General features: G+C 43.1%; 3 protein-coding genes across 8 annotated transcripts in view; 1 reads left to right on the forward strand and 2 right to left on the reverse strand.

Moving 5' to 3' along the window:
• The window catches only part of CYFIP2 (cytoplasmic FMR1 interacting protein 2), a 108,125-nt gene extending 84,535 nt beyond the window's left edge, over positions 1 to 23,590 (reverse strand). For 3 of the 6 annotated variants that reach the window (XM_044917132.1, XM_044917133.1, XM_044917134.1), the window contains exons 1-10: positions 23,376 to 23,590; positions 21,566 to 21,655; positions 16,725 to 16,802; positions 15,063 to 15,164; positions 11,390 to 11,571; positions 9,491 to 9,587; positions 8,035 to 8,163; positions 5,869 to 5,973; positions 3,657 to 3,748; positions 1,499 to 1,616 (exon numbers count right to left, since the gene is read on the reverse strand). In XM_044917132.1, coding sequence (XP_044773067.1) covers positions 1,499 to 1,616; positions 3,657 to 3,748; positions 5,869 to 5,973; positions 8,035 to 8,163; positions 9,491 to 9,587; positions 11,390 to 11,571; positions 15,063 to 15,164; positions 16,725 to 16,802; positions 21,566 to 21,655; positions 23,376 to 23,492 — 1,110 coding nt within the window. In that variant the 5' untranslated portion in view covers positions 23,493 to 23,590. The remainder of the gene's footprint in view (positions 1 to 1,498; positions 1,617 to 3,656; positions 3,749 to 5,868; positions 5,974 to 8,034; positions 8,164 to 9,490; positions 9,588 to 11,389; positions 11,572 to 15,062; positions 15,165 to 16,724; positions 16,803 to 21,565; positions 21,656 to 23,375) is intronic. The other 3 variants (XM_044917136.1, XM_044917135.1, XM_044917137.1) reach the window with 3 other exon arrangements.
• Positions 23,591 to 54,418: 30,828 nt separating this feature from the next.
• ITK (IL2 inducible T cell kinase) lies at positions 54,419 to 115,461 on the reverse strand. Its single transcript, XM_021697442.1, has 17 exons — positions 115,197 to 115,461; positions 94,025 to 94,129; positions 91,857 to 91,938; positions 90,015 to 90,143; positions 86,734 to 86,774; positions 83,688 to 83,839; positions 79,849 to 79,914; positions 75,846 to 75,900; positions 66,745 to 66,827; positions 64,743 to 64,876; positions 64,279 to 64,353; positions 62,253 to 62,424; positions 61,659 to 61,875; positions 60,652 to 60,716; positions 60,443 to 60,561; positions 57,372 to 57,529; positions 54,419 to 54,490 (listed from the first exon to the last, which is right to left on the reverse strand). Exons 1-17 carry the CDS (start codon positions 115,332 to 115,334, stop codon positions 54,419 to 54,421), a joined length of 1,863 nt encoding a protein of 620 aa, XP_021553117.1. The 5' UTR covers positions 115,335 to 115,461.
• A 20,500-nt stretch (positions 115,462 to 135,961) lies between these two features.
• On the forward strand, positions 135,962 to 138,555 carry FAM71B (family with sequence similarity 71 member B). Its single transcript, XM_021697430.1, has 2 exons — positions 135,962 to 136,570; positions 137,383 to 138,555. Exons 1-2 carry the CDS (start codon positions 135,962 to 135,964, stop codon positions 138,553 to 138,555), a joined length of 1,782 nt encoding a protein of 593 aa, XP_021553105.1.
• The last annotated feature ends 5,624 nt before the right edge of the window (positions 138,556 to 144,179 follow it).

Below are 144,179 nucleotides of genomic sequence, written 5' to 3' on the forward strand. Positions count from 1 at the left end.
GATCCTAACTGCAAGAAGGCTATGATGTGCCTTGGAGGAAAAGCATGTGTTTTAGATAAGCTTTCTCTGGACATCAAGTTATAGTGCTGTTGCATGTGAGTTAATGCCTATGAATAAACAATATCTATTACATATGGTGTCTTTAAATAGAAACACACAGAAAACACGGTTATACATTGATCAGCCTATGAAAATGTTGTGACCAGAAGTTCACAGGAACTTAACTCTGTACTTCTTCGAGGAGCAGTGGTTCAGTATTTGCTGATCCAGTGTTCATGCCTACTTTACAGAATATAATTACTGCAAGTAATGAGAATTGTTTGTGGATACACATGTGTAAAATGTACAACTTAAAAAACAACTTGAGGCCAGATTCACTCTTAGATCCCACCAAAACTTGACAAGAATGAAGGAGACCCCGGCTCTGAAATTACTCCCACAGCTTTAGTTCAGATGATTGCCACATATGGTTAAGAAGGCTAAAGGTTGGGGCTTGACCTTGGTCCATGTCTTCCAGGAGCCCTCATAAGAACATGGGCCACCTGTCTAATGACCACACCGTGTGTACTTGTCTGACTGTCCTCATTTCAAATATGCTGCCCTTTGATCAAAGACATTTTCAGAGTTTGGGTTTGGAAAGCATGTGCACTATGGCTGCCAGCCACATGGTGGAACCAGTGAGCAAACGTGGGATAGTGCAGAATCATCCAGGTTCAAATCAAGTGGGGGGGGGGGACCTGTGTTTATCAAACCAACATATACATTTACTAGAAGAGTATATATGGGAAGAGTCCAGGAGGATATATAAACCCAAATATTAATCACAATTGGTTCTGGTTGGTAGAATTTTACATGATTAATGTCCCTCCTTTGCATATTTGTATTTTTTCTGAGGTTTGCGCATTGACTATATTTCCATATTTAAAAAAAAAGAAGAAAAATGTAACGTCAGTAAAAATGTAATTGGTGGGATTATAAGAGATTTTATGGCCTTCTCTGTCGCTAACTGCATTTTCTGATGTGTCACAATGATAATTTATTATTGTGTAGTTTTAAAATACTCAGATAGTGCTTTGAGCATGAGTGTTCAGAACTGTTTCTTTTGCTGTCCAGGGTGGAAATGGCTGGGATCATATGCAGATGAACCATTACTGGGCCACTGTAATCTGCTGGGCAGGATGCATTTTCCATGCATCCTACTGTTTAATCCTCTCAATGAACCTTTCCAGATACTATTACCCCCATTTTACAGATGAGGAAACTGAGGCACAGACATTGTGAGTAACTTGTGAAGGTCAGTGGCTGAACCAGAATTAAATCCAGTTCTATCTGGCTCTAAAATCCATGCTCTCGGCCCCCCGACCCTCTTGCCTCCGATGTGTATTGCCTCCCTGCTGCTCTCCATCATCCCTGGGATCATTTCCTTCCTGGCTGGTCATTGCCCCTTCGTACCCTGAGACCCCACAGGCCTCCATCCCAGCAGCCAGAGCGAGCTTACCTCACTGTTGCTGTAGCGAGCGAGTTCGGAGATGAAGCGGATGTGGTCGTCCCGGATCTGAACCATCTGCTCGCAGATGTTGTACTGGGGGCTGATGCTGCTCTGGGTACATGTCCACCTGGGCAGAAAATCACAGGGTTGGAGCAGGTCCTGGCCTGACGTGCCTCAGCGGGATAGGCTCCTTCCACTCACTAGTTGCTCCTGGTGCTCAGCCAAAGATGGCCGGCTCCCCTAGGTGGACCCAACAAGTGACCCAGTCACCAGCAAGAAAGCCTGCCACAGGCTGAGTGGAATAATCTTCCTCCTCTAAGACTCAATCACAGGCTTTTCCAGGTAACTTGTGTCCGCAGTACTTACCAGTTATATGAGTGAGGAGCTTCTCTAGGGCTACAGAGCTGGAAACCGAGCAAAGAAAAGGCAAGGTGGGCGACCTTCCCAAATCTGCCTACTGACTGTCAGCACTGACATCCTGAGGGTGAAGCTGGCTTTGATGGGGCCGTTAGGGTGGGACTGGGGAAACTCACAGGGATCCTGCCTCTTTTTCAACAGTGATCAGGCAACATTAAGGACTCCATGGTGGATGGATAACGTGTGTTCTGAGAGGTATTGCTGAAATGCTCTCCCTCCCACCCTCCCTCTCTCCCCACCCCCTTGTTGTTCCCCTTGCCCTTCCCCTTTCTCCTCAACTCTTTGTAAAGATATCATTGGGAAAACCATCTTAAAATGGAGAGGAAATCAATGAATGAAAGTCTTCACTCTCCTTTCCCAAGAGAAAAAAGATAGCCCCCTTTACCCCCATTCTGTCATCTGGTGCTGGGTGACTCAGGAGACAGACTAAGCATGGGCACCAAACAAGGCGGATAAACATTTTAGGAAAAATTTAGTATCTCGGGGCGCCTGGGTGGCTCAGTCGTTAAGCGTCTGCCTTTGGCTCAGGTCATGATCACAGGGTCCTGGGATCGAGCCCTGCAGCAGGCTCCCTGCTCAGCGGGAAGCCTGCTTCTCCCTCTCCCATTCCCCCCTGCTTGTGTTCCCTCTCTTGCTGTGTCTCTCTCTGTCAAATAAATAAGTAAAATCTTAAAAAAAAAAAATTAATATCTCAAAAGGATCTCCCTGAAGTGGTTCTCTTAAGAATACTTGGACTGGTGATAGACTTACTCATGCTTATACTTTGGCATGACTTTTATTTTGGCTTACTTGTACGTGGATGGGGACACTACACTCAAACCTCTGACACCCTGCTGTGGCCACATCACCACTCCCACCCAACTTCAGGTGGTCAAGAATGCATGCAGGAAACGTGAGGAAAGGAGTTCAGCCTTCTCGGCTCCATGCTCTTCCTAGAAAACCTCCTCATACACTAGCAGCCAGCAGGTTATGAAGAGATTAAACCAGCTTCCTCGGTGAGACTCCCTCGCAGGGGCTCAAGGCTGGTGGGGTTCAAGGACACTCCGTTTACCTATTTTTTAGGCGCTAACCCTCACTTCTGACTAAAGGACAGTCAGCCCCTCTCTGTAGGGAAAGATCATATTCACTCAGCTTTGGGAAAGATGCAGACAGAAGGAAACTTACTAACAACCCCAGAGATCAACAGAATGGCTGGCCCAGGCTGGAGGTGGGTGTCACCCACCTGCCACGGAGTCACTGATGCCCCAGGTCCTAGCACAGATTACCTGGAACGGTGGCTTGTAAAGCAATCTAAGGCGAGGCTATCGACTCACTTCACAGGTGGAACCGTCCAAACCATATACTCAATGACATACTTACTGCATGGACACAAATCTGAGGAGAGAATCGAGGTGCTGAAGAATGCCTTCTTGCTCCACCCGACCACTGAGGGCCAGCCACTCCTCCCCCTTCTCGAGGGAAGGAGGGCTCCTGCTGTCCCACTGTGGGCAGCACAGGTCAGCGCCAGGACTGAGAAGGGGCGTGGCTGTGCTCTGAGCACTTTTGAACCCTGGTGGCAAAGGGCAGATACAAAAGGGCTCAGAGCACCCTCCGCTGTTCCCTTCCGGCTGGCTGGGTGCCAGCCAGTGTTGCGATGGAATCCACCTGCCCAGGGCTCTGGGGAGGGAGGAGGGGCTGAAGTGGCCCCTCAGCCCCCTGCCCGGGCTGGGCGTCCTCGCGGGAGCCGAGAGACATTATGGCAGGCACTCACTTGGACTTGTTCTCTTCATAGTGAGCACTGGTCTTAATGTATCTGGCCAGCTCTATCTGCATGTCGCCGAAAAGGGGCACCACTTGCAGCTGCTGCAAAGGAAGCAAACACAAGGTGTGAGATGCTGAGGGAGGAGCTGGAAGGCTGCCTTCCACTGGGGAAAGCAGGCCCTTGTGTACCTCTGGGCCAACCCCTAGGTTCTGCTTCTGATCATGCCACTGGGTCACCTTGGAACCAAAGAGAGTCCCAGACAGTATACAGGTCCTCCCCTGCCGCCAGCCAACCCATGTTCCAGCAACTGAGCCCAAAGGGGCAAAGTGATTTGTCCAAGGTAACACAGCAGGCAGAATGGATGAAGGATGAGGGCCAGACGGCCTGCCTCCCAGGGCAGGTTCTTTCTGCTCTAACTTCCCTGGGATTTGTGGATCCTTGCAGCTGTGAACTCTGGACTAGGAGTGGATACGTGGGTGCCGCTGTCTGGGTGTGGCCTTCCTGGGCAACTCTACAATGTGAAGCAATTGAAACCCTATCGCCAAACACTAAAGGGCAGACAAGTCCCAAGTGAAGACAAGGACAAACGGAGAGGAGGCTGGGGTGGACGGCTGGCTTCTAGGCAGTAGGCACCATGTCAGGCACTTCAAAACCAGAAGATTCTTAGGACAGTGGTGGGTACATGTCATTCTGCATTTGTCAGAACACACAGAATGTACAACGCCAAGAGTGATCCTTAATGTAAGCTATGGACTTTGGGTGATAATGATGTGTCGGTGGATGTTTGCTGATTGTAGAGAACACATCCCTTTGGTGGGAGATTTTGATAATGGGGGAGGCTGTGCATGGTGAGGGGGGGGCAGGGGATAAATGGGAAAACTTCCCTTTCTGTTCAATTTTGCTGTGAAGTTTAACTGCTCTAAAAAATAGGCTATTAAACAAAAAACAGTATCTCAATCCATATAAATACTTCATGAGGTCAGTACTATTATCATCCCCATTTCACAGATGAAAAAACTGAGGTTTAGATAGCTCAAGTGATTTTCACACAAAGTCAAGCCAGCTAGAAATCAAGGAGCCAGGACTATAATCCAGGGCTCTGACTCACGTATGTCCTTCCTACTGAATCCTCAAGGGAACCCTAGCAAGTAGATAGATACCCTTAGCATTCACATTTTTCAGGCTGGGGAACTCCATTTCAGAAAGGTTTAGTGATTTTCCCCAGAGTTACCCAGCTATCAAGTGGCAGAGTCAGACTAAAACTCAGGACCGACTATGGCAGAGTTGTATTTCTCAACTGCACCCCGATCTCACTCATGCTGACTGAGGGCAGAGGTGGATTTTGCAAGGTCTCCTGAGATGAGCCCTGTTTTCATTTAGGGCAGCTCCAGAGCAGAGTGAAAGTTCTGGCCTTGAAAAGATGCAAAGCCACAGGATGTCTTTTGGTGATTTATTTCCCCCTTAACCTGGAAAAGTCAGTGGGATCTAGGCCCAGCCCAGTGTCCCCCATGCCACACTTTTGAGGGGTTCCACTTTTAATGGTAAGCCTGGTGTTTCCATGTCTGACCTCTGAGGCTCCACTCCACGCCTGGAATGCCCAATGCTCGTATAAACTGACACCATGGAATTCAATTCCAAAGCAAGAAATCCCTTCATGAAAACCTCAAAGGCTTCATTTAACCCCAAGGTTTTATTTTTAAAAATTTTGGGCCAGAAGATCAAATGTCTGAGGCACTGCAAAGGTCTGGGTGAATAAAGGACTGTGATGAGGCCTTGTGCCCAGAGGCAGGGGTGAGGCGAGGGAGCCCCCCGTGGACCAGGAGAGGCTGTGACTTTGCAAATTGTCATCAATTTAAAATCCAGTCTTTAATCCTCCTGCTTCTGTGAGCTCTGATTTATATGGAAAATTAAAGCAGGCGGTGTTTTCTGGGATGCATCTCTTTCTTTAGATAGTGAGGGATTTCAGGAAAGAGAAAAGGCAACATGCAGAAAAATTGTAAGGCCTCTCACAGCCGAATCCTGAGACTTGGGAGCAAGTTTGACTTTAATGCGACAAACTTCAATAGTGTAGCACCTTCTACAGAGGGCGGCTGGAGGCCCTGTCATTCTATCTTCCTCCTCTTCTTGGGGTCTTTAGAGCTGCAGTTCTATCAACAAGCCGATTTCTTCCCTTTCCCCAGAGAGAGCACCCTTCGGCCCAGCCCCACCCTCAGGTACTGACCTTAAAGAACTTATCAATTTTGCTGAGGTTGATTCTCTTCTTGGCATCCAGTTTGTAAATGTTACTGACATTTCCATCCATCAGGTAGAGACCAAAACCCATTACCTAGAGCGAGAAGGGGCAGAGCACAGAAGCCCATCACGACCATTGGAAAAGCTTTAAAAACAAAACAAAACAAAAAAATTAAAAAAGGAGGTCTGTGCACACACACATGCACATCCCGTAGGAACACCTTCTCTTTCAAAACCCACGTGTCTTCAGTTGAAGAAAGGAGACATAAATCTAATTTCAACTAAAAATCTGATTTCTCTGTAGAACTCAGACCACCCTGTAGTAGGTTATTATGGTGGCTGCTTGCTGAGTCCTTACTATGGGCTGGGGTCTGTGCATAGGGCATTCCCGGGTATTTTCTTCAATTCTCACAACAATCTTATGAGTCAAGTTTACACAATGATCTTATTGCACAGACAAGGAATTAGAGACACAGAGAGGTTAGCCAGCCTGCTAAGGTCACATAGCTAATAGGTTGCAGAGACAGGGTCTGAAGGCAGATCTGACCACAACATCTACACATTTAGATGCTTCCTGTGAGAAAGGGCTGAGCACTGCTTGTTGCTGCATCCCCGGGGTCTAGCACATCACAGGGACTTGGGAATACCAGCTCAGTGTTGAATGAACATGAAACTATTCACTTCTTTTCCCAAGGAAGCTAAAACAACGTACGGATTCCCAAGGAGCCACTGGCGACTTCATTCAGAACACATTTTTGCCTGACAATGCCCTATAAGCAGGTCACCAGGCTGACTCTTGATATGCTGGTCCATTTAATAGCTTCTCGAATGCTGACATGTTTTCCTCCTTTTGTCAAATGCACAGCAAGGCTGATGGGGGCCTGAACAATGAGGTTGAAAGCAGCTTCCCTGGGCTCACAGCTGCTGTGACTGTGGGGAAGTCACACCTGACACGTAAGGGCCTGGACTAGAGGACCACGAAGGTCACATCCCCCTTAGTCCCATTCCATCCCAGTGCTCTGCAGGGTGTGCGCCAGACTCTCCCACCAAAGGTGAGAGGTGCCCCTGGTGGCATCTGAGTTCACGGACACAAACTTGCAGAACGGGGGAAGAGCCAGCATTGAGACCTGGAGCCCGGGCTGGAAGAGGGGGAGAGCTCAGGGCTGGGAAGTAGAGGTGAGGAGGGCTCAAAAGCCAGTGAGGGAAAACCTGCTGGCAGCGTCTCGGAGTGCTTGGTGGGTGAGAGTGGCATGGAGGAGAGGAGGAAAAACAAAACTACCAGGAGAACATCGAAAGGGGAGGTTTTGGAGAACAAAGACTCAAAAGGGGCTATGCAGCGTGTCAGAAGAACACACAGAAGGCTGCTCATCTCAGCACTACCGCTGTCAAGAGAAATCAGGAACAACCCAAGCAGCCAGAGGCAGAGGAATGGCCAAAGAAATGCAAGGGCATCTGTACCTTAGTGGCTGCATAACATCCGCGCTACATTTAATGAAATGGGATAAAAATTACACACACACATAATTTATGCATATTGTGTATGCTGAAAGCGCGTAAGTGTAGAAAAATTACAAGGAAATACATAAAAATGCTAGAAGTGCTACCTCTGGAGGGAAAGATGGTGAGAGAGAAAAACTGTTTGTGCTTTTCTATATATTCCTGATTTTCTACAATAAATATTACTTGATAATTTAGAAATGGAACTTGCAAATTGCTGGAACAAATGTGACTATTTTGGCAAAATACAGCAAAAGCTTGAAGATTTTGCTTTCCCTTTGAGTCAGCAATTTCTCCCCTAGGATGTTTGACTTGGCAAGAGCGTGGACACAGAAGTTGTGCTGTAAGAATGCTCAGTGCAGTTTAGCAAACCAATATCCAATGACAGAGGATTTGTTTAATAACAAAGTCCACGTGCAGTGAGCTCCTCAGCGGCCATTAAAAACTACATTGCAGAAATACCCCGAACAGCATCTGGAAAGGTGTCGCTGACGTATTAAAGGGAAACAAAAGAGGATCACAAAGAATTATGTCCAGTGAGATCCGTATCAGTGTTTAAATAAGAAAAAGTAAGCGTTTTTCCTTTTTTAAAATGATTTTCAATAAGAAGGAGGTGGAGGGCAAGCCCAGGCGCTGGGGCGTGGGACTGTAGGTGTACCTTGAGCAGCATGTGCTTCTCGCTGGGGGTCAGATACATCTTGTTCTCGTAGTAGTCCACACAGATGTTGACAATGTCTGACAGCAGCTCCTCATAGCCTGGGATCACCTCCAGTTGCTGGTGGAGACACTGAAGAGCAGGGCCCCCCCCTCCCCGTTAGCCCCTCTCCTGCCCCACCCGCACCCCCACCCCAGAAGGCCCACAGCTGGTTGGCAGTGACAGGGCACAGCCCCCCTGACCATCCCGGGTGGACGGAGCCTGCATCTCCTCCTCAAAGTCTCCACGGTGGTTGGTAGGAGCTCCTGTGCACCCCCCATGGCAGGGAAGCCCCCCCCCCCCCCCCCCCAGCCCTCCCTTTTATTTCCCGGCAATTCTGATAGTTAGAAAGTACTTTCTTGGGCTGAGCTGAAAAGCAGTTCAGCTTTACAGCAACAGGTCTGTCGCAATCTAGGCTTGGTTTTGAGGGCGTAGCCTTAGCCATGACATCTCAGATGATGACAGAAAGACCCAGCCCGGGAGAGGAGAGCGGGACCAGCAAGCGTGCCCCTCCTGCAGGACAGAGTGGTACAGGAGCATTTCCCATTGGAGAAGAGTCCGAGGTCTCCACCTCAGGCCCTTTCTCTCCAAAGGGACAACCTGGGCCCCTGTGGGGGATGCTGTGGGAGACACGGCTAGTGCTCTCCACAGACAAGCTGGGGCTGAGACGTGGGGCTGAGTCTCGGGAAAGAAACACGTCAACACTGACAGCCTTGCGCAGTTAACCAAGAGCAGGAAGGGCCCAGTGGAGCCAGCAGCAGCCCCGAGAGAGGTCTGGGCCTGAAAATGTTTCCAAGATGGAGGGCCCCTCTCAGCCAGGGCCCTGCTCACATTCTTGCTGGTGCGGGCTTAGGCTGACCTGACAGGTGAGCAAGATGGGTTACATAAAGTCAGAGCATGAGAGCCGTAGCTGATGGGGGCGCCCAGCAAAGTGGCGGCCATAACCATAGCTACAGCAGCTTATGCTCTTACCATTCGTCAGGCTCTGCTCACTAAGGGCTTTTGAAATGGTGTCTCATTTCTCACAACAGTCCTAGGAGATGGAGCTCATATTCTCAAAATAACAGCTCCACTTCACAGATGAGGAAACTGAGGCTTAGACCTTGCTCAAGGTCTCACAAGGGGTCAGTGGAGGGTCCAGGATTAGAAAACAAGGCTGTCAAACTCCAGAACCCAGGCTCTCATCCTTGCTGATGTGGGGGCAACGTGCGGGCTGGGAAGGCTTTCAGGGAACAAAATCCACGGAGGGTAAAAGGGCTACCTGTAGTTGGGAGGAGAGACTTAAGTCTGCTAATTCAGGAGTAGGAAAGTGGGGGATGTTCATCTGGACTGAGCTCCCCTGCTTGTGGTCCCTCGATCATCAGGCCCCTGCCTGTGGCATGGGATGCCAGGCCAAGATGAACAAGGAATGTGCCATCACCTGGGTGATCCTGTTGTGGTTGGCCAGGAACATGGAAAGGTTCTGCGACTCCTGGATAGACTGGGGGTCCGCCATCTTCCTCAGGAACTGTGCCGCCCTGCACACGGAGTCGCGGAGAGGACTGCTCAAGCACAGCCCGCCCAAGCCAGGCCTCAGGATCCCGCTCCCACCTAACCCAGTGCCCCACCACCCCCCGAGGCTAAGGTGCGATGAATAGCACAGCTGACTCTACTGTCTAAGGAGAGTGGATTCTGCAGTCTTTCATTGGGGGCCAGGCACACTCTGGAATAATAGCACCTACAATTAAGAGGCAAGAATACACTGAAGGTCAAACCCAGCAAGTTTAAGGGCATCTGGCATCCTATCAACCAGCCAGAGGTGGCAAGCCAGAGTGAAAGAAATATCCTTGCGCCGGGCTGTGACCTGCCATGGGACCGCACAGCGGAAATGGGGAAAAGAATCCCAGGCAGCGCGCGCGTTGGTTTTGCGTGGACTATGTTATTTACAGGAAACCTCCAAGTTTGTAAAGCAAAGCCCTGCATGGAAACACATCTATTCCAGCTAACAGGACTGCAGATGAAGGGATGATGGGCTCGGAGGGGGAACACCACGGCGCCTGAGCCGTTCCAGCCTCACCTGGTGGTGGTGCGGCCTGTGTCAGGGCCGCCTGTGAGAGCACAGACAAGACACCCACCTTGCTCACGTGGCTTGTGAGCGTGTCACTTGTGGCCAAATGCAAGGAGTGGCCAAAACTGGAGAGAAACTGGGGGAGGGGCGGAGGGGGGGAGATGCAGAAGATACTATGCCATGAGTTGTCTCCGAAATCTTTGTGCAAGCTGCCATTTCTGAACCAGGCTGGAGATGGGGCTCTGCCTGTGGGCACGTATCCCCAGGTTACGCAGTCCACTCAGGAGGATACAAGGGTGGGAATAGGTCTGCTCCCTGCTTTCTCCAGTTCCCTTGGAGCCCCAGGAGGATGCGACTCAAGGAGGAGGGGCCCTCTTCACCAGTGACACAGAAAAGCCTTCCCAAGAAACATCCCCAAACACTGCAGCGCTCATCTGAGCCTCAGCAACATACAGGAAAGATACCTGTTGCTTTCAAATGTCCTCTGCCACCTTCTGGGTGGCTGTATCCTGATGTCTGGAGAGTGACAATTCCTGACCCACTCTCAGTCTCTCTTTCATCTGACACTGACCCCCAACTGACTCTGGCAAGCACCTGCCCAACTGGAGGCCCCACTCACAGCAGGGACTGAGGGAGGGGTCCACATGCTACCCAAGCCAGAGTGATGACAATCCTCCATGGGACTTTTGCAAAAGTATGTGAAAGAAGCACCCTTTCTTTCCTTTGAAGCTGGGGCTGCTACGCTGGTCAGAGGGAAGCTTACAGCTGCTGGTGACCACCACAGGGCACAGGCCTGCCTGAGAATGAAGCTGCTATCCGGGAAAGTTGAGCTGAGAGGCAGAGGGAAACAGACCAACATCATCTGAGTATCTGGATCCAGATACAATGAAACTGTTCAGTTCTGGGAGCCAATCTAGTTCCTTCTTTTATATAAACAGTTTGAATTGGCTTTCTGACTCTTGCAGGAAATGACTGATATGACCATCTTATGATTATTTTCCTGGTCCCAAACTGCATGGGAAACCACTACAGGTAGGGGAAAATGAGGCTCCGACCCCGTCTTAAGACAGAACACCTACAAAGACCCAGTTTTCCAAAGACTCAGCTCGGCATCTTCTCCCTCAAACTGCAAAGACAGATATAGGTCCACCCTGCAGGGTTGGGGAATGGTTAGTTTGGTTCTGGAGGAGGAGCCCGGCAGAAGGGCTCTAGCCTCTGCCTCCCCTAGGCCAGCTCCGCAGGAAGAGGGGGGTCGGGGAAGGGTGCCCTGACCTCTTATAGGCAGAGTGGTCGTTCTTGACGCTGCACTTCATATTCTTCAGCTCATCCAAGACGGCGAACATGTTGATGAACTTGCCCAGGGTCAGAAGGTAGGCCTCAGAGACAAAGTCCTTCCTCCGCTCAGCATGGCAGAGCCGCTTCACCTCACTGCAGAACCGCTCAATGGCCTTGCGCTGCAGGTGGAGGGGCGGCAAGTAAGGACAGGCAGCCCCGGAGGGTGGCTCGCTGTGCTCTGTGCGGAGAGCAGGATCAAGACTCCCTCCCCTGGGGCTCTGGTCAGAGCGTGGACATTTAGAGAAAGTCAGATCTGCCAGGAGATCTTTCTTAGAGGGGTCCCTAATCCAGAGCTCATTTCAAGAGGGGAGCCCAGAACCTGCAGCCAAGTGAGTCAAACCAATGAATTTATTCACCATGCCCTTGCTGAGAAGTATTATGTCTTACTCATTTTTTGTATCCCGGCATCTAGGACAGTGTCAGGAAATGAGTAGGGTAGGGACCAAGAGTGAGAGAGACATTCAGAGAGAGAGGCTCATGCATCCAATAAATAGTATTTATTGAGCATCTACTACATGCCAGGAACCATTCTAGGCACTGGAGGAGAGTAGAGAACAAAACAGAAAAAAAAATTCCTGCCCTAAGGCACTTATATGTGAGGAAAGGCAGAAAACAAAACAAATACTCTATATTAGAATGTGATAAGCACCATGGAGAAAAATAAAACAGGAAAGGGGGGTAGGGAGGGCAGGGGGAGCTGTACACTTTAGTAGGAAGATCAGAGAAGAAATCATCCAGAGGTGACTTTTAGGAAAAGAGTTTGAAAGAAGAGAAGGAGAAAGACAGGGAACTGAGGGAAGTGCATTCTGGATAACGTGAGTGGCCAGTGCAAAGGCCCTGAGGCAGGAGTGTCCCTGACATGTTTGAAAGATGAACAAGAAGCAGTGGTTGAAGTGAAGTGAGCAGAAGGAAGAAACTGGAGGCAGAGAGGGACCAGGGCCACTGGCTCTCACAGGCCTTTGTGAGGGCTCAGGTTTCTACACTGAGTGAGTCAAAGGTAACATGGTCTGAATTGTATTTTAAAAGGGTCACAGTAGCTGTTATGGTGAGAATCGACTGTAGGGGGCAAAGATAGAAGCAGGGAGAATAGTTAAGAGAAATGAAAATATATCTCCCCCAAAATGTATACATGAATATTCACAGCAGCCTTGTTCATAACAGTCCCAAAGTGGATATAACTTAATGTCCATTAACTAATAAATATGTAAATAAAATGTGATAGATCTATACAGTAGATTAGTATTTGGTCATATATTTTGGTACATGCTACAACATGGATGGATCTTGAAAACAATATGTTAAGTGAAAGAAGTCTATCACCAAAGATCACATATTATGTGATTTCATTTAAATGCAATGTCCAGAAGAGGCAAATCCATAGAGACATAAGACAGATTTGTGGTTACCTAGAGCTGGAGGGGGAAAGGTAGAGGGTATGATGGGGTGGTAGCTAAAGGGTATAGGATTTCTTTTGGGGGGTGAGAATGTTCTATGACTGATTATGGTGATGGATGCACAACTCTGTGAATATACTAATAAAAACTGTTGAATTGTCCAATTTAAATGGATAAATTGTATGTTATGTGAATTATATTCAAAAAATGTTACCAAAAAAAGCAGCTGACCAACAACAAAAATAGGCTAAAGCAACAATTCAGAGAGACACAGAGAGAAGAGGAGGTTGAGGAAGAAGAAGAGGAGGGGGAGGGGGGAAGGAGAGAAATCACTCTTGTATGTGAACTTCACTCCATGGACATGGGATACCCCACCCCAGTGAATCAGTCCCCTCCTTCAAAGCCCAGACAAGCCCAATTTTCTCCTTTCACAGTCCAAGAACAATGCAACTTTTTGCAGCGATGGAAATGTTCCATGACTGCACTGTCCAATATAGCAGCCACTCATCACAGGTGGCTACTGAGCACTTTTCATTTCATGGCTAGTGTGCTGGGGGACCTGAATTTTAAGTGTTATTCAGTTTTCACGTAGATAGTCCCATATGGCTAATGGCTATTGTGTTGAACAGCATAGTTCTAGATTACTCTAGATCCTCCCTTCTCTAAATACTTTGTTGGAAGGCCCTTCGTTTAGCACTCTATCAGCCTCCGGATAGTTCTTCTCTCTTGGACCTGCCTTCCCAAAGAGACCAGGCTCCTGAGGGCAGGGCCGTGATGCTAGTCACAGCAGCTGCCATTTGTCACACTTACTCTGTGACCAGGGCTCCACTTGGCTCTTCACAAACAGACCTCCTTTATCCTCACCACACACCTGAGATGAGGCATGATTTCCAAGGTGAGAACCGAAGGTGTCAGATGTTACAGAACTCACAGGCACACAGGGACAGTGTGCAGAACCTTGAGTTTCTCTGCCTCGGAAGCCAGCCCTCCTGCCCTGGGCTGCACGCATTTGCACCTTTCCCAGACAGTCCCATCTCCCACCCCCAGGCCTGGGCAGAGCTGGGTGTGGGGTGGACATCCGGCCAGTGCTTGCGAGGCTATTCATGACGCTCAGTGCTTCCGTGGAACCTGTGGAGGGCATAAGAGCGTGTGCCACGACCCCGCCCCAGGGTACAGACTGGCCTCCAAGTCTTCAATCTGCACTCCTGCACAGCGTCCGACATGACCAGAATAACCAACCGACTGGCATTATTCTCCCTTTGCCACTTCTGTTTAACCAGCTTGCCCTCTTGCCTTCCATTCATGGAGGCCCCACGGCGCTCTTTTCTCTTTTCCTCCTGAAATGACTCCTCCTTCTGGCTTCCCAGCTGGCCTCCCTGCTGTCACTCTTCTCCCCTCCCACCTTCCGCATCTGTAACTGTCCCCCACCTCCCATCCATTTCCCCCACAGCAGCCAGAACGGTGCTGCAAAACCTCAAACCAGAACATGTCACGAGGAACCTCCAGTGGCTTCTATGGTGCTCGAGTAAAATCCACATACTCTTTTCATGTCCTACTTCCTGGCCTACAGTGCCCTGAAGATCAGGTCCTGTCTACCTCCCCCAGGTCGCCTTCCGTCAGCCATCCCTACTCACTGCAGCCCCCCTGGCTGCCTGGTATTTCTTAAACGCGCTGTGCCCCTTCAGGCCTTTGCAGTTCCTTCGGCCTGAAACCTTCTTCCTCCGATCCTCACACGCCAGATGACTGTTACGTACAGATTTCAGTATGGAGAGATTGCTACCATAAACTGACAGGTGAAAAAACCTGCAGGACATGAAGGGTAATTGAATCCCATTTTTGTTAAACAAAACACAAAACAAAACAGTGTGTGTGTGTGTGTGTCCCTAAAGCTGCACCAGGTCACAGACACCCTCCACCCCAGAGTTATGATTTTTAAATTTTATCTTACTCACAGCACTTACTACACCCTGAAAAGAAGTGAGTATTGTTTACTGTCAGTCTCTCCTCCTACCCGAAACACACTCGTGTGCTCACTAGGATGTAAATCAGTGGAGAGAGGGAGGCTTGTCTGTCTTGCTCACCAAGGGGTGTGTCAGGGGCAAACAAGAAGTATTTGCTCCATGGACAAATAACCTGGGTCAAAAATCCAGACCCCAGTAGCTGGCAGAGTGGGGACTCTCGAGTCTCCTGATTCAGACCCACCCTTACCCCCTCACCTGAAAGTACATGAACTTCATGAGCTTGGTGACCTCTGGCTCTAGCACCTCCACTGTCTTCTCATAGATCTCGACCCGGTTGGGTTGCTCATTGCATTTCACCTGTGGGGAGAGGGGAGATTACACATCCTCCTTTGCCAAGGCAGTTCTGGTTCACATCTGTCATCTTATTAATAGAGCCCTTTTTTTAAAATAAAGATTTTATTTATTTATTTGACAGAGGGAGACACAGTGAGAGAGGGAACACAAGCAGGGGGAGTGGGAGGGGGAGAAGCAGGCTTCCCACGGAGCAGGGAGCCTGATGTGGGGCTCAATCCCAGAACCCTGGGATCATGACCCGAGCCAAAGGCAGACGCTTAACGACTGAGCCACCCAGGCGCCCATTAATAGAGCCCTTTTGCAGTGCCCTGACCATGAGCTCTATACACATCTACCTTGATCTGCAAGGTCTCCCTCCTTCAGCCTTTCCCCTACTCCTATCCCAGGGGGACCCCACCAGCATCTAAGCAGAGAAAAATGTTCCAACCATTGTTCCACATGCACATGGCATGAGATCCCCCGACCATACTTGGCCCCATCAAAAAACCCATTTTCTCTGCCCAGTAGTTTTTAACACATCAGAATCACATGGCAGATGTTTTCATAGCCTGCACACCCCAGACTGCTAACTGGTCAAGTGAAACTGAACAGTGAGCGAAGGATAAGCATGAGGACATTCTTCGCACTGTTGCTTAGAAATTCTTAAAATGGTAGCAATAAGGTAAATACCCACCAGTCGATGATTAAATGGATAAAATATGATGTATTCATACGATATCATCATAAAGGCGCTAGAAGGAATGAGACAGATTTCTGTGAAGTGACATGGAGAGATTGCTACCATAAACTGACAGGTGAAAAAACCTGCAGGACATGAAGGGTAATTGAATCCCATTTTTGTTAAACAAAACACAAAACAGTGTGTGTGTGTGTGTGTCTATATATAATAGAGGCAGAGAAAATCTGAAAGAGTTCAAAGCAAACTGTTAATAAGTAGTTACCTCTGGGGGCTAAGGTTAGGGGGAAGAGAGAGGAATAGTTTCTGTTTACTTTGCACACCTGTGGTTTGTTAATTGTGTTATAATGGGATATAAATATGATGCTGATAATTACGGTAAATATAATATCTGCATGAGTCAACACAAAAAAGTTACTAAAAAGGAATTAAGTGGAAAAAAGCAAGTGGCAGAACAATATACATATAAATATAAACAATATACATTTATAAATACAAATAAATGGTAATTTACAAATAATATTCGTAGAAATATTCATGCTGTTCAAGGAAAAAGATCCAGAGGAATATGCAGCAAAGTATCCATAGTGATTAGGCTTTGGTGGGAGGTGCGTTTGGGTGGTGGGGGTGAGGAGGTGGGGGTGTCTTGCTTTTTACTTTATACCTTTGGGCAACGGTTTGGGTGTTGTACAGGTAGTACATACTGCTTTTGAAATAAATTGTACAAATATTTTTTAAGTTGTCACCAGTGTAATGGGAAGCTCTCCAAATGTCTCGAGCAAGCACCCTTGACTACCAGGCCCTGCCTCACCCCCTGCACCCGGAAAAGCTCAGCTCTCTGGCTGAGGCCGAAGTGGAGCAGAGCCACCTAGCAAGGACAGTCTCACCTGCGGGATGGCCCGGGAGCAGCTGCGCCAGGTGTACAGCATGACCGCATACTCATGCCCTTCCTCCAGCATTTCATTCTGAAAAGCAAAACGCACACTCAGCAGGGAGAAATTACGCTGGTGCCAGAAGGCTCCTTCACGGCCCCCAAGAGCCTCATGCCGTCACAGCGAGCAGCATCAGCGTGACCTGGGAAGCTGACAAGACGTGCAGACTCTGGGGCCCCTCCCTGGGCCTATGGGATCAGAATCTGCACTTCAATACAACTCCCAGGTGACTCATATTCCCAGGTACACAACTAACGTTTGAGAAGCCCCAGCTTCAGTGAGCCCCCACAGACACCCGAGGGTGCTACCAGCTGGCCACAGTTTTCAAAGATGCACAGGAACCTTAGAAAAAAAGAAGGCAGATCTATTTGTTCCCAGAGCAAAAGTTGTCTCAGGTGCACCGTGAGCAAGAAAATAAGCAAGTAGCGAAACAGAATGTACAGCAGGTAGGTTAAAAAAACAAAGAGTAATAATTATGAAAGTATACTGTTACATACCAAAAAATATTTTGGTGCAATATGCATCAAGCTATGACAAGGAGCAAGCTCTCTATGGGGCTGGATGACCAGGGCTTTCCCTTTTCATATTATAGACTATGATGTTTGCCCTTTTATAAGAGCCCATGCTACCATTTCAGAAGCAAGAAAATTATTAAGCTCAGTTTTTAAAAATAATATACAGCAGATGGCAAAACCAATATACAGCATGGGAAATGAATCCGAAAAACACAGGGATGACTCACCTCACCTCGCCAAGTGCTAAGCCCTAAACTCAGGTTCTAAATATCTGGGCTCAAATCCCAGCTTCGTCACTTCTTAGTCCTTTGATCTTCAAGAAATCACTTAACCTAAAATTCTCCATTTAGTATCTGTTTAATGCCAAGGACAACCTCCGAGAATTTCATGAACATTAAATCTCACACACACACACACACACACACACACACACACACTCTAGGTGATCCGCAAAGGGAAGTAAGAGTATTACTAGGAAAAAGGCAGTCCAGCAGTTTCTCAAAAAGTGAAACACAGAGTTACCACGTGACCCAGCAATTCCACTGCTAGGTATATACATCCCAGACAAATGAAAACACACGTCCACACAGAAATGTGCACCCTTGTTCGCAGCAGTGCTGTCCTAACACCAAGAAGAGGAGACAAGCCAAATGGCCATTAACTGATGAATGGATAAATATGATGCGGTGCAGCATCTTTTACAGTAAATGGGAGGGAAGTGTTGATACGTGCCACAATATGGATCAACTCGGAAAACCTTCTGCCAGTCCCAAAAGGACACATGCTACATGATTCATTTAGAGGAGAGGCTCTGCACAGACAGATCCACGGAAACAGAAAGCAGATTAGTGTCTGCCAGGGGATGGGGAGAGACAGGAATTAGGAGGGACTGCTAATGGGCTTGGGGCTTCTTTCTGTGGTGATAGAAATAAAATGACAGTGATGTTGGTATGACATTGTAAATATACTAAAAAAAAACCACTCAGTTGTACCCTTTAAATGGTGAATTTGATACTGTATGAAGTTTACAAAAAAGCAATAAAAAAATGGTATCACTAGACCATCTCTCTTGCAAATGTCTGCTGATATAAAAACGAGCCTTTACTAATTTTTTTATTCCACGTATCATATCTAGTTCATAATCTCTCCCTTGTGCTAGATGAGATTTAATTTGGAATTTGTTACTTCTTACAGTTTTGTTTTCAATAGCAAATGTCAGTGATGAGTCATACTTTCAATTCTTAATTTGGAGCACTTGTAAAGTCAATAACATGTTGTCCTTGAGACCAGAGAGAACTAAGATCAAGCCTGCAGGTCTCCTGCTGCTCCTGGTTCAGAACAGAGGTCGAAAAAGGAAAGCGACAGTAACTTAGGGAACGTGCGTCTACTTGTTAGCACCGCACAGCCCACCAGCAGGGGGAGGATTCCGACTTTTACTCAGTGAATGGTTTACTGAGCGCTTGAGGTCCCAGGCTCCGGGCTCTGTGCCGTGAACAGGGTGGCAAACAATAACGGTGTAGACTCTGCCCTATGGATAGTTCGGTGCCCATCTACCAGATCTATTGTATGACTGGAGTAGAGGTCAGGACGGTGTGGCAGAAAGAGCCCTAAGTGGGGCCTCAGGAGACTTAAGTCCTGGTCCTCTCTCTGCTTGGGCTCACCTTTTACCTTGAGAATGTCACCGTTTTCTCATGTAGAGTTGGCCTCAATCACTGGTTCACTCCTGATGTCCAGGCCATGCCCCACCAGAACTAAATCCTTATTCCCGGGGTTGGGGCCAGGCCCCAGTATATTTTAATGCTCTCAAGGCAATTCCAGTGTGCAGCTCAGGAAAGGGAATGTGGACACAGAAAGAGACACCATATATGTGCATGTACGGCGACACCCAGACCCAGGAAGTCTCTGAGAATTTCTGTCTCTGTGCCTTTGCTTCTGCTGGTTCTACCACCTAGTATGCCCTCCCCACCTCATCTCTGATAGATAAAATTCTAACTATGTGGGACAGCAGAGTTGAGTGGAAAGAGATCAGGATTGGGAATCAAAAGCCTGGATTCCAGGTTCCACCCTGTGATTTACTAGTTGTGGGATCATGAGAAACTTGCTTGTTCACTTCTCCAGGTCTCAGTTTTCTCATCTCTAAAATGGACCTAATGATCCCTTTGCAAGTCACAGGGCTGTTATAAGGCTCCAAGGATATCATGTATGAGAATATCTTATACTTTTAAATCATCTTATATATGGTTAAAATGCATGTGTGTCTGTACACATATAGTATACAAGGCCCTATTCAAAAGGCCCTTCTTTCATCATCAAGCTTTCTCTGATCCCCTCAAGGATTCTTCAAAAACACAGAGCTCTGAACTTTTACCATGTCATTTACCTTTAACTTCCTGCATTTCTATTTGCCTGCACAGAGTAATCTAGAGCACAGGTTTTGTAGTCAAACAGACCTGCATTTGGCAACGTCACTTGTCAGTGGCGTGATCTTGAGTAATTTACTTAACTTCTCCGAACTCTGGTTTTCCCTGTCTGTAAAATGGGTATTGTAATAAAACCTGTCTCACAGAGTTGAGATGAGAACTAATTCAAACAGTGCATTTAAAATATCTGACAGAGAACTTATGAACAGACCTTTCTCCAAAGAAGACATACAGATGGCCAACAGACACAGAAAAAGATGTTCAACAAAACTAATCATCAGGGAAGTACATATCAAAACCATAATGAGATAACACCCCACACCCGCCAGAATGGCTAAAATCAAAAGCACAAGAAACACCAAGTGTTGGCAAGGATGTGGAGAAAAAGGAACACTCTTGCACTGCTGGTGGGAATGCAAACTGGTGCAGCCCCTGTGGAAGACAGTTTGGAAGTTCCCCCCCAAAATTAAAAATAGAACTACCATATGATCCATATGATACTGCTACGTATTTACCCAAAGAGTACAAGAACATTAATTCGAAAGGATATATGTACCTCTGTTTATTGCAGCATTATTTATAATAGCCAAAATATGGATGCAACCTATGTGTCCATCGACAGATGAATGGATAAAGAAGATGTGGTATATAGTAATACAATGGAATATTATTCAGCCATAAAAAAGAATGAAATCTTGCCATTTGCAACAACATGGATGGACCTAGAGAGACTAGATAGTAAAATGCTAAGGGAAGTCAGTCAGAGAAAGACAAATACCATATAATTTCACTCATATGTGGAATTTAAGAAATAAAACAAGCAAACAAAGGGGAAAAAAGAGACAAACCAAAAAACAGACTCTTAACTATAGAGAACAAACTGATGGTTACCAGAGAGGAGGTGGGTGGGGGATGGGTGGAATGGGTGAAACAGGTCATGGGGATGAAGAGAATACTTATGATGACCATTGAGTCATGTACAGAAGTGTTCAATCACTATATTGTACACCTGGAACTAATATAACACTGTATGCTAATTACACTGGAATTAAAATTTAAAAAAAATTTTTAATAAATAAAAGATCTGCGCAGAAAGTGTTCAATAAAGGCAAAGCTTGTCTATTTCCCTCTTGCCTCACTGAGAATCAAGACTGGCCCCTATTTGTCCTTGCACAGCCCCTCTCCAACATCTAGCACAGTCTCTGCAGGTACCAGGTACACAATATTTATTGAATGAATGGGGTCAGGGATGGTAAGGCAAGGCTTTAGCATATAACTGATACAGTGAGAAAGGTCCAATGAGCTGCAGACAGAGCCTCTGAATGAGGATTCTGGAAATCTTCAAATTCCAGGGCTACATGAGAATAAAATCAATGAAAGCCCAAGAGGGAAGTGGATGATTCCTCACAGATGGGTCAGGTACAGACCTATTAGACCATCGACCCCACCTGTGAATGATTAACCACCAACTTCCTTGGGTCAAAAAGGTATTATTCTACAACCATCATCTCTTCTTTCTGAGAAACCTTTTGCTTTCTCAGAGATAAATTTGATCAAGAGATAAATTCCTACACAGCCAGTAATCTACAGAGTATAAGACAAGGCAGGATCTAATCATATGTTAACCTATAGGGCTCCAGAAGTTCAGGGATGTAAAGAGTGGGATCAAGTGGGGACCTGCAGGTGAGTAGGATTTGCAAAGCTGGAAGACAGGGGAAGAGCGTGCCCCAGGCACTGGGAGAGGGTGGGGCAGGGCATGAGAACGGGCTTATGGAAATGGGCCTGACTGAGGCAGGCAGCTCCCCGGAGAGCTGAGCACATGCCCCCCCCCACCCATGCTGGCAGGATCACACCAACTTACCATGCTGGAATGGACCGTGGCCTGCTCAATGTACCTTGCAATGCCTGTGACAAATGCATTCCTGTCCTCGAAGTTTGTGTCAAAGTTAGCCTGTAGGAATTAGAGGACAGAAACATTTGTTTGTTGGAAAACGAGTCCAAGGTGGCTGGGTGTACAAAAATGAGTCCAAACCACTGTCAAAAAAAAAATGCCACAGGTCTCTGGGGAAACCTATCTCCATATCGTCCTCTGATCTTCCCCCAAGAAAATCCCACTCTGACTCACACTGGGCAGGCGCCGGCTAGACAGGACCCGCATCTGCTTCCCCAGGTTGCCCGAGCCTTGGAAGTAAATGCTTAAACTAGAGAAACCTAAATAGCTGTTAAAAGTTAAGATGTGCATTGCTTTCATCCGGCAGTTGCAAAAATACTCACCTGAGGTTGCAGATGCTTATGTACAAGGATGATAACTGCAGCATTTTTTGTGACAGAAAAACTGGAAACCATCCAAATGTCCATTAACAGCAAAAGGCTAAATAAATAGTAGTATATCCATGTGATGGACTTATAAGAGCTAGGTGGTGGTTAAAAATAAAATGGTGGCATTGTACTATTGTCATGGAAAAATACCCATAATAAATTTTAAGTTAAAAAAGCCAAATCAGGGGCACCTGGGTGGCTCAGTTGGTTAAGCGACTGCCTTCAGCTCAGGTCATGATCCTGGAGTCCCTGGATCGAGTCCCGCATCGGGCTCCCTGCTCGGCAGGGAGTCTACTTCTCCCTCTGACCCTCCCCCCTCTCATGTGCTCTCTCTCTCATTCTCTCTGTCAAATAAATAAATAAAATCTTTAAAAAAAAAAAAGCCAAATCATAGAGCAATATATATAGTATGGTTCCCTTTTGGTTAAAATATCTATATCTATATCTATATCTATGTATAATACATGTTATATCATATATGGTAAAATGGTGTGTGTGTGTGTATGTGTGTAGCCACAGTTACAGGGAAATCACTTGCTATACTTTTCAGTATTGCTTGTAATAAAAAAGATATTTATGTAATTAAAAATTTAACCTGGGTTAGAAAATGTGAATAAGCCAAGTCTGTGACTTGAATCTTCAGGAATGTGCTTAATAAAATCTAACTACTGAACAAAATTACAAATATATTATGCATTCATATTTAGTCTCAGCAGTCCCAGAACCTACAAAAGGTCAAATAGAGCTAAAAATTTTGTATTAACTTATTCTTTCCTCACGTGGCATACTCACCCAGCACGCCCGGACGAGGGGCTGTTTGTGAGGCTGACTCTAGCTACACCGATGCCCTTCCCGGCATGCCCTGAGGTGGAGGGGGGGGTGTCATGGTTTTAAGCAATCTGATCATGGTTTATCACAAGCCCAGGCAAAAGCAAACAATGGTGACTGGCTTCCCTGAGCCATTAGCAGCTATGGGGAGCTAAAAGCTCTTTTCACATACATGAAGGAAAAGTAATTACCCAGGCAGGCTCTAGGGGTTTCTAAATTGTAATATTTAATTCATGAGATGAGAGCTGCCAAATCCTTGGTTGGTGCTGCAGCAAGAACAGCCGGGAAGGTATTTGGAGTCAGAGCAGATCAACAAGCCTTCCCTGGGGAGGAGAGACAGCCCTGGTATACGTTTACTAGCTAATCTATTCCTCATACTCAGCTCCACCAGGGCACAGGGGACTCCATCAGCTCAGGGCCCGTCACCTTTTAGAGGCAGACAGCCCCCTTCCCCAGGCCTTCAGGGCAAGCCATCTTAGGGCATCCGGAGTTCCCGACCGCCCCTGCGCTCTGGGCGGACGGACCTGGTACATGATGGACGATGGCGGCGGCTCGATGCATGGCTGCTGGTCGGGGAGGGGCAGCTCTTCCAGCAGGTCCACGTTGGACAGGGCATCCTCCAGGGTGACGTGGGTGGTCATGGCTACGGTTGCCGGATTCTGCACCGAGGGGAAAGGATGTCAGGGGCCTCCAGGGGTTTCTCAACCTCCCCCTGTTGAGGCTCCTTCCAGAGAATAAAGACGGTTTACATGCACGGAGACCACTTCCACTCGCTCCTTCTTCACAAGGTGCCTGCAACCTGTACCTGATACTGGAAGATCTCTTTACAGTTTACAAAGTACTGGGTTTTTTTTTTTTGATCGTCTATTGTCTGGACGGAGCCTCACCACAACCCTCTGTGATCAACATGGCAGGTGGTATTAGAGCCACAGAACTGACGAAGAAACAAGGCTCAGCACAGTTATGGGGCACCCAGACAACCACCGTGACAAAGGCCCAGGCACCTCAAATGGGCCTGATGCTGGACGTGGGCCACAGCCAGCCCCCAACTTTGGTTCTTCGTGAGGATACGCATCCGTTCCGCTCCTAAATCACTGCACAGCACAAATACCTGTAACGAAAATAGTCAAGATTCTCCACTTGAAACCAGGGCCTACATTTTACAAGCCAAGTAAGCTGGAACTAAAAGAATTCAGACTCCTACACGTTTAACGTTATTTGCAAAAATGGAAGCGCCATGATCTTCCTTGGCCTGGAGAGGTTTTGTGAGGCACACCAAACAAATCAGTCCTAAATGGACATTTTTGTGTCTTGGACCCTGGCAGAGCGCAGTGGCTTTGACGAGAGCTTCATCTGGCAGTGAGGCTGAAGGGGATCTGAAGACGTGCTTACCCAAGCCGAGCTAACTACTATTTTAAGGACTCAGCACCCAGCAAACAGAATACTCATTTTTTTCAAAGCCTACGTGAGATGCTGATTAAAAAAAAGATCACGATTTAGGCCATAGAACAGGTTCTCACGAGTTCCCCCAAACATGACATCCTAGAAGTCACATTCACTGATTACCATGAATACAATTAGAAATCAATAATGCAAATCGCAGCCAAAAAAACACCCATACCTATGAAGATTTGTGAAAACATACTTCAAAAAACATACTTCATCGCTGAAGAGAAAATTCAGATAGAAATCATAAAATATTTAGAACTGGAAGAGAACATAAATAAACGTCTTAAATGCATTTAGCAGAAAATAAGAAAGTGAAACTAAATGAACCTAATTTTCACTCAAAAATCTAAAAAAAGAATAGAAATCAACCCAAAGAAATGAGAGTGCAGGGACTGATCATTACAAAAGCAGAAATAAATGAAGCAAAGTACAAAGCAGAGCAAAACAAAGAGTAGACCAACTGAACAAAAGTCTAAAGACTGAATTTCATAAGATTAATAATAAGGAGCTGCCCCGTTAGCATGCTTGAATAAGGAAAGGAAGAGAAAGCCCACTGTGCTGACGGTCAGAGCACCCGTCCCCTCCCTTCCCTGATCTCAGGCAAGTGTGAGAAGGGCTTGCAGGCTGGAGTTTTGAAGTGTCAGAGAATGTGTCTTGATCGCTTGTCAGGAAATGTGATGTCCGACACCAGGGCAGAAAAGGGCCACAGACATGACAGCTGGGTCTAGGGGCCGCAGAGTGTACCCAAAGGCATGGTGTCTCTGTCCGGCCCACAGCTGGGAGGGCAGGTCAGGGCTGAGCAGCTAATGAAGCTGCACACTTCACTGAGTCTTCTAACACACCTCCCCATCATGCCCGGTGGCAACAGGGATGTCCAAGGAGGGCTTGGGGAGCTCAGAAGAGACTTCCCCTCTGTCCTCTGCAGGCACTTGGCCTCATCAGGGTGGTTTTAGGTCCTCTCCATACCTATGCTTTTTCCTGTTCTCTCCCCTGAGTTCTAAGGGCAGCATCCAATTCTATAGCAAAACCATTTGCCAATCAACACACAAAAAATTGTCTCCCTTCTTACATTAGTATGATGTTCATTTTATAGGAGGGATTAATAATTTTATAGAGCATGATGATCTACAAGCTCCAAAGCCCTAATAAGTCTCTTCATTAATTCAAATAATAATAATAATAATAGTAGTAATAATAATAAAAAAACTAACATTTCTTTAGCCCTTATACTCTGCCAAGCACTCCACTATTTTAATCTTGCATCAACCTTGTGAAGGTAGGTGCTATGATTATTCCCATTTTACAGAAGGGCCAACAGAAGCTCAGAATTTAAGTAATTTTCACAAGGTCAAGTGCTGGTAAGTGTGGGGCTGGGGTTGGAACCCAGGTGTCCCCAGCTCCAGATTTTGTGCTTCCTTCCAAGTGCTGAGGTTCACATTGCAAGGCTGCACGTACTGACAGGAGGTCTATCTCTGTGCTAGGTCTTTTCTTTAAAAAAAAAAAAAAAAAGATCTTATTTATTTATTTGACAGAGACAGAGCACAAGCAGGGGGGAGTGGCAGACAGAGGAAAAGGGAGAAGCAGGCTTTCCACTGAGCAGGGAGCCCGATGCGGGACTCGATCCCAGGACCCTGGGACCATGACCTGAGCTGAAGGCAGATGCTTAACCGACAGAGTCGGGTGCCCTGTGCTAGGTCTTTTCAAATGCTACGCTTCAGTGATTGTTGGTCCTATTGGTCCTGCTTATGCCAAAGTACTTACAGGCACGGCTTTTTTTTTTTTTTTTTAAGATTTATTTTATTTATTTGATGGGGGGCAGAGGGGGAGAGAGAGAGAGAGAGAGAGAGAGAGAATCTCAAGCAGACTCCCCACAGAGCGCCGAGCCTGATGTGGGGCTCAATCTGATGACCCCAAGATCACGACATAAGCCGAAATCAAGAGTCAGATGCTTAACCCACTGAGTCACCCAGGCACCCTGCACAGGGACAGCTTTTTAATAATAAAATGCTTGGGCTCCATCCCTAGGACCTTGGTAAGGACCCGAGACAGCACAAGGAAGGAAATCTGGCAATATCTAACAAGCTCGTATAAGCATTTCATTCTTTGACCCGCAATCACTTCCAGGAAACTATCCCAAAGACACGTTGATAAAAATGTAAAAAGACATTTGCACAAGGCTATTCACTGCGGCACCACCCGCAATAGCAAAACTCTGCAAAATGCAAATACCCCTCAACAGAAGATTGTCTGAATAAACTATGGTACAGTGGCACAGTGAGATACTAGGCAGCAGTAAAAAGGAATGAGGAATCTATCTATACACACAAGTATGGGGTGATCTCCAGGATATGTGGTGTACAATACACTGTCATTTATCTAAGAAAGGAGTGACGTGCGTGCACACACACACACACACAATTAAAAAACAAACAATGGAAGGATAAACCATCTAATTTTAAAAACTGGCCACTTACGGGGAAGAAGAATAGGCAGGAATATGGTTAAGGGGGTGGGGATAGAGGCAAGATTTCTTTGAATATACCTTGTTTTGTAGATTTGACTTTGAAACCATATATTTTACATAATTATAAAATAAAATTTAAATTTAAAAAGCAACTACTCCCCCCAAAAAAGTAAGATAAAACAAATTAAGGTATATGTGTATTAGTTTTTGGCATAACAACACAGAAAGAACCTATTCCAAGTGATTTTAAAACTCATAAATTTCTGACAGAAGATACCCTAAGAACGATGAAGAGTTGCAAAAAAATACCTCAAGCTTTTTTTTAGTAATCATATTGGTTAACTGTTGCAGTGAGAATGTTTGAATGCAGTGTAAGGTAAAACAAATTAGCAATTATGGAATGCTCTGTCGTTCCTGGTGGTGTTGAGAACTGGCATTCTTGATGCTCTAGAGAAAGGACGTACAAAACCAAGTAAACTAAATTGCACTGAATATGAATTTGGGGTATCCGTAGGAAGTCAGCATGTGTTTTGACTTTATTTTTTTTTTTAAAGATTTTATTTATTTATTTGACAGAGACAGACACAGCCAGAGAGGGAACACAAGCAGGGGGAGTGGGAGAGGGAGAAGCAGGCTTCCCGCAGAGCAGGGAGCCCGATGCGGGGCTCGATCCCAGGACCCTGGGATCACGACCTGAGCCGAAGGCAGACGCTTAACAACTGAGCCACCCAGGCACCCCTGTTTTGACTTTAAATATACCATATATATGTATGTTTGTATGTATGTGTACGTGTGTTTATCTCCTAGCTTTGTGTACTGAAAAGACAAGCACACAATGACCAACCCATGAGCAATGAGCACCTTTACTGCCAGGCTGTGGTCTGCAAATACCATTTCCTGCTAAAAGAATCAATATTTCGAAGAAACAGCTCAGTTCAGGTCTGGGACAGAAAATGTATAAGAAAGACTTAGAAAGAGTTGTCGCAGCAGAAAGCAAAGAAGCAGCTCTCTATCTATGACTACTGGGGTGTGTCTAAGGGACCCAGGAGCCATCTTGAGGCAGCTTCCACTGGCCAAAGAAGGGACACTGTGAGCATCAGTTAGTATAACTCCGTACACCTGAAGCAATATCAAATACGTTTAAATCCATGAAATCATAAAGACACTTAATAAAACCTTGGTTTTTATTACTTTGTTACTGCTGGAGGATGCCAGTGAACCAAACTTTATGTTGAAAATAGGTACAAAAAAGGAAAGAAGCAAACATTTAACGTGTCTTTCTTATACAAACTGACCACTGGATACCCAAGGGGAATGTTAATCTCTACAGATACAGAAGTTCTTTTTTTCCCCCAGAAACACTGACAACTAAAATATCCCTAATTTTGGGCGCTTGGATGGCTCATTCGGTTAAGCGTCTGCCTTCATTCAGCTCAGGTCATGATCCTAGGGTCCTGGGATCAAGCCCCGCATCTGGCTTCCTGCTCAGCGGAGGTCTTGTTTCTCCCTCTCCCTCTGCTGCTCCCCTCTGCTTGGGCACTCGCTCTCTCTCTCTCTGTGTCAAATAAATATATAAAATCTTTAAAAAATAAAAAAATAAAAATAAGATATCCCTATTTTTCTAACCCCTAAGATGGATATAGGCACAGATCATCACCTGCTGCTAACATCACTAAGTGAAAGACAATTAGAAATTATGTGTCTCCTGATGGAAAAGCACACCATCACCTTACAAAGAATGCTGGACCCAAAGCCAAACACCTGAACCCAATCAAGCCTTTGACACCCATTGATAGGAAATGGACAGGACAGAAGAACATGTCGGAATACACTACAGTGATGTATTAAAACATAATCTATGGGAAACTCTGCAGGACAAATGACTCAGCGTCTTCAACAAATAAATTCCATGGGGGTTAAAGAAGAGATGAAGGGGAAGCTATTGCCAATAGGGGACTGACAGGCCATCACAGTGCATCCCCTTGTTTGGATCCTCTTTCAAACAAGCCACCATAAGAAAATCATTTACGAGGAAATTGGAAAATTTAAGAGTGACTGGGTATTTGATAATATTAAAGAACAGTGTTATTATTTTTCAGATGTGATAATATCAAAATTATGTTTTAAAACAGTTCTTATCTTCTGGAAACACCTACTAAAATATGGATAAAATGATATAGGGGTTTGCTTCAAATAATACCAGAGAAGGAAAAAGTGAGTAACAGATGAAACAAAACTGGCCATGAATTAATAACTGTTAGTGCTGTGTGATGCTTACATAGGGATTTATTCTATCTTTCTATTCAATTTCACATTTGTTTGAAAAATTTCATGAAATCCTCAGGCTCAGTGTATACACCACCAGCTCTAACCTATCTCCCCTTCCTTCACCTTCCCTGACTCCCACTTGCCACCATCTTTCCCCTCCCCTTTCTCCTACACCCTGGGTTTCTTCTGGACTTCACACACTTCAAAATAACCCATCTACCAGAATAACCCTTAAGGTTTTCCCTTTAACACAATAAAACCCCTGCACTTCCCTTGAAGAGAATCAATAAGTGAACAGCCTACCAGCCAGTAAATTAGGAGTCTTTATTTCTGTTAATGCAACCTTTCTTTTCTCCTTGTAAATGCAGCTTCTCTAATGGATTCCTGTGTTTATTTGTAGATCATTCACTGCCTCAGGGAGAAGGAAATCAGACATTTCTAACTCAAGTGCTGTAAGTCACTGCCAACTCCACATCAATCAGAAAGAAAAAAAATATTTTGGAAGTTTTAAGCGGTATACGTGAAAATAAGCACTTGCTTTCTGGCTCAAGTGTCCTGCCTATTATGCAATTTTCCAAGTGAGGATAATTCTTCATATCCAGTCAATGAACATGTGGCCATTTTGCCACTTTGGAAGAGAAATTCACAAAAATATTTAAAAATGAACTGTGTTCTGGGAGTGTCACTTACCAGACACAGCTGCAGCCTCTCGGGGTGGGGCATTCACGGCCGATTTTAATTCAGCATCTTTCTAACAAGCTTAAACGCAGTGGCCTGGTTTCACCGAGAAGTAACGACCCTGGGCTCCAAGGCAATCGGCTTCCGAGAAGGGCTTTAGGGGCACCCTGGCTGAGATGGCTGATGGACCCCCAGCAAATGGGGGGGGGGGGCACAAATGCCGGATGTGTGCCAGGAGAACCTGGCTTAGGGAACGCAGGTTCTGAGTAACCACACCCTAAACCTGGCTACTGTGGAAGCAAAAGATCTGCATTGTCATTTTCTATTTGACTTTCTGGAAGGAAAAGGAAAAATAGCAAGATCTTTTTACTTAAGTGGAATACCGGGCTAAGTATAGCAGTTAAGCTTGCACTATGGGTTCAAATCTGTCATCTGCCACTTTACTAGCTACATAACCATAAGCATATTACTTAACCTCTTGAGTCTCAGTTTCCTTACCTTTAAAAGGGCAATAATTAGTAATGGTCCCTGCCCTCAGTGATTTATTCTGAGGATTATATAACATTACAGAATGTGGAATGCTGCCCAATAGCAGGCACAAAGTAAGCCCTTGGGAAATGTTAGCAGGCGGGTGGCCTCTTTTTAACATAGTGAATGGACGAATCAAACATTGCCACAATTCTATAAAAAAAAAAAAGAAAGAAAAGGAGGGTATTACTACTATCTCAACTCCAACATTTCAACTCTATAGGTCTTTCGTATTGATTTCCTCAGTCACAACCACCCTGCAGTTTCGAGAGGACAGGTGTTATTTTGCTGTTTTTCTAAGGAGGGCAGTGTTACTGAGAAGTGAAAACTTTCTTTCAAGGTCACATGGTCAGCTGTGGCTGAGCTAGGGCAGAAAGGGGATACCTTGACTCCCAGTTCAATGCCCTTTCTTCTAGACCACACCTACTTCTGTATCTTTATAAAAGGTACCAAGGACTTTACTTTTTTTTTCCCCTCCAGGTTGGCTGCTTTTTCCCTCCCCAAGAAGAACAAGACTCTGCCAACCTAGAAAGATTAGGTAACTGTCACCTTTGGGTCCCACAAACATCAAGAGGCCAGGAAATATTTTCCCTGCCTGTAAATCTATCCAGCTAGAAAGCAACTAAATAAATACATAAATAAACACATAATTTAAAAAATGATAAATACGTGTATATTTATATATGTAAATAAATAAATGCATAGGTAAATACAAGGGAGGCTTAGACTGTACCCCTTAAAAAAAAAGTGTTCTTGCACGGCATTTGACTGAGCAAGGAAAAATCCAAAGAAGGAACCTGGAGTGTAGCCTGCTTTTCCATCATGGGTATGCACTGGGCGTGTTGGAGATTGTGCAGGGACCCAAGTTGGTTGTGGCTCCACAGGTCAGTATTTCCTCTGCAGCTGAGACCCTTCCGCATGTCAGGGGCAGCTTCTTCACAGGTGTGGGGGCCAAGCAGGGACACAGTCACCTGTGTGCATCTTACAGGACTTCCACAGACTCCACCAGAATGGACCATGTGGCTTATCCTGAACAGGCTGGAAGTGAAGAGTTGGACAGGAATGCTCCACTGATCCCGTGGTCAAACCTTGTGGCTCCAAACCCCACTGCAGCCCCTTGGTACTTCTTTTAATGTATCGCCTGTCCATAAAATAAAGCCATGGGTTAGGCGCAGCCCCAACGCTGACAGCAGCAAGCCTCAGAGTGGTTCGTGGAGAGGAGAGGCAGAGCCATGCAGGATGGAGGCGAACCATACGGCATGGGGGGCTGGGCCACAAAGTACAGATGCAGAACTCTACCTATTTCAATAGCTTATAGCAGGCTCATCAATATCACAGTACACAGCAGAACCCACCAAACACTTTATGTGCTGCCGGGATGATCCTAGGGCTGGGGGGAGACTGAAGGGAATGGTTACCTCCTTAAGGAGCCTTTCTGACTCTCTTACCCCCTACCCAAATTCACTTCCTCCTTTGCCCCTACTTTTGTGGCATCCATAATGCTTTATTACACCTTTTACCACATCTTCTCTCCTGCCCTAAATGACAAATTCCTTGAGGGCAGGAGGTGTGTCTAACTCACACCCAGCTCCCAAGCACAGTTTCAAGCACACATTTGTAGCTACATAAAGATTTATTCAATGAGTAGGGGCGCCTGGGTGGCTCAGTAGGTTAAGCATCTGCCTTTGGCTCAGGTCAAGATTCCAGTGTCCTGGGATCAAGCCCTGGGTCGGGTGGGGTTCCCTGCTCAGCAGGGAGCCCAACTCTCTCTCTGCCCCTCTCCCTGCTCGTGCTTCCCCCCCGCTCAAATAAACAAAAATCTTTTTTAAAAAAGTTAAAAAAAAAAGATTTATTCAATGAGTAGATGGCCAGTGAGCCCAAGACATCAAGAAAGCCATTGCTATGTCTAAGATACCAAGATTTTAAAAGTGGGAGAGGAGGAAAAGGAACATAAATAGCAAAAAACCTGTTTATATTTTAGAAAGAACTCCATCAAAATGGTTCAAATAGTTAACATGTGGGCACTTAAAGTGAAAACTTTCAATATTTTGTAAACAGTTATCTCTGAAATAAACTTCCTTCTCTCACCGTATGACCTGATTTCACTCATCCTTCAAGGTCGCTCCCCTCTAGGATGTAATTGCTCCTTCCAGTGCTGGTGAGGCTGTGAAATCGGAACCCTCAGACGCTGCCAGTAGGAAAGTAAAATAGTGTGGTACCTTGGGAAGCTGTAGCAGTTCCTCAAATTTTAGAACACAGAGTAACCGTGTGACCCAACAATTGCCCTCCTCGGTCCATCAGCCGTACTCCTCTTCTGACACGTGCTGCGTGGGAAGGGTGGCAAGTACCGATACTTCCTCTTCCTATGTCAGGGCCACTGTTACTAATTGATAATGGCTTTATTTCTCAGTGAGTCCACAGGCAGCCTCAGAATCCTCCTCAGGAATTACAGAGCTCCAGCTGGCCACCAGCCATCAATCTGCATTTGCCCGTGAAAGAAAACACGGATGCCCCTCCTCGCGTAGAATGATGCACACATGTGTAGCCTCCACGAGGTGAGAGGCCATTTCTTAGCCATCGCTGAAAACCTGAGAGACCTCAGCAGAGTGCTGGAGACAGATTACGCACTGAGGAAGTAGCAGATGAATGCGTAACCACATCTGAATCCCCTGATGACACAGGAGAAATGAGATGACCTGAATTGGCCATGTCTTCATTTCAAGCTTTCCCATTCCTTCTCCTTCACTATTGACAACACAGATAACTTAAATCAACATGGAATATGCAGTCATATCCATAAACTGTCTATACAATTACTTACTTAATATTTTGTCTAAAAAGACTTACCATTTTTCACTTAATACATTTTAGAAGGAAGCTCATATTACAATCCTTAACAGAGAACCAGTATCACTTGCCATAAAAAAGGGAAACTATAAAAACAATGAAAACAATGGGTATTATCTGAAAATCATCTCACATCACCATTGATATGCTCAGGAGAGGTGTTTTACTTGGTGAGAGTGGGATGAAGAACTAGTTAGAATCCTGACTGCCACTCTGCTGGCTGTGTGACCTTGGGAAGTTGGCATCATGTTTCTGAGCCTCACCTTCCTCATCTCTGATATGAGGAATAATAATAGTTCCTACGTCAGGGGCGCCTGGGTGGCTCAGTTGGTTAAGCAACCACCTTCGGCTCAGGTCATGATCCCCTCTCCCCGCTCATGCTGTTTCTCTCTCTCTCTCTCTCTCTCTCAAATACATAAATAAAATCTTTTAAAAAAAAGTAGTTCCTACGTCATAGGGTTTGAAAATGAAATGAGTTAATCCATGTAAACAGCTTGCTAGATAGAGAATGCTCAAAAAAATTTCCCCAACAAAACCAAATCCAGCAATGTATAAAAAGGATTATACATCATGACAAAGTGAGATTTATCCCAGGAATGTATGACTGTTTCAACAATAACATCCAAAAATCAATTAATGCAATAAACCATAGCATAGAATAAAGGACAAATCCTACAGGGTCATCTCAGTATATGCAGAAAGAACAATGGACAAAATCTCACACTCCTTCATGACAAAAACACTCGACAAACTAGGAACAGAAGGGAACTTCCTCAACCTGATAATGGACAGCTAAAACAAACAAAACAAAATCCACAGCCAATATCAGACTTAATGGTAAAAGACTGAATGCTTTCCTAAAATTAGGAAGAAGACAAGGATGTCCGCTCTCTCCATTTCTAGTCAACATTGTATTGGAGGTTCTAGCCAGGGTAATTAGGCAAGAAAATGAAATAAATGGTATCCATGTTAGAAAGGAAGGAGTAAAACTATCTCTATGTGCAGATGCTTAATCTTCTATGTAGAAAATCCTTATGAAACCCACTAAAAACTATTAGAATGAACAAATATATTTAGCAAGGCTGCAGGATATATCAACATACGAATATCAATTGTATCTCTATACACTTGCAATGCACGATCAAAAAATGAAATCAGGAAAATAATTCTATTTACAACAGCATCACAAATAATACAATATTTAGGAATAAATTTGGCAAAAAAAGAGCATAAAATGTATACTCTGAAAACTATAAAACATTGTCAAAAAAATTAAAGAAGACACAAATAAATGGAAAGACATCCCATTTTCATAGATTGGAAGACTTAATATTGTTAAGATGGCAGCACTCTCTGAGTTTATACAGATCCAATGTGATCTCCATCAAAATTCCAGCTGGTGTCTGTGAGGAAATTGACAAGCTAATCCTAAAATTCACACGGAAATTCAGAACAATCCCAAAAAAGAACAAAATTGGAGGACACCCACTTCCCAATTTTAAAACTTACTACAAAGCTACAGTAATCAAAAGAGTGTGAGGGAGCACCTGTGTTGCTCAGTCATTGAGTGTCTGCCTTCAGCTCGGGTCATGATCTCAGGGTCCTGGGGTTGAACCCCGTATCAGGCTCCCTGCTCGGCGGGAAGCCTGCTTCTCCCTCTCCCACTCCCCCTGCCTCTCTCTCTCTCTCTCTCTCTCTCTGTCAAATAAATAAATAAAATCTTAAAAAAAAAAAGTGTGGTATTGGTATAAAGATATAAAACAGAATTGAAAATAAAAAATAAACCCTCATATTTATGGTCAATTGATTTTTGACAAGGGCACCAAGACAATTCAGTGGGGAAAGGATACTCTTTTCAACAAATGGTGCTGGGACAACTGGATATCCACATGTGAAAGAATGAAAGTGGACTTCTACCCCACACCACACAACAAATTAACTCAAAATGGATCAAAGACCTAAATGTAAAAGCCAAAACAATAAAACTCTTAGAAGAAAACACAGGAGTAAATCTTTGTGACTCTGGAACATGTAATGACATGAAAAGTACAAGCAATGAAATAAAAAAAGATAAGCATCTATTCGATTTTATTAGCTGTCTATTAATAGACAACATCACAATTAAATTTACAACTTTGGTATCTCAGAAAACATCATCAAGAAAGTGAAAAGACAATCCACAGGATGGAAGAGACTATCTGGAAGTCATCTGCTATTTATATAGAATATATAAAGAATTCTTAAAATCCAATAACAGAAAGGCAACCCAATCTTTAAAATGGGCAAACAATAGGAACAGACCTTGCTCCAAAGAAGATAGACAAACGGACAAATAAGCACATAAAAATTATTAATTATATCATTAGCCATTAGGGAAATGCAAATCAAAATCACAGTGAGTTATCACTTCACATCCATTAGAACAGCTATAATCAAAAAGATAATAACAAATGTTGGTGAGGATGTGAAATTGGAACCCCCAAACTCTGCTGGAAGGAAGATAAAAATAGTGCAGCAACTTTGGGAAACACTTTGGCAGTCCCTCCAAGTTTTAAACGTAGGGTTACCATCCGATGAAGCAATCCCACTCCTGGGTATAATCCCAAGAGAACTGAAAATATACGTCCACACAAAAACTTGTACATGAATGTTCACAGCACTATTGTTTGTAATAGCCAGAAAGTAGAAATGACTCAAATGTCCATCAGCTGATGAATGGGTAAATAAAACATGGTATATCCACGCTATGGAATATTATTCAGCCATATAAAAGAATGAGGTATAGACACATGCCACAACATGGATGGACTTTGAAAATCTGCTAAGTGAAAGAAGCATAATATGCTTTTTAAAGGAAATGTCCAGGGTGGGCAAATCAAGAGAGACATTAAGTCATTCGTGGTTGCCTAAGCTTGAGGTGGAGACTTCGGGAAATAGGTGGTGCTGCTAAAGGGCATGAAGGTTCTTCTTTTGGGGGTGACGAAAATGTTATAAACTCGATCACGATGACGGTTGCACAACTCTGTGAATATACTAAAAATTACGAAGTGTATGTTTTAAATGGGTGAACGGCAGAGTGTGTGAATAAATAAAGTCGTTACCAAAAAATGTTCCTATGCGCATGAGTACTTGGGGATGCTTTGGGTATATATACATAAGCAGGAGTGGTACAAAGAGAGAGGGAGCTGGAGTAGGAGCTTGGCGAGTTTGGGGATCATGCTGCTGCTCCGGACAAGCAGAGACTATGTTGAATAAAAATCACCTGAGGAAATGGGAGAGAACCAGAGTGTGACAGAGACATCCCCAGGACCCCATGGAGCAGGCCCTAGACTGCAGGACGAGCTGGACCACCATGCGGCAGGGCCCAAACCAGCACCCCCAGCACCCCCAGGCTTTGTTGCACTGCCATCTGTTGAGTTGGGGTGGGGGGAGCTGCCCCACCCTGGAGGGGGTACTTCTCAGACAGCAACAGCCTCTGAGGTGGGGGGATGGGCTTTGAGGTTTAGAATGAGAATAAGACCGGTTTGTAGTCCTCCTCCCTAGCTCTCTTTCTGCTTGGAGGACGGGGAGGCTGAGAGACAAGAGGACCAGTGCAAGGTCACTTGGCTAGTTAGGGGCGGAGCTGGGGTTAACACTGTAACTTCCCTGGAAGATAGGAGGATCTGACACAGTAACAGATATGACAGAGCTGTAAAAAAAAAAGAAAAAAGAGTAACATTAAATAGGAAGGGAGAAAATTCTAATTCTGCAATAAAACAAAAAAGCCACGTAGGAAAGGAGATAAATCAAAGGACATTACCTAGCTCTCTTGTGATCATCATTTACACGTCTTAATAACGTAGATGCTTTAAACATGATTTAGGTTAAAACAGAGCTCTCGCTATATTGGGAGATGGGGACAGGGGAGGGAGGCGGATGGTATAAGAAAGCGGAGCGTTCATCTGTCACAGCAGGAAGTAAACAGACAATGCATAGAACAGATAAATCAAGAAACGGCAGCGTAAGCATATCCTTGAGAGATCTGGAGGCAAGGGCCAGGAGAACCAGTGAATTAGAAGTGACAGCCTCTCTGGGGAAGTGGGCACTGGATGGTTGTTTTCATTATGTGTCTTTCAATACTATTTGATCTTCTGAAGGCATGCATTGCTTTGATGGGAATTTTTAAATTTACTTTAAAAGACAATAACCCAAGGCCTCCTTCCTAGCATCTCTGATGACATCTGGCCAGTCCCCAGCACTGTCTTTGGGTAGTCTGTGCGACCTAACTCCCTCACTGCGGGTCTTCTGGGACAGAGGCCCCAACCCCAGCAGCTTCTCTCCACACAAGGGACGTGAGGTCAGAGCAGAGAAGTCCACGTCTTGGGCCTCTGGAGGAGGCCTACCCTCCTGGTTGTTTACAGCAAAGAAAAAGACCCTGGCAGGGTTAGAGACCTTGCCACCACTGCTCCTTTACTCAGCTGCTTCCTGTGTTGTCAGGGTTGAGGGGGCCTTTCCGTTGATAAACCAACAGGGCCGATCCCATCCTCTTGCGGGGGGAGAGGGGGGGGGTCATGCCACCGAGGTCAGCTTGCCAGCTTGACGATCTGCTCCCGATGGGGCCTGTGACAAGCCAGCACGGGAGGGGCGCCAACGTGACCTCTATCTGGGGAAAGGAGCTGCGTCTCAGAAGCACCTGCTCAAACTCAAGAAGGGAAGCCAGCCACCCTGCCTCTGCTGTGGAAACAGAGAGCGAGATGGCAGGTTCAGCCACCAGAGCAGAGTGTGCAGGCCTGTTTCATGAGGTTGCAACTCGACTGTGGCTTGCTCTGAAGACTGGAATCCCATCTTCACTCACTCTAAAAAAGCCATTTCCCTGTCTGTAAAATAGGGAGGTTGGCCGGGCAGTGGTTCTCAACCGTGATGTCAAAACATCCGTTGTGAAGGTTCTTGTGCACAACTTTTACCAGTAACAGTTTAAGTAGTGAGGTTTGCAAACAGGTACTTTTATTATGTGTTTGGTAGGGTTCCAAGCGCCCCCACGCTATCACTGCTTGCGTGTATATCTCTTTCCCTGAGCAGGAGAAAATGGGGGTAGGGTGGGAAGGGGGCTGGCTGTGGGTGTGGTGTGTTGAGCCTGTCAATATTGTCCATCATATAACTAAAAAAGTAAAGAGAGCAAACCCAAAAACAACCAGCTAAGAATCACTGGACTTGAGCCTCTCGCAGGGCCCTTCCAACTCAAAAAAAAAAAAAAAAAAAAATGACATTGACAGCAGATGGACCCCCCAGGCAAAGGGCTTCCTTCAAGACCGCGGTTCTCCAACATGGACACTCACAATGGCCAGGATGTATGAGGTGCCATTAACCTGCCCATGGACATTCTTGCCTTTGCTCCAACTCCCTCCACTCTCCAGTAGACTGTCCTCTCCCCTTCTCGAATCCTATGCTTGACCACTGTCAAGGCCCAATTCAAGATAGGCCTCCACCATGAAGGTCTGACCAGCCAAACTCGACCAAACCTTCATTTCCCTGGATTCTGAAAGTGTTCAGTCTAAGAGTCCACAATTTCCTACTGCATTATAAATTGCTTTATGTTTCACTAATTCTTTGGATCACCAAAAACAGGAATAGTCATCTTTTTTTTTTTGAGTTTGACCCATAGCCCTAGTAAAGATCAGGGCACATGCTACGTATTATTTACTTAATAAGCACTACATGAACAACTTGTTGAATGCATTAGCGAGTGGCCCAAATTCATGTCTTCTGGTAAAAAAAAATGTTTTTTAATTTAAAACATTATGGTCCTCTAAGGTCTCACATCTACGTCAGCCTTATTGCTATAAGACTCTGAGGGGACTTCCTTAGAACATTCTGTCATACCGATTAACCCTTAAGACGCAGGTCCTTATTTCTCTTTCCCACGTGAAGGTGTAACATACTTGAAGGTTGATGGCTGACCCCTGGTCCTGAATTCTTTTCTCACCATTCCTACCTTGCCACAATCAGTCTTAAGGAATCACAATTTAAAAGCACAAATTGACTATCTTTCTCAGGTATCCCTTCACTTAACCCTGAGTTACTGAGTATCTTCTATGAGGGTCAGCCCTGCAGATTCTCTGGTCTCAGTAACGTTAGACAATCCTCTCATTCATCCCCCAGCTGATTTCTTATTCCACCCAGAGGCAGCTGTTCCAAACCCCCGGAAGTCTCCTGAACTTTCCTAACCAGTCCACCACCTTTCCTTTCTGCAGAGGACATCATCTCCTCCCTTATTTAGAAGACAGAGACCATACAACATGGACATACTAAACATCCCTCTATCCCATGAAGAGATTAAAGTCTGAGAACCATGGCTCTAAGATGACCTAACGATGATGCAAACACACAATCAAAAGGCCTATTGATGAAGTCATCACTGGGTCCTTCTTGGGTATCTCTCCAGAAGGTCATGTTTACTTTCTTCTCTCCTTGCACTATCTCTGAGTTGCTGTGAGTCTATCAAAATGCCACTCAGCCAGAAGGGTCCCTGCAAGACATTCTGCCTGAACCCAAGCTCTGCCTTCTCAAAACAATCTCTTTCAAGGATGTGTACCCAGTTGGTTTCTTCTTCCGTTGCCAGGGCCCAAGAAGTATGGCTTGAATGGTCATCCTTTGAGGCATACCACACAGAGCCCTTGGCATAATGGCCATGGCTAGGAAGCCAATATCCAAACTCTGCATCCTGGGAGGCGTCCCACACCCACTGACTGAAATCTGAAGTGTCTTTGTACAGACAAGGCCATCCAGAGGCCTTGACAGACTCTGTGAATCACAAAGTGCCTTTCAGTTTCCCCTTGGCTTCAATGTTACAGAGAGGCTACAGATTTGTCTTCCTAAATTGACACACAATATATCATTAATAAATTGTTCCTTTAGGAATAAAGGGCAGGCATCCAAAAGAGCCACACATTCAGAAACCTCTTTCTCTTCTCTGTTTCCATGGTCTTTTCTTCTAAGACTGGGATTTATAGACATTATCTCATCTGCAGGCTCCTGCGGCAACAGGTAGGTAACAAGCTGGGCAAGCTGCTTTCCCTTGGCCAATTTTTAAAGTCAGAGAGGTAGTGGAGGATTTAAAGGCACACAGCAAGTCAAGGATAAATCCTGTGTCCGAAGGCCACAGGCTCTGCTCCGTCTGCCTGGGAAGTGAAGCGTGCCCTTAACATTTTTGGCTGATTGCAAAATGCTAAATGCACACAGAAAGAAAGTTCCTTCCTGACCTCTGTTTGTGTGTTGAAATGTGAGAACTACCTCTGGGCTTCTGCTCAGTGTATTCCCTCCCCTTCTTTCTGCCTACTCAAGTTATATCCACCTTCAGTGAGCTACTCAAGAGCACTTCCTATCTGAAGGCCTTACTGATACCACGTCTTATCACTCTTTGGGCTACCTTTTGCAGGGAAACCTGCAGGGGCTAGGTTTCTTGGTCACAAAGCCAACTCCCCTGGGAAAAGCCAAATCCAGGAAGGCTCTGGAGGTAGAGGGGTTGGGAAGAGCTATGGGTTGACTACACACATGAGCCATATTCTTAAGGCTTATGTAATTAATACATTAAGACAATAAATACATAAATATAATAGCACTTTGGGGCGCCTGGGTGGCTTGGCCGTTAAGCGTCTGCCTTCGGCTCAGGTTATGATCCCAGGGTCCTGGGATAGAGCCCCGCATCGGGCTCCCCGCTCCACGGGAAGCCTGCTTCTCCCTCTCTCACTCCCCCTGCTTGTGTTCCCTCTCTCTCTGTGACTCTCTCTGTCAAATAAATAAGTAAGATCTTTAAAAAAAATAGCACTTCACTATGTGCTAGACCCTCAACACGTTCATGCATCCCTCACTTACAAAGAGCACCCAATGAAGGACCAGCTCCTTCCCTACCCCTGCTGGCCTCCCCGTCACTGTCCAGCATGCTCCACTACCAAAACAGGGTCTATCCTCTAGACCCTAGACATGGGTTTGCTCCTCAGAACGACGAGACCAAAGGCCTGTTACAAAGGCTCCAATGAGGTGACTGATGTCTGGTTTCGTCAACTACAAGTGAATAATTAATACTTGCTGATAAAGAAATAGACTCATTGTTATGGCGGCCACATGGAGGCTACAAAAGGCCATTTTGTGAAGCTCTTGGTAGAACCCTGGGGCCAACAGCAGCCAAAAGAAACCTCTCTGAGTGATAGTGTAGGCTGATCCTCAAATGTGGGGACCAGAGCCCTGTACTGTTTTCTAGGAGTGCTGTTTCCAATGCTAATTAGCTTGTTGCCTATTCATCACCTCATTCAGCTTGCTGGTCAGTGACAGCAGTGGAGGCCCACTGAACTCCCAAGAGGCCACAATTTATCAGAAGGGACATGGAGTGTTCTCCTGGGGCTCTTTTCCATATTTTAAATTCATGTCTTCCTTTTCTGGGCCAGCCTCTGACTTGATTTGAGAAAAACCCTCCAACCCTACTGGATCATGTATCCCATTCTTGGCCTAATGCCTAAAGCAAGTTTTTCCTTTTCCACTTTCAGCAGGGACGGAACAAGGCAGGCTTGGGTGCCTCCAGAACTGGTCAGAACTGGCCAGGAAATATAATAAAGAAGCTTAGTGAGCAGAGAGCTAATGCCCCCAGCCAGAGGCTCAGTGTGCAGAACTAGGCAGAAGCACCAGCTTTGTAAGCAACAACACACTCTTCTTGTGGCCTAGTAACTGCCCAGGCAGATGGCAGCCAGTGCCAGTGAGTGACTCTTTATAGGAAAGTTTCACCCTCCCTGCAAGCGGATACTGGGTGCTCCACACATAGCTTCCAGTGACAGTAACCCCTGGATGGTTACACATACACACGCTCCTACAGTATTTCTGCCCCGGCAGCAAACAGAGCTGCCAGCTGCCAGATACTGTCATTTCAGTGAGCTGTTCCCCAAAATTGCTACCCAGTTCCCCGTTCCCGCTTGCAGCCCACTGCCTGAAATTCCACCATTAGAGATATCAAATATGTTGACTTAAAGCTTTGTTTTCCATTCAAATGCCTCCCGGCCTGTTTCCTTTCCAGTTAAATGACTTCTAAAGGACCTGCTCTGCACTGAATGGCAAACTCTTTTGTATTTAGCTCTTAAAAGATAAACGTGTTCATTGGCTCCTTTCTTGAAAATAATTTTTGACACAGGAGAATGGGGGAAGCACAGAACATGGAGGTGGAGGTGGGACGCCTCAGGGAGAGCCACAGAGAAGGTCTTACGGTGCTGAAAACTGCCTTCATGGCCTTTGCAATCTTGTTCAGGGATATGGACCTAGAATTTTGCTCCCCAACATCTGTAGTCTCTGGGGTTACCAGCATTGCTTACAACAGGGCCTGTGCCCAAGATTAAGTAAGGTAAGACACACTGCCCTAAGGGGGACACAGGTAGAAGGTAGAAAAGATCAGTATGAGAACGAGCACTCCCCTAACTTGTCCCTCATGCCTGCAGGACCACCCCAGTCTCCTCACCCATGCCAGGAAGGCACGGGCACCTGGGAGCTAGCAGGAAAAGATCCTTGACACCTTCTTGTCCTAGCTGGAAGGGGAGCAGATGGCCCATCAGCCCTAGGTGAGTGTTTCTGCTGAGCTGGAGATACTAGGCAAGCAGAGGTCAAAGTCAGATTCCCTGAGCTGGGAGGGCCAGGGCAGTGCCAGTGTCCCTTCCTGCCAGGTTCTCCTCTGTACAGAGAACCATTCTCCTGTCCGACCATGCTTCCTGCCCCCACCCCCACCCCCAAACAGAGAGCACCCCCTTCTCTTCCTTCTCACCCATCCATCGAAGGGGAGGGCTGTCCCGAAAAGCAGAAGCTACAACAGACAGGTAGGCAATCTTTCCGGTTCTCTAGAGCTCAAGAAAATCCAACCTTTTCCCCGGGAGTCAGCCCACTCACCCCCTTCCCCCTGTCCTCCCCCGCCCACAGCCAGCCAGGAGGGAGAGTGATGCTAGTGTAGGCCAGAAGGCTTCAAAGCGGGTCAGACTTGCCTCCTCCCTCATTAAAACCCCCACCCCCAAACACTGGCGCTTCGGCCCTCGCCCCACCCATCTCACGTTCACCGCAGGGCGCTGTGTGCCCCAGGCGTCTGCCAGGCGGGCCCACGCGGCTCTCGCTGGCCCTGGAGGAGGTGATGGTGGCCGCGGCGGCAGAGGCGGCGGCCGGCGCTCTGCAATACCTGGGCTCGGGGATGTCGCCGCCGCTGGGCTCGCGGCCGCTGCAGGTGTCTCCGGTGCTCGGGATTAGCGCCGGTTCCTCTCCGGCCCGCGGCTCCGGCCCAGGCCGCGCACCTGCTGCTGCCGCTGCCGCCGCCGCGCCCGAGCTGCGTCGAGTGTCCGCGCCTCCTCGCAGGGGGTCCGCGCCGCCGGGCCCGGAGTGGGCCGAAGGGGGAAGGGGACCGCGCAGGGCCTGGACCCCAGCCTCCAGGGGCTTCGGCCCCCCCCGCCAGGCCGCGCTAGCCGGGGCGCCGCGCCGAGCGCCCCGCTCGGGCTGGGAGAAGGGGCGCCGGCCCCTTGCGCATCCTCACGGCCGCATGGACGTCCCCCGCAGCATCCCGGTCCCCATGCCGGCCCCGAGGCCTGCGAGCGCCGCTTACCTGGGTCTGCGGCAGGTCCAGGGGAGCAGCCCAAGGCTACGGCTGGGCCCCGCGCCGGGGCGCAGGATGCTCTGCCAGGCTCCGCTCCGCTCCGCCGACCGCGGCGGTCGGCCCCGCCCTCGGCCCCGCCCCCCGCCGGTCGAGGCTCCTCCCCCGCGCGCGGTGCCCGCCCCTCTGCCGCCGCGGCTGTCACACAAAGAGCAGGAAATGGCTGCGGCGAGGGGCTCTCGGTGCTCCCCTCTACGCGGCCGGCGCATCCCCGACCTGCACCCCGGCTGCTGCCCCAGGACAGCCAGCCGCGCTGCCCGGGGCTGCTGCCCCCAGGTCTCGCATGCCTGGAGCCACCCCTGCAGCAGTGGGAAGGCGGAAGCTTTGGGCTCGGTTCGGCTCTCATCGATCTCACGTTTTTTCCAAGTGCTCATTTAGCTACCTAATATTTATTGAGCAGCTATTTTGTTCCGAGCCCCGTGCCATAAGCTGAGTATGCACTGGCGTACTGCCCTTTGGGAGCTTATTATCTACCAGGAGAGACAGGGCGTAAATTAACCTAGTAATGTGCAGTTACAGCTGGAAGAAGTTCTGTGAAAGAAAGAAACAGGGCGAAGTGATGGAAAATAAAGCTGAGGTTTGGAGAGAGGGGACTCCCACCAATTGAGCCTGGTCCCCAGTGCTGCGCCTCTGCTCAGGAATACCTTCTCAGTTCCTTGGAGCCAAATCCCTGAAGCTGCCGTCTCTTAAGCAGGGACCTGCCTCAACTTCATTCAGGAAGAATTGCCTAATGGACAAAAAGGAACATGCACGGTGACAGGAGGAACCTGAAAGGACAGGCACCTTTCTCTTCAAGGCTTATCTGCCATTCAGGGCTGGCCAAAGAAAGGGTTCTCACTGAGCTGCAGCCTGGTGGGCCCTCATATCCAACTTTGAGACCCCCCTGTACTCAAGTCACTTCGACAGTTTCTTCCTAAGAAGCCACCATATCTATAATGTGAGGAATAATAATTGCCCTTCCTACCTCACAGGGTAGACACTGGAAAGCATTTGAGACATTTTAAAGTGTGTACAGATCTAAAAGATAAAAATCCTGTTACCAGGGAAGCTTTCTGAAAGGTTTGCCTAGGGCTCAGAAATTTATACTTAATCACTTAGCTATTACTGTTAGGGGCTATTTATAGAGGGGCCATATTACCGGAGTCTCTGGCAAAGGACTTGTGGAATCTTTGCCCTCACTGATCTCACACCATTTCACAAACACTCAGAATTCATGATCCTTTCTGGTTTGATGTTACATCACTCATTCTAATTTAAATCGCTATTTCAGAAAGGATGACATATATATATGTACACACACATTTCTGTCTCTGTGAGAAAGCTGTGGAGGTGTTTGTGGAGGCTGACTTTAGAAACTGAACTGAGTTTCTTTCTTCCTTCCTTCCCTTTCTTTTTTAATTTCTTCATTTTCCACTGTGAGCCTTAGGATTTTGAGTGTCAATGATTACAAATATGTAACAAGAGAGGCTGGATTTTCATTCTAAAGGGCAAACTATGTTGGATGTTGTAGAATTCTGGAAGACCTATTTCCCCCTGTTGTTCCTTCCCTCTCTTTTCACCTTCCAAGATCAAGTTGCTTAAAAGAAACAAAAGAATATAACATATATATTTGGCTAGGTCTTAGGCAAAAATAATTCCCTGACCCCTGATTTCCATTTGCTTATAAGGGGAAGCAATGTGGTTTATTCAAACCACTGTGTTGGAAATCCAGAGGCTTACCTTTGGGTCCCAGTTTTGCAACTGAGTGACCCTAGACAAGTCATTTCACCTGCTATACAATGAAGTAAGTTGGGTACATTCTAAAATCCTTCTGCATGTAGAAAATCACATGAGTTAAAACAAAAGACATGCCTCTGCCATGCTTAAAGCACTTCACTAGCTCCCCATTGTTTTCAGTATGGAGTCCAAACTCCTTAACTAATGGCCCACAAGGGTCTTCATGATCTAGCATCTACCTCTCCATTCTCTTCTTCTGTAAGCAAGCTCTCTATGCTTTTAGCTAAAAGCAATCTTTTAGTTTCCCAAATTTGCTGTGTTCTCTCTTGCATTGGCCTTTGCCTAAGCTGGGCTTTTTGCTTAGAATGATCTATCCTCCTTTCCCTCCCGCTTCTGCACTTGCCCTCAGTTTGCTGCATAACTTCTATTCATCCCTCTGGGGTCCACTTATCTGTCAGTTCCTTCAAGCTCCCTCCATGTCTGGGTCAGGCTAGGATTAGTCATCTGTGCTCTCAGAGTCCCCTCGGCTTCTTCTATCATCCCCCTTGTTGTGCTGTGCTGTGGTTCCTGACATACTTGCCTGCATACATCATGCGAGCATAAAATCAAAGAGAGAAGGGATGTGTCTTCCTTGCTTCTCTTCACCTTCTCAGAGACCAGAACTTAACAGGAGTTCAGTAAGTATGAGTTGAATGAATAATCAAAAGTGAAATCTGAGCTTACATGTTTCCAGGGAAACGTGCAGCCATCTGTCTATGGCCTTCAGATAGGCTTCATGTCCATCCCCCGGCTGCACCATCAGCAATGAGGGGATTGAAGCTATCGGGAGAAAATTGCTTTGCCACTTGCTAAGCTGCAGCCCACACACTGTGGTTCCATGTGTGGCAACATTGCCTTGTTTTTAGAAAAGTCTCAGATCACTTAGGACATCTAGGTCTCCATTTAAAATTCACAGATCCTGCTTCATAGAAACCAATAGTGGCGTATCTGAAATGGGTATAAGAATTGGTTCTGGAGAGAGAAAACATAAATACTAATATTAACAATAATGGCTAAAATATTTTAGAATCAATAATAATTTTTTTTAAAGTAGGCTCCACGCCCAGCGTGGAGCCCCACATGGGGCTTGAACTCACAGCCCTGAGATCAAGACCTGAGCTGAAATCAAGAGTCAGGCACTTAACTGACTGAGCCTCCCAGGTGCCCCTAATAAATTTTTTTAAAGATTTTATTTATTTATTTATTTGAGAGAGAGAGAGAGAGAGATGCAGGGAGCCCAAGCGTGGGGAGGGGCAGAAGGAGAGAGAAAATCCCAAGCAGACTGAGCGAGGGAGGAGCTGAACTGGGGGCTCCATCTCACAACCTCGAGATCATGACTTGAGCCGAAATCAAGAGTTGGAGGCTCAACCAACTGAGCCGCCCAGGTGCCCCTCAATAATAAATTTTTAAAACGAAAGAAGGGAAAGGGTGTGAGATGGAGAGAAAGTGTAAATAATACACAAGAAGTTTCTAAATGCAATGGGCTTGCTACATACAGTAGGCTCACACACTTGGTGCATGTAGTTTGCAGGAAAAGAGAAACTTGATGGTCAGTTATGCAATTTATGTTGTCCATTAGATAAAACCTGAGCACTTGCTCAAAATTGCCTCATTTTACAGATGAAAGAACTGGGGCCCAGAAAGGGGAAGGATTGCTCAAGGCTGGCTGGACCCAGACCCAGGTCTTTCCATAGGAAACTGGGTTGCTTATTTCCTTCTTTGAATCTGGGATAATTTGTTAAAGCACATGTTTTAAACTAACATTTATTAAATGTTTATTTGGGGCCAGCCTCTATGCTAAGTACTATACATGGATCGGCTCATTTTATCCTCATGAAATCCTAAGAAGTAGCCCTGTTATTTTGTAAATGAAATATTGATAACTGGTGTGCTGCTGAAAGATTGCAGCTCCATCCTGGGCCATTTGGAAATGCATGTCCCCCCTTCATGCTGTCTTTCTCTCACTTTGCTCATTTCTCACAACTTCTACAGACCTGGTCTCCCTTGAAGGTCAGATCTTTTACACATAACTTCACAGCAAAGAACATTTCATCTTTATTTAAACAAATTCTATACACAATAATTTTAGATAAGAACTGTTAAGGAGGGTAGAGCATATTAGGAACAGGATTTGGAACGCAGCAATGTAGCTGAGGCACAATGGGCCCTGAGCTACCCTACTGGCAGAGGCTAGCAGAGGTGGCCCCAGAGTCAGCCCCACAGAATGGTTGGGGAGCATGGAATTTGGGGACAGACAGGTCTGGCTTCAAGCCCCCATTCTGTCACTCACTAATTATGGGACCATGAAGTGTTTCCCTAATTTACTGAGCCCTGTTCTCATCTGTAAAATTGAAATGATCATAATTGTACCTATCCCTTGGGTTCTTAGAAGATTAAATGAAATAATAAACATAACACACTAAGCAGAGTCATCATAAGTGCTCAAAAACGGAAGCTTTTATTGTCATTATTATTATTAACATAGTTGGAATTTTGGTGTGATCCCTAGGAAGGATGCAGGACCTGGAAGGGGATTTGAGTTCTAACGTCACCTTTGTTAAGTAGCTCTACAACTTCACGCATGCTCTCTATTACTTCCCTTTTCTGTCTGGTGAGACCCATGTGCTCCCGCTCTCATCCCAAAGTTGCTGAGAGACCAAACATCATCTTAGATGGGAAAGTGCTTTGAGATATACAGAAAGGAAAAAACAAATGAATGTTTCTATAGTTTACTCACCTTATAGGCACTTGTACTCAAAATCAGTCTGAGAAAATGGAAAGGGACCAGAAACTCCTTCATAGCTATAGATGGGTGTAGATGGGTGTGGGTAGAAGTGAACCTGGATGGTGAGAAATCACAGTCCCCTCAGCTCCTTCAACTGAGTGTCCTGTGACCATGCTAGCTAGCACCTATTGCCTTTGTCCTCAAGGTTCCCAGTCCTAGTTGAAAAGTAATGCAAGGGAAGAAAGTGGAATAAGATGTATTTTGTTGTTGTTGTTTCATTCTGATTTCTCTGCGTGAAATATCCTTCTAGACCCACTCTTCCTTGGGAGCTCCTATTTACCCTTCAGGACAGCTCAAACATCACTTCCTCTGTGAAGCCCTCCTTGATCCCTTGGGTATTTTCACTCTCTATGCGCTCATATATTGTGACCACTGCTCCATCCCGTAACCCTTTGCAATCACAGGTGATTCTCATTATTTGGTATTTATGTTTTATAAAGTTGCCATGGACACTGAATGAGTGAATACTGAACCATTGCTCCTAGGGGAAGTATAGGGTTAGGTTCCTGTGAGCCACTGGTCACAACATTTTCATCAACTGATCTATATATAACCTTGTTTTACCCACATTTATGTTTAAAAAAACACTTTATTTAATATACCTATGGATTCATTAACATTAAACTCACAGTTAACAGCATTATAACTCATGTCTGAACAAAACTTATCTAACACACATTTTCTTTAAAAGAGATGTCACAGCCTTCTTGCTCTTAGGAACACTACACGGCACTTCAGCTCTGTGCTTAAGGACCATTTTAAATAGCAAAATGACCAACAGAAAGTACCCAAGTGCAAAACGTGGCACTAAATAGACCTCTAAAAGGATACTTGTTTACAGAATGAGAGCCGAAATGAGAAGGCAGAGCACCACCTTGTTGCACCTCAGCTGGGGCTGTGCGGGTAGGGCAACTCAGAGTTTTCACCGCACCACCCTGGGCATGCCATCGATGACTGGGAAAGGATTGATTTGGGAGTTACCAATAAATTTCAACCATGAGGCAAATCTGCACGTATAGAAGCTGTAAATAATGAGCATTAAGTGTATTTGTTTATGTGTTGGACTTTTTTTAGTAGCATGAGGGCTTCTTATGGGAAGGCTGGTGTCTATGCTAGATATCTTCACTTTCTCCAAACCCACTCCACTCTTTGCGCCCTACTCTCTCCCCCGGGGACTTACCTTTGTGGACTGCCCTGCTACAGTTTCCTCATCCTCTGGCTTCCAGTTGGGTTTGGCCAACAAGAGGCCTCAGCAGTTGATGGGATAAGGGAAGAGAGTGGGGTCAGTGGCTTCCTCTTTGTGATGTTGCCTTGGGCTTCCTTACTAAAGGTCTTCTCCTTTCAAGGCAACCTTCTCGGAGTGACTGTCTGCTTTCACATTCAAATGAGCACTCCCCCCTCCTGTCTCTTCAGGCCTCCAGGTGGTAACTGCTCCTTGGCTGTTACTTTCCTCTGTACTACTTTCTGTGGCTCTCCTAAACCTGACCCACACTCTTTTAAATAATCCTTTCCCTTTCGTAAATAAGTCCTCCTTGAATTATCTTAATTTGAGTGTGAAGTGTTTGGTCTCTAACTGATAAGATACCTTATTCATCCTATACACCCCACACAGTGCCAGGAAATGTCAGGTGAATCAGTAACTACTATTTATGAAGTAAAGAAATGATCTCTAAAACTCCTTCTAACAGTTACTGTGTGATTCTGTGATCCCACAAGCCAACTTGGAGACAGTCTCAAAGTCATTGAAGACACACGCAGACACACACAAATACACACTGCCCAAGTCTTGCTGAATGGATTATGTTCCATCTCTTCCTCAAGGTGGTGGACTTGTGTGTTGGAAGATTCCAGGGCGAGTAGGTAGGGTCTGCAAGATAAATGCTCTGAGGAGCAGAGCTGCTCATCCAACTGCTTTAGGAGTTTCATATCCGGGTCATTTCCCAGTGGGAGTCGAGCCCAAAGGCGAGTCCCACAAAGGACTGTGCAGAAGCCACGGGCGTTCTCACTTGTGCCTAATGGTCCTCTGGTGCATGAACTGGCTCCTGCCATGGATGCGGGCCTGTGGTGAACTAAAAGGTACGCCAAATACAAGCACACCCCAAATACAAGCCTGCCTTTATTCCACTGGGATTTTAAGAGGAAGGGGGCAGCTATTCATCGCTGTCCAACTGTGACTCAAGAACTCCCAATTACAATTTCTACATGGCACCCACACAGCAGATGACAGTGAATGAGTATGAACAATAATCTGGTACTCGGAACAAGGCAAAAAATCATCTTCACATTGGCTTCTTTTCCAACAGTGTTCCTGTCTCAAATCCACTCACTATGCTGCTGCACGATGCATTTTCTTTTTTAAAGATTTTATGTATTTATTTGACAGAGAGAGACACAGCGAGAGAGAGAACACAAGCAGGGGGAGTGGGAGAGGGAGGAGCAGGCTTCCCGCTGAGCAGGGAGCCTGATGCGGGGCTCAATCCTAGGACCCTGGGATCATGACGTGAGCTGAAGGAAGACGCCTAACCAACTGAGCCACCCAGGCACCCCAGGATGTATTTTTAAACACAGATTTGACCTCTCCTTGCTTGATAACATCTTTTCTATCTATAGGTAGAGTTCCCACATTTCTTGTCTTTTAAAATATGCTCCTTGGGGTGCCTGGGTGGCTCAGTCGTTAAGCATCTGCCTTCCGCTCAGGTCATGATCCCAGGATCCTGGGATGGAGCCCCACATCGGGCTCCCTGCTCAGCGGGAAGCCTGCTTCTCCCTCTCCCTCTGCCCCTGCTTGTGTTCCCTCTCTCGCTGTCTCTCTCTCTGTCAAATAAATAAACAAAGTCGTTACAAAAAAATAAATAAATAAAATATGCTCCTTATCTAGGTTTACAACTTCTGTTTTCAATTTGCCTAACCCCTTCTATTATCCTTACCCTTGCCCACACCTCACACCCACCCCTACAACTTACACTTCAGGGAGGATAAACTGATAATAGCTTCCCCATACATTCTATTTCCTCTATCCCTCTACCTGGAAAGTATTTCTCTTATTTCTGCCCACTTACTTCCTAAAAACAAAACAAAAAACCCATAATTCATCTTCAAAACAGAGTCGGACATTATATCCTCTATGACGGTACTTCTCAAACTTTAATGTGCTGATGATCACCTGTGGATCTTGCGAAAATGCAGATTCCCATTCAGTAAATCTCAGGATGAAGTCAGAGAATTCAGATTTCTCATAAGCTGGTCATATTGCTGTTGATGGTCCGGGGACCATACTTTGAGTAGCAAGGTTCTAGAAAGTTTTTCCTGATGTCCCCCTTCCCCTGAGAGATTCCATCACTTTTCTGAGCTCTTCTCCTCTTTGACTACATTTCTGTTCTTGCTCTAATTGCCAGATTATAATTTTACTTGTTTATATGTCTGCTTTTTTTTTACGACTTACCTAGAGTTTCTAAAAAGTAAAGACTGCTTTTTTCATCTTTGTTTCCATAGCTCTCAGCAGAGCGTATCATAGGAACACAGGAAGCATTTGATATTTACTTGTTGAACAAATGTTGAATGATATATAGTCTTTACTCGTTTGTGGAACATGAAGCCATGTAATCATTTTTATTTAAGGAAAATTTTTGGTTGTTTGACATTTGGGCAAATATGGAACCCAGGTCATATATACTGTATTTATTAAAACATACAGCTTTATTTGCTAAATCCGTCCTTTAACTATGTGCGCTTTATAAATGGTTAGAGATATTTGTAACATTTTTATTGTGAATACTAGCAATTACTGTACAGTAATAAATATTCAATACATCCAAATATAAATAGTTCTCAAAAGGTACAAAATGCAAAATCTATAAAATGCACCTAGAACCAAAACTTTGCATAAGGGAATTCCCTGTGAACACATGGTACCATTTTCAAAATGTGAGAGGGGTAGAAAAAAACAGGCAGGAAGCTCATTTTGCAGGATAGGACACTGGGGAGTTAACATGTTCAGTTAAGGCCCAGGGAATCTGAGCTTGAACACAATAACACCATGCAAGGGCAATTTTTGAAACCAGACCACAGAAATCAGTCAATTTTGATGTTTTCCTTCAGGCTGGATGTTCCAGAAATCATCTCTAATTAAGGGTTCCACAAGAGAATGTACAAAATGCCAGAAAGTAAATAGGGATGCTTTTGGATATGTTGAGTAAGATCATCTTCTGAATGATAGAGTTTTATCTTAAGGCAACCAGTTTCACAATAATTATAGTTACAAGTTATGCATCTGAATCTCCAGCTGGTCAAAATATCACAAGATTTAGAAAGAGTTAATTGTAACACCATCCAATAATCTCTCTAAAAGTTTTATCTGAACACTGTAGGAAAATGAAATCTCTCTTACATCAGGGAATACCCTTCTCCACAAAGTGCCCAAGAATACTGCAGCTGGCTCAAAGTTGAAATGATAATTAAAGGAAGCATTTATACACCTGCAGGCGGATCTTTCAAAACTGCTTTGAAGCTCACCTATAAATGGCATCATGCAACATGACTGTGGAGGGGTGGGTGAATCAGAAGGGTAATTAACCGAGTAACTCCAAAGTCATTAACTCTAACAAAGGTGAGAAGACAGAAGAGAAAAAGAAGATCCTATTCCAAGCTGGAGGGCTACATGGCCAACTATAGTGGCCTATGCGGAAGAAACATCACTTGGTGGTTGACTTCTTTATTGGCTTTCTATGTCTTTCCCCCAGCTGTATTTATCTCCTCTGCAACCCCTTTCATCCTCAGTAGAAAGAAGTGTTGAATAGGAATAAAGAAACGGCATTGACAGCAGACAGACGTGGGCTCTACATTTCCTAGCTCTGTCACTTTGGCAAACTGTCTTGGCTTTTTAAAGCCTCAGTTCCATCATCTGTAAAATGGGAATAAGAATACATTCTCATGGGGGTGGTGTGAACTCAGGATGAAACGAAACTCTTCACATAAGGCCTGCTGCTCAGTACATACTCACTTTGCATATTTCAGCTCTCCATCAACAGTAGGCTGCCTTGTGCATCTTGGAAGCACCCCATTCAGTGCTTGACTCACTTTCCATCCAGATGGTTTGAGTGAGAACAGACCCCTCGCTCCTCTCCTAGACTTTGAGGAGACTTGAAGCCTCAGCCTTCACGTTGCAAATCTCTAGCGCCTAAACCAGTTTCCAGGTCTCTGCAGGCCACACTGCCCAACACAATGCTGCCCTCTGCTGGTGAGGGTGGAAGAGTGCAGAGAGGGGACTAATCCCAGATGCCAGAAAAACTGATGGTGGGTGGAGTCCTCCGCCGGAGTCCGTGTCCGGAAGCAATCATCTTCTCCCCGGATGCCCGCGGAAGCAATCTGTGCGGAAGGGGAGGCACAGTCACCTGCCCGGCTTGGTACTGAAGGTGGGCTTTGGAGTGGTAACAACCTAAGGCCTTTCTCTGTACTAGTTGGCTCCCCACCATCTGATGCCCTCTTTCTGTCCAGACGCTAGATCCAACCATGGGATCATAATTGTTCACCCTAGTCCGTCACGTCCCTTCAAGGAGGGAGGTGGCAGTGTGCTCGATGAATAAAACCTCCTAAAGCTGCTTCTCAGCCTATCTGGCCTCAGCTATGAGCGGCTGTCCCATCATCCTCTACGGTAGGAAGCTGCGGCTAACAGAATCCCAGCGGCTGCTTCCTCTTTCTGACCTTAATTAACTCACCAGTTCTTGAAAAAGAGTCCCACTGCTCATTCCTCTTGCCCCACATCCTAGGATTCTGTGTTGCCGGGTCAAGTGAAAATCCCTCGACCAAACACTTTAGATCCATGTTTGAAATAATGATAAAAATAATAATCCACAGCCCTACCATGTCTCTCCTTTTCTCTAAGAAGTGCAAGAAATGGTGCCTGAAAGCTGTCAGGTTGAGGTTTGCGGGCCGCACAAAATAAGAGGGAGCTGCTCGGACCTCTGTCCCAGGTCAGGGGCTGAGCCGCCCACCTCTGTCAGGGTGCTCCTCTGTGGTGGCTCAGGGACTGGCACCACAGGGCCAGCTGCCTCTGGGGAATTCTGGGCTGGTGGCAGCTTTTAATGCTCTGTGAAGGGAGGATTTGCTTCCCCCTTTGAGGATCTGCAGCCCGTGGCCTGGTGCTGAGTCTCTGCTAAAGTCCCGATTCTGCAATTTCAGCCAGTTGACTCAAGAGTCTGCAGAAAGGTGGCCGGTCTTCTGGTTTCTAGAGAGGGAAGAAAAGGACTCTGTGAGTTCCTTGTACTTATGTGTCATAGTTAATTCCAAAGCCACCCAGAATTCAATAGCCCTCGGCTGATTTTTAAATATGCTTCCATATGTATTGTTCGAGGCCATTGTGTCTTAGTTGTTAATAGCAGGGATTCTGGGATCATATGGCCGGCTTTTGAATCTAAGCTTTTCCACTTATTAACTGTGTGACTTTGAGCAGGTTATTTAACTTGTTTGAATGTCAGTTTTTTTGTCTGTAAAATGGGGATAATAAGAGTATCTATCTCATAAGATGGTTGTGAGAATTAAATAAAATCATGTATTAAAAATACATCATAAAGGGGTGCCTGGGTGGCTCAGTCGGTTAGGCGTCTGCCTTCAGCTCAGGTCATGATCCCGGGGTCCTGGATCGAGTGCAACATCGCGCTCCCTGCTCAGCGGGAAGCCTGTTTCTCCCTCTGCCTGCCACTCCCCCTGCTTGTGCTCGCTCTCTCTCTCTCTGACAAATGAATAAATAAAATCTTTTTAAAAAATACATCATAAAATAAGTGCTAAATAACATCAAAAAAGAAAATACTTAGGTATAAATCTCACAAAATATGTATAGGACCTACATTAGGAAAAATATAGAATTTTAAAGAAAGAAATCAGAGATGATCTAAATAAATGGAGACATTTCATATTCAAGGATGGGAAGACTTTATATTATTATTAAGATGTAATTTCTTCTCAACTGGATCTACAGATTCAACACAATCACAATCAGAATCCCAGAAAGTTATTTTGTAGATATTGACAAACTGACTCTGAAGTTTACATGGAAAGGCAGAAGACTCAGAACCAACACAATGCTGAAGAAGAGCAAAGTTGGAGGACTGACACTGCCCAACTTCAAGACTCACTGTGAAGCTAGAGTAATGAAGGCAGTGTGGTATTGGTGAATGAATTAACAAAGAGATCAATGGAACAGAGTTGAGTGCCCAGAAATAGATTCTCACAAATACAGTCAACTGACCTTTGCAAAAGGAGCGAAAGTTATTCAGTGGAGAATGGGTAGTCTTTTCAACAACAGTGCTGGAACAACTGGATGTCCACATGCAGTATAATGACTCTGGATACAGACCTTATACCCTTCACAAAAACTAACTCAGAATGGATCAGAGACCCAAATGTAAAATGCAAAACTTAGAAAACTTCTAGAAGATAATATAGGAGAAAATTACTGGGTTCAGTAATAGGTTTTTAGATACAACACCAAAAGCCTGATTGATAAAAGAAAAAACTGATGTTGAGCTTTGTTAAAATTTAAAATGTCTGCTCTGTAAAAGACACTGTTAAGAGACAGAAAAGACAAACCATAGTCTGGGAGAAAATATTTTCTTTTTTTTTAAAGATTTTTTTTTTTTAAGATTTTATTTATTTATTTGACAGAGACAGCCAGAGCAGGAACCCAAGCAGGGGGAGTGGGAGAGGGAGCAGCAGGCTTCCCACTGAGCAGGGAGCCCGATGTGGGACTCAATCCCAGGACTCTGGGATCATAACCTGAGCCGAAGGCAGACACTTAATGACTGAGCCACCCAGGCGCCCGAGAAAATATTTTCAAAACACGTATCTGATGAAGGACTTATATCCAAAGTATACAAAGACCTCTTCAAACTCAAAAGCAAGAAAACAAATAATCCAATCAAAAAATGGGCAAGAGATCTCAACAGACACCTCATTAAAGAAGATACACAAATGGCAAATAAACATTTGAAAAGATGTTCTACATCATATGTCATTAGGGAACTGCAAATGAAAACAATGAGTTACCAATATACACCTATTAGAATGGTTAAAATACAAAACATTTGATAACATTAAATGCTTGTGAGGATGAGGAACAACAGGAATTCTCATTGCTGGTGGGAAATGAAAATGGTACAGCCACTGTTAGAAGAGAGCGTGACAGTTTCTTACAAAGCTAATGTATTGTTATCATATGATCCAGCAATCATACTCCCAGTTGAGCTGAAAATTTATGTTCATACAAAAACCTACACACAGATATTTATAGTAGCTTTGTTCACAATCGCCCAAAACTGCAAGTGATCCAGATGTCCCTCTGTAGGTGAATGAATAGCCAAACTGTGGTACATCCATACAATGGAATACTATTCAGTGATAAAAAGAAATGAGCTATCAAGCCATGAAAGGACATGGAAGAATCTTTTTTTTTTTTAAGATTTTATTTATTTATTTATTCGAGAGAGAGAGAGAGAAACAGCATGAGAGGGGAGGGGGTCAGAGGGAGAAGCAGGCTCCCCTTGATCCCAGGACTCCAGGATCATGACCTGAGCCAAAGGCAGTCGCTTAACCAACTGAGCCACCCAGGTGCCCAGGACATGGAAGAATCTTAAATGCATAATTAAATGCATAGTTCTAAGTGAAAGAACCCAGTCTGAAAAGGCTATGTACCATATGATTCCAACTATATAACACTCTGGGAAAGGTAAAACTTGAACAATAAGAAGATCAATAGTTGCCAGCATTCTGGGGAGAAGGAGGGAATTGTAAATAAGTGAAACAGTGGATTTTAGGGCAGTGAAACTATTCTGTTTAATGCTATAATGGTATCTCACCCTCTCTTCCTCTCTAACAGTGTGTTGTTGGCTTGTGACATTCTTTTTGCAGATCAAATAATATTTAAGGTCGCTGCCAGCTCTTTTAGAGATGGGCAAACTCTTTCATTAGTAGACACTCAAAGCCACTTGCTTGCTAATCTACTTTAGTTACACCTGCTTCCTCATCCTCTAAGAGGGTTTCTTTCTCTACGGAAGGAACAGACCCTAAAGTTATAGATTACAATGTAGGGGGAAACCACTTCCTTTACTGACCTCTTTCCAGCAATAATTCATGATCTGGTAGATATTCACAGAGGCCAGCCGGGGCTTGTATAAGCGAAATCCAGTAGTGATGTCTTCTACCACTTCTGAGTTGCTTCGGTTTTCATACGGGATTTTGCCTTCACTGAAGACTTCCCACATCAGCACACCTACAAGAAATGGTGAGTGTAGCACAGTGAATGAATAACAAACAAACAAATAAGCCTACATCAAGAAATTGCAGAGTCCCTTGACATTCAGATTCAAGTCCCTACCTTCAGGGAGGACAATACCAAACCACCCGAGGCTTCCTTAGGCCTGTACTATTTCTAAAGAACAGAGATTTCCCAATCTTCCTAGTGGTGAGGAACTTTCAACTTCAGCCCTTTTTTGTATCTAACTCAAATGTTACTACTAAAAGTTGCAGGGGATGTAAACTCAAATGTCTACACATCATGTAAATGGGTGGAGTGGACGAGATGTGCCATAATGGAGACTAGGGGGACTGTGGAGAACTGGGGGTCAAGTTCTGTCTTCAGAGAATAGCTGTGATTTAGCTCCAGCCACCACAGGGTGCATGGGGATGAGGGTTTGGGATTGCCACATTTTCTGATTTTTTAAAAAGAAGTCATAAATTGAGAGTTTAGAAATAGAAACTCAATTTGATCTTTAAAAATACTGTGTAGACAGAGCAAAAACACATCTCTGGGTTGTTTATTTTTGACCTGTGATTTAATCCCCTTTCCTCTTCTGTCTTTAGCAGAAATGTCACACCCAATTTTATTATGTACTAATATATTCATAGGATGTCAAAGTGGGAAGAGAGCTTGCAGATCACCTATTTCAGTGGTTTTCAAAGCATATTTCAAGGAGTCTTAGGGCAGGGTTTTCCAAAGTACGATTCCCAAAACAACTGAATAAAAATCACCTCAGAAGTTTGTTCAAATGGCAGATCCTGGGCCCTGGCCCAGACCTCTGGATCAGGATTTCTAAGGGATCCTCACAGGTGCCTCTGCAGTTTTAGAAATTTGGAGCCTGCCTGTAAATAAGACTGTTTAGCTCCCCAAGTTGCCAGAATTTCTTTAGAAATTGAGATTTCTTTGGAAGTGAGATTTCTTTGGAAAACTGAAGCCTGCTGCCCAAAGCTCTATTTGAAAACATTTGCTTTCATGCAAACCTTGTAATGCATTGATTGGAAACTGAGTAAGGCCCAAAGAGCTTGCTTGACTTGCTTAAAATAGCACAGTTAATTAGGGCAAAAACCTTAAAATGCATGACAAAGTTCAATGGCCTCAAGGCAGGCATCAAGCTCTTAGTCCATCCAGGTTTCTGTTTCTCAGGCTTGCCACTCATGTTATCTCACCCTCTCTACCCTGCTTCCATTAGTCAGTCTCATTTTCGGACACTTCAGGGGGCATATCCTAGGCAGGGATGGACTGTAGCTCAACCCCCTAATTTTATGATGCAACAGAAAATTCCCAAGCTGACAACCTTTGGCAGAATAAGCCTCATGCAGAGTTGGCAGGTGAATGTGACAAAGTGGCCATGGGTGCAAACATCTCTGTATGGGATACCGGGCTTGGTGCAGTGTGACCGGCTGCATCACCCATAGAGAGTGGCCACATGTCAGCCATACCTTTCCTCATTATATACAGACTTGGGGGAAAATAGAATCTTCTGAGATTGCTCTGGTGCAGTTTTATTTCTTCCAAGTTCATTCGGTAACTTAAATTTGAATAACAAAATCTTAGCTGGGTCTGTCAAATAGGGAAGCTGTTTTAAGGAACAGTTCAGAAGAACTAGAAATTTACAAACCACTCGGTTATAGAAGTTGGCTCTTCTAAAATACTGGGGGCAACTTCAGAACTAGTTCTCTGAAGAGATTTAATTAGCTTCTCCCTGGTTTCTACTCTTAAGTCAATACATTTGGCAAAATCAAACTCCAACTCATTCCTTTCCAAAGTATAACCCTTCTTATAGTCCAAATCAAAGAGGTTGTTTGGCATGTCTTTGTGTATAGTTTAGCACACACAAACTATGGCTTAGGAGGATATGACAAATCCAGCAAGAATGGCTAGTACTTTCTGCCACACCAACATCATTCATTCTGCCTTTCATTCATGCCCATTTGCGCTCATCAGAAAGTCTAATTCCTTATCATGAACTGCCAACTTCATTGTCTAATGGTCTCTCACCAAGATAGTACCCCTCTTTTCTTTGGACACACCAAATTTTTAAACTTGCTGGTTTTTTGGTCAGAGACACCAAATCTTCCCTGGATCCTCAAGTGGGGATGACTCTCTCTCATCATTCAGATCAAGGGTCACCTCCTTGGAGAGGCCTCCCAGACCATGCTATTTAAAATGGACTCTCCGGGCGCCTGGGTGGCTCAGTTGGTTAAGCGACTGCCTTCGGCTCAGGTCATGATCCTGGAGTCCCGGGATCGAGTCCCGCATCGGGCTCCCTGCTCAGCAGGGAGTCTGCTTCACCCTCTGACCCTCCTCCCTCTCATGCTCTCTGTCTCTCATTCTCTCTCTCTCAAATAAATAAATAAAATCTTTAAAAAATAATAAAAAAATAAAAAAATAAAATGGACTCTCCATCCCAGTCACTTTCTATTCCATTAACTGTTTTGTTTTATTCATAGCACTTACTTATCACTATGTGACTTTGTCGTATGTACATATCTATTAGCTTGTTTATGTGATTGTTATCTGTCTCCCCCTAAAATTTGGCTCCAAGAGAATAGGAGTCTTTTCTATCCTATGCATTGTAAGCACCTAGATTAACCCTGGCTTATAGTAGAGGCTTGATAAATTGTTGCTGAATAAATGAGTAAAATGTTTATTGAGGCGTACGTGCGGGAAAATACTGTTGAACAAGATATGTTTTCAAAGATCTCCAAGAACGAATGCAAAAATGAGGACCTCTACATAGTTTTCAGAGCCATTATCACACACAGACTATCAGTGGGATGCCCTCACCACCCAGTCCTGGGCAAGTAGAGTTGCCTGGATTTGACAAATAAAACAGCTGCCTGGCAGTCCTTGATCATGTGGGTGTGGGGCCAGGATGACACTCACCAAATGACCACACATCTGACTTGCTGCTATAGCGGCTGAAGGAGAAGACTTCCGGGGATGCCCACTTCACCGGGAACTTGGTGCCTGTGGAACTGGTGTATTGATCATCGAGGACGAACCTGGGTAGAGAGTGGAGAAAGAATGTCTGAACGTTCTGGGGGCCTGAATCCCATTCCTGAGACTTTCCTGGCGCCACATGCCCATATTACCTTGTCATCCCAAAGTCGGACACCTTGATGACTTGGTTCTCTCCCACTAAACAGTTTCTGGCAGCCTGGAGTGGAGACAGGCAAACAAAAGGGAAAGGAAAACTGGTGGTGGATAATCAGTATAAGGAGTCTCCTATAATCTCAGTTTTTTTTGGGTTTCTATGTGCTGCTGTACAAGGGCTTTACAGATGTTAATTAAGCTTCACTAGTGTCCAGAAGTGAGCTCAAAAGTCAAATGTGTGATCCTTTATCAGGATGAGTAAGTTTGGTCTTTTAGCTTCATTCCTGAGATCCTAATTAGAAGAGAAATCTGTGGTGTTGTCTAACCAACGAAGTGCTCTAATGCGACTTGATGCAATAGGAAATGTTAACATTAGGGATGATATGAAGAGACTGTCACCCATTTGACTAAAATAAGAATGTTTTGAGGTTACTAATCCTCTTAAGACTACTCCTCAATAGGAAGAGTACCTAGTCCCTAATTAGTATCACAGAATTGTGCACTGGAAGAGCCCTTAGTGATAAAAGACCCCACTCTTTTTTGACATTTGAAATGTGCCTTCAAATCCCAAGGGGATATGTTAAAATGAATATCCTGACCTCTGACCTCCAGAGATTCTGAGGATGGTTTTAACATCACTCCAATGTGATTGTGGTAAATCCTTGGATAACAGTTTGAGAAAAACTGTGCTTGTCCACTTCCCTCACTTTACCAAGAGGAAACCGAGGCACAGAGAGGTTAAGGAGAGGCCATAAGCTTCATTTTGGAAAAATGTAAACTCAGACTCAGAGGGTACAAGTCAGAAACAAGGCTGGGATTAGAGCCCAGATCTGAGTCCTACTAGGACATCGCCTAGTGGGTGGAAGAAGAAGGAATTTGATAGTGGAAGGGAGATGGTCTGTGACTTGTTATTTATCAATGTATTCCCAGTCTGGGTAGCTCCACATTTCAGTGGGACATAGCCCTTCATCCCAGACCTACAGATGTTGGCCCTGCATCCTCTTACCAGGTCTCTGTGGATGACACATGCCTCCTCCAGGTACGCCATGCCCTCACACACGTCCAGGCACATGCCCAGCAGGGTTTCTGCAGCAAAGAGTCCCCGCTGGCTGCGCAGGTAATCCGACAGGCAGCCGTGCTCCATGAACTCGAACACCAGGCAGATGGGAGCCTGCTCTAGGCACACCCCATACAGCTGGACCAGTTTGGGGTGAGAGAGTTTCCTGGAGGAAAAAGGCAAGGGATGAGATGGTCTAAATTCAGTCTCCCAAAAATGCACTCCCTCTCCAAAACAAAAACAACCTGAAGGATGGTGAGAAGTCAGATGGTATGTGCGAGGATGAATGGAGGCCGGTGTGGCTGGTGCATTGTGGACCAGAGGAGAGATGGGGAGGGGATGAGACTGGGGAGCAGACAGGGCAAGACCATGACAGGCCTTGTAGACCATGGTGAGGAGTTTGATTTTATTCTCCATGCCACTGGAAACCATCACTAGATTTGAGGAGCAAGGTGGCGAACATGGCATCAAAATGGTATGTAAAGAACAGCACAGAATATCCTCCCCAAGACATCTTTGCATACTCTTGTTTTGGCTACTCACATCATGACTTCAGCCTCCTCTATGAAGTCCTCTTCTGACATAGCCCCTTCTTGAATGGTTTTGATGGCCACCTTGTCCTTGTTGAGCCAGTAGCCAAGATGCACCAACCCAAACTGCCCACTGCCAATCTCCTGCACAAAAGTGAGCTCTGAGGGATCAATCACCCATTTCCCTGGAAAAGAGAGAGAGGGTCTTCCAGGGGTGGCAAGCAGTAGATATGAGCTATAGGGCTACAAGGAGACTATATATAGCCCTAGATAGCTTGTTACTTTATTGTTAATATAACCCAAAGATGGCAAATAGTATAAGCTTTAGGTAAATAGGTAAAAGTATTATCTTCCCCCCGAATAATAACACAGTATATGCATTTAAAACCATGAAAAATGTATGTGGGGGGAGATTATATGGAAGGAGGAAGGAAAGTGGCATTAATCAAGATATCAAAGAAAATAAATGAAAGGGTTCTTGTAATGTCTCAACTATTTTCTATTCCTGATTGAAAATATTTTATTGCCATTTTTCACACAGAGCAAATTTCATTTGAGCTGATCATTCATTCATTCATTCATTTAACCACCAAGTGCCTCCACAGCACTCTGTTTGGGCATAGCAGGGGCTGGGAGTAAGGATCCCAAGGGGTCTGGTACAGAGGTACCCGGCAGCACAGTCTGGTACATGGTAGGCTCTCAAAAAATGCGCAGTAAATGAATAAAAGGAATCTGATTCTCAATTTTTACATTGACAAGATGAGCGGGTTCATAAAATAATCTCTGAGATCCCATCCAGCATGGATATGTTAAAATTCTATAGTTATTAGAATTACCCTAGTTTTATAAGGAGGCTAAAGAGGCATTACCCTTTCCTGGCACTTGGCCCTAGTACCATAAACAGCTCAATTTCTACCTCTTTGAGTCAACAGAAAAGAGTGCTGAGTTCCTGTTGTGTAACAGATATGGTGCTAGTTAGGGATGGAGGGCCCATGGCAATGTTTCTCAAAGTATGGCTCTCTAATCACCTGTGGCAAAATCACCTAGAGCATTTGTTTAAAATGCAGACTCCAGGATTCCATTATCAGGGACTGTGTTTTGGTAAGTGTTAGGTAGGTAGTGTCCAGGAGCCAACATTCTTTTTCTTTTCTTTTTAAGATTTATTTATTTTGGGGGGGGAGGGGGGCAGCGGAGAGACAGTCTTAAGCAGACTCTGCGCTGAGCACAGAGCCTGATGTGGGGCTTGATCTCACGATCCTGAGATCATAACCTGAGCCGAAATCAAGAGTTGGACGCTTAACTGATGGTGTCACCCAGGTGCCCCCAGGAGCCAACACTATTACTAAGCATCCCAGATGACTTAGATATACTCTGGAGTCTGAGAACCACCCATTTAGGAGACACAAAATGAAAATTACTCCAGCCTTCTCCTCGACCAGCACAGTTTAAACCAGGGGATGGAAACTCAAATGCCTTTATGTTCCAGGCAGATAATAAAAAATGAGGGTGGCAGTTCCAAAGGATAATAGGGAGGAACAGGGCTTGTGGCGCTGGAGATGCAAGCTTTGCCTAAAGGCACTGAAAAAAAAATTAACACCATGTTATGCAGACAAACACTTCTGAATGCTTCCAGCCTCCAGCCCTTGGAATGGAGCATACCCAGCAAACTAGATGATACAGAAGTTCTAGAAGATAGGTGGGAATATGGTCCTAAGGCATTATTTTCTAATATTATTTTCCAATAGCATTTAATAGAGTGCTGTGTACAGAGTAGGTATTCAACAAACATTTCATTGATGAACTCTTAAGTAAAACCAATGGACACTGATTTGACATGGATAAATGTGCTCATATATACATCTCTCTTACACACTTTGTAAATATTCCTTTGTGCACATCATCTCCAGATATACGGTGGACCTGTTGTAATGGTTATTTTAAGTCTGGGGAAGAATTAGGTCCATGGGAAGTCCATTCAGAATTTGCCCCAGACCTTTAGGGATGTGCAAATACAAAACATTGCTGACTGCACTGCTCACCATATCTCAGTCCTGCTGTGACCGGGGCTTTCTGCCTCCAGGAACAAACTGGATACCGGAGTCTAGTGACCAGACCTGGGTTGATTAAAAAGTGAAAGGCAGTAGTTATTGCTTTACTGTAGCAACTGTTCAAGTTACATCACCAGCAAAAATATAATCCAATGCAAAAGCTATTTTTATTCTGGAAAACAAATCCCAAAGCCCAGTCACTGATATTACACCCCCTCCAACAAGAGTGATAAATACAGATGGGCAGGTGGTGAAATCCCATGAGTCTAAAAACAGAATTTGCTAATGGGAAATATGTAATATGATCAAATATTTGGCATCCTTTTCTATTTGGAGATTTAGTTAGTATTTATGGTCAGCTTCTTCTGGGATGAAGAAAGCCGGCGGGGTGGTTGTCATTTTTCTCCAAGTTCCCCTGCGAGGGTTCCCCTTTGGCCTCGTCCTTTAGATCTCACCTCCTCCATTATGTTGGTGATAATTGATGAGGAGAGGGATGGAGTCAAACACATACTTCTCAGCCACATAGTATCGCTTGGGGTTGTCATTTGTTTCTTTGATGTGATAGTGCTTTATACAGGGGTTGTTCTCACTGAAACAAATGAAACATATATGCAGTGATTATTAACAAGCAATATTTAGACACAAAAATGTCTACTGGTATCAGATTCCTATTAGCTTTGTTTTTTTACCCTCTCAGAAGGATGGCAGGTATATTTTAACTCGTGTGTCAGTCTTGACAGGGTGGCCCTGGGGGCTGAAGTAAGGAGGACTCTGAGGCTGCATTTAGACCCAATTAGAATCAGTGCCATGATGGATTGGTGATGCTTCTTCTATGGCCATGAAGTGGGGAATGGTCTTGTGTGTGCTCCATGCTTGCCTCCTCTGCTGTGTGGATTTCACTAACTGTCAGCAGACGATAAGGGAGCACTCTGGACCCTTAGTACTACGTGACTTTGCAGAGCAAAGAGTTAACATAGCAGCTCTGAATGCTCTCTTTAGAAAGGCCTGCTTGCAAGGCTGCCCCATGGCTGGCATCTGAGAATTTGGATTTTGGGAGGGCTCTCACCATTCTCTAACTGATAAGGATGGCTCCCTGTTCCTAAATTGTTTGTATAGCATTGTGGTTTATGTTCAATGCCTGCTTTTCTTCTGGGACTCTGGAATTTTGCTATATGCTAGGCAGAGGATGCCTAGGTGACCAGCCCCCAATGAAAACCTTAGGCACTGAGTCTCTCATGAGCTTCCCTGGTAGACACCATTTTACCCCTGTTGTCAAAGCTTATTGCTGGAGGAATTAAGCACGTCCTGTGTGACTCCCCTGGGAGAGGACTCTTGGAAGCTCCATGTTTGGCTTCCTCTGGATTTTGCACCATGTGTTTTTTCCCTTTGATGTTTTTGCTTTGTACTCTTACACTACGATAAATCTTAACCTTGAGTGTGACTGACTATATGCTGAGTCCTGTGAGTCTTCATAGTGGATCACTGAACCTGGAGGTGGTCTTGAACACCCTCAGCATAAACTTTATTTCTCATTCCTTCTCCATAATATCTTATGGAGCTGCAGATCACTGTCCTCACTGTCCCCAGCCGTGGAAGAGGCACGGCCCCTCTGTGATGCGCATCTTCTTTCCCATCCCTGGGCAGCACCCTTCTTCTCCATCACCCGTCTAGACCCTGCTCTTGCTCTGAGTCTTGCCCATGTCCTCATTCACCAAGAAGTGTTCCCTGAGGACACCTTCATCATTCTTTTTCTCTTTTCTCTTAATTCTTACTGGAACTTGCTCATTGCCAAACTGCTTTGTTCTTACTTATTTTTTAATTAGAAGAGAATCTGAGACCCAGATAGGTTCTTAGACATTTGTTTTACTGAGCAGGAAACTGAGGTACAGAGAGGGGCAGACAAGCAGGGTCTTGCAGTCAGCCAGCTGGAGCATGACGGTGGCTTGACCACTTGAGCTCTATTGCCTCAGGGAGGTGCCATCAGCTCTTTGAGCCTTGTTTTTTCCTATGTGGAAGGAGCATAGTAACTCCTGCCTTCAGAGCTTGTGAGGATCAGAAACAGTCTGTAACATTCTGGCACATGGTAAGGACTCAGTAAATGGTAGGCAGCTTTATTAGCCGAGCCAGAACTAAAACGTCTATCTTCGCCCTTTTGGTTGAAAGTATCTTCTCTGTTAGCTGTGGGTTAAATTATAAATCATCAACTGCAGCTCAGGTATTTTCTTTCTTTAGAGCTCTGCACTCGGGGGTGCTAACTTAGATGAGAACCTGGCGTCTGGACCCAGCTCTGTTACTTTCCAGCGAAATGACTTCAGTTATGTCCTTCATCTTCCTGGCCTTGGTTTTCTCAGAGGGATCAGGGAAAGCACACCATTTCTAGCAACCCCGCTGCCTCTTGCACCGTCTGAGGTTGCTGTGTGTCTCTCCCCACTTTGCAGAGCTGACTTAGCACCATACCTTACGATGGCTTTGGTGAAAACAGACACGGTGTATGTTCCCGGGGTCCTGGAATCTCGTACCATGAAGGCTCCTTCTTTGCCCTGGAATGGTTAGAAAACACAGAGGGTTAGTGATCCCAGGAAACCAGCCTCATGCCTCCAGCTCCACTTGCTTGTCTGCAAAAGGAGGAGAGACAAGAGGCCAGCTTTGCACAGAGCAGACGTTCCGCAATAATGGCTACCATTTCATTTGTTCATTCAACAGATATTTCCCGATGTCCTACCATAGATCAGAGACTTCTGGTGATGACGCGTAAGCAGGGAATAAAGACAGATAAATATAAGCTCTGCCCTTTTGGGGGTCCCCATGTACCAGGCTCCTTACAGATGTTATCCAACCCTCACTACAACATGGCAATCTAGATTTGGTATCCTCAGTTTACTGACGAGGATGCTGAGTGCCACAGAGCTGAAGTGACTGTCTCACAATCCACAATTAGTAAGTGGCAGACCTGGGCTTTGAACCTTGAATGTGGCATGAGAGCAAAGCCCATGTTCCTTCCACTGCTCCATGATACCTCCTCTCAACACATGTTAGAAGCCAGTTCTCCATTCCCCTCCAAGGGCACAGAGCTTTCTGATCTTGAAGCTTCATCAGTTCCTTAATGGGAATGTATGTATTAGGCCCTTTCTAGAGTGCTGATTTTGCTGTGGGCAAAAGGAGAAAAAAATAACAAACAAACATGAAGTTCCTGGTCTCATGAGGGAAGTGGAAAAAGGGAAAGCCCCAAGAATGTACTTGGGGCACACCCTTCCCTCAGCAGTTTTGCCAGCGCTGATGGAAAAAGTACAAGCAAATGCATATGCCAATGTATTCAGTCCTCGTGGGAACTTCAAAATCTGGACTCCGTTTTGAGTACTTCATGTCTAGCGCTCTGTTCCTACCCAACTGTAAATCTGTGCTGGTAATATTTTCAAAACCTATTATTTACTTAACTTCAACATGGTGAGGGCTACAAGTGAAGGCCAGTGAAACACATGAGCCTCATGTGTGAGCCACACATACTGGTAGCATATGGGGCAAAGGGTATACAATTTGGAACAATGTGAGCCCCTCCATCTCCCAACCCCCAAAGTGGGTTGTCTACGCACAGTGAAAACAATACACATGGATGCCCATGCTAATTGTTTGACTCCTAGAATCCCAGCGTGTTTAGCAGCATCCCTGGCCTCTGTCAGCTGGATGCGAGACCCTGTCAAGTGTTCGCTGGGGAGAAAAAATCACCCCGTTGAGAACTATGGATCTGGCCTAACTCCCTACAACCCTGTGTCCCACACTTTGTTGATTATCACGATCACCTGAAGAAACTGAAGCACAGAACAAGACAAAACAAAAAAACCCAAACCAACAAACAGTTAGCCGTGCTTCACCCCTTACCTATACACTTAGAATCTGTAGGACTGGCACCCTGGTTCCCGAGCTTTTTAGAAGCTTGCCATGTGATTCTTATAGACATCCAGATTTGGTCTCCGTTGACTCAACTGAACATGTAGCTCTTACTTATAATTGTCCTGACTAGTAGTTTCTCTCTCTCAAAACAGCATTACATGTTAGAAAACTTGCCCAGATATATAACCTGCTACCTCTAACTTGGCCCTAAACCTGCAGGGGTGTGTATGTTGGGAGCAGGGGGTGGGGGGTGGCTGGGGACAACTGGCCCTTATATCATTGTGCATTCTTGTCAAACCTATAATTTACCACATAAATGTGAAACACCCCAAACTCTTCTTACCTCTTCTGGGACTTCAACGATCTATTTTGAAAATCGGAGGGGGGTGGAAGGTGGGGGAATTGCATGAAGGTGGACAAAAGGTATAAATTTCCAGTTATAAGGTAAGTAAGACCTGGGAAGTAAGGTCCAGCCTGATGACAATAATTAACAGTATTGTGTTTTCTATTTGAAAGTTGCTAAGAGAGTAGATCTTAGACATTCTCATCACAGGAGAAAACAATCTGTAACTATGTGTAGTGATGGATATTAATAAAACTTACTGTATTAATCATTTTGCAATATATATATCAATATACATATTATAATATATATAATTATTATTACAAATTATTACAATTGTACACATTAAACTTATAAAATGCGACATGTCAGTTATATCACAATAAAACTGGGGCAAGAAAAGAAATTGAAGCTGAGACATGAATCTTCAGGCCCCTATTGCTTAGACATGCTCTTCCTACCCCAAGGCTGTAAGTTTGGGCTGCTTGGGCTGCTGCCTGAAAACAGGGGAAGAATTGAGGGAAATGCAGAAAGGTACCATGTTTCTTTTTCTAAGATATCCTCAGACAGTCCTAGTATTCTTGGTTCACATAGAATTTATTTTAGTAATTTTAAAAAAATATTTTATTTATTTATTTGACAGAGAGAGACACAGCGAGAGAGGGAACACAAGCAGGGGGAGTGGGAGAGGGAGAAGCAGGCTTCCCGCGGAGCAGGGAGCCCGACGCGGGGCTCAATCCCAGGACACTGGGATCATGACCTGAGCCGAAGGCAGACGCTTAACTGACTGAGCCACCCAGGCGCCCCTATTTTAGTAATTTTTATTTCATGATTTTCTTTTAAATTTAAGAAATCCTTTATAATCTTTCTTGAGCAGTATATGATCTTGAGCCTATAGTTAGCATCCCACATTACCCACAATGTGTTCTGTGCAGAATCTTGGACATGGTGAGGACAGAAGAGTGCTAAACAGAGTCTTATTTTCCTTTTCTCAGATATAAATGTAAACCATTTATCCAGTGAAATATTAAAGTCTCTTTTAACATTTGCTTACAAATCCTCCTTTTAAAAACGTGATTTTTCCAAGCGTTAAGAGTTTTTTCCCCTTTGGGGTCAGTAGTTTATTTAATTTCTAAAATAAAGGTGATCTTTATGACATCAAAAATCCCAGATTAGTTCATTTGATTTTAAAATAGCTTTTGAAGCATAATTTACATACCATGAAATTCTCCCAGTTCAAATATACAATCCAGTAATTTTTAGTAAATTTATAGAGTTGTGCAACTCAATCTGATTTTAGAACATTTCCATTACTCCCCAAGTATACCTCTATTTTATTTGCACCCCTGCCACACTAATATGCTTTCTGTCTCTATAGATTTGCCTATTCTAGACATTTTAGGCAAATGAAATAATATAATAGGTGGTCTTTTGTGCCTGGCTCCTTTCACTTGGCATATTGTTTTCAAGATTTATCCAAGTTGTAGTGTGTATCAGTACTTTGTTCCTTTTTATGGCTGAATAATATTCCATCATATGACCATACCACATTTTGTTTATCCATTCATCAATGGATGGGCATTGGGCTGTTTCCACCTTGTGGCTACTGTGAATAGTGAATCAGTGTCTGGCTTCTTTTGCTCAACATCACCTTTGTGATATTCATCCATGCATTACATGTAGCACAGTTTGTCTTCAGAGATTTTCCCCTTTTCCAAATATTGAAGCTTTTGCTCTTGCCTCATTGGAATGTGATGGGTTAAACTCAAGGCAGGAAGAAACAAAACTTCAGCAGAGGAAGATTTTATCTGCCTATCTAAGTTATTCTAAAAGGGGAAGAAATAGACCAAAAAAAAAAAAAAACCCAAAAAACCCCACAACAACAACAAAACAAACCCAGAAGTTTATCAAGTGTCTATAAAGAGGGGCGTGCAAACATCTCTTCTATTTAATTAGGAATGTTTTATTGTTGTTCTTATTCTTCCAAAGAAGCCGTTATTGTTGTTATTTTTTAAAACTGTAATCAGAGTGGGGCCCAACTGTTAACGAGAGTAATCCACAGACGTGAGAGATAGGGGAGGTAAGGTTTTCAGTCAGCTAGGCTGAGCATGGGAGGCTCAGAGCTCTTCCCCCACCATCGTTGCTCTAAGTAACATTCAGTGAGGGTGACAGGAAACTCTGGTCTGGGGCTGAGGCAGTCTAGAGTTCTGAGGAAAACGAGGCATCCAGCATGTGTGTTACCACCTACTTCCTGTAAGGGGCTCAGAGGAAGTCACAACCACCAAGAACACTGGAGCTTAAAGGGTCTTTGCTCACATCACTGCCATGCAAAGGGGCACTGACTTACACAATGCAGCAGAAGGGTGGCCCCCATTCCTTGAGACATTTTCAAGGTCTCAGTTTACCTTTTACTAATTTACCTAGAAAAATAAAGAGGCAACACTAGGGAAAAAAAAAGTCATGGAGGTGGTGAAATATATGGATGGGAATTATGGGGACAGGAGAATAGAACTTAACTCATATATTCCCTTATTAACCGTGTGTGTGCATGCACCTGTGCGTACGTGTATGTATGCACCCCTCCTCTAGCCCAGAACTATGCCACTGATTCACACTCTGAACTTGGCCTCAGTTTACTCTTCCATAATACAGATGTTCTTTAAAGGGAATTCTTATTTTACCAGCCTATAATTCTGTGAATTCCAGGTATTTCCTGATTAAATGTATGAGCTTCAGTTTCCTCATCTGTAAAATGTAAGGTTGTTGGGAGAATTAAAGCACATAGAAGATTTCCTGGAATCTACCAGAACAAGGACCATTAGGGCTATCACTAGCCATTATTGTCACATGCTATGGGATACCATCTGTTGGAAGTATTAATTCCACTGTCTGCCTTTATCTGAGATATGCTGACATATTAGGAGTATATTTCCTTCTTTCTGCCCATAGGATTTAAAGGTGAATTTACAGAAGGTAATCTCAACACACAGGGTAGGTTACTGCAAAAGACAGACTGATAATTCATAGCCTTGTCATGTGGCATTACACTTCAGGAGAATGTCTCTGACACATTCAGGAGCTGGTTGTTTTCTTCTCTTGAAACAAATCCATTATTAAGTCAACATTGCATCTTTAATGACATCTTTGAATCATAGAAATACGATAAACCAATGCCTTGGAGTAAGGCTCCTGCCTAAAATTCAGGTCACCCAACGTGTGCGATGCTGTAAGGTAAGGAATAGCTGCTCACAAGGAATTTACCCTCTACCTAAATGGGTTAAGACAGAAGAGAAACTCCTGAGGCCTGAGGCAGAGTGAGAACAGTGTCACTGGAGAAATAATGACATTGCACCATTCCAAGGCCAGGCCACCACATTCCATGGCCAGAGAGAGGGAAAGCATGAGAGGCTTCTCAGAGGTGGTGTTATCTGATAAATTGATAGGATGATGTAGGAGATGCTTTTCTGCAGTTCCCAAACTTGGGTAAGTCCCAGAATCACCTGGGTGCCGCCTCCAGAGCTTCCGCCTGGTGAGGGCTGGAGTTTGGAATTTGTATTTTTAAAAAGATCCCCCAGGGCTGCCTGGGTGGCTCAGTTGGTTAAGCGACTGCCTTCAGCTCAGGTCATGATCTCAGGGTCCTGGGATCGAGCCCCGCATCGGGCTCCCTGCTCGGCGGGAAGCCTGCTTCTCCCTCTGACCCTCTCCCTGCTTGTGTTCCCTCTCTCACTGTCTCTCTCTCTCTGTCAAATAAATAAATAAAATCTTTAAAAAAATAAAAAATAAAAAAAATAAAAAAATAAAAAGATCCCCCAATGATGCTCATGATCAGCCAGGTCCTCTTTAAGCATGGTTGTTAATTTAAAAACATTTATGAAGCATTTGATGTATTCATTCACTCAACAACTACTTATTGAGGAACTGCCTTGTCATAAATCCAGTTTGGGATTCTAGGTGTAGCAGGAAGATAAAGCCTTTATATTCTAGTGGAGAACTATGGATGGGACAGTACGTCAGGAGGTCTAGTTAATAAAAATGCATCAATCCACCCCTTCAGTGTCCTCTACTTGTTAGATAAAGAGATTGTAAACACACCCAGGAAACAATTCTGCTTTTGTTTCAAGCAGAGGACAATACAGGGACTCACTGAAGTTTGCCCTTATATTACCTAAGGCGGCAAAGAGGATTTGGTAAAGTAGTTCAGAATATGAGCAGGAAGGAATGTTTCAACTGCCCCAGCAAGCAAAATGTATTTAAGTGTCTCCAAAGTAATCCCATAAAACAGGAAACCACTTCAGCTTGTCATTCATGTGGGCTGTTTCAAGTGCGCCATGGGTAACACTTCATCAACCAATGTGTGATTGAAAATAACAAAACTGCACTTATTTAAACATTATAATTCAAGTTTTTAATTACTTTTGCAATCCTCTCAGTTCTCATCGGTCAGGTTTTACTATGTTATCCAATAACATAGGTTGGGGAACTAGGAGCTGAGCCAACTGCCCAGGCATCGCAAGTTTAACTTGAAAAAAATACAGATTCCCAGGAACTAACTGGAGATTCTGATTCTAGGTCTGGGGCAGGGCCCACAGGGAATCTGGATTTTTAAGTTTCCCAGTGAGTCTAATGCATGGTCTCCTGGGGACCACAGGAAATGATTAAGTGCTGAGTTGATGTGCAACCAAGGAAAAACCAGGGTCCAGTCATGACTCAGCTCAATTCCTCTTCCTCCCACGAGATGTGACTCCTTAGAATCTTCTCTGAGCTCCGAGGTCACTGAAAGCCTGCCTCACGTTCATAGTTTACCTTGGATTATCCTCTAACTCTCCAGTTTGCCTTGTTTCCCAGTAGAGTCTAAAGCTTACTGAGGTCAAAGATCCTGTCTCAAGTACCCCTAAGGGCTTCATCCTGTGCTCAGCAAAATGGTAAGGTACTCGAGTTCCTAGTCAGCAAGCGTGATGAAGGAAATGGTGCACACACACTGTAGCTGAGGCGGCTGCTAACAGAGACGGCGGCCAGAACGCAGGCTGCCTCTGATGCATCCCTCCCTGGTAAGCAGCGTCTTTTGGGAAATCCATAAACCACTGAACTTGCTCTCTTTGATGAGATCAAGCTGCCCAAGGGCAGAACATCTCACCTTGTCCTCTATGCTAGCTGCTTGCTAATTGGCAACTTACCTGCAGAAGATGGAGTTCACTGCTCCCAGTATGACTGTGGGTTTTCCTTCTCCCCTCCCTTTTTCCTCTTTTAGAAATTCTATTTTTGCCTTAGATGGAATGAATCAATCTGTTACCAGTTTCCCTGTCTACAAAAGTACATAGCATGCTAATAATTAACTGTATGCCTTTAAATTATTCTTTGACAATATTCATCAACCCTCCACAGTGGCTCATTCCTAACCACTGTGCAAATAGTGGCCACCATGTTGGGTGACCAGCTGTCCCGGTTTGCCCAGGACTGAGTGGGCTGGGATTCCTGAACACAGGACTCTCAGTTTTAAAACTGGGACAGTCCCAGGCAAACCAAGATGAGTTGGTCACCCCACCCGCATTCCGTGCAGGAAAGATTTGCTATTTAATTTAGAATTCTTAAAGATAGGGTGTCTGGGTTGCTCAGCTAGTTACGCGTCTGCCTTCGGCTCAGGTCATGATCCCAGGGTCCTGGGACTGAGTTTCCTGCTTCTCCCTCTCCCTCTGCCTGTTGCTCCCCCTGCTCGTGCTTGCTCTCTCCCACTCCCTCTTTCTCTCTCTCAAATAAATAAGTAAAATCTTTTAAAAAATAAAATTCTTAAAGATAGTAAAACCTTCAGACCCAAACTGAGAAATGTTATATGGTGAAATGGCAGGAATAGGGTTGACATTTTGGCACAGGGAGATTAATGCTTCCATCAACTCATACCAACGGTTTACTGGTGTCACCGGTGAGGCTAGTGTTGGGTACAGGTCATTAACATCGTCTGAATATTAGATGCACCTGGAGAGATTTTTCTCTGAATTACTAATGCCTAGATCCTACCAACTAGATATTCTGATTTAATTAATCTGGGGTGGGGCTTGGGCACAGGTATTTTTAAAAATGTTTCCCAGGGAATTCTAGTGTGCAAACAGGTCTGAGAACAACTGCTCTAGGCATATATGCTGGTAAATTCATTGATTGCTCTGTGGAAGACTTTTTCTCCATAACTCCATGCATTTGGTTTCTCTGAAAGAGCCGTCAGTGTGCAATTTTTCAGTGCTACTCAAAGTGTGGTCTGTGGGTGGGCGCCAGATGGCAAATTGTTGCTGGTCCATCACCAAACAAAAAGAGAAATTGAGAGTAGGCATTTAGAAATTTTTCATAGCAATCAGAGTAATTTTATGTCTAATGAATCTAAAGCTAATAAAAAAATTGAACTTGAATTTTTTGTGTCTTTGCTTCTTTATTTTTTCTAGTAGTTTATTTTTATTTCTTTTATAAAATGTAAGTCTGTGACAAACTGGAAATTGAAAACCAACCACAAAAATGTGATCCATCAACACAGACATTTGAGAGGCACTGTCCTAGAATAACAAATGACCCTCTGGTCCAGGCAGAGAGGGTTCACCTTGAGTGCCAATCACCTGATGGTGGCTGCCTGCAGCCCCATGTTGAGAAGGATCCCAAAGCCATGGACCACGATCAACTCTCTCACATAAGATCAGGAGCAAAGGATGACAGCATGAGTATTGGGTAACTGTCATTGCTGATTTAATCCAACGCTCATCCGGTACTCATTGAGAAACTAAGGTCCAGGAAGAAGAAACATCCCCCAAATCACCCACTGTGTTGGTGAGAGAGCAGGGACTGGGACCTGTACTTTCCCCACTGCACCCTGCTTTCTCTCTTCTCATCCCTCTCTCCCTTTATTCTGACATCCCTGGGCAAGATCAGTCCTGCTACTTATACTGCATGGCTGTTGAGAACCGCTGCATGAAAAATAAGTTAAAACAAGTGATGTATTTCTTCTGGACACACAACCCAACCAAGTAGTATCTCAGTCACACTCACCCCTGAGTGAGAAGCAGGCAAGGCAACTAGCCCCATGGCCCCCCGGGGTCAGCCATCCTGGCCAGAAAGGCCACGATACCTGTTGTGACAGTTGCATGTCAATACCAAGGCCTTGAACCCTCGCTGGGTTTCTTATCCTATTATATGCTAGTTTCTATAAATCCCCAGAATATTTCCACTGGACATGAAAACCAGTGTAATCCAGTATGCCGGCTTACTGCATTGGCATAAATGATAGCATGGCTGGAAAAAAGAGCACAATTCATTTTATTTTAAGTCAAAAGGTAGGTTAAAGGAGACTTACTGTGTCCAAAAGAAGTTTTTCAGCTTTGTCTCGGCTGATACTCTTATTGTACCACCTGAAAGCAGGAAAAAGTCATATGTCAATGACAGTTTAAAAATTTTTATTATTTACTTGTAAAAGATAATGCTAAAAAATGATTTGGTCTTTTTCTGTCTGTACCAGTGCCTTCCAACTTAAAAACAAAGGCATGAACCATTTCCAGGTAATAAAATGTTTAATTGGAAGGGAACAAAGGAATCAGAATTGGTAAAGTGTCAATAATTTTTGAAGCTGGGTTTTGGGTATATGGAGGTTTATTATATTATTCTCCTTACTTTTGTGCAAGTTGGAAATTTTCCATAATAAAATTTTAGAAAACCTTCATCTTCTCCATTTCATAAGTCAGTGGGTGGTTTTGAGTAGGATGATGCTAGGACAGCTATAAAAACTGATCACAAATTTGAAAGTTTAGGCTTGTAAAGCAATTGCAGTATTTTCCTCTTTTAGATTGGTTTTCAAGATCTTCTGCAAAGTGATTATATTATTTTTATAATTTTGGGGTCTGGTGAAAAAAAAACCCTGAAAAGTGATAAGAAGAATATGAGTGATTTTTAGAGGTGAGGTTTTTGAATGTTGCTGGTAACACTTGAGCCACATCCTGGCTTCCCTGGCTACTTATTAGATAAGAGGAGTTAGAAAGATCATCAGTTAACAATCAGTTTTAGGAAAGTATAAACCCCAGAGGAGAGAAGTTCCGGGTGGGGAAGGAACATCACTCATCAAACTCGTGTGGGCTATTAGAAAGTAGCTACAAATAAGGGAATTAATGGAGCCACCTGAACTTTTGAACATCATGCAACTGAGTGGTACTTTATACCGCAGTGGGCTCTTGTAACTCATCTAGCTGAGGGATGGCAAATAGGCTTCATCTCATGCGCAAGCTCTGGTCAGTTAGTCGTAGCTGCCTAAAGCTGTGCACCTGAGCTCAGTAGGTAAGTGTGTCACGATCTAAGAGTGATGTCTACCCTGAGTTCAGGAATGGAGAGGGAATGCCAGCTAGAGTTCCTCCTTCAACTTGTCTGACCCTTCATTTTAAGGGAAAGGGATCTGAGATCCAGCCTGGTGAGGAAACTCGCCCAAGGTTATGCCCCCAAATCAGGGCAGGAGACCTGAAGCCAATCATTGGATGTACCAAACCATGATTATGCTCCCAGATGGTACATTTTTGAGTTCTTATGCAGATGTCACCTGAAACTAGACAATACTAAGTTCAAGGATAAAAAATCATCATATTGGGTATTTTATATATATATATATACTTATATATATATATAGAAGTATACAGAAGTATATATAAAGTCTGGATGTTTGCTTGTGAGTCATTTTATTCTCTAGCTGTGATCCCATAATCTGAAAATGCAAACTGACAGTATGTAGAATAAATAGGGCTCACAGACTGTTTTGCTTATATGGTCTAGTGTTTTGTTTTGTTTATGAACTAAAATACCTTCGGGGGGGGGGATACACTTTTTTATTTGCCTCAGGCTCCACCATTCTCTAGTGCTTTATACTCTGCTGGAATTTTGAGTTTGTTCCCTCTATCATAAATGACGAGATTCTGATTAAAAGCAAAAACAAAACTTCCCAGCCTAATGATCATTTGAAATAAATGCCTATTTTTTTCCCTAAAGGCATTGACTATAAAAAAATGAAAGGATTTTATTTAAGCATATTTCCTACATGTTTCATTGCAGCTCAAGTATTCTTGGAACTGATGACTCTTCTGTTAGCTGAGGGAGGGGCTACTCACACATACTTGATCAAAGCCAGTCTCAGGTTGAGAGACTCTTCAGAAAATGGTAGCTCTTCACTACAGAGTCTATTAGAATTTCAGCAACAAATAACTTGACCACATTTGAACTAATAAGAGCCCAAATGAGTTAACAGAAGTCTTCATTAGCTAATATTCTTCAACCCTGGTATCTTACATTTGGAGAGGACTTAAACATTTTTTGTTTTTAAGTAATTTCAAATGTATAGAAAAGTTATAAAATACTATTAAAGAACTCCCATATACACTTGACCCAGATGAACTAATTTCTGACATTTTACATATTTGCTTTACCATTCCCTCTGAATATATATATATATATTTTCCAAACCATTTGAGAATAGACTTTTACTCCTAAGTACTTCAATATGTATTTCTTTTTTTTTTTTTTTAAGATTTTATTTATTTGTCAGAGAGAGAGAGAGAGAGAACAAGCAGGGGGAGCGGCAGGCAGAGGGAGAGGGAGCTCAATCCCAGGACCCTGGGATCACGACCTGAGCCGAAGGCAGACGCTTAAAGGCTGAGCCACCCAGGAGCCCCTTCAGTATGTATTTCTAAGAAATAGAATATATATTTATATACTTATATAAAAATGGTACAATTACCAAAATCAGGAAATTTAACATTGATGCAATACTATTATCTAATTTCAGACTTCATTCAAATTTCATCGGTTGTCCCAATGATGTGTTTTGTCATTTTTTTTTTTTTTTTAGAGAGGGAGAGATAGAGAGGTGGGGGGAAGGGGCAAAAGGAGAGGGAGAAAGAGAATCTTAAGCAGTTTCTATGCCCAGCATGGAACCCAAAACACGGCTTGATCTCACAACTCTGAAATCATGACCTGAGCTGAAATTAAGAGCCAGACGCTTAACTGACTGAACCACCCAGTTGCCCTTGTTTTTTTTTTAATGGCTCAAGATCCAATCCAGGATTACTAGTCCATTTAATCAACACTCATCTCCTTAAGCTCCTTCAATGTGGACCAAATTCTCAGCCTTTTGTGTCTTTTATAATATTAACATTTTTGAAGAGCACAGGCCAATTATTTTGTAGAATATGGATTTGCCTATTATTTCCTCATGATGAAACTCAGATTATGCATGTCTGGGCAGGAATATCCAGAAGTAATGTTGTGTCCTTCTCGGTGCATCACATCAGGAGGCTTGGGATGTCTGTTTAGACATTATTGATGTTTCTTGCCTGAATTAGTTGATACTTTGAGTTACAAATGGTGATTTTTAAATGTGATCATCCTTCTACATTCATTAGCTGGCACTCTATGGTAAGAATTTACCATATTTATTTACTTACTTACTTACCTATCAAACTATCTGCTTGTTATCGATTCTTATTTTACTCAACGGACTGTAGTCCATTACTGTCATTACTTATTTTGACACTCAAATTGTCACATATTTGGCCAGAAGGAACAATTTTAAGCTTCTTTGCCCTTTCACAAGTCCACATCATTAAAATATTTTGGGGGGCAGTACTTCTTTACTTTCTGGTGCAAGGTGTTCCAAGTTCATCCTGTTCTTTCCCTGCCTCGACTCTGAATCCCCAAGCCGTTTTTTCAAGAACTCTATTTTAGTGGGAAGCGCTATTTAGAAAGGAAGATCTGTGAACACAGAGCTGTTGTGGTGGCTATGAGGCTATTGTTTCTGGACCCTCCAGCAGCTGAGCTGGGGAGCATACGTACATGGTGAGTACGTTGTCCACTACAATTGCATTTTATTAAACATTAAGTAGTTCCATTAAAATTATATCCATGTGAACTCTTCTCTAAGTGACAACTTGAAATAAACAATACAAGCCAAGCAGATATTTAATACCTATTTGTCTGCTATTTTGGTATTGGAAGTATTGCCTTAAAGCGTGTTTTAAGTGAGTTTGTATTTGATCAGTGTTCATACTGTTTTCTTCCTTCTCAAGTAAGACCAAGATTCCCGGAAGAATCTTTTCCTTTTACCACAATCTATGTGCATATCTTAGAGTCATCTGTTTGATAAAAGGGGAGGTGAGTACATATACAGGCCCCCTTCTTCTATTTAAATTGTTCCTCTACTGTTTACTTAGGGATCAAAGCACAAGAAAAAAAAAATGCCTGGTACTTTTATAATCAACCAATAATTTATTCCTAATCTAAGGAGGACCTTAGGACCATATTTTTAGAAAACAAAGAAAATATCTTACTCATAAGTTTCCAGGCTATTTGGAGATTTTTCCACCAGATAACTGCTTGGTACATATCCTTCATGCCTGTTAAAAGAGAAATTCATGTTTAGACTATTATAGGACAAATTTTCACATCTCCATTTTAGAGGTGGTTCAATCCATTAAAAGTCATTTAAAGATGGGGGAGTCTTACATTATTTGGCATTCATGATAAGACATTTTAAAGTTTTAGAATAAAAGAGTCGCTAAAAATAACAAAAATCCGCCATCTGTTAAAGGCAATAGATTTCACCACTAAAATGTGAACCATAATAAATAAGAAGTGGCTATGTCAGTCAAAAAGCATTATTTGTTGCTCTCCTCATTGTGAAATTTCCTCTAGTGGAAAAAAGATTAATGTTCAGTCTCTATTTTCTATAAGGAAACATTTTCTTTGGGGTGTGACAATCAGTATTTTTTCCACTTTAGTGCTACCATTTTATAGTCAAGAACCCAAAATAATTAAAATATAAAAAATCACTTTCTAACCACAGGTCCCAAAACATACTGCCAGTCAGCATTATAAGCTTTTAATTCAAGACCTCCCTAATATGTTGTTGTTGTTAGTTGAACTCCCTCAGACACAAATGGTAAAACATGAGAAAAAAGAATAGAGTCACGCTGGATTTAGAGGTAGGAGCTTCTTTTGAGCAGGAATACATAATTGTGCATAAACAAAGACATATGGATAAGGAGACTAATCAGCACATCAAAATACTTTACATTTGTATGTGGTCTTGTATTTTGCAAAGCATGTTCACATTCATTATTGCATTTAATACTACAAGGTGAAAACAATGTCTCTTTTACTCTCTGGGCCTCTGGCTCCCTCTCTGTAAAATGAGGGCCTTAAACTAGATTCCACATAAAATTCCTCCCAACTCTGCCAATCTATAAAAAGATGCCTGAGAGTTTCTTGCTCTTTACTTCATAAAGCATATTTTAATTTTTATATAATAAGGCCATTTTTCAATCTGGTGATGGTGTTTAATGAGGAATGCATAATCTATTTTACAGAATTGTTTTGAGGAGTAAAGAAATCAAGAATGGGGATGCCAAATATGGGAAGATTGTCTCATATCCTGTGCCCATGGCTGACATTGCTAGTCAATCATGACATGCTTCCTTTGGAGAACTGAACACCCAGCTTCAGAATCATCCCTAATATGGTGCTCAAGGCAGTCTGTGCCAATTGACAGAAATCAAGTTATTCTAAAATTTGCTATTTCTTTTATATCTGTCTTTTGGAATCCACTTGATTTTGTCTGGTTTTGCCACACCATATGTTTGCAATTCCAGTACTAGGTCAAATATAATTTTTACTTTCAAATAGAATAACTGTGTTCTAATATGCCAACCACATAACATTATGTGATAATATGATTATCACAAATGGTGATTCTCTTCATTTGTATGTGGATGTAGAATTTACAAAGCTCCTTTCACTTTTAGCATCTCATTGATTCCCTCAACCCTGTAAGATAGACGGAGCTGATATTATCATCTGTGTTTCATAGATAAGGAAATGGATGCCCAAAGTTTAAGTGACTTTTCCAAAGACCTACAACAAGAGCAGCTGATACTAAAGTCCAAGGCTTCTGTCGCCCCATCTTGTGTACTTTCCACGATACTGCATTATTACAAAGCACGCTGGGGAAATTCCCAAAACACCAATTAGATTCTAGGGTGTCCTCTTTGATGGCCTTTGAAGTGCAGAGCTGAGTATTTCCATAGGCCACTGAACAAAGGGTAAACTGTCATTTGGGGAAGTGAAACCTAGGAGAAGAAATTTCCTGGCACATTAGGTGTGCTAAATAAATGTCAGTTGACTGGAGGAGTGAATTTCTGAATAAGTTCTTCTGGTGTTTGTAGAACCGGGCAGTCTGCTTCTGATATGGGACTCCTTATAATAGGCAAAGAGAAGGTGATGTGATAGGCCTCCCTTGCCTCCACGAGTCAGCTAGAGAGGGAGGTTCCACATGAGGTGCTTTGGGGTCTGTTCCTAGCTAGCCAGCAACACTGGCTCCTAGACCACAGTCCTTGAACGCACCATATTTTACACCCCTCCCTCACTCTCCCTGTGGTGGTGTCAATAAGGCTACTTAAAGAGAAGGCGCTTTGACAAAGCAAGTTTTGATCTATGTAAAAAGTAAAGCCTTAACCCTAAAGATATTTGTGTGCCTCTTTTTTTACTCATCAGATTAGCTTTTTTTTTTTTTTTTAAGGTTCGTGATACCCAGTGTTGACACTCCCACACACTGTTGGTGGGTAGTGGGAATGTAAATTTGGCAACCTTTCTGAGGGAATTATCTACCTAAATTGAGACATGCTCTGACTCAACAGTTCCATAGTTAGAAATATGAGATAAATATTTTTTCAAAAGAAAAATATATTTTTAAAATTATATATGTTGCAATTTTTTTTCAAAAAATTGCCCAGAAACATGAGCATGAGCAATACGAGATCTTCATTGTGGCTTTGTTTAAAATAACAAAGAAAACAATTTGGAAACTAAATATCCTACCATTTAAGATCATTCAAATATTTATAATACAAGCACACCTTCCAAAACTATGCAATTATTTAAAAAATAAATTTGTATCACTGATATGAAAAGATCTCCAAGATATATTACTAAAGGTCAAAAGCAAGGTGAAGAGCAGAATGAATCACCTTTGTGTGAATGAAAAAGAAAGGATTCATTTGTGTATGTATAAATTTTTTGTTTGGGTTACATAAGAAAGTGTTAATAGTGATTACTTTTGGAATTGATATGGGGACAAATGGAGGTTGGATTTTTATTTTTTTTAAATAAAACATCGATTTAGGCCATCCAACACTGCAGTGATGGAGTCTTTTCTTTTTCTTTTTTATATTTTTAAATCAGTAATAACCTCATGCTTTAAAAATGTATAAACCTGTAATATTAGTATACAAGGATGTTCATTGCAGTGTTGTTAATATCTGCAATATATTGGAAATAACCTGAGCACCCAGCAAGGGAATTGCTCAGTTATGGTATACTTTTGTGTTAGATTTATGCAATCATTGAAATCATACTCTGGAGAATATTCCAGGGCTTGGGTAAATACCTCTGACATATTAAAAGGAAAAACTAAAGCCTTATAAAACAATATGAATCTGATGCCTTAAAATTAAGTACTAGTATCTAAGTCATATATATCCCAGAGCATTCTGAAAGTTAACAAAAGTAATTTTGTTGTATTTCAGATCAGAGAAGGGCTCATAAGATTTTTTTTTTTTTTCATTCAGAACTCCCATAGTGGGCAACTGGTATTAGCACAACTCAACTTTCTCCCTGAATCATGTAGATGGCTAGTTCAAAGACTGGTAGTGTAGCTAAGTCTTTAGTATCTTCTTCCTGATGCTTCTTAATATAATTACTAATCTGTACCATTTCCACATGCTTTTTCTTTTCACTGAAAATAGACACTTCACAATGGGATGTGCCTTCAGTCTCATCTAAACACTCAAGAACAATAGTGCTTCCTTGTAGAACAAGCTGCCAATCTCCTACTCTATGGATGTTAGTGAAAAAACCCAGGGAATTTTTAGATGGGCTTGGGGGCTGGGAGTGCTTGTTGGGGAGCGAGCATAGCAAGTGACCACCTCCACCACTTCTGAGAAGTGGAAAGATCCCCTCAACCACTTCTGCCTTCCTCTTTCTTTTACCTCTGCTCTCCTCTCCTAACTCAGCACAATGGTCATGCTGATGGAGGCAGGACAAATCATTCCAGTGTTTTCTCTATTCTCACCTACCCTCAAGCCCTGGGACAGCAACCACAAAGATGCCTTACCCATTCCTGTCCTGTACTCTCCACCAGTGAATCTCGGAACTGTCCAGCAGGTAGTACTCCTCATTGCGTTGTAGCATGAGCTCCTGTGGATCGTTTGTTTGGTAGTCATACAAGGCAATGACAATGGTTTCTTCATGTTCCCGAAGTGATCGCTGGAGGAGGTAGAAAACAAAACCAAGCGATGACATAGAAAGGAGGTAAACTGCAGAACAAGGTCAACAAGTCCCTAAATTATAACTTGCTCCTGGTTCTATGCCAGGTCAATACACCAGTTCCTACAGTCCATTGGGTATTTGCTGAAACCACCTGCCTTCTCTAGTTGGCTTTCTTTATGACTTAAGACTGTAGTGCTGAATATGACACAAAGACAATCAGTACCTGGAATTCTTTGCCCCTCTCATTCTGTGCGCTGAATTTTGACCACAGTGAATTCCAAGCAGCTACATGCTTTTCATAAAAGTCTGTTGGTCACATGTTGCAGCCTCTCTACTGGCAGCATCATATTCTCGATGAAAGTGATGCAGTCACTGCTAAGTTATTCAGTACATGCTTTTCTGATTTGACTTGCAGGTTTGTCCAGATCCATAGGATCATAGACTCCTGGAGCTGGAATGCCTCTGAGAGATCATTCAATCCATTCTTCTGTTTAGAATGGGGAAACAGAGGCCCAGATGGGGAAATAGATACGGCTAAGCTTAACCCTTGAATTAATCTTAATGCTCTCTCTACGATAGCACATGGACTTCCTTCTTCCTTTTAGGGGCTCTCTTGCCTAAATCTACTTCTCAGTACCTTTTTAAGGATGATATGTTGAAGACATGAAGAAGAGATGATAAAGCAAACAATTGTGGAAGTTCAGGAAGGGCACACTTGCTATAGTTTGGCAGATTTTGTGAGACAGTAAATATGGAAGAGATTGAGATTACTGGTGGAGATGAGATTTGGTGTTGAGAAGCCAGTTTCTTTCTTTTTCTTTTTCTTTTTTTAAAGATTTTATTTATTTGACAGAGAGAGACACAGCGAGAGAGGGAACATAAGCAGGGTGAGTGGGAGAGGGAGAAGCAGGCTTCCCACTGAACAGGGTGCCCGATGTGGGGTTTGAACCCAGGACCCTGGGACCATGACCTGAGCCGAAGGCAGATGCTTAACGACTGAGCCACCCAGGTGCCCCGAGAAGCCAAAGTTTCTATGAGCACATTGAAGCATGTGGTGGTATAAAAATCCTGGAGATCTAGAAAGAAAAGCTTGTCGTACTGATGTAGTATGTCATCCCAGCTGAGCCCAGTTTAGGATTTGAAGTCTAGATATCGGTGGATCTCATGAGATGGTGTATTGGAGTACTGCAGATAAGAGTCAATGGGACTGAGGCTTTCACCCCAAGAGCTAATGGAGGAAGGATTTATATTCAAGGGCACCTGAAGATTGCAGAGGGCTATGACATCATGGTATTCATCCCATTATAGGCCCAACTAATTGATCAATCCCTATGAAAAGAAAGCTAAGAGCAAGGTTCTCAAAACATGGTGGTAGCTTTCCATAGGGAGCATCTTGGACATCTATGGGGATGTTTTGAACGTCAGAAAGGTTTAGGTGTGCTGCTAGCATTTAATGGGAGAGGACCAAGAATGCAAAAAATCTCGGCAGTATCCCACATCCTGTACAACTTTTGAACGTCCTATTAAACATTCATGTGGTGAGAAACCTGCTTATAATAATAATGTATAATAATACTCTGAGCCTAGATCCTACCTCTACCCTATATAGTTGGGACTATGGGGGAAACCATCTGCAAGCCAGAGGTGACTTCCCCAGAGATGGCTTGGTATCACCTAAATCTTATAAGTCAGTATATTAGATCAGTCTTTCTCCCTACTTCAATGTGCTCCAGAATCACCTAGAGGTTTATTAAAATGCAGATTGCTGAGACCCTCTTCCAGAGTTATGAATACAGTAGGTCTGGGGTGGGGCCTGAGAATTTACATTGCATTTCTAACCAGCTCCCAAGTGATGCTGATACTGCTCGTCCAGGGACCACACTTTGAGAACCACCACTTGAGTTAAAGACCACCACTCCAGAAGCTCTGCTGCCTACTAGCTTAACTACTAAGCTGTTGAATGGCCTTGGAAAAGACTCAAAATCTCTCTTGGGACTTGATTTCCCAAGCTTTAAGATGTGAATAAAACTATAACCCTCTGAAGTGGCTAGAACAGACAATGAGGAAAGGAGGTACATTCATATATATGTGTATATATATTTAATATATAAAGATGTATATATATGTATATCTTTGAAAGAGTAAAAGTGTGGAAGTACTTTGAAAAATATAAAATAATATCAAAAGTAAGGTGTGGAGTAACTATACAATTTTATTTTATTTTTTAAAAAGATATTATTTATTCATTTGAAAAAGAGAGAGAGAGAGAGCATGAGTGGGCAGAGGGAGAGGGACAAGCAGACTCCCCACTGAGCAGGGAGCCCGACTTGTCCCAGGCTTATCCTTTTAAAGATTTTATTTATTCATTTGAGAAAGAGAGAGAGAGAGAGAGCATGAGTGGGCTGAGGGAGAGGGATAAGCAGACTCCCCACTGAGCAGGGAGCCCAACTTGTCCCAGGCTTGTTCCATTGTCGTACTGATGCTTCATTGTCGTCCAGTGCTTCTGAGATCATAACCTGAGCTGAAGGCAAACGCTTAACCATCTGAGCCAACCAGGTGCCACAATACACTATTTTATATAGATAGCTGTCATTATACCCCAAAGTGGTCAGGTGGCTGGATACACAGTTTGTTATCAATAAGTTTTTGTTGAATGAATAAAGTAAACTGAGGACTTAGCAGCTGAGCAGTCCTTTTATGTAAACAGACCCATGAGACAGTTCAGGTTCAAGAGACCCAGTGTGTTCATTTCAACTGAATTACTATAACCTGCTGCATTTGCCCAGGATCTGAAAAATCTGGGCAGATGGGGAAAGTGCAAAGGGGACATGCCAGTCAGGCAGCTGCAGTGATGGGTGTCCACCGTGCCCAGAGCTCGAGCCCTTACTTACCCTGTTGTCTTCAGGAGTAGGAGGAAGAGGCTTCTTTGAAGCTGAAACGAGGAAAACAGAAAAAGAAAATGAGCATGAAACCGAATGTGCCCAACCGGAGGTGAGCAGCCAGAGGGCTTTTCAGAGAAAAGGGGCCCTTAGGTGAACAACAGAAGAAAAGGGCCAGAAGAAGCTGATGAGACACAGAGAAACGAAAATCAGCCTTGTAGAGCCTGTGTTTTATCTCTTTTAGCCTATTGGTTCCCCACTTTATTTTCTAGAAGATACCAGAAACTTCTAGAAGTCAATATTCTGTATTCCCAGTTAAAGCCTAATCCAAAAGTTGCTTCAGAGGCATTAGGCTTGTGTCCTTCCGTGTGGGCCGGGAGACCTCCACAAACACTACCACCTGCCAAACCCCGGAGTGGGAATTGGTGACTCAGGGTAACAGTGACTCAGCTTCCTGAGGTAGCCATGGGCTTGGGGAGGAGGTGGGTGAGGTGAGGGGTCATTGTGTTATTTTTGGGGAGGGCTGGAATCTACTTTTAGTTACCTTAATGCTTCTGAGCATGTGTTCTGGCTACCTCCTCCAAACAACACCCTTAGCACCTCTCTCTCTCTGTTTATCTGTTTATGTCTCCACAGCTCCCTCTCTTCACCTCTCCTCTATGCCTTCTTTCCTGCTCTCTTCTTTCTCTCCCTCCTTTTGTCTCTTCCTCTGTCTCTTGGTATTTCTCCTTTGAGGCCCTGAAAAGGTCATTCCTGGAATCAATAGACCAAAGTTGAATGTCTGGGAGTAGGTGTGGCATGGGAGGCCGCATATCAGCTTCTGCTCAGTTCAAAGAATGATTTAAAAATTAGAGATAATATGGGAATAGGCTCCATAAGTAGGTGGTGAGCTCCTCATCTCTGCATGAGATTGACTCACGTATGAGGTTGATCCCTTCCTGACCGGGACAGCATCTCTCAGGAAGGCGGTAAGAGGAGACCAACACAGTGACATGGGAACCCAGCCCGTGTGCTAACTCCTTAAGCCAGGGCAGGGTGGGGTGTTGACTTGGGTTTGTGATTAACAGAGAAGAAGCAAACAAACGTAACTGGAAGCATGGATCCTATTTAGCACTCAACTCAGAGTACCAGGAGACTGGCATTCTCTCCCCAGCTCCACTGGGAATGAGCTGTGTGGCCTCGGGCCCCTTCCAACCCTGAACATTCTGCAACGTATATCTTTTCCTCTAGCCTTGCTCTTCCCTTCTTTCTTCTCCCTCTGGGTGCAGTTGGTTTGTATGACATCAGAGCCAGTTCTGGCTGCAGAAATGAGTGTCGCTGTGGGTTGGGTAGAGCAGGGTCCATTTTTACCCAACCACCTCCGCTGCTTTCCAGACATACACACACACACTGCTGTATCTCAGCTTCAGATTCCTCTGTCTACAAATAAGAAAGACTAGTGGGTATAATTACCATTTGTTGAGAGCTCAGTAAGTGCCAGCAGATGTGTTAAGAGCTTTCCACAAGCCCATTGTTGCAAACATGAATGTAGGACCACTAAGAGACTGACTGTATAGTAGTTAGGCCCTGGGTTCATGGGGTGAGCAGTTCAGCATGAGCAGCCATCTCCAAGTGCCATGATGGTGAGTCATTCAGATGCTCATCACCCTCAGTCATGTGTCTAGCACTCAGTGGAGGGAAGTACTATGCACCAAGAGGGTCAGCTGCAACACGCATGGTGAAAACTGCAAAATGGAAACACAGACTCAAGGAATTCCAGAACTGGAAAGGGGCTTGGAGATTGTTTCATGGTAGGACCCCTAAAAGTTCCCCTAACATTGGAGCAATGAGGACTTTAGGGCTCTTGATGGTCAAGTGATTGGTCCAAGGGCCCACAACAAAGGTGCTGGCAGGAATTTGGAGAGCAGACCTCTAGCTTTGGAAAGGGCTTTCATGCACCAGTGAAAGCCCATGCCATCTTGTTAATACGGTGGATTTCACCCACATAAAACCTTCTGTTTCATTTTTATGAAATACTAGCCTTTGTGAATATGGTCCATAGGGTAATGCAGAAGATCATTCGCTTCTAAAACCAGGTATATATTGTTCTTCTGGGCCAGGGGACTGGTAACCTTAAACTTTCTCTCCCAAGGTGGAGGGTGAGAAGTAATAGTTTTTAAAGTGGTACTAAGAGGGGCTGTGACTCAGGAAGCCACGGAAAACCCAGACATGTGTTACATTTAGCACATCCGCCTTGGGTTGTCAATGTGAGGTATTCTGTTTTAGTGCAAAAAAGAAACTGACAAATGAAAAAATGTGGCTAGGGTAAGAGAGGTTGAGAGGAGAGGGGAATGGAAGCAAAACAATTCACAGGATCCATCATTCCTATTCAACAATGGCTTTGCAGAGCACTTCCTCACTGTGTGACCTTGAGCATACCCAACTGCTCAAGGTCTCCTGTTTCTGTGACCTCACACCATCTCCCCCAGACGACTGTGGGGAATGGGAGCTCACCATGTGTAAAAGTGCATGCAAGTGAAGTTGCACTTCATTGAAGGTTCAGGTCCCAGAGCAATCACAGAAGGGAAAAGTGGGTCGCACCCCAATCCCGCATTCCGGGGCCTTTGCCCTCCAAGAACCAGAAACACTGTCTTTTGTTTTCATTTTGCATTTAGGCTCTGACCTCCTTTTCTCTGAGATTATAGAGATTGATGGCGAGTTTAAAGGGGAGGCAGAGAGAAGCCACAGAGTACAATAAACAGTTTTTGGTTTTGCTTTCTTCCCCTCCAAGAGGATAAAGTTGAGCTAGTGGAATTAAATATATGTGTGATGTGACACCACTGTAATAAATAAATGATGTTATGGATCTCTAAGTCTGTCTCTACAACTTAAGACTTAAGTCGACCATGCCATTTACATTTTCTAACTTGAAGGTTATGGCCGTGCTTCCCAAACTTTACCATGCACACGAATCTCCAGGAAATCTGTTAAAATGCAAATTTTGATAGGGCAGCAGACCTGGGATGGGGCCGGAGAATTTATATTTCTAACTAGCTCGCAGGTGATGTTGACAGTACAGGTCCAAGGATGACACTTTTAGTAGCAAGGAGCTACAAAGGCATAAGGTTTGAGATGAAAAATATCAACAGGCAAGTAGTAGAGGCAGATGATTTCCTTCTGAAAGTTCTAAAAATGCAAAATTTTGTATTCAATCCATGACACCCCTGATGATGGGAAGATGTGAGCTTTTACTTCCTACGATTAGAGAGGTCAGTCATTTTGCAAAGAAGAAAGGGGAATTCCCAGTCTCTTACCATTCTTTGTTGGATCGTACTGGGCACAGCCCACTGCAAGCTTCTCCAGCTGAGCACAGCACCTCCATCTCCCATCCATCCAGAAATTAGGATGATACATGGGCACCAAACTGTTATTATTCCTTGTTTCTGAAAGAGATTAGCACCAGTAGAAGAATTATTTTCAGGTCAGTCTATCAAGGGCTACCAACTTCACAATTCCCTGAGATTGGACCCTGCATAAGCTTGAGTGAATAGTACATGTTGGATTTAGGCATTACCAGATCTGGGTTCTTGTCTGGCCTTGCGTTAATTGTATGTCCCTAGGTTGGACAACACCCTCATCTGAGCCTCAACACACCCTCTGATCCTAGACTGGATCAGTGGGCCCCACAAAAGCGCCCAAGGGGCACTGGGAAGACTGAGTGGGAGGGTTTCCGGCCCCTTCATCTCTCCCACCTTCAACCACAGGAATTTTGCTTTTATCCGTTCTAGATTTGTGGCTTTAAAGTGAGATTTTGGTAGGAAAATAAAAAAAAGGTTCTCCTGCTGAAGAAAAGAAGTATAAGAAGTGGAGATCTAGATAAGCCATCTCAAATGTTCCTTCCAGCTCTAACATCCTGTGAGTAAAGCCCTACGCAGAGGGAGAATAGCCAATGGACACAGTTGGAGCCCTTTTGATAACTTTTTACTTTAATGCTTATACCGAGCTCCATGACTTGAGAGCATTTTCCAGCTTACCCAGCATTGGCCCGTTCATACCCCATTTGAGACAACGACCTTGGAAGAAGATAAGAACTGTATTTTTATTCTCATTTTTCAGGTAAAGGCATCATGGCTCCCAAGATTCTAAATGGTTTACTTACTCTTCATCCTTATAGCTACTTAGAGACAGATTAATATCTGAACCCAGTTCTCCTGTAAACCCAAGGCTTTGGGCAAAATAACAGTACCACCGATTGAGTGCTTTCTTTGGGTATGGTTCTAAGTGTCTGACATGTCTTAACACGTTTAATTCTCACAATAACCGTGTGACTGATTGTTATTAGTCAGAATTTATAGCTAAGGAAATGGAGACCCTGGAAGGTCGAGGAACTTGCCCCAGGTCACAGACTAATAATTGGCAGAGCTGGGATTTTCACCTTAGCAGCCTGGCTGCACCTCTCACGTATACCCAAACACTGTGCTGCTTCTAATGATGCTGTCAGGGAGGCAAGCCTAAGAAATACCCTTCCTGCTGATCTGAAAACCTTTAAAGCTAGCTAACATTTATCGGGTGCCGACTCTGGGCCAGGCTAGTTCCAAGGGCTTTCCTCGCAGCAATCCTGGAGGCAGGTACTATTATTATCGTTCCCTCCTTCTTTCCTTTTTTATAGATGGGGAAACTGAAGCACAGAGCAGCTGAGGACGTTGCCCTCGCACACACGGCTAGTAAGTAGCAGAGTCAGGATTCAAACTCAGGTCATCTAACTCGAGGGCCCATCCTCTTATTCTTCACACTAGACCAGGAGTGGGCAAACTTTTTCTGAAAGGGCCAGATAGTAAATATTTTAGGTTTTGCTCACCAGCAGGCAAAATCGATATGTTATGGAGGTACTTCCCTAATCCTTTAAAATGGGACCATTTAAAAATACAAAAACAATCCTTAGCTCAGAGCCTTATGAAAACAGGTGGTAGGCTGGATTTGGCTGACCTTACACTGTACTGATTGTTGCCCCTTGGGCCCACGGTGAAAAGCTGGAATCCAACACGACCACCAAAAGCAAGTATTTGACCACCCGCTGCCCTTTATCTTACTGTGAACCCCAAGCCCACTAGAGGATCAAGGGATCTCAGGGGGCCATTGGCAAGGAGAGTCATTACCTTCTTTAAGGGCCAGAACCCAGCGCTGCCGGCTCTCACGGTCTGGAGCAAACACATACAGGAGGTAGTTGTCATGCACAACCTGGAGATACACACAGAGTCCAAGGTGAGCCATGCGCCCAGAGGTGGATGACTGAGAGCAGGCCCATCTGGTGTAGGGAGCCGAGAGTGGGGCCTCAGGTGTTTATTACTTAAAGGCAAACATCTGGGTGATTAGGAGATCAGTGTCCTTTTTATCCAGATATTTGAATGCTCTGCAGACACAGGGTGTATTTCCACAGCTCAGACTATTTGTCTGAGATTCCATGTTATTAGTAAGCCATTGCTAAATTAAAACAGCGGGACAAAAACCTCTCCATGTGACAGCATATTTATTTCTCATATTAACTTTTAAGTGATTAAAAAAATCTTTCTGGCATATGAAAGAGTAAAAAATTAGATGAAAAATGTATAATCGAGATTTTAAAAACTTATTTTGAAATAATATAAGACACCCCAGTGGTTCCATAAATAGTACAGAGTTCCTGTGTTCTTTTCACCCACCTCTCCTTAATGATAACATCTTATTACATAACCACAGTACAGTTTCAAAACCAGGAAATTGGCATTGGTCCAACACTACTAACTAAAGTACAGATCTTCTTTGAATTTTACCAGTTTTTTTTCATGTACTCTGTTTTTTTGTTTGTTTTTTTTTGTTTGTTTTTAAGTAGGCTCCATGCCCAGTGTGGAGCCCAGTGCAGGGCTTGAACTTACAACCCTGAGATCGAGACCTGAGCTGAGATCAAGAGTCGAATGCTTAACCAACTGAGCCACCCAGGTTCCCTTTTAATGTACTCATTTTTTTTTAAGATTTTATTTATTTGAGAGAGAGAGAGCACGCAAGAGAGTGAGCATGAGCGGGGGCGGGGGCGGGCAGAGGGAGAGGGACAAGCAGACTCCCCACTGAGCAGGGAGCCCAACGTGGGGCTCTACCCTAGGACCCCGAGATCATGACCTGAGCCAAAGGCAGACATTTAACCAACTGAGCCACCCAGCGTCCCCTAATGTACTCATTTTTAATTGGAATTTTTTTTTTAAGATTTTATTTATTTATTTGACAGAGAGATAGAGAGAGAGCACAGATAGTCAGAGTGGCAGGCAGAAGGAGAGGGAGAAGCAGGCTCTCCACTGAGCAGTGAGCCTGATGCGGGGCTCGATCCCAGGGCCCTGGGATCATGACCTGAGCCGAATGCAGACGCTTAATTGACTGAGCCACTCAGGCGCCCCTAATTGGAATTTTAATGACAGGAAAATACATGTTATTCATTTTACTTTCACTACTAAAAATTTCAACTCATGGAGGTTAACTTTCTAGTAAGAAAAGAGTCCTTTTCTGTGTCACATTAAAAATGGAATATTTACCTCTCAAATTGGCGAAGAGGAACAGTACCCTAAAAGGTACAAGAAGATATCCACTGCTTCAGAGTCATAGATGCCAAGAGTGAGGACAAGATTTGGACAATGTCATGACCTAAAGACAAATGATAACCTCCACCAGCTCTGTCCAGTAGGACTTTCTGCAATGGTGGAAATGTTTTATTATCTGTTCTGTCTAACACACAGCTATTGAACATGTGAAATGTTCATTCATTCAGTGTGGCTTAGTGTGACTCAGAAATTTTTAATATTGTTTAGTTTAAACATTAAACATCCACATGTGGCTAGTGGCTACTGTATTGGATAACACAACTCTAGCTAGTTCTGAGATTATAAAATTTGAGTCTTTTTGTCCCAGAACTTCCAAACAATTTGTAATCAAGTACTACAATCTGTTGCCTCAAAACATGAGTAAATTGTACTTAAAGAATATTAGGTTTGGGGCCATTGATAGGTTTTTTTTTCCTTCCTCTAGGAGCAGAGAATTGGGATTTTTGTTGAGGTAGGGAAGACATGAGAGTAAGGGAAATGAGGAATGAAAACTTTTTCAAGATTTTATGCTTTGTTGAATAGAATGAATGAATGAATGAATGAATGAATGAAAGAACACAGCAGCTTTGTTGCGGGCTTTGTTGCGATCTAACTATAGATCAGAGTCGTCCCTGTCCCACCTTCTAATACAATGACTGAGGATTTCAACCATTGTCCCAGGAATGGGGAACTAGTTCCCTCAGGTGTAGTGGACTTACCTGAAATGGATATTTATAGTGGCATGGGATACTAATGTCACTTTTCACAATCTCGACACATTTGATTCGGGAGAGTTCAATGGAGCCCTTCAATGTGCGCTTTTTCTGTGGGGAAAAAAAGCATATTCTATTTAAAGAAGAGAGCAGACGGTATTTTTGTCCAGGTTGCTTATGGAAATCCACTACTAGATAAGATCCATTAGCTTTGTAAACTAACCCCCCCATATATCCAGAAGCTATTTCTTGGCCCTCTGGGCCTCAGAGAGACATTCTGAGCAGATTCCTGGGAGAACATGCCCTGTGAATTGTCTCTTGATGGGGTGACTGATTTTTACTCATTGAGCCTTGATGTCTTATATCTCAGTGACCTTTTGACAAACAGCAGCCTTGTAGCTGGGGTGGGGAATGCAGTATGGAAACCGACTCCATGCGCCCGTTCTCTCTGTTTTGTGCCCACCCATTGCCTGGCCTGGATGGTGATATATACCTTTAGTGGCACCTTTCTTTCCTACATCTGGTTCCTCTAGGTCCCTTATATTTATCAACCGTCCCACAATGACACCCCTGTAGGACATTCCTGACTCTGCTCTATAACTATCTCTTCTTTACACCCCCATCATCTTACTGGCTTCATGTCTCATTTCCTTGGACATTTGTTAGGTTTATTTCCTTGGTAATTAATTTATATTATGGTCACATGATGGTTATGATCTATAATGATGTTACATGTTACTCAATTCTAAGGGTCCTTGTACTTCGAGAATGGATCCCAGGAGATGTCACCCAATGGGATAGATTCTACTGCTAACTATCAGGCTCCAGGGCTAGTTAGGGGAAAGCTTTTGTGGAGCAGAAGCCTTTCACAAGTGCCTACAATTAGGCTTCCATTGAGAACAGAGTTTAATTCAGCTATGGAACCAGCTGCAAAATACTGCATTACACCTTATCTTTTAGAAAGAGGTAGCAAATGGTGGTGAATTGGACAAAAGGTTGAAAAGGACTAGGTTCAAAGTTGGGTTCTGTTTCCTTATTGATTTTCTGTCTGGATGATCTATCCACTGATACAAGTGGGGTATTCAAGTCACCTACTATTATTGTATTACTATCAATCTCTCCCTTTATGTCTGTTACTATCTGCTTTATGTATTTAGGTGCTCCAATGTTGGTTGCATAGATATTTACAATTGTTATATATCCTCTCATTGTATTGGTCCCTTTATCATTATGTAGTGTCCTTCTTTGTCTTTTGTTACCATTTTTGTTTCAAAGTCTCATTTTGACTGATACAAGTATTGCTTGGATTTAGGTGTGTGTTTGTGTGTGTGTGTGTGTGTGTGTGTCCATTTGCATAGAATACCTTTTCTCCTCCCTTCACTTTCAGTCTGTATACATCTTTGGGTCTGCAGTGAGTCTCTTGCAGGCAGCATATAGATGAGTCTTGCTTTTTTTTTTTTTATCCATTTTGTCCCCCTATGTCTTTTGATTGGCACATTTAGACCATTTACATTTAAGTAATTACTGATAGATGTGTACTTATTGCCATCTTATTACTTGTTTTCTAGTTGTTTTTGTAGTTCTTCTCTGCAAAGTTGGTTCAACCTCTAACTAGCTCTGTGGCCTTGGGCAACTCATCTCACCTCCCTGAACTTTAATTTTTATATCCACTAAGTGAGGATATATTTAATGCCTACCTTTGCAAGATTATTTAGAGAATAAAATGGGCATATGTAAACAAATTACTTGGCTTATAACAGGTGCTCTCAATAAAGAGTACTCTCCCAGTTAAAGAGGTTAATGAAGTCCTAACTATGGTAAGAGAGCCATGATATGATAAAATTCTCCAGAAGTGAGCTCAGTTTGTACTTCCTATTTTTTTGAAACCCAGCCTAATTGCTGGCCTTTGCTTGGGCCAGAACTGAGATGAAAAAATGCCTTGTGGTGTTTCTTTTTAAATTTTCTTTCTAAAAACTACTTTATTCATTTTTGAAAGTACAGAAATTATACATGTTCACTGTAACAAATAAAATAATATGGAAGTATGTTACGAAAACATTTATAGTGTCATATCATTCCACCCTTCTCCACAACCTTGAGATAGCCAAGGTTAACCATTTGGAATGCATTTGTCCTTCCCACACACACTTATAGGATATATACAAACAAAAACAATCATCTGCTCCACACAGTGGTCTACAGCTTGCTTTTGTAATCTAAGGATGTATTAAAAGGTCAGTTTTCCCTTAAAAACCTCTGAAAACATGTATCCTTTGAGCTCAAAATATCTTCTCATTTAGAGTCTTCCACAGCTAGAAATACATGGCTTGGTTCTGCCCATAATCATAGTTCTTTAGGATGGTTAATCTGTTTTTTAAAAACAGAAGAGCACAAGGGAGCTGCCTTTTCAGCAACCTTCTGCCACTGTGGGTAAACAGGGAGTCTGAGCTTTGAGGTTATCTTGTTTTTTTACCTCTGTTGCATTATTTCCTTAGTAGTACACATAGTAAAATGCAACAAAAGGCTCGGCAGTAATAGGACAACTCTGTTTGCAAGACATGTTTATCCTTGGAAGCCACTAAGTCCCGTTCTCCCTGAGAGTGAGGCCAGGACATCTATCACCGTATTCCTAAGGCATAGTGACAGGCTTACAACAGGTGCTCAGTCAGCATGATATGAATGAAGGGCACCACGCTGAAACACAGTTTAAACAATCTCAGTCAGATTTAAGGCTAATGCATTTAATTCTTCAGGAACTATTTACTGGGGACCAGCTATAAGCTAAGTGCTGTTCTGAGAGCAAGAAATAGAGAGATGAACATGGCAGATCTTCTCATGGAGCTCACAGTCTTGTTGAGAGGGCAGACAATATAAACAAGTGCCATAAAGAGAATAGAGCAGGTTGATGTGACCAACTTGTGGATAGGGCAGGCCTGTCTGGGGAGAGGGCCTATGAGAAAAGATCAGGGAGTTGAAAAAGGCACCAGAGATGATGTCTGCGGGTGTGGGGGTAGGTAAGCACCCTACACTGAGTTCACAGCAAGAGCAAAGCCCTAAGGTAGCAAAGTTCTGGATATGCATTTGCTGTTAATAGCCTAGGATCATCATAATCAGGGTACAAAATGGAGGTAAGTATTAACGAGAGTTTGAGTAGGGATAAAGATTCTGTGTGATGTTTTAAAGCCATGCTGTCCAAGAAGAGCTGAATGGGAACCATATATGTAACTTAAAGATTTCTAGTACCCACACTACAAGGAATGAAAAAGAAACAATAAAATTAATTTTAAGAATGTATTTGTTTACCCTATTATATCTGAAGTATTATTTCAACATGTAATCAACATAAAAATTAATGAGATACATTATTTTTTGTACTAAGTCCTTGAAATCGTGTATTGTAGAAGACATCTCAATTTGGACCCACCACGTTTCAAGTGCTCAGCAGCCACACATCGCTATGGCTCCATTATTGGACGGTGTGGCTTCAAGATATCCAAGGAGGGCTTCTCCTGTAACCTCAGATTATCTCTCTTAATCTCTTAATATTCACTGACTTCAAACATGGATTTTAAGAGACACTGTGTTAACAGCCTGTCAGGTGAGCTGGCTACTGGGTTTGTTCTTCCGTTGGAAGGGATTTCATGTTCCACCATCAAAACTCACTCTTTTTCCTAAATGAGTTCCCTGAGGTGGGTTGTCTTCAAAGTTCACAAGATCTGATACGTGGTAAACAAGAGTCCAGCTGTGCATCCCCCCAGCTGGGGACTGGGGAGTAGCCTGTCAGTGAGCTAAACACAGTTCCATCTCTGAGAAATGGTGATTGCCTGTAATCATCCCAAACAACTGTGCTATTTCTGAAAAATGCCAGGGTAAACTTTCCAAGGAAACCACACAAGAGCCATCAGGAAAAGAGAGACACCAAGTAAAACCTGCTCTCATTCTTACTTCTCATTCCATCTGCATCACTCGGGGTGAAAGTCACAAGACCTCACTTGGCCTTTGTCTCTTTTCTTGGCCATGTTCAAAGCTACACTGTCTTCATATTCCAAAGCTTCCACCTGGACACCTGATATGTGTCAAACACAACCCAACAAGATGCTAGTGTCTACATATTTGCATAAAGGCAAGCTTGTGCACGCAGCTTTTATATCCCCTTTCTTTTTATGTTAATATATTATACAAAACAGAATTTTGGACTGTGAGTTTCAAAAAGAGAGGCAGGGAACAAAACCAAAATAAAGGACGATTCACATTTTTGAGCACATCTTATACTTCAGGCACTCAACAGGCCAGCGCCCATTTGACCTACGATCTTGCGCAGTATCATTGCCCCATATTGCAAGTGAGGACCTTGACATTCAGAAAGGCCAAGTCTCTTAATAAGTGGACTGGAAGGCTACAAGCTCAAGTCTATGACTCCAGAGCCTGAGCGCTTAACAACTATGTTTCATGGCTCTTGCACTTGTCCCGACTTTCCACAGGAGATTTTCATTCCCCAGACTCCAGCTGAACAATCAATTGCACGCTCTATACTCTGAGCTGTGGTCTGGCAGGCATTTGTCTGTGCCCTCTTTGATGGTGCAATGCTTATGCTGAATTTGAAAGGGGGAGCACATTCTCTGCTTCCTCAGAATGATAAGTCCACTTCACTCCTATTAACATTGGCTCTTTTGCTGCAACAATGTCCAACAGATGTGTCATTGAGAAGCTAGGTATTTGATACCTAAGAAAGAAGATATCTCCACCCTCCTGAAAAACAGCCGAATTTCACCTTTTTGCTTTGGAGAGGCAGAGTGGGAGAGGATTGGAACTTTCAGGTCCGGTAGACCTACATCTGCCTGACCAGCTGTGCAACCTGAGGCAAGTGTCTCAACTTCTCAGTTGCCTTGTTTTTTTTAAGTGAGAATGATCATAGTCCCTGAATCATTGGGCTAATTTAGAGGACTTTAAAAAAAACCACATAAACCTACTCACAAACTCATTCAAATGCTAAACCAATCACTCAAGTGTTACTTCCTTTCCTTCTCCAAATACTGTACATAAAATAAGACCTTGTTCACTTGTCTTTATGTGTCCACATTTTGGGGGGTGATTTTCTTTTGGGCAAATATGTAACCAGGAACCACCATTTGGGAGGGGCAATGTTAATTTTTAACTGGCAATACTGGTGATTTTGACATTCCGGAGTCATTTGTTTAATTTGTAATTATTTGTAAAATCAAGCCAAAACCACGAAAGGGGCCTATTTCCTGGTCTTCCCGACTGTGTTACATTTGCTCTCAGAGGGCTTTTGCTTTCTGCTTTTCCTCCCACTCGCCTATCAAAACCTTCCCCAAATACTCATTCACCAAGGGTTTAACTTACTGAAAGAGTAAAGCTTGGCTTGCTTCAGAGGAGTTTGGATTAGGACAGATATTAGAAACTGAAGCCAAGAAAGAGCTTCAATAAAGGAATTTCAGGCATTAGCTGTGAGTGTATTTTTCAAAAGGGAGTGATGCGTTTTAGACTTTTCCAGATCACACTGTAAAAGTAGCCACATACTGCCTTTATCAGAGTTTCTTTATGATTAGAAAATCTTTCTGGTGATGATTCTAACCAAGGCATTTCAAATATTTTGCTCAATGCCTTTTCTGGCCTGTAGTACATTGTACAAATCTGAAATCACACAATGACACAACTGAAATTAAAACTGATGTCCTGTGAAATGAAACTTAAGTGACTGATTTGGGGGGGTTGTCCCCTTTCCAACACACACAGCAGAATGCCAGTTCTAAAATGGGTTTTAGGGGTCTTCCTGGATTCTAGTTGCATCTTTTCTGCAAAACATGCTCAAGGTAGCCCATGAATTCGCTCCCAGTCTCCCAACTCAACAGAAGTCTTTGATGACAAAGGGGACCTCATGCTGCAGGTGAGAAAAGCAGAGATTCAGGACTTGCAAAAATCATGGTTTGAGTCTCTGGGGTGACAAGTAGCACAGGGCAAGTCGTCTCAGTCCTTTGGGCTTAGTTCTCTTCGTTCTTCTTCATTCTTTTAGTTCTTGAGGAGTCATGGGCTTGCTGACAGCCACCGTGCAGGGTCACTGTGACCTGAGCTACGGAAAGGCACCCGGCACATTGCCCGATACCCAATAAAAATGTGATCATTACTGTCTCAATGGAAATAGTAGCACTTTCTAAAACACCAGGGCAATTTGGGATTAGCTGTTGCTGGCTCCTCTCTTCCCCTAACCCATATCCACGAAACTTTGCAGTTCTGGGAGAATCTGGAGCCAAGGGGGCAGATTTTGAGGCTCCTGGGCTGACTTAAAGTCAGGAAACTATGATCCATCCCGCACCTGCCTTCTTTTCTTTCTTCTTTTCTACAAGCCCTTTCAGTCATAGCTAAGCCAGAGTCAAATGGCTTTCCTCACCTCAGCTTTTCGCAATGTGGTTTTGGACGAGGCTGGTTGTGCTGTGGGGAAAACACTCTAGCTTCCCTTAAAGTCTGCCATCTTGTCATAGTAGCACCCTGACTACCCAAGAGGAAAAAGTGAGGATTTCACTCAAAAAAAGAAGAAAAAGCAAAAAAAGGAAAAAAAGATAACGGACTATACTCTTGTATAGTTTCCAGTGGGAAATTTGGGATCCTTTCTTAAAATTATGAATGTATTTCTCACAAGATGCTGTTAAGAGATACAACTTGTAGCAATGGTTCTGGTGTTCGGGAGTAGGAAGTAGAAAGAGAGCTTTGCTTTTAACCTCACATCCTTCTATACTGTTTCACTATTTTACCATGAATATATATTTTTATTGTATTTAAAAACAGTAATGCTCTTAACAGTAAGAAAGAGAGAAAGAGAGAGAGAAAGAAAGAAGAATTTCCCTTATAGGATTTATCCGATAGAAACATTTGTTCAAAATACATAAAGATGTAGGGAAAAGGATTTCACAACAGCATTATTTATTTCACTAAAAACCTAGAGAAACTTAAATATTCACCAATAGACAAATGGTTAAATTACTTACGGTTCATCTATCCTGTGACTACTCTGTAGCCATTAACAAAGAGAAAGCCATTTATCCAGAGGAACAAAAATATATACATTAACTGAAAAAAGCAGGTTTAGAGCCATAGATGGAGCATCGTCTCATTTTTGGGGAAAGAAATAGTAAAACATATAACAGTATATGCAAAACTCAAAGAAATAATACAAAAGGAACACTGCTAATACCGGCTCTCTCTCGTGGGTGGCACTATGGCAGACTTTTGCATGTAAATTATATATTTCTGTAATATTTGAAGCTTTTGCAGTGAGCATGTAAATTCACTAAACAGAAAAATAAAAATAATATTTTAAAGCAATTATACATTTAAAAACAAAACACTGTACAATAATAACCTTGGCAGATGACTATGGGAGAGGGCTGAGGGGTACACGTCGAATGCTGGCTGTGCAAAATGTAGCTCTTTGCCCTTGTGACCTCCCGACCCCATTAACAGTAAGTGGCAGCTAGGCAGCACCTGTCACCTGCTTTTCTATATCCATGGCAGTTCAAGTTCATGACAGGTCCTCTCATCTTCTTCTTGAGTGATAGCCATTTTCTCCGTAGATTCTAAAAAGGCAACTCTGTACTTTTATGTGGGTATATTTATCTTAGAAGTGAAGCAATAATTCAAGAATAATTTCCAGGCCTCGTTCATGTTAGTTAAAGATATTAGTGATCCTAGCCTTAAAAAAGCATGTTTGTTTAGATTTGCTTTCAAAAGGAAGCAGAGAGAAAAGGAGTTATGTAGAAACTAAGAGCAAGAAGCGAGTGCTATATGCCAGGGTGAAGTAGATCCTCCAGGTGCCCTGCACATTTTGTCTCTGCTCTGTGAATGCTCTTTCAAAACCTTCCTTCTTTCCAGAATAGGCCCTGTGGATTTTTAATGAGTTTGAAAGAGTATGTTTTTCCACATACCTTTCAAACACTGAAGAGTCAGTAGCCAAAGCATATAAATTAATAACTTCACTGTGTTTCAGAAAATAACCCTAGCACAAAGGAGATGCTCAATCAATATTTGTTAATTGGTTGATTGAAGGAACAGCAGGTAAGGCTAAGTGTGCAGCAGAAAGTGATGAGTATGAACCCTATGACAAAACTTTTAATAGAAATGGTTTGAATAAGATTTCCAGAATGATTAGCAGGTGGATACGAATCTCTCAACAATGAAAACGTAGGTCAAAACTAGTCTGCACAAAGGATTGAACTAATAAAGAGCTCCTACAAATTACTAAGGAAAATGCTAACAAGATTATAGAAAAACAGGCAAAAGGAATAGAAAGTGTTCTTAAATATATGAAAAAATGCTCAAACTTACTACAAAAGCAGAAATGCAAATAAGTTATACTGAGATACCATTTTTTAAACCTGTCAGACTTGCAAAGATCAAAACATATGGTAATGGTGTTGGTAAGGTTTTGACAAAGCAAGCCTCTCACATGTGGCCCTGGGGAATGTTCATTGGCACAACTTCTTGGAGAATAATTTGGTCATGTTCAATAAAATAACAGATGCAAATATCCTTTGACACAGCAATTCCACTTTTAGAAAGGTCTTCTATAGACCAAGTCTTCTCAACCGTGGCACTATTAACATTTTAGGCTGGATAATTCTTTGTTGTGAGTTTGTCCTGTGCCTTGTAGGATGCTTAGCAGCACCCTGGGATCTGCCCAAAAATGTCAGCACTCCCCTCCCCAATTATGACAACTAAAAATTTTTCCAGACATTGCCAATGATGGGCAAAATCACCCATTATGGACATATTGATATAGAAAGTAACATACAGGGTGCCTGGGTGGCTCAGTTGGTTAAGCGACTGCCTTCAGCTCAGGTCATGATCCTGGAGTCCCGGGATCGAGTCCCACGTCAGGCTCCCTGCTCAGCAGGGAGTCTGCTTCTCCCTCTGACCTTCCCCCTCTCATGCGCTCTCTCTCATTCTCGCTCTCTCAAATAAATAAATAAAATCTTAAAAAAAAAAAAAGAAAGTAACATACAGATATACAGATGAGGTTATTCATTCCTCATCATTTGTAATAAAAAAAATTGGAAAACAGACTACATGTCCAACATTAAGATAACTTTTTATCCATTCAATGAAATATTATGCCATCACAAAAAAGAATGAAGAAGCTCTTTGTATATAGGTATGGTTTGATCTTTAAGAAGATTGCTAACAAACCAAAAGAAAGGCTATGAAGTGTGTGTAGAGTATGCCATCATTGTATAAAAAGGAGGAAAAGAAGAACATTTATCTGTATTTACATATATGTGCATAAAGTATCATTAGGAGAACTGATAAGAAATTGAGTATACTGATTGCTTTCAGGCCATGAAGCGCTGTAGCTTAGGACAAGGGTGGGAGTCGGCCCTTGACTAACATTCTGTGACTGTGTTTAAAACATTTATGTGAATGTATTATCTATTCAAGAATTTTTAAAGAATTAGTCTGTATTTTGCAGAAGATGGCCTAATAAAAGTGGCTATTCATACAGAGACCTGAGATCCAATGGGCATAGAGGCAAGGGGGGCAAGAGTTCATTCCACTGACAGTTCTGTTTTGTGAACTAGTGTCAATTTACAACACAGAAGAAAGCAATGTGGACAGCAGTAACCTAATGTCATTGAGATTTATAATGGACTTTTCAAAAATTATACCAGCTTTCTCTTGAATTCAGAGAAATTTGGGGGTCAGACATTTGGGGCAGGAGGCTCCCTTGCCCCTGAGTCACAGCTTTCTAGGGAGAGCAGGGGGGCCAAGAAGATCTCTTTTGCCTGTCTCTTCCATGCTCACCTTTCCAAGTGCCTTGGTCTCTATGGATGCACCTCTGTGTCTCTAAATGTCCAGTGGGATTATTACACTTCACTCTTTGAGCAGACTAAGTGTCTGTTATTTAAAAGCAAAGAATCATGAAAGGTGATTCATGTTTTTATTCCATGGATTCAGTGTTTCCAGCCTTCAGTTTGCAACCCACCCGCGAAATTTCCACCGTTATGTGGTTCCACCAACTGGTACCATATACTTAATGCTATTATTTAAATGGATTGATTTTTCACTTCAACAAATTTATTCTAATTTATTCTAAAAGAAAGTTTTATAAATTTATTCTAAAAGAAAGTTTTAAAGCACCACCATATATTTAAAAATACTCTTTCCGAAAGTGAATTGTAATAAACATGTAACTGTTAAATTAAAACTACATCAAAACCAGATTTGTCCATGTACCATCTAGTGTGCACCTTGTGGATCACTGTACCTGAAATTGGCCATAGCACGGACTGTGAAGAGGGGATGCATTTGGTGTTAGAGCCTTCAGTCTCACTTTCTGGGCCCCTGGTCCTGGCTTGTACCCCTATTTGTGGTCTTTCCTGTATACCCCTCTGGGTATGCATTCCCAGAATGTTATTCTAAGAAAGTGCTCAATGAGGGGTAGCCGTTATTATGATTATCTGGTCTGGTAAACTAAACAGTGTTGAGGCTTATACAGCGTCTTTCCTTGGCAGAGGTCACCCCAGGAGCAGAGCCTCAGGTTTACAAGTTCATGAGCGCATTTTGGTCAGCCCACAGAGGCCAGGTCGACAGAAGCACTCTCTGCAAAGTCACAGGAGACTGGCGAATTCACAGAGTCGCAGCGAGAAACAGAATGGCCAAGATGCTTGCGTCGGTTCTGCAGAGAATTCTCACGGAAGGAGATTCTACTTGGGCAACCAAAGTCATATCAGAAAAACACATGTTAGTGGGATCAAAGTATAGGGAATTATTGTAGCCCAAGGCGAGATGCTGCTTTTACACTTATTACCACTACTGTGACCTTGGGTGAATTTCTTAACTTCTCCATGTCTCAGTGCTCCCTCTCTAAGACAGAATATTACTTTTATCTTCTTCAGGGAACTGTGAAGATTACATGAGGACAGTTGTAGGAATGTGTTCAGTCCTCTCCTTGCGGTGATGCTGGTTATGGCGTTGGTGATAGTGTTGTGCTGTCATTCAGGTAAGCCTGGGGGTCCCCACTCAGGACCTCCATTACACAGAGTTGGAAACTCACCAATGAAATCTTTGCCCCAACTCTCTCTTCTCAGCCACCATGGTTTCTATTACATGACTTCTCAAACACAAACAAGCTTAGATTTGAAAATACCCATTGAAGAACATTTAATCCAACTTTTATTATTTGTCCCAGATGTGTGGCCTAGGAAAACATAGTTAACCTCTCTAAGCCTCTCCTTTCTCATCAACAAAAATGGGGATCTTTTGCAGAGGAGAAAGCTTTTTGGCACTCCTTAAATCCTGCTTTATAGGTGGTAGGTTCATCTACATATATATAAGACTGACTTTAAATCAAATCATCTTATCCATGTATAAAATATGTATCTTCCCTCTCTCTCACCATCGCATTCAAAGCCTATAAAAATAGTGCACTTGTGGGCACCTGGGTGGCTCAGTCGTTAAGCGTCTGCCTTCGGCTCAGGTCACGGTCCCAGGGTCCCGGGATCGAGCCCCGCATCAGGCTCCCTGCTCAGCGGGAAGTCTGCTTCTCCTTCTCCCACTCCCCCTGCTTGTGTTCCCTCTCTCGCTGTGTCTCTCTCTGTCAAATAAATAAATAAAATCTTAAAAAAAAAATAGTGCACTTGAAAATCACCACAACAATGGGATTCTTTCGTTTTCATGGATTCTTTCTTAGAAGCATAATCTTCTCTAAGGGTTCTGGTAACTTGTGGTGGCCCCATGCATTGCTTTAATTTCTGTAAGATGATATAGCAGCAAATGATAGAGGACGTAAAATATCTTATCCTATGACACAGTTATCCCACATGCAGTACTAGATCATAAGGAGCTGATTTTAAAAAGGAGACAGTTTTATGTTAGGTATAGTACTATTTTTCAGTGTTCTCACCATACCTGGAAACAACCTGAAAGCCAAAGAATAGAGGATAAGTTCATCAATTTATTCAGGTACATAGAATAGATAAGTATATCTCCAAAGTGAACTAATTTGATCATGACAAAAATCATATGCATGAGAAAATGATTACTTTGGAGACCACATAGATATGTAGAAATGTATCTATAGAAGAACAAATGAAGAAAGTAGAATATAAAATTGTCATGCATTATGATTATAATTACATGAAACTTATGTCTACACAAGAGCAAAGGTCATTCCCACAGATATTGTAAGTTAATGTCTTTAGACAAAAGAGTCACAGAGAACTCTTGGGTGTAATTATTTTATTAATTTTTTAAAAATAGTGTGGGGATATGAATGTTTGCTGCTCTGTCTCTTGTGATTAATCAAAGTGGATTTAACTGATTCTAATCTGTCCTCATTCTTTGCTGTTAATGGCTGCCTGAGCTCAGTGCTGGACCCGAGGTCTTCAGTGTTGGTACACCAAGCACCTTTCCACCAAAGCACGGAGTAGGATGATTCCAGACAAAGTATCCCCAGAAGAGGGATGCTTGTCTATAACATGTCAACAAGAACCCCTCTCTTGAACTCTGTATGTTCAAGTCTCTATTCCTCACATAGGCCAAGCTCTTTCCTAACTCAGATTCTTTACACTGTCAGTATCCTCTGCCTGAAATGCTTTTCCCCATTTCTTCATATCACTGGATCTTTCTCATCCTTCAGGCCCCAGCCTGGATATAAATTCCTTCTCTGGCCACCTTTCTTCCCAACTCAGCCCCAATTACTGCTTAGTCTTTCCATAGAACCTACCACCATCTATATCTGCCCCATGTATTTATATACTTCCTTGTTGTCTGCCTTCTTCCCTAGCATGTAAGCTGGGGAGGGCAGACACCTTTCCTCTGTCACTTACCACTGTACTCCTAGCATCTAGCCCAGAGCCTGGCACATAGTAGATGCTAAGAAACATTTGCTGGACAAATGAATGAATCTTTATATACCAAAAAAGAAATGTTTCCTTGATACAGTGTTAGGTTTAAAATAATAATAATAATAATAATAATAATAACTTTGGCACAAATAGATATAGTTTGGGGGGGGGAAGTCCTATATTTGAATTTTCTATAATAAGCAGGTATAATTTCTGTGACTTTTTAAATATCAAAAAAGGAAAATATCATGAGAAGCTTGCTTATAAATACCTTTACGTTAGTGAGAATTATATGACAACATAAGACTTTGGATCAGGTTCTTATTTAATCAAAATACTGACAAATTTACTGAAATTTCAAGGACCTGAGCAGACATTGGATCTAAAAAGGGAATTTTAGAAGGGGGAGAATCCAAGGGGGAGACAAACCACGAGAGATTATGGACTCTGAGAAACAAACTGCGGGTTCTAGAGGGGAGGGGGTGGGGGGATGGGTTAGCCTGGTGATGGGTATTAAAGAGGGCATGTATTGAATGGAGCACTGGCTGTTATATGCAAACAATGAATCATGGAACACTACATCAAAAACTAATGATGTAATGTATGGTGACTAACATAACATAATAAAATAAAATAAAATAAAAAGTGAATTTTATATCCATGGAAAACCATTTCAGAGCTTCTATTTCTGTCCCTGGATCACTTTAGGTGAAGACCCACAGTGTCATGAAGTCAAACCCAGACTGACCTCTGAATGAAAATTAGGTCCTGGAAGATTTACTTTTTCAGTCAGCCTAATACCTCATGAAGTAGAAGAATTTATTACTAGTTGGTTAAGAAAATGGAGAGATGAGGATTTGCTCTTTGGCGCATGAAAACTTGAGAAGAGCTTTAAAATGGTTTTCTGCGGGGTTCATTTCTGAGTTTAATGAAGATGTCCTATTGTACGTGGACCTCATACCTCAAGACATTGAGCTTTTGGGCTTTCCAGTTAAACCTTTCTTCCAGACCGGCATTCCAGACATTTACAGTATTGCTCTGTGGTCTATTTTTATTGCAAAGACTGGTTGACGGACACACCAGTCCCTGAACAGTAGGAATCAAATTTAATTTTAATGTGGGAGTATTTGCCTCCAAAACAAAAACTCCCTATCCACTGGCTTTCTCCTTAAAACATCAACATCACATCACAAAGGCAAAGTCAATTCACAAAGAAAATCCATTAAGGTGGACATTGAAACCGCACATTTTTGGCCTTGAGGGGCCTGAATTGCAAAGTACTTCGCTTTGGATCCTTACTTCCCTTGGCCTCGCTACATATGGCCCACATTTTTTAGCTCCCCGATGCTCTTCTGAATTCAATTTGACTTTTCTGACCTTTGTTTGTTCCCTGGGGATTTACTGACCACTTACTGTGTGCCCTGCACTGTTCTAGGTGTTTGTTGGTGATGCAGTGATGAGCAAGGTCCTCCAGTGGATGCACAGACAGAAAATAAACAGGGAAGCACATCAATAAATAATAAATATGTGCAGATGCTGATGTATTGACGTATCTATGTACTTAGAAAAGAAAAAAAACAAAACAGGATCCCGAGAAAATATTTAAACAGACAGAAACAATAAAGAACCAGCCCTGCAAAAAGCCTGGGGTGCTCCTGACCACAGGAATAACAAATGCAAGGACCCTGCACTTGCATGCTCCGGAGAGTGAGCACCCCCAAGTGTACCCCTCACTTGCCTTACTCTAATTCTGGCCGTGTCCAAAGGCCCTAGAGGAAGCGTGAGCTTGGAGTGTTCGAGGCTCAGAAAGAAGGCAGATGTGGTAGAAGCCTGCTGGATAAAGGGATTGTGGTGTGAAATGAAATAGGAAAGGCAGGTAGGGACCCCTGGATGAAGAGTCTTATAGGCTATAGCTGAGGATTTAGTTAAATACTCTAAAACAGCCATGGAAGGCTTTAAAGTCGGGAGTAAGCCCAGATTTATCATTTTAAAAGATCATTCTAGATGTTCTAGATGGATAATAAATTGTACGGAGCCTCAAGTGTCAGCGAAAGCCCAGCCAGAAGGCAACTCAATCATGCAGGAATGAGGTGGAGAGACTATAACTGATGAAAATCTCAAGCAAAAATGCTCAGGTAGCTTTAAGAATACTATTGGCAAAGAGTTTAGCTGTAGAGGGGAAGGAAGGGTAAGACAGTGAGGAGGAAAAAAGAGAACAGAGTGCTTTGTTCTAAAAAGAGTGTGTGTGTGTGTTGGAGGGTGGAGGGCTGGCCCACTTGCTGGTTCCTACATGTGCCTCTCTGACCCAACTCTTAAAATTCCAACCTTCTGAAGCTTCTTCTTCCTCTTTCAAGGCTGGACCATGAACTTCTACCTGCAGGGAATCTTGTTTAGTTACTCCTACACCAAGGACTCTTCTTTTTGAAGTTCTTTTCAACTTGCTTTGTTCTCTAGTCTTTTGGAATTGAGCCCTGTTCTGTTAGGGGTTCATTTGTGTAACTCTAACCTCTCCAATGGTACCTATCCCTCATGTCCTTGCTCTTTCCCTCCTTTTCTTCCACAAATAATGAATGAGTGAGTAGTATTTGCCAGGCCTCTTACAGACACTGGTGATGCCATCTTTACCAAATTGGGTGCTGGACCTCATAATGCTTATTATAATCTAAAGGAGGGTGGGGGAATGGCATTAGCACAATAATCACTTTAATAAATGGGTAATTGCAACTCTGGGATGTGCTCTGAAGAGAAGGTAGGTATGGCTAAGGCAGAGGATAACAGGAGTAGATGACCTAGTCCAGAGAAATCAGGGAAGGCTTTCCAAGCAAGTGACATTCAAAATGGGGGCCTTAAAGTTGAAGGAAATCTAATGTAGTTGGATCCCAGAGAGATGGGAGAAAAAGGGACATGAGCTGATATGGAGGATGGCCTGTGATAGATTCTGGGGCTGGGGCAGAGAGGGTACAGGAGACCACTAGGAGGTGGTAGCAGTCCCAGGTGAGAGATGCTGGCAGCTTTTATGGGGAAGGTGACCATAGAAAATGGAGAGAAGATTCTAGAGGAACTTTAGGAGAAAAAGCTTGCCACAACTCTCATTTCTTTTTGAGCACATAGTGGGGCTCCCTGAGCAATGAAGACAAAGATTTGTCCTGGACTATGTGTGGAAATGATAGAGCTCACGGCATGTGTCACTGCAGAAGATCCATGCCCTGGCTTGCTGATTTTCAGGACCGCCCTTTCCATTGAGGACTTCAGAGCAAGAAGGCATTGCACACTCTGCAATAACCCGGGGGAGGCCACAACTCCCCATGGGTCATGGGTCGCTACTGTTAATGGTAATAAGCACCATTTATCGGGGGGGGGGGGTGTAGGCCTTAGAGATATATGGCAGTTATTTAAATTCTTCCAACACAGAAGTTACTGAAATTTTCTTTGCCTCTGCTACCTGCTCTGTAAATTAGGGTAATAGTACTTCCTAATTTATAGGGTGGTGGTAAGGATTAGATGAAATAATCCACATTTAGCACAGTGACTGATACCTAGTAAGTGTTAAGTAAATATTAGTTACTATTATTATTGGAATAATGGTAACCTCCCTCTCATTAAAAGGAAGCAAGATGAAGACGGAATGTTTAATCATTACAAAAAATGTAAATAGCTTTATATAGAGTCACACAGCCTTAAGCAACTTACGCAAAGCTGCATAGCTTCAAAGTGGGGAGCTGGTCTTCGACCCAGATGTGCCTGACACCTGAAGCTATGTCTTTGACTGACGTGCAAGGAAAAGTGAAGAAAAAGCAAGGAAAGGGGACCATCTCCCCATCTGCCATCTTTAATTTAAGAAGGATGCATATTCCAAGAGATGTTTCTGCTGCTAGATCAGACTGCAGGCTAACGGGAAGAGACCGTGCGGAGTGGAGACCCTTGACCAGACACTGACTAGCACGTGGCCTTGACAGTTCATCCTGCCCCACATACATGGAATGGCTCCCACACGCTTGTGAGCAGCACAAGCTTGATCCCGAAGGTGCAGAGACATTAAAACAGGGAAAGCTTTGCGGTTCTCCTGAGGGTCCTTCCGAAGACTGAAGTGCAACCAGTATGGCCAAGCTTCTCACATGCCTCTCTCATGAAATACTCAACATCGCCTGAGGTAGATAGGATCAGGGTCCTCACTTTACAAATAGCAAACAGAGGCTTAAAGAGGTTAAATACCTTGCTTGAGATCCATATCCAGAAAGTGATAGAGCCGGAATTTGAATCCAGCTCTAGCTGGCTATACCGGCCTCACCAGTCAGTGATGCTTGTCCCCATCTATGCTGCCCCTTCCCTCCCGTGCTTACTGGGAGGACCCAAGGCCCTCCATTTCTCTTTGACCCCTGGAAAGGATCTGGTCTCACTCATGAGCAATGAGGCATGTTGCCCAGCTGGTAATCACCTCTCTGGACATCATTTGCTTATAAAGCTGCCCAGCGGTGTGTCAGAGTTGGCTTGCTGTGGCCCATGGGGGCTGATGGTTAAATTTTGAGGAATTTTGGGAGCCAGTAGATATCACAATGGTAGTTTGAAATGGGCCATGATGGGAGTATTTACACCAGAGAAATCAGCAAACACTATGCATTGGGGCTCCCTGATATCCTCCGCCATCTCGACCAGCACAGAGTTTTAAACCTTTACCAGCACACTATGGGGCCCTGATCTCATTGTCCTCCGCTAAAGAATGCCAGGCATCACAGACCACTTTGCAAAGAAACTGGCAGGCACAGGGTGGGGTCTGCAAGTACGCCCGCCAGTGAGCCAGGACCTGCCAACTGCAGGCCTCTTTCTGGCCCACTGCAGCACGGTGAGGGTGCTTCCTGGCTCCCCAGAAGACACTTGCACATTTCACTACCAGACACCAGAACCAAATCCGTGTTAAAATAAGAGGCTCCATCGGGATGGACGTTTAGACATATGGATATTTAAAGTTAGAAAAAACATACTTTATTTGCAGGATTACAGGATTTTTTTCTGAGCAGGTAGGATTATTTTTCATACAATGTCATAAATCCACAGAATTTTAAAACTGCAAGGAACATAATTTTACAGGTAAGAAAAGAGAAAAAGAAGCTGTGACACCGAGAGGGACCGTGGTTGGCTCAGCATCCCACATTGCATCATGCATACATGTCTCTCTCCACAGACTTGGCATTTAGTCACTGAATAGAAAGAATCCAGGCCCCTGATGTTAGCCTGACTTTGAAGAATACTTTAATGTTTTCCTTCATTTGAAAATGAATATGTTATGCCACCCTGCTTGCTCCTTCGGAGACATGATGATGATACAAATAATGGCTACTTTTTACTAGGGGCTTACTAGGTGCTTACTAGGTGGCAGGGCTTATGCTAAGTACTTCATAATTAAGTTGAACTCTATGAAATTGCTAATATCTGGCCTTTTTTTTTTTTAAAGATTTGATTTATTTATTTGACAGAGAGAGACAGCGAGAGAGGGAACACAAGCAGGGAGAGTGGGAGAGGGAGAAGCAGGCTTCCCGCTGAGCAGGGAGCCCGATGCGGGGCTCGATCCCAGGACCTGGGATCATGACCTGAGCTGAAGGCAGACACTCAACGACTGAGCCACCCAGGCGCCCCAATATCTGGCCTTTTTTAATCTACTGAGTAGTAATTTCAAATAGTTCAGTCTAAATGCATTCTATCTGTTAATCTTTACCATATTCTCATGAAATGAGTACTATTATCACACCCACTTCACAGATGATAAGACTAAGGCTTTAATTTTTTTTTTAAAGATTTTATTTATTTATTTGACAGAGAGAGAGAGATCACAAGTAGGCAGACAGGCAGGCAGAGGGAGAGGGAGAAGCAGGCTCCCTGCTGAGTACAGAGCCTGATGTGGGGCTCGATCCCAGGACCCTGGGATCATGACCTGAGCCGAAGGCAGATGCCCAACCATCTGAGCTACCCAGGCGTCCCAAGGCTTTAATTTTTTTAAAAAACGTTTCTTCCCATAAGCGTTCTGCTGTTGTTTCCTATAGGTGATATACAGTGCACACTTGTGTGCAAATCAATGGCTCTAAACAATGGAACATACATAGGGTATGAATAGTAATAGCTCACATACCTTACTTTCTCAGTGACCTTGGATAAATTTCTAACCAATGATTTTTATATTTGAAGAAATGCTTTTATCAATGTTGTATATGAATATAAACCATAGGCATTAGAACACAAAAAATTTGATGTTTGTGCACTATGTATCTGCTATATCCCATATAGAAATGTTAGGAACTACAGCTTAAGGTTCCCCAGAATTAAGTGCCCCAGAGTTTTTTTTATAATACTTAAATGAATAAGTGAGGGGCACCTGGATGGCTCAGTTGGTTAAGCGTCTGCCTTCGGCTCAGGTCGTGATCCCAAGGTCCTGGGATTGAGCCCTGCATGGGGTTCCCTGCTCAGCAGACAGCCTGCTTCTCCCTCTGCCCCTCCCCCTGCTTGTGCTTTCTCTCTCTTCCTCTCTCTCTCAAATAAATAAATAAAATTTTAAAAAATAAATGAATAAGGGAGTGATTTTACAACATTGCCTATATGCAAATTATAACCAACAAAATTCGGAATCAAGACCATTTGGTTGTGTGATTATTTGCAAATAATATTGTACTAAATTCACAACCAAACAGCCCACAAACAGCAACACTGCTCAAAAATAATCAGTACTAACTAAAGCTGATGATACCTGGAAAACAAATGTCAGGAAAACGAATTGGAGAGAGCTATAAAATGGGCTTTGAAAAAAATATTTAAAAGAAATGGCTGCTCTTTCAATATGAAACAAGAAGTTCTAATATCACAGGAAGAGAGAAAATTGACTGATGCAATGTGATTTATCAGCTGTGTATGATAAGTCCTCCAAGTTGACTGCTAACCCTCTGTAAACTTAGTCAACAAATAATTACTGAGTATCTAGCAAAGGGGCCCTGTCCAAAAATAATTCCATATGCCTTCAGATTGATTACTGATTGTTTTCAATACGAGTCTGCTGAAGATGAGCATGTCCGACCCTCTAAAGAAGAAGCAGTCTGATTTCACCTGCAACATCCATAGGCTTCATACCCAGCCTGGCCTCCTTCAGGGCTCTATTTCATTGAACACTTTAAAGCCTGCTCTCAAAAGATTCCAAACTCATGCCGAAACCTACCAAGTCAGATCCCAACAAGGGATGGGGATACCTTTGTCTCTAAGTGACCACCAAGCACCTAATGTTACTTCCCCTACAGTAAAATATCAGTGAAAACCCCTGCTTTCCCTCCCTAATGATGGAAAAAAATAATACAATGACATAGTAAGAAGTCACACACATGCTTTGAAAATTTGCTGAGAAGGGCTCAACAGGTGCTGGAATTTTTAAAGAAGAAAGGAATGTTGTAGGTAGTATTTCCAGATCTTTCATGTTGGAAAGAAAGAATCTGATGCAAAAGGTAGAGACATTTGCCCAGGCTCAGTCACCTAGAGAGGAGTAGAGTTTGGTCTAATAACAGTATTATTATCAGTGATAATAAGAGCAACAGGAACAATCGTAACAGTATCACTGATGTTGTGGAATATAAGAATATCTCTAGGTATATAAAAAGACTGACCTAGCTAAACAGCTGTACTCTTCTGGATAAGAACCCCTAGTCTATACTGTATAAAACTGTGACAGCCCCTGTCTCCTGCTAAGTTTTCCAAGGGATAAAGAGGTTTACCATTGGACCTTGCAAATTTTAGATAATTAAATGCCCGGGGAATATTATTCCAAGATATTAAGTGAGTAATGACCATTGGGACAAATAGAATTAAATTAATAAAAACACTGTCACTGAACTTATCACTTAACCATTCCAAGTATCAGTTTTCCCCACTATAAATTAAGGAAACTGGGCTAGATCATCCATCCCTTAAGTCCCATTAAATGCTAATATTTTATTAATCTATGTCCCATAAAATCTAGTATATTTCAGATGAAGTTCATATTCTATCCAATCATAACATTTGCCACATAAAATATTATAATTTTAAAATTAAATTTAAACTTGCAGGAAAAAAAACACTAATGAATATTAAACTTATTCTTTTGCAGATTTTAGAACTAAAACCACCTAATACAACCACCCCGCCTCTGGACTTTTTTCCACATTCTCTTCTGATGACTCTTACTGTTATTTAACAAGCATGTCTGTGCCTCCTTTGGCTTTACTTTATTCCACGTATATCTTCATAATTCAGCCCACTCTAAATAAAAAAAAATACTGTTTAAAAAAAGACAAGACAAAGCGCTCACATACCCCATGACGGTTCTCAAAGTACGCCAGGCTGGTTTTGGTTAAAACAAAGAAACGGACTTTGAAGTTTGAAGGAGAAGTTCTTCTTTTTTGTTGCGATTTCTTGATGAGCTGTTCCTCCAGGAGGATAAAGTTGTTCATGATCCAATTCTTGGGAAGTGATGCACCTTGGGCATCACCCCGTGGTACGGCCAGTGGAAACTGCTTCGGGCACGAGGCACACACTCGGGAGGCAGTTGATTTTCAGAGAGCTGTTAAAAGGCCTCTTACCTCCAGCGTTATCTTTCGATCAGTGTTCAGTCAACAATGTGGAGCTTCTCCTCTGATGTCAAAGGCTATAACCACATCCTTTCGAAATTCACAAAACTAAGAGACGTATGTAAAATCTATACATACCCTTTGCCGTATGGTTTGGAAATGATATATGAAGACAGACTCAAAATGATAAGAAGCATTAGAGTTTCATCTTTACAGTCCTTGGGTTAGCCCGGCTGACAGTTAAGGCATGTTGCACACGGGGGTGGAGGGACACAGGCTCTGGAGCCAATGGGTATAGTTTTTGTGTTAGTTTCTTCTTGCTGCTGTAACAAATTATCATAAATTCAGTGGCTCACAGTTTATTATCTTATAATTCTGTAGTTCAGAAGCCCCAAATGGGTCTCATTGGGCTAACATTCAGGTTTCAGCAGGGCTGCAATCTTTTCTGGAGGATCCCTAGGGTAGAATCTCTTTCCTCGCCCTCTCAGCTTCTAGGACCACCTGTATTCCTTGGCTCTTGATTTCCTTCTTCCATCTCCAAAGCCAACAACAGCTGGTCAAGTTCTCTCACCTTATACAACCGTACGCTCTTCTGTCTCCCTCTTCCAAATTTAAGGACCCTTGAGCTTACTTACCCTGGGCCTGCCGAGATAATCTAAAATAATCACCCTATATTAAGGTCAGTTTATTGCAACCTTAATTCCATCTTCTACCTTAATTCCCCTTTGCCATGTAACCTAACACATTCACAGGTTCCAGGGATTGGGCATCGACATTTTTAGGGGATCCATTATTCTATCTACCACAGTGTGAGTTCTGGCTCCACCACCTAACTAGCTGTGAGACTCTAGGCAAATTACTCAAGAGCTCTGAGCCTCAGGTTTTTCATCTGTGAAAGGGGTAACAGTGTCCCTATACAAGGCACTGCAGGGTTGCTCTCTGGTTTCCTTGCCAGTCTCATTTCACAGCTTGCTCACCCATTCTCACTCCAGCCCCCATGCATGCCCCTTACACCACTTCGAACATCTGCTTGTTTTGCCTCAAAACAGCTTCTCTCCCCTGCTTTGCCTGTTTTAACTCTAAATTATACTGCAAGTCTTAGCCTGCATGTCACTTCCTCAGGAAGCCTTCCAGGCTTTCCTAAGTCAAATTTGCCAATTATATGCAGATGATCCCTTATACCTTTCTCTTGATACCCATTATGACAGTTGTCATTGTACATCTGGGGGTGATTTTTGCATTAGCATTTCTCTTCCCCACTATTCTAGATGCTCCATGATGGTAAGGACTATGTGTGGTTTTGCTCACTGTTATATATTCAGCAACAATCACAATGCCTGGTGCATATAAAGGTTGTTAAAAAAAAATTCATCAAATGAATAATCATCAAACTGGGTTAGACAGTTAAAAGAGACAATGACCATAAAACACTTAAGAGAAATATATTGAAGTTTATTGTTTTTTAAAATTTAAATTTTAAAAACCCATAGGAGTTACAAATAGATGATTACTTTCCTATCCTAAAACTTAGTGGAAGAGCAGAAAACAAGTATGAATGGCATAAAAAAACAAAGCATGTTTGGGCTTTGAGATAAAGAAACTTGTGTTGGAATCCCATTTCTGTTATTTACTAAGTTACTTCTCTTTGAGTAAGCTACTTACTCTCTCTGATCCTTAGTCTTCTTGTAGCCTCCTTTTGAGGACTGAATCCCATAAACTCTGAATGGTGGGTGCTAGTCACATATCTTGCCTTAGAAATAGAACATGGTTGAAGTATAATATGTGAGCCTTATTTCTGGCATGAAGTAAATAACCAAGAAATATCAGTGGAAGCAGAGATAGTGTATACTGGACAGGGATAAATAATGAAACAAAATAATCGTTATTGCTGGATAGGAGAGCAACCATCTAAAATTTTCTGTTTTGAATGTAAATTGTCAGACTACAGCTTAATTTTGTTTCATATGATGGATGCTCCAGCATAGTCAAGACACTCAAGAGGGTGGGGAAGGGGGTACTTTACATGATCCCTTCTCCCACATTCTGAGGTTTTAAGACATGTGTGGAAATACACTGCTAAAAGATGTAGTATTTTTTTTCCTCTCTGAATATGGGCTTGAGACAAGGAATGCTGTTTTCCCTAAACAGCTACTCCCTCCGCCCCTTCCTTCTGAGTAACTGACTTCCTAAAGCTTATCTGGGCATATGGCTTCCAGAATAAAAGCTACATTTTTCAGTCACAAGACTATTTTTTAGCCAACAGAACATAGCAGATGTGATGAATGCAACTTCCAGGGGATGTCCTTAATGGCCGTCATCATACTCTTTTCCTTCTCTTTTTCTTCCTTCCTACTGACTAGAATGTGGATATGATGGTTGGAGCTGGAGGAGCTATTTTATATCATGAGGTGAAAAGTGCACGTTGAGGACAACAGAGGGTAAGGTAGAAAGAGCCGTATTTCCTAATGACCTTGGATCCTCCATGCCAGCGTGGAATAAACTTTTTCTCTTTTAACATAAAGAGAAATAAAACTACATTTTCTAAGCCTCTGTTATTTTGAAGTTGTCACTAACACCAAATCTAGTGTTAACTAATGTAGTACTATATTTCAAAATCGACTGTAAACTCCTTTGAGAAGGGTAGATTTATACCTATTTGGTTCAGGTTGAAAGATTTACTGACTTCACAAAGTGTTCTCATCTGGGAAAGCAAAATATCATCAGTAACTGTTGTAATAGGTGCCAGGTCTTCATGAAGTGCAATCATAAGTAATTTTATTCTTTCTCATAATACACTCAAGCCCACTCACTGGGATTTGTCTTTGTCCTCACCTAAATGTAACCTTCAGAGGCCCAATATCTTCTCATAACTTTCAGAAAACATTCATAAAAATACATAATCCCTTTGTTTTGTTATGTTTTAAGATTTTATTTATTTATTTATTTGAGAGAGTGAAAGAGTGTGTGTGAGCAGGGGGAGGGGCAGAGGGAGAGAGAGAATCCCAAACAGACATGCTGAGCACTGAGTGCAGAGCCTGATGCAGGGATCAACCCCAGGACTCCGAGATCATGACCTGAGCCTAAACCAAAAACTGGATGCTCAACTGCCTGAGTCATCCAGGTGTCCCCCTTTGTTTTGGTTCTTAAAAGTCCAATTCATAGGAGCTAAATTCAAGAAGTTCCCCCTTGTCAAAGATGGAACAATTTGGGCATCAAAAAGAACAGTAACCACAATGAATTGAAGAACAGCCAAATGTTAAAATCATGTGTTCATAAGATGCTTAAAAAAAAAATCTCAACCTATTGATCACTTTTGTAGGATGCTGGAGAACCAATTTATTATTCTGAAAACCAGAAAAAAAAGAGAAAGAATAAAACATGTCTCCTGTCTTTCTTGAAGAACTGTATCTCGGTTTAGTATTCGAATATTTAATAAGGGAAAGTCTTTCTTTAGAGGAGAATATCAACTAATACATGAAGAGGGAGTGATAGAATACAGCCATCGTGCAATCCCAATGACACAATGGATTTAGGCAACAATCATCAGGGGCTGCTAAAATCATTATGTGAAAAGCCAACAGGAAAATTTATAGTTTATACATTCACTTGATAACATTGTAATGTACTGATGAATCTTAACATCACAGAAAGAGAGACAACTAGACATATTATGTTTCCTGATGTGATGCAATAGGAAGTACACAAAACCACCTACGCAGAAGTCTTACCAAAAAGAAAAAAAAACTCAGACCCAAATCTCAAACCTCTAGATCTAAATCCAAGCTTGCAGGAAATATAGGAGATAAAGGAACATGACAAATGACATAGAGAAATGCAATTGGATGAGTCCAGAATACACAAAACACTGAAGACAAGTGACCCTGTGTCTGCAACAAATAAGTCAGAGAAAGAACCTGTAGATTAAAAGATTTAAGAGGCATATCAAGCATGTGATGGTTTTGTTTCGATTTAGGTTCAACAAACCAATTGTATAAAGTCATTGAGACAACTGGGAAATCTGAACATTAACTGCATATTTGATGATTAATTATTAATTTTTAGGGTGTGATAATGGCTCTGTTACATGTTCTTATTTTGCACAGAAACATACTGAAATAATTATTTATAAAATAATAAAATGCTCGGGGGAGGAGCAAGATGGCGGAGGAGTAGGAGACCTAAATTTCGTCTGGTCCCAGGAATTCAGCTAGGTAGGGATCAAACCATTCTGAACACCTAAGAACTCAATAGGAGATTGAAGAAAAGAATAGCAGCAACTCTCTGAACAGAAAAGTGACCACTTTCTGGAAGGTAGGACGTGCGGAGAAGTGAATCCGAGGCGATATTCGGGAAGATAGATGGCGGGGGAGGGGGCCTCTGTTGGCTGCTACTGGCAAGTGATAGAGCAGTGGAGCACAAAATCAGAAGTTTTAGAAGTCTGCTCCGCTGAGGGACATCACTCCAGTGGCTAAGCGGGGGGTGGAACCCTCGTGGGACAGTGTGGTCTCAGGACCCTCAGGGTCACAGAAAGACCGGGGGTGCCTGAGTGCAGCAGAGCTCCCAGGTATCAGAACAGGGAAGCTGGCTGCAGAGATGGAGCTGAGGCGCGGGCTCTCAGCTTGGGGTTGCCATAAACCGTGATCTGCGGCACGGTCGGGCCAATGCTCCTCCAGCAGGGACTCAACAAGCAGCAGAGCCAGGGAGATTCACCTTCCTCCCCTGGGAGAAGCTGCACAGGAGCGCACTGCAGGGATCTACTGGGTTTGGAGACTCCACCCGGGGTCGGGTGCCAGAGATAGAAATGCTCGGTCACAGGCCGGGTGAGCACGGAGTGCGGCCGGAGACCGGGGAGACAGGAGTGATTGACTGTTTTTCTCTGGGGGCGCACTGAGGAGTGGGGCCCCAAGTTCTCGGCTCCTCTAGGGCGGAGATTGGGAGGCCACCATTTCACTCTCCTCCTCCAAAGCTGTACGGAAAGCTTGCAGGGAACAAAAGCTCCCGAGAGCAAATCTGAGCAGATTACTTAGCCCGGACCCAGCAAGGGTGGGGCAATTCTGCCTCCGGCAAAGACATTTGGGAACCACAGCAACAGGCCCCTCCCCCAGAAGATCAGCGAGAACAGCCAGCCAAGACCAAGTTTACTGATCAATGAGAACGGCAGAACTCCAGTGCTAGGGGAATAATGCACATAGAATCCATGGCTTTTTTACAATGATTCTTTAGTCTTTCAAAGTTAATTTTTTTTAACTTTCTTTTTCTTTCTTTTTTTTTTAATTTTTCTTTTTCCCTTTTTCAACCAACATCTTATCAATCCCTTTTTTAAAAAATCTTTTTTATTTTTCATTTTTAGAGTCAAATTCTATCTCTTCATAGTAGTTAACCTTATTTTTGTTATATATATATATATTGTTCTCTCTTTAAAATTTTGGGATACAGTTTCCTCTAACAGACCAAAATATACTCTAAATCTCTAGTGTATGGCTTTGTTCTAGTCTCCTGCCTGATCACATTCTCTCCCTTTTCTTTTTTTAATTTCTCTTCTTTCTTTTTTCAACCAACTTCTTATCTTATCAATTCCTTTTATAAAATCTTTTATAATTTTCATCTTTACAGTCATATTCCATCCCTTCATCGTATTTACCCTTATTTTTGTACATATATAAGTGTTTCTTTCTTTAAAATTTTGGGAGGCACTTTCTTCTAACAGACCAAAATACACCCAAAATCTAGTGTGTGGCACTGCTCTATACACAAGCCTGATCATATTTGATCATATTCTGTTTTTTTGTTTGTTTGTTTTTATCTTTATCTTTTTCTTTTTTTTTTTCCTTTTTTCTTTCTTTCCCTTTCTTTTCCCCCAGTTTCAGGTCTCTTCTGATTTGTTTAGTGTCTATTTTTCTGGGGTCTTTGTTACCCTGTTAGCATTTTGTTCTCTCATTCATCTATTCTCCTCTGGACAAAATGACAAGATGGAAAAAATCACCTCAACAAAAAGAACAAGAGGCAGTACCGACTGCCAGGGACCTAATCAATATGGACATTAGTAAGATGTTGGAACTAGAGTTCAGAATGATGATTTTAAAGATACTAGCTAGGCTTGAAAAAAGCATGGAAGATATTAGAGAAACCTTTCTGGAGAAATAAAAGAACTAAAATCTAACCAAGTCAAAATAAAAAAGGCTATTAATGAGGTGCAATAAAAAATGGAGGCTCTAGGGGCACCTGGGTGGCTTAGTCAGTTAAGCAGCTGCCTTTGGCTTGGGTTGTGATCCTGGGGTCCTGGGATCAGGCCCTGCATCCGGCTCCCTGCTCAGCAGAGAGCCTGCTTCTCCCTCTCCCTCTGCCTGCCACTCTGCCTACTTTTGCTCTCTATCTGTCAAATAAATAAATAAAATCTAAAAAATAAAAAATAAAAAATGGAGGCTCTAACTGCTAGGATAAATGAGGCAGAAGAGAGAATCAGTGATATAGAAGACCAAATGATGGAAAATCAAGAAGCTGAGAAAAAGAGAGATAAACAACTACTGGATCACGAGGTCAGAATTTGAGAGATAAGTGATACCATAAGACAAAACAATATTAGAAAAATTGGGATCCCAGAAGAAGAAGAAAGAGAGAGGGGGGCAGAGGTATATTGGAGCAAATTATAGCAGATGTCTTCCCTAATTTGGGGAAGGAAACAGGCATCAAAATCGAGGAGGCACAGAGAACCCCCCTTAAAATCAATAAAAATAGGTCAACACCCTGACATCTAATAGTAAAACTAATGAGTCTCAGAGACAAAGAGAAAATCCTGAAAGCAGCTCGGGAGAAGAGATCTGTAACCTACAATGGTAGAAACATTAGATTGGCAACAGGCCTATCTACAGAGACCTGGCAGGCCAGAAAGGACTGGAAGGATATATTCAGAGCACTAAATGAGAACAATAGGCAGCCAAGAATACTATATCCAGCTAGGCTGTCATTGAAAATAGAAGGAGAGACAAAAAGCTTCCAGGACAAACAAAAACTAAAGGAATTTGCAAACACGAAACCAGCCCTACAAGAAATATTGAAAGGGGTCCTCTAAGCAAAGAGAGAGCCTAAAAGTAACATAGACCAGAAAGGAACACAGACAATATACAGTAACAGTCACCTTACAGGCAATACAATGGCACTAAGTTCATATCTTTCAACAGTTACCCTGAATGTAAATGGGCTAAATGCCCCAATCAAAAGACACAGAGTATCAGATTGGATAAAAAAGCAAGACCCATTGATACGCTGTCTGCAAGAGACTCATTTTAGACCCAAAGACACCCCCAGATTGAAAGTGAGGGGATGGAAAACCATTTACCATGCTAATGGACACCAAAAGAAAGCTGGAGTGGCAATCCTTATATCAGACAAATTAGATTTTAAACCAAGGACTATAAGAAGACATGAGGAAGGACACTATATCATACTTAAAGGGTCTATCCAACAAGAAGATCTAACAATTGTAAATATCTATGCCCCTAACATGGGAGCAGCCAATTATATAAGCCAATTAATAACAAAAGCAAAGAAACACATTGACAACAATACAATAATAGTGGGGGACTTTAACACCCCCCTCACTGAAATGGACAGATCATCTAAGCAAAAGATCAACAAGGAAATAAAGACTTTAAATGACACACTGGACCAAATGGACTTCACAGATACATTCAGAACATTCCATCCCAAAGCAACAGAATACACATTCTTCTCTAGTGCCCATAGGACATTCTCCAGAATAGATCACATACTGGGTCACAAATCAGGTCTCAACTGGGACCAAAAGATTCAGATCATTCCCTACATATTTTCAGACCACAGTACTTTGAAACTAGAACTCAATCACAAGAGGAAAGTTGGAAAGAACTCAAATACATGGAGGCTAAAGAGCATCCTACTGAAGAATGAATGGGTCAACCAGGAAATTAAAGAAGAATTAAAAAAATTCATGGAAACAAATGAAAATGAAAACACAACTGTTCAAAATCTTTGGGATACAGCAAAGGCAGTCCTAAGAGGAAAGTATATAGCAATACAAGCCTTTCTCAAGAAACAAGAAAGGTCTCAAATACACAACCTAACCCTACACCTATAGGAGCTGGAGAAAGAACAGCAGGGAAAGCCTAAACCCAGCAGGAGAAGAGAAATAATAAAGATCTGAGCAGAAATCAATGAAATAGAAACAAACAAACAAAAAAACAGTAGAACAGATCAAAGAAACTAGGAGCTGGTTCTTTGAAAGAATTAACAAGATTGATAAACCCCTGGCTAGACTTATCAAAAAGAAAAGAGAAATGACCTAAATAAATAAAATCATGAATGAAAGATGAGAGATCACAACCAACACCAAAGAAATACAAACAATTATAAGAACATATTATGAGCAACTCTATGGCAGCAAATTAGATAATCTGGAAGAAATGGATGCATTCCTAGAGATGTATCAACTACTAAAACTGAACCAGGAAGAAATAGAAAACCTGAACAGACCTATAACCACTAAGGAAATTGAAGCAGTCATCAAAAATTTCCCAAAAAACAAAAGCCCAGGGCCAGATGGCTTCCCAGGGGAATTCTACCAAACATTTAAAGAAGAATTAATACCTATTCTTCTGAAACTGTTCCAAAAAATAGAAATGGAAAGAAAACTTCCAAACTCGTTTTATGAGGCCACCATTACCTTGATCCCCAGACAAAGACCCCATCAAAAAGGAAATTACAGACCAATATCCTTGATGAACATGGATGCAAAAATTCTCACCAAAATACTAGCCAATAGGATCCAACAGTACATTAAAAGGATTATTCACCATGACCAAGTGGGATTTATCCCTGGGCTGCAAGGTTGGTTCAACATCCACAAATCAATCAACGTGATACAATACATTAACAAAAGAAAGAACAAGAATCATATGATCCTCTCAATAGATGCAGAAAAAGCATTTGACAAAGTACAGCATCCTTTCTTGATCAAAACTCTTCAGAGTATAGGGATAGAGGGTACATACCTCAATATCATAAAAGCCATGTGTGAAAAACCTACAGCAAATATCATTCTCAATGGGGAAAAACTGAGAGCTTTACCCCTAAGATCAGGAACACGGCAGGGATGTCCACTATCACCACTGCCATTCAACATAGTATTAGAAGTCTGAGCCACAGCAATCAGACAACAAAAAGAAGTCAAAGGCATCCAAATCAGCAAAGAAGAATTCAAACTCTCACTCTTTGCAGATGATATGATACTTTATGTGGAAAACCCCAAAGACTCCACCCCAAAACTGCTAGAACTCATACAGGAATTCAGTCAAGTGGCAGGATATAAAATCAATGCACAGAAATCAGTGGCATTCCTATACACCAACAACAAGACAGAAGAAAGAGAAATTAAGGAGTCGATCCCATTTACAACTGCACCCAAGACCATAAGATATCAAGGAATAAATCTAACCAAAGAGGCAAAGAATTTGTACTCAGAAAACTATAAAATACTCAAGAAAGAAATGGAGAAAGACACAAAGAAATGGAAAAACGTTCCATGCTCATGGATTGGAAGAATAAATATTGTGAAGATGTCAATGCTACCTAGAGCAATCTACACATTCAATGCAATCCCCATCAAAATACCATCCACTTTTTTCAAAGAAATGGAACAAATAATTCTAAAATTTGTATGGAACCAGAAAAGACCCCAAATAGCCAGAGGAATGTTGAAAAAGAAAAGCAAAGCTGGCGGCATCACAATTCTCGACTTCCAGCTCTATTACAAAGCTGTCATCATCAAGACAGTAAGGAACTGGCACAAAAGCAGACACATAGATCAATGGAACAGAATAGAGAGCCCAGAAATGGACCCTCAACTCTATGGTCAACTAATCTTTGACAAAGCAGGAAAGAATGTCCGATGGAAAAAAGACAATCTCTTCAACAAATGGTGTTGGGAAAATTGGACAGCCACATGCAGAAGAATGAAACTGAACCATTTCCTTACACCACACACAAAAATAGACTCAAAATGGTTGAAAGACCTAAAGGTGAGACAGGAGTTCATCAAAATCCTAAAGGAGACCACAGGCAGCAACCCCATTCAACCTCAGCCACAGCAACTTCTTCCTAGAAACATCTCCAAAGGCAAGGGAAGCAAGGGCAAAAATGAACTATTGGGACTTCATCAAGATAAAAAGCTTTTGCACAGCAAAAGAAACAGTCAACAAAACCGAAAGACAACCAGGGCGCCTGGGTGGCTCAGTCGTTGGGCGTCTGCCTTCGGCTCAGGTCCTGATCCTGGAGTTCCGGGATCAAGTCCCGATTTGGGATCCCTGCTCGGTGGGGAGCCTGCTTCTCTCCCTCTGCCCCTCCCCCCTGTCATGCTCTTTCTTGGTCTCATTCTTTCTCTCCCAAATAAATAAAATCTTAAACAAAAACAAAAACAAAAAACAAAAAGACAACCGACAGAATGGGAGAAGATATTTGCAAATGACACATCAGATAATGGGCTAGTATCCAAAATCTATAAAGAACTTCTTAAACTCAACACCCAAAGAACAAATGATCCAATCAAGAAATGGGCAGAAGACATGAACAGACATTTTTCCAAAGAAGACATCCAAATGGCCAACAGACACATGAAAAAGTGCTCAACATCGCTTGGCATCAGGGAAATCCAAATCAAAACCTCAATGAGATACCACCTCACACCAGTCAGAATGGCTAAAATTAACAAGTCAGGAAATGACAGATGTTGGCGGGGATGCAGGGAAAGGGGAACCCTCCTACACTGTTGGTGGGAATGCAAGCTGGTGCAGCCCCTCTGAAAAACAGTATGGAGGTTCCTCAAAAAGTTGAAAATAGAGCTACCCTATGACCCAGCAATTGCACTACTGGGTATTTACCCCAAAGATACAAATGTAGGGATCCGAAGGGGTACGTGCACCCTGATGTTTATAGTAGCAATGTCCACTATAGCCAAACTGTGGAAAGAGCCAAGATGTCCATCAACAGATGAATGGATAAAGAAGATCTGGTATATATAAAGAATGGAATATTATGCAGCCATCAAAAGGAATGAAATCTTGCCATTTGCAACGACATGGATGGAATTGGAGGGTATTATGCTGAGTGAAATAAGTCAGTCAGAGAAAGACATGTATCATATGACCTCACTGATATGAGGAATTCTTAATCTCAGGAAACAAACTGAGGGTTGCTGGAGTGGTGGGGGGTGGGAGGGATGGGGTGACTGGGTGATAGACATTGGGGAGGGTATGTGCTATGGTGAGCACTGTGAATTGTATAAGACTGTTGAATCACAGACCTGTACCTCTGAATCAAATAATACACTGTATGTTAAAAAAAAAAAGAAGAAGAAGAAGATAGCAGGAAGGGAAAAATGAAAGGGGGGAATCGGAGGGGGAGATGAACCATGAGAGACTATGGACTCTGAGAAACAAACTGAGGGTTCTAGAGGGGAGGGGGTGGGGGGATGGGTTAGCCTTGTGATAGGTATTAAAGAGAGCACATATTGAATGGAGCACTGGGTGATATACGCAAACAATGCATCATGGAATACTACATCAAAAACTAATGATGTAATGTATGGTGATTAACATAACATAATAAAAAAATGACATAAGAAAAAAAATAATAAAATGCTCAAGATTAGCTTTGTTCTAACTCAGGGAAGGAGGAGAAATACGTAGGGGAAGAGATAAAAAAAATGTTTGTCCATGAATTGACAATTACCAAAATGGGTGATGGGTAGGTGGGGGTTCTTTATTCTATTCTCCTTATGTTGCTGTATGTTTGACAATTTCCATCATGAAAAGTTAAAAGAAGGGAAAGCAAGGCCAGTCCAGATCAGCATAATAATCAGAAGTTCGAACTTGTATTTAATTTAATGCTTTTCCTCATCCTAATCATAAGCCTGTTTCCAACTTTGAAGCATGTTGACTTTTCCTCCACGTCTTAACTCCTCCTCTTTCCCCTCGCATTAGCCTGGCTCCTGACCCACCTGTTCAAGCTCAGGCTGGGGGCGAGAAGGGAAAAAGGTATAGCATTCAATGAGGCTACCGTTGTAATCTGGAGTTGATGCCCTCTGCATGTGGTGGATACGCAATTGTTGCTTTTTCTTCCATAGTTAAGTTTTGTCATGTGTTTTGTTGTTGTCGTTATTTTCAGAGGGTTCTGACAGCAGTTCTCTTGATGTGGGAGATGCCACTTGGACTGGCCAATGAGCCCAACCCTCAGCTCTTGGACATATGCTGCTGTATCTTCAGTGTGCTTCCTGCTCTTTCCAACTCTGTTGGGATCCCTTTCCCCATCTTGGTTGTCCCCTTGGGTGAATTTTCCTTGAAAATGAACTGCATGCCATTTATTCTTTTTATGGCTCTATTGCAAGCCTCAGAGATCCTTGCCCTGCAATTGATGGGCACACCATTTGCCCCAAGCACAGCCCCTTCTCCCTCTTGGCACCAAATAAGCAGCTCTTCCACAAACTTTCACCAGTACATTTCTCCAAGTGGGATTTAGACACCAGTCCTTAAGTCTCCTAAACTCTATGAGCCTTGTGTCAAGTTCACTGAATAGTCGCTTCAAGTCCTTGTCACTTGGCTTCTGATGGATGCAAGCACCCACACTCCTTCCCTCATGCGGGGCTGTGAGAGGAAATTCATAGTGCACCAAAGTCTCTTCCTCTTGACTTTTCAAGCCCTTGTTTTCTAAGAGCTGGAGGTGGGCAAACGCTATTACTGGCAGAACCTGTTTTGCTTCTTATTGTGTCACAGATGATAAAGTATTCTATTTTAGGATAGGAAGATACTTGTTTCCTTTAATTATAGTATTACAGGTCTTTGTGGCCTCAACTGAAACTGAGTTAGAAAACCTCGTTTAACCCCCTATAACAAAGAAAAAAACAATTGAGTCTGGCACTGCTGGATCCAGACGTCAGAAATGTTCATTTTCATTTCTTAGTTCTGTGTTGACTTCATGCTGAGGCCCACTCTCCTTCACGGCAGCGCAATGGATGCCGGGAGTTATAGAGTGACATGTTAACACTGGAATTGGATTCTTTTCCCTAACAGTTCCAGCAAACCCCTCAGAACTGTGGGTCATCTACCTGGCTTGGGTGGCATGATCACATGCCCCTCCAGCATCACAGCCAAGGCAGTAAAATGTTCTGTTGTCTATTTCTAGGTCTGTACTCTCTCCTGGATTTGGGGGTGGGGTATACAGTCCATCCTACCCAACCACATGGACCGAGAGTATGGGGGGGTGGCCCTCCCAAGGAACATCAGAGTGTTGCCACCAGAGAAAGTGGAATGGATGCTGGCTCATCAATAAATAAATGATCTGCCTTTACACAAACCTAAGGTCCATCTTTTTGCTTTATCATTTGAGGTCCCACAATTCTAGTCATCTTCCCTGGTCTAGGGAATAACCGTTCAGATAAGCAAAGATGCTTCTTATGTAACCCCAGAGCTTTCCTGTGTCCAGGCCAGAGATCCTTTAATGGTCCTCTTAGGATGTGGCTTCAAAGCTCTTTATTCTCCTTGTGGTTCTCATCTGAACTTGATCAGGTTTATTTATGTCTGTTTTAATGATACCCAGACTATTTTGGTAATTACATAGCCTCTTCTGAAAAGTGTTTTTAAAACCTCACAAACCTTTATTCCTTCTAGAACTATTAATCCTAAAGGGGAAAAAAAAGCATGAGCACATAGATATATATGCACAAAGTGTTCCCTGCATGTCATTTGTAACAGAAATGGTCTATATGTGCTTCACTGAGAAACTTGTTAAATCATCCATGGTACATCCATTCGAAAGGACGCTATAAGATCGTGAAAATGAGTAAAGTTAAAGTATATAATGTATCACTCTAAAAAAGTACAAGATATATTTAAGATAGAAAAGGGGCAGACCAGTACGTATGGCATAATCCTGTTTTTACCTAAAAACCTTTTGTGTTTATATTAATGTGTGTGTGTGTATATATATATATATATGCATGTATACCCACAGGGCAATGTCAGGGAAATTACATATCAAACATTCCAGCAAATGGAATTAAAAGGGTAGAAAGATGCTTCACTTTTTAACTTATATAATTAAAAAATGACATGGGAGAATTCCTTTTTACTCTCCAATTTAAAGTAAGAGAAAACTATGCCCTTTGTCAGAAATCTTTGGTTTAATTAGCAGAAGACAGTGATAATAGGTGGCCAGGAAGCTTAGAGCTAATTTTCTGAAATAGATACATATTTCTGGTTATAACAGCAAAATACATCCTTGCTGAAATAGGCAAACCAGCAAATAGACAAAATTAATAATTAGTTCTAGTGTCACTCCTCAGAGATAATCAATGTTAACACTGATTGTACATTCCTCCAGTACTTTTCAGAGTTAAGTTTAATATTTAATTGTAATAATCATCTTATCCTAGCTCCTGAATCGGCTACCTTTCTCTATCTGTACACAGTTTCTAATCTTCATTTTTATCTTTATTGTTAACTGTTTTAGTATTTGTGTGTATATTTAATGGCAAGCTTCTTTAGTATAACATCAAAGAAATAAATATATAAGCCAAGGTAGGACATCTCCTGGCTTATTAACAGAGCAGAATTGGAAGCTGAGAGGGAAATAGTCTTAAGACAAAACGAGGGCAGAATTTTGACTCAGCGTGGGGCTATGTGTGGCTGTGTAGGACAAAAGAAAGAAGGAAGCAAAAAGAAGGTAGAAGGGGAAGAGAGGGTGATGTGAGTTGGATCATAATGTTGAGAAATAAAATTATTTAGATCACCTGTCTGGCTTCTTTTATGCCTACCAGCTCATTTTCTTTTTAAACCCAAGGCAGAAGCAAACTGATCTGCATACTGGCCCTCAGGGGAAGAGTCAAGGTGACTGCAGGCTTTTTCTGACAGCCAGAGGTGAGACAGAAATCAGGTAGGCTTCCTGAAGTCCTGGGTGCCTAAGGCTAACCGCAGCTCATCCCACGCCACCTGCTTAGCAGCATTGACATAAAAGTACTGTGGATTGTATTTTAGGCCAGGGGATTTACCCAGCAGATACACATTGTGTACTGTATGGAAATCTCCCCACCCTCACATCCTGCCCTAGCTCACAATGCCCTCTCGGTTGGCATATTCATTAAAAAGGCTATATATAGCTGTCTGCTTGCCTTGGTTTTCAAAATAATAGACGGGGAACACAAGTTATTGACTTGAAACCTTTTCCCATGATAAATATGTAGATTTCAACCACCTATAATCTTGCATGTCTACATATGCTCAGTAGATCATATATAGTGTTTTTACTTTGCACATCTCTTTAATCTTAGGCCAATTAAAAATATATGGAAAATTATGCTTAGAATTGCGGCTTTGGCATTTTTTTTTTTTTAAGATTTTATTTATTCATTTGAGAGAGAGAGAGACAGAGAGAGCACAAGCGGGGTGGGGGGAAGGGGAGGGCAGAGAGGGAGAAGCAGACTCCCCGCTGAGCTGGAAGCCCAACATGGGGCTCCATCCCAGGACCTGGAGACATGATCTGAGTGGAAGGCAGATGCCCAACCTTCCAAGCCACCCAGGGTCCCCAGCAGTTTTTCATACAAAACAATTACTGTTGGTTCTAATATCGGGATGGGTGTTACTAGGTTCACCATTCAACTCATTCACTATTATTACTCTAGCATATATTTAATTGCCCCCTTGTTTTGTTCTCTGTTTCTACTCTGTATTCTCCTCCTGGATTGTGAGCTTTCTGAGATTAAGGTCATGGCATACACATGCTTCACTATCTTCCTTGTTAAGAAAAATTACCCACGGGGCGCCTGGGTGGCTCAGTCGGTTAAGCATCTGCCTTCGGCTTAGGTCATGATTCAGGGGTCCTGGGATGGAGCCCCATGTTGGGCTCCCTGCTCAGCGGGGAGCCTGCTTCTCCCTCTCCCACTCCCCCTGCTTATGCTCTCTCTCCCTCTCTGGCTCATGCTCACCCCCTCTCAAATAAATAAATAAAATCTTAAAAAAATAAAAAATAAATAAAAATTACCCCAAATTTGTAAATAAAAAAATTGAAAAGCAGGCAACATGTACTTTCAGTGCCATATTAAAGCATTCCTTAACATGCCAGCCCAAAGATTATTTAATTGTCTAAGAGAAGGAAGTAAGACAATGGAATTGGATCAGGAAGTTAAGACTGAAGTATTGCTATTTTTTAGCACTTTATTGAGATACATTTCACATATCATAAAATCCATCCATTGAAACTGTACAGTTCAGTGGTTTTTAGTGTATTCAGAGTTTGTAACTATCACAATGTAATTTGAGAACATTTTTGGTTCCTAAGGCGGCTATCGACTATTGATTCAAGTCTGAGAGTCTGTGAAGTTCTGTAATAACGTATAGATTATTGTTTAGAAGAGATGCAAATGATTTCTGCCTTGTAAAAAAAGATAACCCCAAAGGTTAAGATTTTATTGCCCTGTAGAGATTTAACCAGTTTAGTAACTGACCTGGCAATGTTCACCTGACATTGTTTTCCCAATGCCAATGCCAATTCCTCTGATTCTCCTTGGAACCAGCTTTAACATCCTGCTGGTTTCCTCATTGATGGATTAATTAAATCTTCATATTGTTTTCATTCTACATTTGTATGAAAGTCATGTTTAAAATTTTTTGAGACTTACATTTTGATAACCTGAATTCTCTTAGCACAAAAATGGGCAATGGAATGGCCAATCAGTAAATATATCCTGACTTATTGATCTCCATTTTTAAAAATATTTTATTTATTAATTTGATAGAGAGAGAGAGATAGAGCAGGAACACAAGTCGGGGGAGTGGAAGGGGGAGAAACAGGCTTCCCGCCGAGCAGGGAGCCCGATGCAGGGCTCGATCCCAGGACCCTGGGATCATGACCCGAGCCAAAGGCAGACGCCCAATGACTGAGCCGCCCAGGTGCCACAATCTCCATTTTTATGATAGGGTTTGTGACTTTTAAAGGTTGAGAGGAGAGAATAAATTTTTGAAAGGTCTTAAAGAGAAATCGGAAAATAAATTTTGAATGATATTTTATATTTTGGTTCTCAAATTCTGAAATTTTTGTGCTAGAGAGAGTTACCTTTGAGTGAAGCTATTTACTTACTTCTTTTCTATATCAAGGCCTGAATCAATGAATATTCTAAGAATAGAGCTTTACTGAATAACATTTTTGTAAATCTATAAATCTTAGAATATTATCTATTTTTGTGTAAGTAGTATACGCAACGCAACAAAATCTGAAAGGTATAAAAGAGAATGCCCCGAAGAGCTATGTCTCCATCGCACCATTTCCCTCAGCCAACAAGTTGCCCCAAGTTTGCTCCTATTATCAGTTTCTTGCACATCTTTGCACACATATGTACACACACTCAAACATGTACAAAATTTAAAATTTTTGACTCAAAAATATATGGCATACAATATATGCTGTTTTGCAACTTGTTTTTTTTTCACTCACTAACATCTATTGAAAATTGTTCAACCCAGTATATATAATAGTTGCCTCAATCAAAACATGTCTAACAACTGATCATTTCTCCCTTCTCTGCTGCTACCACACTCGTCCTAGCCATCATCATCTCTTGCAGGAGCCACCCAGGCTCCTCTTCTCTCCCTCTGCACCTCTACAATCTCTTTTCAACATGGTGGCGAGAATGATCCTCTGTCTACTTCAGTCTGATCATCTCCCCTTTAGAGCAAAGCCAAGGACCTAACAGTTCTACAAGGTCTGTCCCACACCATCCGCTCCCCTACTGTCACCACAGTTGCCTCTTGGCCTCACCTCCAACCACTTTCTATCATTCCACTCTCGTCACCGTCACCGTAGCCCCCTTGGTGTTCCACTAACACAACAAGCAATTCTCCTACCTCAGAATCTTGGCTCTTGCCATTCCCTCTGACTGAGAGAGGCTACACCCCTAGATGTCTGCACAGCTTCCTCCTTCATCTCCTTTAGGTTTTTGCTCAAATATTGTTTCTCACTGAGCTTTTCTTGACCACCACTTCCAACTCCCCCTTTCCTGCACACAATCCCATCCAGTGTGCCTACTTTATCTTTCTCCATAGCACTTATCATCATTGGGCATACCAAATATTTTACTCATTTATCATCTATGTACAAGCTCTGTGAGAGCTAGAGTATTTGTCTGTTTTGTCCACTGCTGTTCTCTTAGCACCTAGAACAGGGCCTGGCACAAAGTAGGCACTTAATAATATTCATTAAATGGGTGAATGTATGCTGCGCAGTACTCGTATATGTGTGTTCTATTTGTGTGACTCAGTGTGGTGTAGTTTAACCACTGCCACATGTAGGGACTTCCATGAGCTTTTGATCTCTTGTGACTCTGAAGAAGTTGTTTAACTTCTCTTAGCCTTGATTTGCTCCTTTATAAAACACGGACAGTAGTTGTACCTATAATTTAATAATGTTGTGAGGATTAAATTTTTAAAGGAATGTGAAGTGGTTAGTAACATGCCTGACTTATAAGTTCTTAAAAATATGATCATGTTTTCTCTTATTATTAATTATTCATCAGAAATAAATTTATGGGAATATATGGTTGACTATAATATAGAAAAACCTAACTTCTTATTTTTTTTTTAAAGATTTTATTTATTTATTTGAGAGAGAGAGAATGAGAGAGCACGTGAGAGGGGGGAGGGTCAGAGGGAGAAGCAGGCTCCCCGCCGAGCAGGGAGCCCGATGCGGGACTCGATCCCGGGACTCCAGGATCATGACCTGAGCCGAAGGCAGTCGCTTAACCAACTGAGCCACCCAGGCGCCCCTAACTTCTTATTTTTAAACCTGAGCGTGTTAACTTTTAGTGATTGTCTCCTTATCATAGAATACAAGCCATTTTGTTCTTTTTTTTTCTGGAGAAGTCATTTAACATCTTTAGAAAAAAAAATGTTTAGCTCTTCAGAGGTAAAGACCTTTATCTTTGCAATTCCATTTTCTAGCTGGTCCCCAAATTAATACTTGCTCAATCAGTTTTGTGGAATAAACAAATAGAAGAATTAATCCCAATGGTCACAAGGAAGTTCGTATTTATTAGAAGGATGCAATGTATCAGGTATTGTGGTAGGCACTAGGGATATAAAAAAGAACATTTTGGGGGCACCTGGGTGGCTCAGTTGGTTGGCTGTCCAACTCTTGATCTCAGCTCAGGTCTTGATCTTAGGGTCATTGAATTCAGGCCCCATGCTAGTCTCCACGCTGGGCAAGGAGCCAACTTAAAATAAATAAATAAATAAATAAAGTTTTAAAAAAGAACATTTTGGGGTTGAAATTTATTTCAAGACCTCCACATGGTAATTGTTGAGCTGGGGGTGGCACATTTTTATTTTAGAAGTAGTCTTCTAACTGGGGGAGGGGGAATTTGGATTCATCACCTGTGCAAAGTAAAAAAAAAAAACCAACAACAACAAAAAAACCTCCAGAAAGATGTCTTTGCCATAATTTCTCTGAAGAGCTTTTCAAAGAAGCAAAACATCAGTGGTTTATCAGGTAGACATCAAGAGTGAAGCAGCAGGCGTGCCAGTGCGGGAAATCCTATGGTGATTCAAGCCCTGTATGAATTCCTGTGGTTCCCAGTAAGTCCCCACACATATTGCTAACAGCAAATGATTCCATATTTGGTGCAGAATAAGAGTCTAATGGTGAGCCATGCACCTTGAGGCAGAGAAGAAGTCCTGACCTGAGTCACAAGACCTGAGATGGAATCCAGCTCTGCCTTCTGATGCTGACCAAGATAATCCTGAGCCTTAGTTCATCACCATAAAATTATGGTTTTAAAATCTCACCTCCTTCCTACATGAAAATGGGTGAGAGAAGCCTCGCTACCCTGGAATCCACTGTACAAATGGAGCTCTGGTTCTAACAGGTAGCAGAAGCCCCTTTGGGCCATTTACCCACAACTCCTTCCGAGTGCCTACCAGCACTGCACTCTACACTGATCCCAAATAGGATCCCTGCCCTTAGCAAGCACACAGTCCACTTCCAGGACTGGATCCCTAAGACATAATTTCGCAGATGCAAAAATACACTTGCAGGAAGATGATCACTATAGGGCTATCTATGACAACAACGCAACTGGAAGCAACCCAGGTATTTACAAAAGCTGAATGGTTTCATACTTTATGCATCCTAACATTTTGATTGAAAGAATATGCAGCCTACCTCCACCTCCACCCTGGCAGGGTCAGCCTGTCCCCTGGGGGAGGTGGCGGTTAGTTTGGGGGGAGACTGGTGACCCTGACCCCAGGGGGTGGCTGCTTGGCGGCTGGGACAAAGGGGTGTGTGATGGAGACAGGTCACAAAGGACTGTGGAGGATAAATGAGATAGTAAGAGGAGATTTAGGCAGAGCCCTGCAGGGAGATGGGCAGTTGCCTTCACTCCCTCTCTCTCTCAAGGACTCGATTTGTGGCTGGTGGAGCTGTCTCAAATGAAGAGAACCATGAGCAGTGAAAGTTTGTTACCTTATTACACGGCCCACAGCTACCGTTCAATGGGTGTGTTCAATACCTCCATGGGGGACCTGCAACGACAACTGTACAAGGGAGGAGAGTATGACATTTTCAAATATGCACCTATGTTTGAAAGCGACTTTATCCAGATCAGCAAAAAAGGAGAGGTGATCGATGTACACAACCGTGTGCGAATGGTGACCGTGGGCATTGCATCCACCAGCCCCATCCTCCCGCTACCTGATGTCATGCTCCTGGCTCGACCAACAAAAATCTGCGAAGAGCATGCCAGACACGCCCGGACCACCAAGGGGAGAGGTCGCAAGCCCACAAAGACCCTAGAGCTCACCAGGCTGCTTCCCCTCAAGTTTGTCAAGATCTCCATTCACGATCGTGAGAAACAGCAGCTGCGCCTGAAGCTTGCCACTGGCCGCACTTTCTACCTGCAGCTGTGTCCCTCTTCAGATGCACGAGAAGACCTCTTTTGCTACTGGGAAAAACTTGTCTATCTCCTGAGACCACCAGTGGATAGCTGCAGCAGTACCCCGACCCTGCGAACTGGGGACGCAGCCACCTTAGAGGATGACAAGGGCCTAGTGGTAAGCATCAACAGAATCTCAAGAGAATGGGGCAGGGTGCTTTGGGAGAGCCACTCAAAGTTGGTCCTACAGAAGCTCTGGTACTCTCTGAGGCTCACCTGGGAAATGCATTCCCCTCGAATAGGCTCAGGGCAAAATGAGCCCCCACTAGGGGATTTAGCACCCTGGGGAGGTTCTGAGTGCTTCTCCCAGTTGTTCTATGAGGCTGAATTTCAGAGAGACCTCATGTATCCACTGTTCTGGTCTCATGCCCAGGGTTGTAACTCCTTCCATCCATCTGGGCATCCTGATGGCCCCAGTCTCTTCTCGAACACTTACCCCCACCCAGTTAGTCTCAGCAGCTGTGGAAAATTGGTAGCAGTTAGGACGTCTTTCCTTCATTCTGTATCCCTGTGACTACCCTGTGCTGATTAAAATCAGGACCACCCACGTGTGTCTGCACATGCGCGATTTTCGCAGCCACCAAAATGCAAAATGTGTGGATCCCTTGGCCCAGCAATCCTACTTGTAGGAATCTGTCCTGCAGAGATCTAAACACAGGTGTATAAAAGAAAAGTATATGAGGATGGGGAATTGTATCAGTGCTTTCCCTGGCACTGGGATTGTTAAGTAGAAACCAAGTGACCATTTGACAGGGGTGCTATAGATGGGATCTTGCCTCAAGTGGGAGCGTAGATTTGATCATTTTCAAGGTCCTTCCAATTAGAAGCCCTTGAGTTGCTCAGCTCCAGCTCCACGTTGAGAAAGGAGCAGACGGTTCTAGTCTCACTTTATCATCTCTCTCTTACCTGTTTCTCCTCCCCTTGGCACAGACCACAGAGCTCCACAGAGAAGGGGATCAGGATGAGTTCAGGCTTCACAAGCCTCGTGAGGTGTCTAGAGCCACCTCCTCGGCTTACGCTGGGGGAGAGGGAATCCATCACGCCCACCACAGAATGCCTGGCTCCCCTGCAGTCGCGAGGGCCACAGGGAGGGCCGAAGGAGCAGCCACCAGGGCAGCCGCAGGCATGGCGGGGGCAGCAACGAGCGCTACCACGGGCTTGGCCATGGCTGGGGCAAGAACAAGCTCTTCAGCAGGTGCGCTGAGCATAGCAGCAACCAAGGCTACGAGTACAGGCCAGGTCAGCACGGCCCTGTCTGGAGCCAGCAGCAGATGTACAGGAGAAAGCGGATCCAACAAGGCCATCGCAGGTGCTCTCAATATATCCTCAGAGGGTACGAACATGGTGTTGGGAGCTGCAAGCGTGTCCTCGGCCGGTGCTTCCACCCTAACGACGGGGGCTGCTAGCATCTCCCCAGGCAGCAGCATGAGCATGGTGTTTGCGGGCGCAGTGACAACGGGCATCCCTGCTGCCGAAAAAGCCGCATGCCCAGGGGTAGGACCCCTTGTCTCCACCTTGCAGAGTGAAGGCTACATGAGCGAGCGGGATGGAAGCCAGAAGGTCTCCCAGCCTGGTGCCAAAACCCGGAAGGGAAAAAAAGAAAGAAGAGAAAAGAAGGACAGAACTTCCAGTAGGAAAAGTTCCCGTCACCACAGGACAGGAGGGGACAAGTCGACCCGGAGATCATCCTCCCACCGGTCCTTATCCGGCCATGACAAAAGAGATGACAGAAAGGAAAAAGGGCCGAGCTACGGAAGGAGCAGAGAACACAGCTCTCGCAGGACTGGTAGCCACAGCGCCATGGCAAAGGAGTCAAGGACAGCTCACAAGTCGGGGAAGATCAAATCTACGAGCAGTTCGGGTGCTGTAAGTAAGAAATCCAGTAAAATTGGCTCTTTCTTCAGGAACTTGAAAGTTACTCCTGGCTCAAAAACAGTGGTCACATCACGCGATAGAGGTGTAGACTTCGTGGCTAAGTCAGTAGAGAAGCGCAACATAGAGGCCAAGGTAGAGAAAGCCCCGGGCAGAAAAGATCTGGAGATCTCTGGTACCATGACATCTGAGACAATGGAGACCATAATCATTGAAGGTAAATCCATTTAAATAGGAGACCAGGCAGGAAGCTGCCATGGAGACCCAGCCTCAGGGAAGTATCCCTAGAGAGTCAATTCTAGCTTTCTCTAATAAAGGAAACCATGCAACTCCAAAAGAAATGCTATCTCGTCTGAATATCTATATCCCCTAGCCTGGTGGTGACCTCACAGTGGCTCCTGTGATGTGACCCATGCTGCAGCCTGAGACCCCAGCCTCCAGTCAAACAGAACCTCACCTCCTGCCCATGACCAGCTGAGCCAGGATGAGTGCCATGCTTTGCCTCAACCCCTTTCTGCCTTTGTTTTCCCCAAGACCATGGCTACAAGTCACAGACTATAGGCTGGAAAGCACCACCAATACCATGTTCCCATGCTCTTCTTTCTCTTCCCCAAAGGTCCCTGAACATGGACTTTCAGTCCAGTCCATACACTAAAGACAGGACTCGTGTCTCCTTGGGATAATCGGGAGGTAAAGGGGGGTGTAGCCGCATTTGTAGATGATCAGAATGAGGAGTTTATCATCTAGGTCAGGAATTGGCCGCTGGAGAGCCAAATCTTGCCAACTGCCTGGTTTTGTAAATAAAGTTTTATTGGAACATAGCCACAGCCATTCATCTATATATTGTCTATGGCTACTCTCTCATTAAAATGGCAGATCTGAATAGTTACAACAGAGACCTTATGGCCTGCAAAGTCTAAAATATTTACTATCTGGCACTACAGAAAAGGTTTGCCCACTCCGGATCCAATCTTAACAACTCTTCCTCCTAGGTATATACTTTGGAGAAAGTCGCACATATGCTCCCCAGGAGACAGCTAGGAGAATGTTTACAGTAAAACAATTTGTAATAGCAAAACTCTAAAAATAGCGCAAATGTTCATCAATCAGGAGGATCGATAAATTGTGGTATATGACTACAGTGCATATTAGATAGCAGTGAAAATGAATAGCAGCTATTCATGTTAGCATGGATGAATCTCACATAATATTGAATAATAGAAGCAATTGAAAAATACATAGGATATAGTTCCATTTATAGAACCATTCAAAAACAAGATCAAACAACATGTTTGGGGGTACATATTTACTAAAAGTGTAGAGGAAAACAAGAAAACAGTAACAACATTCAGAATAGTGGATATCTATAGTGTGGAAAGCCGAGAGAGATGATCTGGAAGGCACAGAGAACTTCAACAGAGCGGGGATTGTTCTATCAAGCAAAGGACTGTGTCCATGGTAATTTATTATGGAATCTTTTTTTTATTTTAACATCCCTGAAATCAGGATGGTTTTTAAATTGTTGTTAGCCAGGTGGCAGTCGCCACCTTAGAAATACCTTAACAAATTTCACTTACATTTTCCTATTAATATATGCAAAGAGAGGTAGATGATAAAAGATCTAAGTCTGAAAGATATCTTCCAGTTGGTATAAAATAAAAATTCTAAGCGATATAAACATTCAGAATTCAGGAACATAGAAAAGGCACAGATATATTGTTAAGAGATAATAGATTATCGAAAGTACTGTGTACAAATGAACTGTGTAAATTATGTATGCATGTGGAAAATAATTCCAAAAATAAGAAGTCATACTACATTAGGAATGAGATTATAAATTTTAAAAATGCCTATTGTAAAAAAGAAATAACATTGTCTTTTCAATTTAAAAAAAAGTTGTAAATAAGTTTCACAGGTCTATAAAAATCATTAAACTGTTAACAGATGATAAAAGTTGGTTTTGAGAAAAATGATTCTGAGAACCAGGTGTGTTTGTATAAGCCTGGGGGTCATCTACCCAGCCTTGCAATTCTTTGCTCATTCTCTCTGACAATAGTGTCTACTAGGATGGAAGTTGGGTTTCCAGTAAAACTTGGGGACTTTCTCTGTAGAGCAAATTTGTGTGGCAGAAGTGGAGGAGGTGAGAAATGATGTACTCTCTGGAAGGAGTGGTGGCTTGGGAGTATCAGGGGGAAGTCCTTCTGAGTTGCTCTGGTGGGTGGCTGGAAAATCCCACCTTGTGATTTCTGATATACAAAGACCAGTAGATGCTGGGGATTAAGGTGTCCTGGGAGTTGAGTCTTGAAGCAGTGGGTACAAGTAAAAGGAGAAAAAGAAGCATGTCCTCAAACACCTGACAGTGGCTTTGGGGAAGGCTCCTGGGAATGTGAGAGGTTATGGGTTATGGGAGAGAGATAAAACGGGGACTTGTTCCAAAGCCTTTTACTCAAAGTCCCAAATTTATGCTATGCCGGAGATTGAAATATTGAAGATACAGATGCCTTAATCACATGATTCTATAGACCATGGCTTTGTCTTTTGTCCTTCTCTTAGTCTTGTTCTACTTCCACACCCCAAAGGGCTTCTTTACTACAAAGCTTGTTTGTCCACCATGCAGGGTGTTAGCTGAGCAGACCTATGATTTTACACAAACGCCACCAAACTAAAATGGAGGTGGGGACTTGCACACTACAATGTGCTCTGCCAGGCACTTTCTCTGCATTTCCTTTTCTATCTTGACAGCTCATCAAGAGACTCATACATAAATACTTACGTATTTCAAAGCAACAGACCTCTTCCTCCTGGAAGATATCAACTGGGGCATCAAGTCAATACACTCTATCAGATAAAGTCAATATTTTTGACAGCAATATTCATCACCATGGTAGCAATTCTGCTGCTGCAAGTGCAATGAAGCAGTGGATGGTTGATTACTAACCAGCGTCCCAAACATAATGTCTGGCACACACACAAAAGACAAGAGAGGGATCTTTGGCCAGCAGCAAAATAAGGTCATTCATGGTGTTGTTGTGATTGAATGGAGTCCTCCAGACACAAGATGTGCTATGGTGGGAAGAAGCAAGGTGCCTCGAAATATTGAAGGCAGTGTCAAGACTGACAGGGTGAAAGTGATGGAAAACAATGCAGCAGGGACAGGCCACACAAGGCTTTGAGGTCATCTAAAGGATTTTAACTTCTGACCTTAGAGTAATGGGAAGCCACTGAAATGTTTTATTTATTTATTTTTGAAGATTTATTTATTTATTTATTTATTTGAGAGACAGAGCGTGCACGTGTGCATGAGTGTGCATGTGTGCAGGTGCACTTGTGCAAGTGGGAGGGAAGGACAGAGGGAGAGAATCTTCAAGCTGACTCTGTGCTGAGCATGGAGCCTGATTCAGGGCTGGATCCCACGGCCCATGAGATTATGACCTGAGCCAACACCAAGAGTCAGACACTTCACAGACCAAGCCACCTAGGTGCCCCTAAAATGTTTTAAATAAAGGAGTGGCTTGATCAAATTTGCACTTTGTAAAGTGTGCTGTGGTTGCTGTGAAGAGAAATATTTGGCGAAGAGGTTGTTGATATGTGACCTTATGTCATTTCCTGTCTTTTGCCACAGGACCCATAAAATGAAGAGATTGGAGGGGATGTTTTAAAGATACATTTCCATTTGAAATATCCATATGGGGTAGTCGTTCCTTCCATGAAGGACTTGTAGCCGCAGCTGCCGGGAGGCTGCCCTTCAGCTGGCAGTGAGTCTGGAAATTGCCTCGGCTTCAGAGAACTCCCTCACCCAAGGTAACACTTCCCAGAGCACACAATAAGAATGGATTGATATGGAGTATGAAGATCTGGCCATCTTATTCCAACACAGACCAACTCTCAGGGGCTGTTCTAGTTCAAGAGCTCCCCATGGAGCCTGCATCACAGCTTGGCTTTGCCCTGAGTGCACTCCTGCTTGCATCCTTCCCTTACACAGGTGCTGGTCCTAGGGGTGCTCCTTAACATTCTTCTCACAAAACGCCATCTCAAAATCTGCTTCTTGGAGAACACAACCTGTGATGCTGTGTTAGCGTAATGTGCTGTGATCACCTTCCCTGATTCCACCAACCTTGTGAAAATAGTTGGTGATAGCCAATAAGGGTATAATGCACTCTACATGGCTTTGAGTTTAAATCATTTAAAAATGAAATACATTTCCTTATTGCAAAATTCTATTTTAGAAATTTTAGAACATGTAGATATGAAATTGAAGGAAAACACCCCATTGATTGCCTTGATAATTCATTGCTTACCCCAAAATGGACCAGTTAGACTTATGCTTCCAGAAAGATGGAGTAGACATATTTTTGTCTATTCCTCTCATTGTTTATATGACTAAAGATCTATTAGAAGACTCTGAAAGGTGGAGAGAAGAAGACAGACCAGCCAGTAATTGTAGGAAATGAGCAACAACATGGTGATGAGTTCTTTGGGTTTTCTTTTTGCCTTATACATTCCAGACTTGGAGCTGCAGAAGAAGCTGGCAATCCCTGAAAAAAAAAAAGTCCCAACAAAAGCTTTATCTCTCTAGCCAAAAGACCAGTAAAGGAGCAGCCAAGAAAGACACAAAGCTTTCAGAAAGAAGAAGAAGAAGAAGAAGAAGAAGAAGAAGAAGAAGAAAAGAAGAAGAAGAAAGAAGGAGAAGAAGAAGAAAGCTTTTAGACAAGAACTAGTCCAGTTAAACATCGCAGAAAAAACCATGCTCCCTAACTCCCCACCCATTTAAGCAAGGGTCAAGTTGGGGAGTCTAGGCTAATGAGGCATCCCATACTCCCAACTGGGTGTTGTCAGAGAACTGCAAGGAGCAAGGGCTTTTATCCAGCCAGCTGGTACGAAGCTCCTCCTCATTCATCCCCATGTCATTGGAGACCATGTGGGGAGCTGGAAATCTCACCATGCCAGAAAGTAGGGAGAAGCACCTCCAACCTCAGCTATATGAACTGAGGCCAAGTGGGATATCTGGACTCTACACTAGTAACAAGATGGTGCCCTTCTCCCACCAGAGAGGGAGAAGGGCAGAGGAAGTTTGTTAAAAGAAGTTTAAATAAGACACGGAGTCTGCTAACATAATACAAAATCATCCAGGCTTCCAGTGATACATCACTTGTCTTACTGAGAAATAGGAGGACCTTACATTGATTTAAAAAAAAAAAAACAATCAAGGGTGCCTGGGTGGCTCAGTCAGTTAAGCATCCAAGTCTTGATTTTGGCTCAGTTTGTGGTCTCAGGGTCCTGAGATGGAGCCGCGTTGGGCTCCATGCTCAGTGGGCAGTCTGCTTGGGATTCCCTCCCTCTGCCCCTCCCCCTCCCCTGCACTCTCTCTGTCTCTCTCAAATAAATAAATAAATAATAAATCTTAAAAAAAAAAAAAAGAAAAGAATAGATGGCAACCCTGAGACAGCAGATGTTAGAATTATCTGACAGAGATTTTAAAGCATTCATAAAAAAGCTATTTGGAATAGGCTTGAAACACATGAAAAAAATAGAAAGCCTCAGCCAAGAAATAGGAGATGAAAAGAATAACCAAATGGAAATTTTACAACTGAAATACAATAACTGGAAAAGGAAAAGAAAAGAAAACTCAGTGATTGGGCTCAGCAGCAGAATGGAGGGAAAGAGGAAAGAATCTGTGAACTGGAAGACAGAACAATCAAAACTACCCAATATGAACAACCCAGAGAAAACAGACTGGAAAAAAAAATGAACAGCACTTCAGGGACCTGTGGTACTAGAACAAAAGATCCAACAATCATGTCATTGGAGTCCCAAATGGAGAAGAGGAAAGGTGGGGCTGAAGAGATGCTAGAAGA

The sequence above is a fragment of the Neomonachus schauinslandi genome, chromosome 7 (assembly GCF_002201575.2).
Source record: "Neomonachus schauinslandi chromosome 7, ASM220157v2, whole genome shotgun sequence".
Taxonomy (NCBI): Eukaryota; Metazoa; Chordata; class Mammalia; order Carnivora; family Phocidae; genus Neomonachus; species Neomonachus schauinslandi.

Coding starts and splice junctions, on each gene's coding strand:
- ITK (XM_021697442.1), bottom strand. CDS start 115,334: ATGAACAACTTTATCCTCCTGGAGGAACAGCTCATCAAGAAATCGCAA. Junction 90,144..91,856: donor GGTTCTGGCCCTTAAAGAAG/GTAATGACTCTC, acceptor AATCTCTTTCAG/AAACAAGGAATAATAACAGT. Junction 60,717..61,658: donor GTGTCATCCACAGAGACCTG/GTAAGAGGATGC, acceptor TCTCCACTCCAG/GCTGCCAGAAACTGTTTAGT.
- FAM71B (XM_021697430.1), top strand. CDS start 135,962: ATGAGCAGTGAAAGTTTGTTACCTTATTACACGGCCCACAGCTACCGT. Junction 136,571..137,382: donor AGGATGACAAGGGCCTAGTG/GTAAGCATCAAC, acceptor CCCTTGGCACAG/ACCACAGAGCTCCACAGAGA.